The 119,786-nt window shown below is 50.3% G+C and overlaps 1 protein-coding gene across 7 annotated transcripts; it reads right to left on the bottom strand.

Moving 5' to 3' along the window:
- Positions 1–36,264: 36,264 nt before the first annotated feature.
- Positions 36,265–110,288, bottom strand: Nfasc (neurofascin). Of its 7 annotated transcripts, XM_038348871.1 has the most exons (30): positions 110,198–110,288; positions 105,269–105,286; positions 104,430–104,535; positions 101,696–101,892; positions 101,237–101,359; positions 97,854–98,024; positions 87,675–87,786; positions 87,093–87,277; positions 85,865–85,996; positions 76,705–76,848; positions 75,929–76,040; positions 75,455–75,621; positions 74,946–75,093; positions 73,746–73,870; positions 72,554–72,598; positions 71,293–71,394; positions 70,823–71,020; positions 69,398–69,468; positions 67,915–68,137; positions 66,128–66,243; positions 63,787–63,991; positions 62,546–62,668; positions 61,192–61,365; positions 58,556–58,570; positions 53,419–53,679; positions 49,671–49,787; positions 48,265–48,417; positions 41,830–41,961; positions 39,506–39,575; positions 36,265–36,496 (listed from the first exon to the last, which is right to left on the bottom strand). In XM_038348871.1, exons 1-30 carry the CDS (start codon positions 110,286–110,288, stop codon positions 36,265–36,267), a joined length of 4,068 nt encoding a protein of 1,355 aa, XP_038204799.1. The 7 variants fall into 7 exon arrangements, with proteins under 7 accessions (XP_038204799.1, XP_038204800.1, XP_038204801.1 ...); XM_038348872.1 differs by lacking the exons at positions 63,787–63,991; positions 66,128–66,243; XM_038348873.1 differs by lacking the exons at positions 48,265–48,417; positions 49,671–49,787; positions 53,419–53,679; positions 105,269–105,286 and adding an exon at positions 94,118–94,168.
- Between the last annotated feature and the right edge of the window lie 9,498 nt (positions 110,289–119,786).

The raw sequence follows: 119,786 nt of genomic DNA, 5'->3' as shown, positions 1-119,786 counted from the left end.
AGTGGAAGCAGAACTAATTGGAAGGCAGGAACCCACCTGCCTGTTTGCTGGCAATCGTGATCCTTCTGTTTCAGAGGAGCCCTGAGAGAGTGGGGTGTGTGCCTGGGAAGGGAGCCAAGAGCATCTTCCTGTGGTACTTGGGGACCAGGGCAACTCTCTCTGCTCTTTTCCCACAGTTGCCTGTGTAGGGGCCACCAAGCCCCTCTGGAGCTGCACAGTCTCTGAACCAGGACTGATTTTCTAAAAGGGAAGTTTTATGACTTAGCTCTGCCCAGGCTGGGGTCTCCAGATGCAGCACCAAGGTTCTTTGACCTTGGTCCTATCAGCCCCACTCCCACCACACTGGTTAATGGCCCAGCTTCTATCTTACGCTGGGATAGCAGAGACTGGGCCCGTCACAGAGAGCAGAACAATGGCTGGGGAGGTGAGGTCCTCATATGATGAGGCAAGGACAGGGAAGGGGTCACCTCTCTATCTATTCCTCCTCAGAAAGAATTCCTGATTTCTGGGGGACAGGGACTCCCAGGAGCTACCTTCTAGATATTGGGATTAGCCTGGTCACCATAGCCCATTCCTCCTTCTCAGAGCTGCCATAGGGCCAGGGCACCTGGCTGCAGATTCTACCAGCCTGCCCTCCCTCCTGCCTGCAGAAGGCCCCAGGGCAAGGCTTTCCCCACTAACTGGCTGTGGAGCCCTGCTGTCTGCATCTGTGTCCCTGGTGAAATCACTATCTTTCAGGTCCTTCAACTCAGGCTCTCAAGCTTCCTGAGAGAGCAGTAAGGACCCCTTCGCCGTGGGCCGAGAAGGAAGATTATAGATGAATGAGGGCCTGGGATGTGCCTCACAGAAAAAAATCCCAACCCTCCTCCACCTGGCTTCTCACATTTCCTCCTTCCAGCTGCCAAAAGTCAGGAGGAAGAGTGCCCTGGGCTCACCAGGGAGTCGGCAGGGACGCCCAGAAAACTCAAGAAGCAGGGGTGGGGGTCAAGAGCAGAAGCATCTCCTTTTTCCCCCTGTAAAATTGGTTTTATTTTTAATTATGTGTACTTGTGTGGGTATGCGCATGTGAGTGTAGGTGCCCACAGATGCTGGAAGAGGGTGTCAGACCCCTGGAGCTGGATGCTGGGAACCTAGCTCAAGCCCCCAAGAGCAGTCCATACTCTTAACCACGTCTCGTCTCGTCTCGCTAGCCCCTGACGTCACCTCTTTACAGCTCTATGGGCTTACGCAAGTTATTCCCCTGATGTGGAGTCTCAATTTTCCCATCAGTAAAATGGGGATGATGTGAGCACTACAGAATGGTTACATGTAGTGTTCTTTGTACTGGTTATCAATGGCTGCCCGCGGTGTCCCCTGTACTGGTCATCAATGGCTGCCCGCGGTGTCTCCTGTACTGGTCATCAATGGCTGCCCGCGGTGTCCCCTGTACTGGTCATCAATGGCTGCCCGCGGTGTCCCCTGTACTGGCTATCAGTGACTGTGAAGCCCCGGAGTCATTTGCACCTCTGTCAGTCTACTGTGGGAAGAGAGGGAGAAGATGGCTCTAGATCCCCTTCTCCTGCCTCCATCTCCTCTGGTATCCACTTCCTGCTCTTGACTTTCCCAGGATGCTCCCTTGTTGAGGAATGTGAACATCCCTGTGACTGGAGAATCGCGAACTCACGCCTGGCACGGGAAAGCTGCCCATCATTTACTCCTGCCCTTTGCCAGTCATCTGGGCCAGAGCTCAGCTCAGGTACAAGGGGCTGGCCTGGGAGGGGGCCGGGCTGTAGGTGTTTATCTGCAATATACCAGAGCAAGGCAGAGATGAAGTCACAGGGGTCACCTCAGCCATGCGGTGGTCAAGGTTCTGTGTTGTCTTTCTGGTGAAGACTGTAGATTATGGATAATCCAACCCCACTGCCCCCCTTAAACTTTAGTTTAATCTGGGCTTTTTATCAGTCATCAGTCTGGTCTAAATGCCCTGGGTGCCCTCTAGGGACCAAGACCTGTAGCCTTAGAGATATGTCTAGATCAGGAGGATGTGGGGTTTCTCCTGGGATGCACTGTACACTAAGTCAGTGTTATCAGATATATAGTGAGCCCCACTGCTCTGAATAAACTAGTAAGAACTCACACACAAGTCTGGAGTAAAGGTTGGACTTACTGCCTCCCTGAAGATAAGGCAGCCAGCATCCACTCTGCCTTGCATTCATTCCCATTATCATGCATGCATGTGTGCATGCATGTGCACACACACACACACATGTACACGTGTGATGGTGATGGGAGGCAAGGTCTTTTCTATGCCTTGAACCCACAAGCCTCTTGTACCAGCTGGGGTTACAGGAATGTGCTACCACATCCGACCCCACTACAGTGTTCAGTGACCACGAGCCAGGCATTGTGCTGAGCACACGGGAGGCAGGAACTGAGACACTCCTTTTATGGCACTCCCTGGCCAGCTGAGAGTCGCCATGAGATGTGCTTCCGAGTTCAGAGATGAGTCATCTCCCTGCCCCATATGACATGTTCTAGAAGGCCCAGGATGGAAGGAACCTTTTTGGTCGGAGTGAGGCTGGAGTGGAGTTCTGCCAGACCCAGATTAGCCTTGCCAGCTCTGAGCCAGCCAAGCCTTGCCCAGGCCAGCTGCCCTGGTGTAGGGGTGCAGGCACAGGCTGTCACAGTCGGGCACAGGCTGTCATCATCGAGGGGCTGGTTCTGTGAGGGCCATGGCAGAACAGGCCACTGAGAGCTTCAGGGACACTGGAAGTTTCCAGTTCAGGAAACAGAGTGAGAGGGGGGACAGCTTGGGGCCAGCAGATTATAAGGTAGACTCCAGCACACGACAGGGTTTCTTGGCTAAAAATCTCTATGGAGTCAGACAAAAAACCAAACAAAACAACAAAAAGTGCTAACTCAACAGCATTTTGCTTCTTCCTGAGAGGTCCGGCTCTGGCCCCAGCTCTTTCCTTCCCCAGTCAAGGAGACCAGAGATTAAAGGGTGTGGTAGTCGTGAATACAGTGTGGTGGGAAGGGAGGGTTTGGAGCACAGCAGAAGACAGAGGGGTCTAGGGTCAACCTTTAAGGTAGTGCACGGGCTTCTCATATGCTCACCTCGGCCTCTGCTGTGTAGCATGTCTCCCAGGTTACAGAGCGGGTTACTGAACCAGTGAGATCTAGCATCCCTGGTGACTATAACCTGGGTTATACTGAGTTATACTGAGTTATACTGCCTTCAGTACCAAGCTCTTGCACCTCAGTTTCTCCTCTGTAAAATGGGATCAAGAAGGGTCACCTCAAGGGATGATGGTGAGGTCACAACCATACCTGGGCTGCTGCCAATGCTTGGGAAAGATTGGATCTTATAGCCAAGCTCCCCCTGGCCCCCAGGATATCGACACACACTGCACCTGTATGAGTCAGGCTTGCTAACAAAGTCTCAGGCTAATGGTAAGACACCTGCCGTCTCTTGAAAGAGCCCCTCCCTCCCACTCCACAGGGGTGATGTAAGGAGGCAAACCCCAGCAATCACCCCAGACTATGGCACAAAGATAGCCCAATGGCAGACTTGTACCCAAAACACATATTCAGGAAACATGGTGGCCTGGGTGTGCCCATGGCACTCTCAGTGATTTTTCTCTCATGTGCCCAACTCCTGACTAGGGCAGAGGGAGACTGGGCTCAATGCCTGTCATCTGCTTAGGATGGGGATCACTACCTGGCAGAGCCATCAAAGTCCAGGAGGGTCTCAGGCACCACAGCCTGCTGGGAGGATGGGGCTCCGAGCAGAGAGGCGAAAGCTGCTGGGGCACTCAGGGTGCCAGGCCAGGCACCAGTGGGCAGGGCAAGGGCCTGAAGTAGAGAGGCACTTAGGGAGGAGGGGATGGGATAGGGACCTTCAGCTCCAAGTGAGAGGGGGTGGATGTCCTCAGTTCTCTCTTTCCCCAGCCTGCACGACTCTTGTGTTTGCAGCCAACAATGTCCTGAGGCATCAATGCAGATGATAGGTCCCTTGGAGATACTGTAATTCCCAGCTCAGGGGCTGTCTGAATTTTCAACACCAAGTGGGGGGAATCTGGCCCTTGGTCTGCAGGCTGGAGTCTAGAGGCTCTTAACTTGGAGTCTATTCTTCAAAGTTAAGAAGCCCAGAGGAATGGGGGTGGGTGGGTGTGGGATGACTTAGGTCTTTCGGGAAGGAAGTGTAAATACTAGGGTCCAGTCAGTTGCCCCACCTTGCCAGCCCTTCTCTGTGTAGAGTGGGGCAGCAAGCAAAGGAAGAAGGATCTCACATGCCACACTTTTTTTTTTTAATACAGTGCAGCTTCCTTCTGCTGCTCTTTATCCCCCGTCCTCAGAAAGATCCTCACTGAAACTGGAGGAGCATGAATAATTGTTTCAACTTGTTTCTAAAGGATCAAATTTGGAGGAAGAGGACCTCATGCATTAGCAGGCAATTTTTGTATGCCACTCCCTTCTCTGAGAGGAGATTCCTTCTTATTCCCACCCCACCCTCCAGCGCCCAGACAGTTTTCTGCAAGCTGGTGGGAGCAGGAGCCTGTGCATGTGGGGACCTCAAAGTCCTGGGGATTGACAGATGTTGAGATGATATAGGGCTCCCTTTGGAGGAGACCCTATGGTTTCAAATCAGGATGGGTGCCCGTGAGCAGGGCAGGGGTTGACTTCTGCAGTTTAGAAGGGGGCCATATGGCTGAGAGGGATGTTGAGGTATATTCTAGTGTGTCGGAGGATGGATGATGCTCAGGCTTGGGATGCACACCTTTGTTTTAGGCTGCACCTCACTTAGTAGACAAAGAAACACGGACTCATTAAACTACAAAGGGAACTTTGTTCCAGGAGGGTGAAATCTGCCCCATGAATGCCCTACGTTAGCAACATCCCCGGGGATTTCAGACTAGATGAGAGTCGGCGGTCCTCCTGAAGAACCAGAAATGCCAGCATGCAGGCGGATAAGAAGGATGTCATCATTTGCCATCAGGTGGATAAAAAGGATGTCATAATTTGCCGTTTGGAAGAGGATGACCCGAGGCTGGGAGAAATGTACCTGTCACCCAGCCTAACTTCTGCCTCTAGGCATGACTGTCTCAAGTCTTGGACCTGACACTGACCCCAGCCCTGCAGCCATCTTAACAGTCATGTGACTGGAGATTGCCCTATGGCTCTATTTCCTTCTCAGAAGTATCTACTGTCTGATCCAAGTCCCTCATACTTCAGCAGCATGTTCTTTGCTCTGGTTCTTCCCTCTGTGCCAACAAACCATGTCTTTCCTGATGCTCTGGTACCACACTGAAGAATCTCCAAAAATACTAATACTGCCCAAACCCATCTTACAGATCGGCTTTGAAATATGTTTCCCCACCGTTATTTGGCTGGAAAAACTTTCTGGCAGAGGGACTTTGCTCTCTTCATGCTCTCCCAAACTCATGGCTGATAGCATCAGCATAGAAGCCGGTTCACATACATCCTGGCCATGTATGCATTCCTTAGGAGAGGGCTGAAATCGGGCCAAGGTAAGACATAAGACTGTCCAGTGGATCACAGGTACTCAGAGTTAATACGCTTGTGTCTTCACTCAAACTGGCAGAAAGTGGAGATGCCCAGCGGAGGGTCACTAGGGATGGAGTCTGGGGTTAGACTGGGGGCTGGTGGACCTCTGGGGTAGGAGATACCGGGAATGGCGTGGCCTGGTGGAGATTGAGGAAGGTCAGAGAGCGGTTCCTTCAGTGGCCCCGCCTCCGTAGGCAGCGCACCTCTCTTCCCAAACCCCTCACTTCATCGGGACAAGGGCAGTATGAACCTTGAGTGTCTTTGATGCCATCAGCTTAGGAGCCTCCTTGTCTGCCTCATCTCCTGCTGGCCTCTAAATTGGCTGAGATCTCCCACAGGAGAATAGGAAGGACTTTGACCTTGTGGTTGAAGCACTGAGTGATTCTGCCTTAGCCTGGCTCTCCAGAGTTAGCTGGTGGGACCCCTGGGAGGAGCGGAATGCTTCTGACTCGGAGGCAGCCCGGAAATACGACACCTGTTTTAACCTCCAGACCAGTTCTCTGCCTCACCCCTGGAGCCTCAGGCGCACTGGCCCCTCCCACAGGTGGTCCACTCTTTGCTGTCCTTGCTATTTAGTGATGCATCTGGTCCCTTTGAACGGGACCTAGGACAGGTGGTAGATCATCTCAGAGCTAAGCAGATGATGGGACATCTGAGAGAATGCCTGATTTAGCTGCCTGTATGAGCTCAGAACCAGGCTATGTGGACAGTAGCTTCTCCTGCCTCCTTCGCAGAAGGGAAAGGTCCAAGCCCACCCCTGCCCAGGGCTGAGGTCATTGCATGCACAGCCACTCAGTGCTGGTCACACTAATTACAGCTGTACTAACAACTTTGGCAGCTTTACCCTGCAGGCAGGAAGAAAGCTCAACTCCCCTATCTCCTGGGGTCGGGAATGGGGTACACAGAGTTTCGGGGTCCAGGCTGCCTGTGCAGTCCAAGACACTGCCCTACAGGTATTGCCTCATCTTAGCCCCTTGCCCCTGAGTGCTACAGCCAGTCTTAGAGGTGGTCTTAGAGACTTACAGATAGTCCCTGGCAGGTGCGGCTTCTCTCCTGCAGCCCATTACATAAGCCACGGGGCTAGCAGAGGGGTTGCCCCCTGTCTTTAGAATCCCCTGGAAAACCAAACTTTGAGCAAATCCTTCCCTCCCACCAGTGAGGCTGAGGGGGAGGGATCTGGGAGGAAGACAAGGTTGAGGAGGGAGGAGGGGAAAAGGAACTGCAGGCTAGATTCCAGCCTCCCCCTGGGGTATGTCTTGCCTCAGTTTCTCTCCCAGGTCCCAGCTCCTGGACAGCCAGCCTTTGTCCAGACTTGCCTTGTGCTCTTTCCTCTCTTCCAGAGCCTCTCTGGTCCAGCAGAACCAAGACTTTGGAAAGGGGTCATCTGTGAGAAGCAGCCCCCCATATGACCTCAAATTTGGAAGTCCCCATCTAGGGACTTCTAGGGACAGGCTAGGGCCTGGCCTTACAGAGCTGTCTGGCACTGGCTGAGGTCCAGGGCAGGCCTAGGAGCCCCTGCCCTCTTGGCAGGCAGTTGCCACTGCCTGCTCAGATTTCTGGACCCTCCTGGGGGCCAGTTTCCTGGGCTGGGTAAACCAGGCCTTGCAGAATGCCACCCACTTAGACAGGATGGGGAAGAGTTTGAGGGGTGGCCACTATGGGGCTGGGGTGAAAGGTCAACCCGGACTCAGTCTGCTGCGTTCCCTCCCAAGTTTCAAGCAAGGCATTTATAAGGGCTGAGCTCTGAGCCCCTCCTGGAACAGCACCGGGGAAGCCCCAGGTCTGGAACACACAAAAAACGATAGGCACCTACCTGGAGTGCGGGAAGGGTGTTGGCTGGGGCAGTGCTGCTGCCACCGGGTGAGCAGAGCCTGCCGCCAGCCTCGCGGCTGCTTGGCCCCGCCGGCCTTAGCCACTGGCTGTCCTGGCGCAGCGGCAGCGGGCGAGGGTGCGTAAGTGTGTGCGCGCCCCGAGCCACTGCAGCATCTCTGCATCAGGATGCGCTCCTCCCTCTCGCAGGCTCCGCTCACTGGCTGGCTCGGCTCCTCAGCCAACGCTCGGCCGGAGATGGCTTCCTCTGCCCCCTCCCACCCCGCCGTCCCCACCCTCCTGGCCCTACCTCATTTGCTGTCATTTAAGGACCAGGGAGCGAGCCTGGAGCACCGCCGTCTTCCATCAAGCTTGGCCAGCTCAGTGCCCAGCCCAGAATTGACGGAGTGCGGAGGGGTGCGCTAAGGAGGCACAAAGAAAAGTGTCTCTTGCTCCTGAAATCCTGGCGACACAGGAGCACCCGGCTTCTTGCTTTGCCCCTTCCCTAATCCCTTGTTAAGAGGATGGAATCCAAATCAAACCTCCAATTTTCTGTGTGGGGTAGCTGTGATGGAGTGGTCAGCCTCTGTCACCTCGTTCCCTCACCCATCACGTTCCTCTTCCTTGTCTTTGCTCAGAAGTAACATGGGATTTTTTTTTTGTCTCAAATTGGTCAAACCATTAAAGAAATTAAAAATAGATAGTGAAAGTCCCCAACCTCCATTCTTAATAAATTTGAGTGCCCACCTCTTACTTTATATTTTCACTTGCATTACATGGGTTATTAGGATCAGTTAATGAAAACAGGATCACAAAATACATCAAAATTTGCAGACTATATTTGACTATGTAATTGAGCTTGGTCCCCTTTGCCCACCACTACACCTAGATCCAGCCCATTTTCAACCAGCAAATGATGTGACTTCACGAAAAGCCAATGGGACTGGAGTCTGAGTACCTCTGAGTCCAGGGTCCACTCTGTGATTTGTTATCAATGGACGGTGTGTTTGGGTAAGTGCTTTGCTTCCTTGCAGCCTCACTGGTAACCTAAAAGAGTTAAGGATGACCAAGGCCTCTGCTGGCTCTGAGATCCCAGGGGCTCACCCTGGGTAGTAGCGTGCCTCTCCTGCCCTGTTCCTGTCGTGTGGGGACATGCCTGGGGAAGACTGAAGCCTGCAAGCAGAGGGACCCGCCATCTGCAGCACCAGTCAGCCCTGACAGGCTGTCACTGTTGTCTCACCCCGCTCTGGTCTGCCTGCTGTCCAGGGCAAAACTGGCTAGTGGCCCAGATGCTGCAACAGCTGGCAAGGCTAGCCAGCCTCTGAGTTTTAAATGCTATACCTGTCAAACATGAACATGGCTCCATATCTTGCTGACTGGCCGGTGACTGTGGGCCTGGGGAGGAGAAGGGATCCAAATGTTTGTCAGAGAGACTCATGCCCCTCTTCTTTCCGTGCCCCTCCTGAGGTCGGGCACACCTAGGAAGCACAACTTCTTTGTTCTGGTGCAGAGATACCTAACCTCTACCAAGCTGTTTCTCATGTAATCTTAAATTTGTGACAAGACAGTCACATCCTCTTCCTCCAGTGCGTCCCACCAGTGATACCGTGGTACTGCCTGTCTGTCTGGGGCAAGTGTGCTGTTGCCAAGGTCCTGAGGTACGTCACACTGCTAACCCCACCCCCACCCCAAGTCGGCCTTGCTCTACCCAGGGTCTTGCAAGGTGTCTCTAGCAGAAGACAGTAGAACAGGTCCTTGCCAAGCAGGGTGACGTGTCTGTGGCTGTGGACCTGCTGAACCATGGTATGGAGCTGCTTACAGGATCGCTTTAGACAGAGACAGCTGTCTTTGTGACTATTTTAGGACAATTGCTGCCCTTGTGGTGGGGACCAGGTCTCTGGGGGAGGGTCATTAGTGTCAGCAAATTTGTTCTCAAAGAATCCCTCAGATCCCCTTACAGCCAGCCTGCCCCACCGCAAGTGAGTCCTGACAGGCATAGTGGAAACAAGAACATTTACCTAGTTAGGACCTCAGTTCATAAAGACAGCTTCCAAGTTTGCCTTCTCCCTTGTATAGGGTGCTCAGCTGAGCCTGGTCCAGATGAGGTGGAGGGTAGGCACTAGGGACCTTCAGTGCCTGTCTCTGGCATGTGTTTATTCTGGGGAGAGCCTGAGGTAGGCATGCGAGGGTCCAGGCAGAGCTTCGACATGGGCTCCATTAGTTTGGTAAGAACTAATGTGTGGTCTGTCTCCAGGAGGCTAGGAGCTGTGCTAAGAGCTTTACCCGGCATCTAGGAGGTGCTCGCCTTACCCTCCCCTTGTCCCTCCTCCTTTCACCTAAGATGCTGGCCATGTGCAGCTACAGCAGCAGAGTGGCTGACCTAGAGCTAGCTCCTGGCTTAACTCGGCTGAGCATGCCAGTTGTCTGCTCTTGATGGTACGGAGGATGCCTGGAACCCCCACTGCGGCTGGCTGTCAGGGCAACTTTTTTTTTCCATGGAGAATCAAATTCTGATATGTCCAAAGCATCTGAAGCTGAGTCTCCACAGACTCTCAGATGGGGTGAAAAGGGCCAGCCAATGATAGCCAAGTAGCCACCGTTCTGACTGCAAACATTGGAGCCCCCTGGGAAGGCTCAGGAGGCATTCCGAGGACCATTCAATCCTTCTGAGACCATCTGCTCTTCCCTGCCTTCGCCCCACCAGATCAATAGCACTGGAGTCTGAGGACTCCCTGAGTTCACAAGGGCCTGCGTCCATGACAAGGAACACTTTGTGTTTCCCCCTCTCGGCTGCAATGAATAGGGTGGCACAGCTCCGCCATTGCGAGAACAGCCTGTCCTAGCTCAGCAACTCCCACCTTGATGACCTTAGGCAAGCCACGGAATAAGACTTGATTGCTCTAAGAATCTATTCTTAGCAAATAAACAAATTAAAAACAAAAGCTAGGGTCTCTAAGCAGTCCAGACTAGCCTTGAACTGGTTATGTGACTTAGGATGACCTTGCAATTGTGATTCTCCTGCCTCTACCTCCCCAGTGCTGGAATTACAGCTGTGAACAGCCACATCTGGTTTTATTTGGTCCTGGGGATGGAACCCAGTTGTGCAGGCTAGGCAAGCACTCCCTCAATGGGCGTACATTTCCAGCTTCCATCCCTATAACCCAGTCTGTAAAGTGGAAATGATTTTACTTCTGTTTAGGACAGTTGCGTGGCGATGTGGGCTGAACAGTAAATTTCTAAAGGATTTCAAGAACTGCCTGGGGCTATCTGAGTTCGCATTGCTATTCTATTGCTACATTGGCCATGCAGTATCTGGAAAGAGAGGTCGTCTTAGTACGGTGCCCAGTACGTGGCAGAAACCCAGTAAAACAAGCTGACTGGGTGAACAGTGGACAGAGCCCGGGTACCTGTCAAAGGGTGAGGATGGAGTGGGCAGAGGTAGATGAAGGCTTCTGTGGGATAGAGAGAAGTGCCTCCTTGATCAGACTGGACAGACGAGGGGAAAGTCAGGGATGCTTTTCTGGCACAGGGCATGAGGGTGAGAGGAGCAGGACCGTGCAGGGAGCAGGAGTTAGGTAGTGTCAGGAGGAGTTAGATTGACCTGAGAAGGGGTCCAGACGGAAAATCTCCATAGCCTGTCCTTGCATTTGCCTTCCTAATTTCACTTAAGGGCCTGGAGGGGTCTATGGCCCAGAGGGGCCTAATTATTCTCTTTGCCATTTCAACCCTGGGCTCCCGAAGCTTTTTTTTAAGGCTTATAATAGACAATGCTAATGTCATTATTAATATTTAATGGTAATGATGCTAATAATGCCTGCATTTATGTGGTCTCTCCACTACCTCAAAGAACCCTGAGTTCTTCTTTTTTTGAAACAATTTGGCAGAGCGCAGGGACAAGGGAGTGGAGAGGGATCAAGGCACCAGGAAGCTGGAGCCAGAAAAACGCAGTGACCAGGTGAGGGTTGCCGAGCAGTGGGACGAGGCTGGACCAGGGTTACTGCTAGTGTACCCTGCCTGAGTTCTGCTCTGCATTGAGAGCTGGGGGGCACAGGTCTGGTACAGGCACCTTCTGGTTCTGTCGAGAAGCATGCCCTCCCGGGCAGGGGTGGAGATGAGGTAACAAGTTTAGGGGTAGTGGTGATCCTGAAGTAGGCAGGTGGCCTTTGAATGTTCTGTTTAAAAAAAACAAAAACAAAAACAAAAACAAAACAAAACAAAAACCACACCTTTATTGTCTTAGTTATTTTTGTACATGTGCATGATGGGGTTTTCTCACCCCTTCCTGCTAATCTTCTACTTCTCAACTAGCTTCCCTTCGACTTTAATGTCTTATTTATTTATTTATTTATTTATTTATTGTGGCGATCCCGTGTGTTTCCTTAGGGTTGTTTATAGGCACATGGTGAGAGTTTCTTTACAGGGGGATCTTATAAGTTGCTACGCTAATGAAGACATGCTTCTCCTCCCACCTCATCAGCCATTCACTAATCTATAAATTCTTAAGGAGGAGCGGGGTCCCATGAGCTCATCCCTCCAAAAAAGGATGTTGTTGGGCCCAATCTTGAGCAGATCAGGTTATCACAGATGCTGTGAATTCAAGAATACCACAGCCATGTCATTCCCGGGAAGCCAATGTTCCACATCACTTCCCCCCATTTCTTCAGCTCTTATATTCTTTCCTTCCCTTCTTCTGGAATCTTCTCTGAGCCTCGGAGGGGTGACAGAGATGTCCCAGTGTGCTTGGGTATTCATCATTTAGCCTAGGACTTTGACTTTGGAGCCGGACTGTGGTGGCACACGCCTTTAATCCCAGCACTCGGGAAGCAGAGGCAGGCGGATCTCTGTGAGTTTGAGGTCTGGTCTGCAGGGGTGAGTTTCAGGACAGGCTCCAAAGCTACAGAGAAACCCTGTCTTGAAAAAAAAAAAAAAAAGAACTTTGACTTTGGCAATTTTATGAGTACATCATGTCCATTTAGCAAAACAACACTAGTAGCTTCCACCCTAGGACCAATAACTTGGGACTGGGCTTATAATAGCATATGTGAATTTCTTCTGTGGAGCCGGCATCAGATCCAATCAGACTGTGATTGTTAACTCACGTCACAGACTTGCCACTAAGGCACCGATGGGATCATTTTGCTTGCCAGTTGGCATTGTTGCACAGAGTCTGCAGCTAACTGAGACTATTGATGGCAACTGTCCCTCAGCAGACGCATAGCCCTTTCTGGCAGTGTGAGGGCTAGCCAACAGAGAGGAGGCTTCCAGGCCAGTTCCAGCTTGATTCTTTCTGTACTGCAAGCAGTGCTGGTGGCGTCTTCAGCCATCGGGTCTTACCACCTAGTTCTGATTGGCAACCAAAAGCTGGGGTGATTGCCTATGTTGTTTTAGGGGCCTCAGGGGATTCCTGGACCAACAACTTGTAGGCACTAGGATTTTCATTTAATAACCTGTGGTTTCTGATCAACTTTATCCACCCACAGAGTGCTTCTGTCACTAGGTGGACTAGTTGGAATTGCCCAGCTCCGTGTTCAACAACAGACCCTGATTCAACACAAAAGAGTGGAGATCTGAGACCAAGGAGAGAGATCAGTGGGTAAGGCCCCTGCTGCAAGCCACATGACCTGAGTTAGAACCCTGGCACCCACATGCTGGAAGGAGAGAATTGACCCCATTAAGTGCCCACACATAGATACACACAGGCACATAGACATACAAATAAATGAATTTAATTTAAAAATTCTTTTAAAATGGAGAACAATTGAGGAAGACCCCTCCAACACAAACTTTGGACCTCTACACATATATACATGTATGTACCTACATGCCCACATTCACATACATGTGTCAATAACTATATGAATATGAGTACATACATGCAGACCACACACTCATAAAATTATTTTTATTAGATCATCAAATATCAGATTTCCTTATGGCCTATTCATACATTCTTAACTTTGGCTGACCCTCATTCTCTCTATGGCCTGGTGTCCCTCACTGCAGAGACCTTTGTACACCTGCGTCCCCTTCCACTTCTGTATGACATGTGTTCTGTCACCCTCCTCCTTTAAAGCACCGTTTCTCTTCTCGTGGCCCCTTTCTTGATTTCTTGCTCTACACATACTTGTTCCCATACAACTGCTCATATAGACAGTCAGGAGCTGGGATCTACAGATGAGAGGATGCTCGCGTAGATGGTTAGGAGCTGGATCTACAGATGAGAGAATGCTCGCATAGACAGTCAGGAGCTGGGGTCTACAGATGAGAGGATGCTTGCACAGCCAGCCAGCTGCTAGGATCTACAGATGAGAGAAACATCTGCTCTTTGTTTTGGAGGACTTGGGTCATTTAATATTTTCCCGTTTCAAACAATTTCTTGAAAATTTCATTTTTCTTTATAGCTGAATAAAATGCACTGCCCATGTGTACCACGTTTTCATTTTTCCTTCATCAGCTGGTAGACATTTAAGCTGTTGGCAGCAATATACACGGCCATGCAAGGGTCTCTGGTAGGAGACGGAGTCCTTCCGGCATATGCCCTGGAGTAGTACAGCTGAGTTACATGGAAGTTCTGTTGTTACTTTTCTGAGAAACCTCCACGTTGATTTCCACAGTGGCTGCACTGGTCAACACTCCCACCAAAGGTGAATTCACCTTCCACTTTCTTCCACCTTCCCCAGCCTTTGCTTTCATTGCGTAAGGTGGAATCTCAAGGTAGATTTAATTTCCCTGATGGTGAAGGATATTGAACATCTAAAGGCTATTTATTGGCCATTGTATTTCTTCCTTTGAGAAGTCTTTGTTCAGTTCGTTATTCCATTGGTTCACCGGGTTCTGTGTTTCTTGTTTATTTAGTTATTCCTTTGTAAAGTCTGGATAAGAATCCTACGGCAGATGGCTAGCTGGTGAAGACTCCTTCCCACTCTGCAGGCTCTAGCTTCACCTGATTAGCTGTTTCCTTTGCTGTACAGAGCTTTTGAATCTTGTGACGTACATTTGTGGAGGGTTGGTCTTTTCCTTGAGTGACTGGGGTACTCTTCAGGAGCGCCTCACGGACGACCATGTCTTCCTTATTTCTTGCTCTTTCGGTTCTGGAGTTTCAGGTCTTTGATCCATTTGTAGTTGATTTTTCTTTTTTCTTTTTCTTTCTTAAGATTATTTATTTATTATGTATACAACATTCTTTCCATGTACGCTTGCATGCCAGAAGAGGGCACCAGATCTATAGATGGCTGTGAGCCACCATGTGGTTGCTGGGAATTGAACTCAGGACCTCTGGAAAAGCAGTCAGTGCTCTTAACCTCTGAGCCATCTCTCCAGTCCTTGTAGTTGATTTTTCATGCAGAGTAAGAGATGAGACTCTTGTTTCATTCCTCTACTTGTAGTGATCCAGTCTCCCCGGAAGTGTTTGTTAAAGACACTGCCTTCTCTCTAACGTGTGTTTCCAACATCTTTGTAAACAGCCAAGGGAAGGTGCAGTGTGACTTATATCTGGACCCTCTATTCTTTTCCGTTTGTTATGTATGTTCACCCTTGAGCTAGCGCCGTGTACTTTTCTTCCTGTATCTCTGTACCTCTGTACAATTACTTGATTCATTCTTTTTGGCATTCATCTTTTTTGCTCAGGATTACTTTGGCTATGGGGAATCTTTTGTACTTCCACATGGATTAATTTTTTTCTATTTTTGAAGGATGACACAGACATTTGAATGGGGATTACACTGAATCTGCAGATGCTTTTGGTAGGATGGTTATTTCACAATATTAATCCTCCCAAACTATGAGCCTGGCTCTTTGCATCCTCCATTATCTTCCTCACCCTCCTCCGGCAGTGTCTTAAACTTATCACTGTAGAGCTCTCTCACACCCTTGGTGAGACTGATTTGGGAGGCTACTGTGAATGGGACTGTTACCTTGATTTCCTCTTCAGCAAGTTGACATAGGAAGACACTGTGCTTGTTTGAATGAGAATGACCCACCAGGCTCATATATTTGAATGCTTAAATTGTCCAACCCCACCTTGCTTATGATAAATTGAGAAGGATTAGGAGGTGTGGCCTTGTTGGAGGAAGTGTGTCACTGGAAGTGGGTTTTGAGGTTTCAAAAAGCCAGGCCCAGATTTTCTTTCTTTGCCTGCGGATGAGGTTGTAAAGCTCTCAGCTACTGCCCCAGCACCAGCCTTTCTGCCCACACTACACTCTCTGCCCTGGGGATAACGAACTAAGCCCCACTTAAATGCTTTCCTTTTTAAGAGTTGTCTTGGTCATGGTGTCTCTTCACAGCAATAGAATGCTAAGACAGCCACTGCCATTTGTTTGTGCACTTTTTATCCCCTTTCTCTAGCTAAAGACTTAAGAGTCATGTATGACTAGGCGTGAGAGAGGGGACATTCTTGTTTTGTTCGTAACCTTAGTGGAGGTGCTTTGATGTTGGCTATGAGTTTTTCATACATATTGTGTCTTTTTTTTTTTTTTTTGGTTTTTCGAGACAGGGTTTCTCTGCAGCTTTTTAGAGCCTGTCCTGGACCTAGCTCTTGTAGACCAGGCTGGCCTCGAACTCACAGAGATCCGCCTGCCTCTGCCTCCCGAGTGCTGGGATTAAAGGCGTGTACCACCACTGCCCGGCTATTGTGTCTTTTTTTGTGTTGAAATATGTTCTCTCCGTTTCTAGTCTCTTCAGGGTTTTTAATAATCAAGGGATGTTTAGATTTTCCAGTTTAATAGAATGTATGTTTGAAGATCTGTCCTTAGGATGATCTGAATTTCACTGGTATCTGTTGTGATGTCTCATTATTGAAGCTCTAATTTATTTCTTAGGGTCTTCTCTTTCATTTGGTTAGTTTGGGTAAGGGTTTGTCAGTTTCGTTTATCTTTTCAAAGAACCAATTCATCCTTTGATTGATTCTTTTTGCTTGCTTTTATTTTATTGATTTATAATCCTGACCTTAATTATGTCTTTAATTATGTCTAAATATATCTATTGCTTTTGAGTTCGACTTGTTTTTTGTTTTTCTAAGGCCCTATGGTAAATAATTAAGTTATTATTTAAGACTTCTCTAATTTTGTAAATGTAGGTACTTTTAGCTATCAGCTTCCCTCTTGGGATTGTTTTCATCCTGTTCCATATGTTTTGGTATGCTGTATCTTCATTTTTTCATTCAATTCTGAGAATTCTTTTTCTTCTTGATTTCTTCAATGACTCGCTCATCATTTGATAGTTTGTTATTTAATCTCCATGAGTTTGTGTGAATTATCTGTACTTTCTATTGCTATTGGTTTCTAGGTTTACCACATTGATATCAGATAAAATGCAAATTGTTACTTTAATTTTTCTATATTTTTCAGACTTGCTTTATATCTTAATGCAGGAATCGTTTTTGAGAAAGTTCCATGGGCTGCAAAGAATGCATATCCACAATATTAGGATAGAATGTTCTATAGAAGTCTGGTAAGTCTATTGGATCTATGATGTCATTCAACTTTAATGTTTATTTTTTTAATCAGGATGATCTATCTATGAGGAAGAGTAGGATATTGAAGCCACTCATATAATAGATTAATCTGTGATTTTAGACTCATCTGTGTTTGATGTGTAGAACTGTAATGTCCTGTTGAGGGACTGTTCCCCTAATCAGCATGAAATGACCTTCTTCATCTCTTCTAACTCTCCTTGGTTTGAAATCTATTTTGTCAGCTATTAGAACATAGACACCTGCATGTTTTTTAACTTTAATTTGTCTGAAATATTCCTTTTTATTCTTTCAACAAATATATGTATCTTATGTTTTGGTTCAGACTGTTTTTCGTGCCTTTCATTAGGAAAATGAGATCACTAATATTCAGAGTTATTATTGACAGGAGTGCATTAATTCCTTGTCATTTGGTTGATTTTTAGTGTTAGGTGTTTCCCTAGTCCTCGTTTAATTACTGCTCAACTATCTCCCCTCCCCAAGCCTATTTGATGTGTTTATCATTCTCTCTAGTCTGAAGAGTTCCTTCCAGTATCCTCTATAGAGTTATTTTCTTGGCCATCAACTTCTCCAGCCTGCTTTTATCATTACATGCTTTTCTTTCTCCATAGATTATGACATAGTTTTTCTGGTTATTTTCTTAGTCTAGATTTGTAGCTGTGGTCTTTTGGAACTTAAAACACATGATGTACCTTTCTGGCTTTTAAAGTTTCTGTTGAGAAGTCAGTTTCTGTTGTGTTTCTTTCTTGCTGCTCTCAAGACACCTTCTCCCCCCCCCCCCTACATTTAGTGCTTTAATTGTAATATGATGTAGGGAGTTTCTTTTTGGTTCTGCTTATTTGGTGTTTTACATGTTTCTTTACCTAGGTGTGACTCTTTTTCCTTAGATTTAGGAAATTTTCTGTGATTATTGTATTGAAAATGTTTCCTATACCTTTAGCATGGTAATCTTCTCCTTCTTCATGCCCATAATTCATAGATTTGGTCTTATACTGGTATTCCAAAAGTCTGCATTTTTGTAGCCATAGGTTTAAAAGATACTGTTGCCTTGACTGAATTACCAATTCCTCTACCTTGTCCACGGGCCCTGATATTCTGACTTGCCCTTGATCTATTCTGTTGGGGATACTTTCCAGTGCACTTTAAGTAAATTTTTTCATTATTTATTTTGTGTTATAGGGTGCATACCATGGCCTATGTGTGGAGGCTGGAGGTCCGCGTTCAGGAGTCAGCTCTCTCCTTTCACCATGTGGGTCCTGGAGATTGAACTCAGGTCATTAAGTTTGGTGACAAGTGCCTTTACCCACTGAGCCATCTTGTCAGACCTTTCTCTGTGTTTATTGATGTTTTCATTCCCAGCATCTTTTCAGTTTTTTTCCTTAGTATTTCTATCTTGCTACTGATTACATTTTCATACCCTGCATTGACTTCCTTCCTTTTTCAGCTGTTTAAGCTTCTTCATGTCCTCTTTCATTTCTTTGAGCAGATTCAGCATCATTCTTTCGAATTCCTTCGGCTTTCATCTCAGTCACTCTCACTGGGGGCCATTAGGTTCTGGAGGAGACATGTTCTCTTGGTTTTTCATATTACGTGTGTTTTTGTGTTGAGACTTGCCCATCGGGAGTTAGATCATTCGTTGATTTTCTTTTTGAAAATTTAGGTCACTTCTCTTCTTTCAGTGGAAGTGTTTGTGATATTCACGAGGGAGTGGGTTATAGCAGGACTGAAGTATTGTTTTCCTCTGATGTTCTCCAGCCCATCTCCCCCAGTGAGCAGAATACACCTGCGTCAAAAGCTACTATCCAGGAGTAGACCCTTCATGAAAACAGAGTAGTAATCAACCATAAAAACTGATAATGGCCCTGTAAATGCTAACTATTTTACGGGGCAAAGAGACATGGCCAGTCCTATATGTGGTAATGCATTGTTGTTATGGGTATGAGCGGAAAGAAAGGAAAGCAAAGGACAGTAAGGTTACTGATTTTCATTGGGATGGCAGAGAGCAAGTAAAAGGGGGGATGTAAGTAGAAGAGGAATTTGAAGGAGCAACAAAGTGGAGGATGGCAATAAGGAAATTTTGGTTAAAGACCAAAGAGAAAGTGGTGGAGATCCTACCAGATGGCCCAGAACAGTCCCATCTCTCCGGAGACCGAGGTACAAAGACCTGCAAACCAGGCCATTGTTAGGGAAGATGATTTTAACGTGTGTTGCTTTTGTTTGTGCTGCATTTGTTGTTGTTTTTTTTTTTTTTTTTTTTTTTTTTTTGGTTTTTTCGAGACAGGGTTTCCCTGTAGTTTCTAGAGCCTGTCCTGGAACTAGCTCTTGTAGACCAGGCTGGCCTCGAACTCAGAGATCCACCTGCCTCTGCCTCCCGAGTGCTGGGATTAAAGGCGTGCGCCACCACCGCCCGGCTGTGCTGCATTTGTTTAACTCTGTAAAGTTGTGATTCTTTGCCTGTCTAAAACACCTGATGGTCTCCTAATAAAGACCTGAATGGCCAATAACAAGGCAGGAGTAAGGAGAGGCAGGGCTGGCAGGCAGAGAATAAACAGAAGGAGAAATGAGGAAGAGGGGGAACAATGAGATTGAACAAGAAGAGATGGGAGGACGCCAGGGGCCAGTCGCCCAGCCACACAGCCAGTCACGGAGTGAGGATGAAAGTCAGATGTGCAGAAATAAGAAAAGGAAAAAGCCCAGAGGCAAAGGGTCAGGATAATTTAAGAAAACCTGGCAAGAAAAAAAGCCAAGATAAAGCCAGGAATTCATAACTAAGAATAAGCCTCCGTGTGTGATTTATTTGGGAACTGGGTGGCAGGCCACTCAAAAATCCAAAAGAGTAAAATAAGCAACAGGCCACAGTGCTTTCTGTGGGAGAGAGAGGAGTAAAGAGAAAAGGCAAGAAGAAAATGGGGAAAATACAGGGCAGGAACAGAGCAAGGCCGATCTGGGCTACTAAAATCACACTGAGAATTAGCAAAGATGGAACCTACTCAGAGGGAGAGAGTCTGATGGAGGAGATACGGGTCATGGGCACAAGGAGAGGGTCTGATGGAGGAGATACGGGGCATGGGCACAAGGAGAGAGTCTGATGGAGATACCAGACTTGGAAACTTACTGGCCTGTGGACCGACTTTCATCTGGACTCCCAGGTTTCTTCTTCACTGTATCTGTGGGGTCACCCACAATTTTATTTCAGGGATCCTTTGTAGAGGATCCCTTTAACATCTGGAGTGAGCATCAGGACCTGGCAAGGCCTAATTAGGGCACTGTATTACCTTTGGTCCCTCTTCAAGCGGCAGCAGAGTCACACTGATCCCGAAGAACGGCTGGAGCAGGAGTCATTCCTCCTCTACCCGAACTCAAGGACAGGAGGCTCCCATTGACAGACTCCTTGGCCACACCCACCTCCTTGAAGCTTGTTGGCTGTGGGCTGGTGGAATAAACCCAGGGAACTTGAACCCTGAGCTATAATGGTCACTTTTCAGGGCCCATGTGCTTGGGTTTGCTTAATCGAAAACCCACAAATACTGGTGGTTCTGTGAGGCATTTGGTAGATGTGACCAATGTCTGCAATCAGTCAACTTCAGTAAGGACGTGACCTTTGACAAGGGGACAGGGCTTTATCCAACGAGTTAATAGGCTTTAAGACCAAGACTGCTCTATACCTGAGAAATAAGACACTTTGACAGAACACTGCAACATTCATTACTATTTTGTTTTGTTTTGTTTATTTTGTTTTTGGACATAGGGTCTCATGAAGCCGAGGCTGACCTTGAACTCTTGATCTCACGTCTCCACCTCCCCAGTTCTGGGATTGCATGTGTGTACCACCGAGGCTGACTTTCACAGCATCAATTCCTGCCTGAGGCTTTCCAGGCTGCGGGCTTCTCCATTCATAGAATGCAGACTAGCCAGCCTCCACAGTCATGCAGGCCAATTCCCAAAATACATCCAGCATATGGGTTCACACTTTGCATGTACACGCTCCCAGTTCTTGACCTGAGATTTTATTCTTACTTTATAATACTATAAAAATGAGGTTCCTGCCGGGCGGTGGTGGCGCACGCCTTTAATCCCAGCACTCGGGAGGCAGAGGCAGGCGGATCTCTGTGAGTTCGAGGCCAGCCTGGTCTACAAGAGCTAGTTCCAGGACAGGCTCTAAAAAAGCTGCAGAGAAACCCTGTCTCGGAAAAAAAACAAAAAACAAAAAACAAAAAACCAAAAAAAAAATGAGGTTCCTTCAATAGAAAGAATACTTCACATTTTGATTTTTAATTTCCCCCCGACCCAGCAGTTCTCCAGTCTCTGGCCACCCTCCCTCTTCCCCTGCTCCAGCGCTGGGCATGCCCAGCCGTAGGTACTGAGGATTCGAACCCAAGGCCTCCTGTTGCACAGTAAGTGCTCTTAGCCAGTGAGCCACATTTTAACTTACTTTTTTTTTTAACCTGAATGGGTATTGGGACACAACTCTACCATAAGGCCAGGAATTGCTGTGTTTGTTGTGCTTCTGTTTTTCTGGGGAACCCAACTAAAACAAGGCCCCTCCCCCAGCTCCCTGTCTTGGGCACCTTGGGTTGCTCTAAGAAAATACCCTAGGATGGGCATCTAAAATGCAGATGTTTATTTTTCACCATTTTGGATGCTGGAAGTCTAAGGTTCAGCCTGAATCAGGTGCGAGCACCTTCTGGTTTGACTCTTCCTTCAGCCTAGAGCCCCAGCTCCTTCCCTGACACCTGGGGACTGTAGCATTATGATTCTTGAGTCTACACTTTCCAGCTTACGCCAGTCATATCCACTCACTTACCCTTCCTGAAAAGATGTGCACTCTCCTCCTGCATGTCTTTGTACCGCTTCTGGCTTGGAATAGTGATCTCCTTTGTGTTCACTGGCTAAGTTTCCCTCGCTCTCATGCACTAGGCCCACATCAGCACTACCAGTTCTGCCCTTATCACACCATAGGCTACTACTGTATTGTGATGAATGTCTTCACTGCATTGTATATCATCATTGTCCTCTTGGCTTTGTGTCTGATGCTCAGTATATATTTGATGTCCATTTCTCTTTAGGGGACCAGGATGGAGGTAGATAGCATCTTATTTGAGCATAGGTATATTTCTTTTCCTATACTGGTACTGGTGCCCTGAACAAACTAAATATACAAAGCCCTCTGAGCAAGCGCAGCTGGTACATGGGTGCAGGACCAAGTCCAGAATGAGGTTGAGGACAGAGAGAAGATGAAGAAGACGGGAAAGCTTAAAGCATGCCATTTACGAAGGCAGAATGTTGTAGTCTTCACAGCTTGGCAAGAGGAGCAGGGCACATCTTACTAGCCCATTCAGCATCTCAGCCTGCTGCAGGATGTGACAGCGTAGCTAAAGGGCCATGGAGGACTGTCCTCCAGGGTCACAGCCAGCTGGATGCACCACCAGGTCCCTGTCTGCTGGAAGGCTCTCTGGGAGGAAGGCCAAGGTTGGAATGGATTTCATGGGTGCAGCTTGTGGAGTTGCTCAGAGGCTGTGCACTGTTGGAGTTGAGGGGAAGCCGAACCTGGCTTGAACCTCTTCTATTGCCATCTTGGCATTCAGAATAAGTTTTAGACAAAGACCTCACTTTGCAGTGGGCACTGGAAGCGTGTTGTTCCTGAGGAGATCAGTGGGGCCAGAAATTGTACCTGGGTCAAATTAGGAGCAAGCAATCCTGTTCCTACCCCTAGAGGACCAGGTCTCCTCAGCAACTTCAATCTCTGCCCTTGACTTTATGACAGTCCCCAAAAGGTCTGTCAGAGATCTCTGAGGTCTTTAAAACCAGGGATATCGTCCTTGGGCTAGGGATGCACTGTGATTTTTAAATGGTGGAAAAAATCGAAACGCTTCATGACAGTGAAAATAGCATTCATTTGACATCGGGTGCTCAGAAAGGAGGTGGACTGGCTCACAGCCACATGCCCACATGTTTGTTTCATGCCACACTAACTGATAAGTGCTTACAATGGAGGCTGTGTGGTTGCAAAATAGAAATATTATTCACCTGGTCCCTTACAGAAAATGCTTGCCAACACTTGCATCAAGACATTTCTCTGTCATTTGGAACTTTGATCCAAAACTATGGAGTGCCAGTCGATGACACTTAGGAACTGGGTCTCTTTTGATTTCGCTTAGTGGTTGTCAACCAGAGAACATTTGGCAATGTCTAGAGACATTTGGGGTTGTCATGATAGGGTGTGTGTGTGTCAGGGGGTGGGGAGTGTGTTGGCATCTCCGGAGTGGAGTCAGGATGTTGCTAGGCACCCTCCACTCCATGGATAGTCCTTTATATCCAGTTCCCTGACCCCAAATGTCCCCAGTGCTGGGCTGAGATGCTCTGTGCCACAGCAGGGAGCAGGGTCAGACAGACCCTTGCAGGTTATCTGGGCAGGGGCCCAGCCTTAACTTCTCCTATCCTGGAACGTAACAGATGGAAGATGATGAGCATGGTGGGGTAACAGGAAGGGCTGTGTGTGAGACACACACAGGGCTGTGGCGCCCTGTGGCTCCTATACCTGCTAGGACCCAGGGTGAATCTCAAATGGGAAAAGAGCATATTTTCTCAGTCCCTGAAGGACCCAGCACAGGTGTGCATGGGCTTGGTCAGGTGAACTTGATGAAGGAAGACTTCAGTCGTGGGCACAGATGTGGGGAGAGCTGCGGAGGTCCTTACTAAGACAAGGTGGGTAGGGGGCCTAGATTCAGATTCGCATGGAAAGAGTGTGAGGCTGGGGGAGCTGTGGGGAGGAGGCTGGCACGGATCCCACCAGCCTTCTGGGAAGTGCGAGGAACAGATGCTGTGGCTGTCAGACGAGAGGCTCCTGGCACTTTGGAAAATTGCAGAATGAACAAAAGGATGGTTGCTTTGAGGGAACACAAGCAGGGGGCACAGGGGGCACAGCTGGGATGGCCTCTGGGACTCCCCTTGTAGGCGAAGAACAGGGCTTCTCCTGCCTAGCCTCTGGGCTGCTTATGGATAGAGTTGGGGGAGGGAGGGCAGAGGTGGCTGAGTCATCGGGCTTGGGGCCAGAACAAGGTCAGGCTAGAGCCAGAGCCAGGGCCAAGGCTGCCAATAGCTTGGAGTCTTAAAAGTGACAGGGCTGTCTGGAGGTCATCTCATCTATCTTTCTGCTTTTGGACTCGGCCCCAGCAGATGGCTTCTTGCCGACCAGGACCCAGGCAGAGGGGCCCTCAGCAGGAATGAGAATTCACCAGCTGTTCTTTGCAAAGGCCCCAGAAGCAGCAGCCAGATCTCTGGAAGATTTGTGGATGAAAGGGCGCGTGTCTGAGGGCCTGCAGGGAACCTGCATTATTTTGGTGGAGGTGAGGGGAGTGGGCAGCCAGAACAGCTTCATTGAGGATGTTGGTCTGCCCTGCAAAAAACAGCAGCCTTGCACTGCTGCAGGATCTGGAAAGAGGTGGGGCAGATCTGGTTGGCTGGGTTCTCCTGAGAGTCAGGAAGGTTGGCATCTGTGAGCTTAAAATCCATTAAAGGTATAGGAAACGAGAAAGGTGATAAGCAGTTTCTTGTGTGGATAGCGCTAATGCAATTTAGAATTAACTTAGCTCCAAAGAAAGCTTTTCCTGATCTGAGGTGTGAGACAGACATGCACAAGAGCCATTGCGTTCTTCCCAGGTGTCAGGGACAGTCTGATCCCGTGGTAGAGGACTGGATAGAGGTCTCCCAGCCCAGTGGCCTGTCATCTCTTTGTCCACGCCATTTGGCCCTAGTGATTTCTTGCCCTAAGAACTACAGCAGCTGAAGTATAGGGCAGGAAACGAGGGCAAGAAAGCCCTGGATGTCTAACACTCTTAATGTTGCCGGGAAGTGGGTGAGCCCTTAGCCAAGCAGACTGCCTGTCCATCCGGGCAGTGAACCAGCTATTGCTTTTGTCGGTGACTGGGAGAGTGAACCAGGCCAGAGGGCAAGGAGCAGCAGACAGATGCAAGAGATCATGCCCCTCATTTGCTGAGTGCCATTCCTCTCTGTCAAGCCTCTCCAGGGGTAACTGACAGATGCGCCGCGGTGGAGGGCAGGGGAACCTCTTCCTTATTGGACGGCATCCTGGCCTCTTCCCCCTTTCCTGCCAGATTCCCCTAAGCCGCCTGCATTGTTAGCTGGAGGTCCTGGGGGACAGACTTCGAAGCAAGGAAGCCCGATGTGTGTGTTGGTTTTGTGGAGAGAGTCTCTGAACCAAGAACCTATTTGGCTAATGAAGTCATAATTACTCCCGGCTCACTAATAGGATGAAAGCTGGGGGCTCAGTTAAAAGCCACTGATGGACCCCCGAGAGTCATTTGCTGGCTCTAGAAAGGGGCTGGAGAATCGGAAGTGGAAAGGGGTGGGGGTGGGGAGAGGAGGAGTACAGGAGCTGCCCACGGTGCATTGCTCCGAGGCCCTGTACTAGTTTAGTCCAGTTAGCTTTGACTACCTGGTTGTGCAGAGAACTAGGGAAAGAGTCTGAGGCTATGGCTCAGAAGGACTTTGGTTTTGTTGTTCACCGATGTTATGCCGGAACCTGATAGTTTGGCAGTGGTTAGCCTCCCACTCTTCTGTCTGTTTAAAGCAGGCATTTGGTGTGTAGCTCAGGCTGACCTTGAACTCCTAGGTTGGAAAGGCTGATTGAATTGATGATGGTCTTTGCCAGTCTCCACAAGGACAGGTGTTAGATGGGAGGGACCCTCAGTCCCATGTCCATGGTCTGTAAGTAGCTACCAGCCCGAGAGTTAGGCTCCAAGACTCAGTGTACAATCCTCAGGGGAGTAGCTACTCTAATTCCATCAAAGCCTGTGTTGTTAAACCTTGTGGAAAGAGTGCTGGCTGAGTCCTGCCCTGTGGTCAGTTACCTGGGACAAGCCAGGCCTTCTGCTTGTTGCAGGTAACTGACCACAGGGACATCTAGTCATATTCCCTTTAACCACGCAGGCTCTATCTGGAGGGAACCAAAGTCAGCTCAAGACCCCCAAGGCAAAGTTTTCAGTATAACGGAGATTTATTTGTCCCGGGGGCAAAGAGCCGGGATAAGGGACAAAGACAGGAGATAGCGGATGAGGGAGACGGGGAAGGTAACAAGGGAGAGGGGAGAAAGAGGGCAAGGGAGAAGGGTAAGGGCTATTTGCCCCAGAGGAACAAAGGACTGCCTCTGGACAGAGAGGAGACAGATGTGGTCCATAGAGAAATGGCAGTTTATAAAGGTAAATGGAGAAACCTGTGTTAGGATGAAGTGTTTAATTTTAATAGGGTATGTTAACCAGGTGAGCCAAGGGGGGGCTTTTGATTGCTTCAATACTCTCTGATAGCTGAACCTTGGTAGTCTCAGGAGGAGGAATTGTATAAATATGGGTATAGATCTTGGGGGCTAGCTTTAAGAACATAATCTAGTGGTTTTTAGCAAGGCAGAGGGATGGGGGAGAAGGGCAAGGCCTGCCAGAGCCACATACTCTAATGGGCTAGAATCCCTTCATTACACAGCCAGACCGGTACTGGAAACAGTGGGGAGCGGAGGTGAAAAATGAACAGTACCTTTGGATAAATGAGTGTGAGTTCCTAGGCCTGGACAAGAGACAAGATGCTTGGGGGACTTCGGGAGAGTTAATTAATGGGGCTGCAGGGCAAGCCTTCAACTCCCGACAATCATCACTACCCCCACCCCACTGGAATTGCTGAATTTTAGTCAGAAAGGCACACTTCTTCCCCAGCCCACAATGACTAAACCACCCAGGCAGTATGGACGCTTATGCCGACAGCTTAAACAGCAACAGCACCTGGTAGCTTTGGGGACCACTGGTCTCAAAGATCAGTCAACGTGACCATATGGATCATCCAGTGTCCCTAGCAAGGAACAGGCTGGGAACCACACAGGGGTAGGAGGCACGGAGCACTGGCTGTGCTCTCCAGAGGCTTGCAGCCTGGCTAGGCATGGAAGAGATGCATTGCTGTAGACTGTGGTGGAGTTTGTGCTGAAAGCCAAGGGCGGTGGGGAGCAAGAGAGGAGAAAGCTCCCAGGACAGGCAGGACTGGGGTTGTTGTGAACAATCGGATTTGAGCATGCTATAAAGGGTAGGAAGGGCTTCTGAAGGCAGAGTTCAGGCCGGGAAGGACATTTTCTTTTTTTAGGTAGGAGTGACAAAAAGTATAATTACACATTGTAATCCACACTGACCTGACCCTTACAACTGCCTGTGCTGTAGTTACAAAGACTGTCCCTGTTTTGTTCATGAGAAAATTCAGCCACAGAGAGGGTAAGTAACTTGTCCGAGGCCACACAGCTAGAGCCGGGTTTAGCTGCAGGAGCTCAGCTCTTCCTGGAGCTCGTGGTAGGTTAGAGAAGAACAGGACCTACCGCTTCGCTGCCTTGTTGGCCACTGCCCAGGTCTTCTCTTGGACACCCTCAGCCCTGCAGGGTGAAGAAGGGTGGATTGCTGCTGAAGCATGCTGAAAGGTTTGCAGGGTTGCTCTGGCACAATGCCCTTGAACTGTCTGTTTCGGGGTGATCTTTCAGATAACCATTCATGCCCCCAGTGTAGTAGCGGAAGCAGGGCATGTGAGTGGGCTGGCGTGGCACCTACTTCTGGCATTTTCCTATACCCTGGGCACACTATCCTGCTGTTTGGGATCAGTTCTTGCACACGGACTAGGAGATAGCTGCCTGCCTCAAAGGGCTGTGGGGAAGTTAAAAGGGACCTGCTAGGGTTGAGGATATAGTTTAGTGTTAGAGTGCTTGCCTAGCATGAGGAACGCCTTGATTTTGATCCCCAGCCCTGCCAGAAAGTAAAAGAATAGAGGCCACGCACATAAAGTGCACATCACAGTGGTAGCTGTCAGCATTATTGGTTCCCCTTTTCTTAATGTGACCGTGCTGTCACCCAAAGCCCATCTGGTACCCTCTTGCCTTTTCGTCATCAGTATTACAAATAGCTCAATTCTCTGCAAGTTGCATAGCTTGAGAAAGTCAAAGGGCCTCCCACATTTTCTGGGCACTCTTGAGGGCTCCAGCCCAGACTCCTTCTTCACAATCTTCCTTTCTTTCTGGAGGCAGAATTCACCAAATTGGCTAAAACTCACTCAAAGCAAATTCATGAATGGAGTAGGATGGCTGTCGGTGTAGAGGGCAGGAGAGGTGCTGGCTTCTTGCGCTCCCATCTCCTTCAAGCCGCAGCCAGTATCCCCTGCACGAGGAAGGTTTTTATAGCATGTACCAGAGCTTCTGATACGCTAGACCTGGGCATTTTTAATGTCGCCCTGTTCAGCCTTGGGCTGAGAATCACACATGGGCAGCGTTGCTCTGAACTTTCCTCTGCCTGTCTCAACTGTTTCAATGCTGGTATTTAGACTGCCTAAAGTCTCCAATCTCCCTTCTATTAAACAGGACCACCACCAACACACACACACACACACACACACACACACACACACACACACAGAGAGAGAGCTGCTATTTGTCAGCTCCCAGTCAATCCTGGGAGCTTTTAAATCCATACCGGGAGTCCTTTGTCTTAGAGTGAAGTCAGCCCACACTCTGACTGCTGCTGGCTCCCTGCAGTCAGGATGGCTGCTTGGGTTCATTGTGGTGAATTCCTAATAAGCCAAAGCTAGGGATCAAGGCTCATGTGTACTGAGTCTGGGTCAACCGTGTCCTGTTTCTCTGTGCTGGGGTCTAGACAGATCAGTAGCAAATTATGGGGTAGGGATGGAGATGAGGGTTGGGGCTGGGCTCTTGGGCCGCAGCTGTGGCTCCAAATTGCTATGAGGCCCATTGCCTAGTCCTTATTCCAGTAGGAACTGACATCAAACAAATGGGCCCTGATGCGTTAAGTTGTGTGTATGGGGGAGGAGGGTTTGCAGTGGCTGTGCCTGCTTTTCTGCATGCAGTATACTGCTGAGCAGTGGGGACAGAATGAATTCCCTGATTGCAGAATTGGGGGCAGCTGGGAAATAGCTGGGACAGACTTTGCTCTTAATAAACATCTGAAGATGGCTTGTCTCCTCCCTACTGGGTCTGTTAAACCAACTCCAAGCTGGAGATTAGCATTTTTAATGGGCCGGGAGGCACAGCCTTCAGGAGACAGGAATGAAGGATGACATATTCAGGGGTCCCCTGGGGTCCCAAGAGAGGCAGGTGCTTTGTCTGGCCTCTATCAAATGGAGGTTGGCTTTCTTTAAAAATCCCTTTGTCTCTTCCTTTCTGTCTCCTTGGATGGCTCTGCACACTGGCCAATGGACTCCACATCCTGAGGTCCATCCTGAAATGCCATTGCTTGTTCATATTTATCTATCCAGTACCGGCAGAGAAGGAAACAGATGCTTATATTTACCCAGCTACTTTTGTCACAGGAATGGCGGTCTTACTCATCCACTAACTCACTCATTTAGTCCAGTGCCAGGCATTGGTCTCTGGAAGCAGAGATGTGGGAGAAAGATCTTTTGTACTTAGATTCACGGTAATAGTCAAAGAAATAGACAGTCTCACACATCAAACCCCATTATGCATAAAGTAAACACTAGGAGGCAGCAGTGAGGGGATGGGAACCCTGAATGCAGAGCTGCTGGGGAAGACATCTTGAGATGGTGTCACCTGAGCTGATGGCTGAAGATGTGTGAAGCTGGTGTCTCAGGAGGACTGCCTGAGCCCAAGAGTTGCAGACCAGTATAGTGAGAACTAGTCTCTCTCTCTCTCTCTCTCTCTCTGTGTGTGTGTGTGTGTGTGTGTGTGCGTGCAGTGTGGTGTGCGTGTGTATGAGAGAGAGAGAGAGACAGAGACAGATACAGAGACAGAGAAAAGCATTTAGAATGGCCTAGGAAGAGGCAGGGTCTGGAATCAAGACAAGGCCACAAGTGGTGGGGAGGGTGGGGAGGGAGGGTCACGTGCAGAGCTTTGGGCTATAGTTTGCGCTGTGAACTCTCCTCTCAAAACTCTATCGGCTTGAACGAAGGGTGAGACAGAAGCAAACCGACGTAAGGAATCAATTCCAGAGAGATTTTGTTCATTTGGGAGTAACAAGAAGGTTCAGAGGTGTGACAAGCCAGTGAGCTACCTCACCTGGAAATAAAGGTCACAGTCCAGTGAGACAGCAGCCCCTCAAGTCAGTGATCCACTGGGAGGCCCCTCAGAAGGAGAGGAAGCCAGGGGGTTGAGGCTTACTTGCTGATTCTTTGCTCAGGAGAGTTGGGTCTACATTTTGTGGGGGTCCTTTGGCCTTTGTTTCTCATTTCTACCTATAAACTACCAGTTCTCTTTCCTCCGAGCAGAACGTCCTGGCAGCTGCTTACACCAGGCTAAGGACAAAGCGGGGGATATGCTAGTGTCTCCCTGCGCACAGAGTGTAGGAAGAGCAGGGAGAGGGGACAGGGTGCCATTGCCGAGTCTTTCTCCAGCACGAGGCTCTTTATGTGGCATGTGCACACAGCTCCACCTAACCAGAAGGTCTCCTTGACCATACACATCCCCATCTCAATCACTCTGTTTAAAACACAAAACTGTGCAAATGAGTTTTCCAAATAAAGACTAACTTCTAGACGGGGCTCGAATGGCAAAATTCTATAACAGAGAATGCTGCCTGGTGCCTGTGGAAAATCCTTCAACCCCTCTTTGTTGTTGTTGTTGACAGCTCTTGCTACATAGCCCAGGCTGACCTTGAACTTATGAACTATATAGCTCAAATCCTTGAGCCTCTTGCTTCAGTCTCCTGAGTGTTGGGATTATATGCATGCGTCAAATTTAACATCAAATAATCCTTATGTCTAACTCTTAGATTCACTTCTGTCATGAATCTTTTGACATCTCTCTTATTTATCAAAGAAAAGAAACAAATCACATGACTAAAGTCCATTTTGAACAACTTTTATTATACGTTTAGTGTTCTCTATACAAAAGAAATCAGTTTTTTTTACAGTGATTCAAAAAAATCTGAATATTTTGGCCTTTTCATTGCTCATGCAGTCAGTTTATAAGTCCATGTATTAGACAGTCCTCCATGGCCCAGAAGTCCCTGCTGAAGGTCGCACGTGACACCCTCAGATGCACATCTGTCGCTGACAAAGTTGGTTAATGACAAGTAACTCACAAGAAGGGGAGGATGCGATGTGAGAGGGATTAACATGGGCTTGCCATGGAGAGTTAAATGTGTAACCAAAGGAGAAAAAATTAGACCAACTCGCGTGTGTAGGAACGTGGGGCGGGATGGAGACACGGGGAACACCATGGTGGAAGGCAGAGATGTGTATGCGGTTGGGGGCAGAGCAAGAGGTCCTCTAGGATCCAGCATGGTTGAGGCGGGGACCAGGACAGAAAGCGGCATTGACAGACAGGTGACTGATAATCAGCTCAGAAGAAGTTGGCAAAGAGCTGGGAAACTGGGCAGAGGGGAAACACTGACTTAGGATATCACATCTGAGACTCAGAAGAGCAAGCAGGTCAGGTCATCTGATCTGCAGCAACTTTGAAAGAAAAAAACAAAACAGGAGTGCACAAAATTCTGGGTATCTACTCCCAGACTTTTGTGTTTATTGCTTCATGGAAGTCTTTACATCTGCTGAACTCCAACTCTGCAGATCCCAGGGTGGTAAGCTTGCCTGGGCCCCGCTATCCCTCAGCACCTGCAGACTCTGCGGTCAAGGGTGGAATGGACAGAGACCCCCTCCACGCCCTCGCTTCTGGGGAATACCATATGCTGATGAAGCAAGAGACACCATTCTGGGTCCCAGTCCGGGTTTCACAGGAGCAAACACAGTGGGCTGGCTCATCATCCCACCTTCAGGCCGGGGCTGCTTGTAACTTCCTGGCTGAGTTAACCACGGGCTGGCTGAGCTCAGACTAAGGAGAAGCCTTTTTGTTGTCCACTGGGAGGATCTGGGAGCGGAAGCGTAATGGTAGAGAGGTGGCAGGGTGATATGCAGGACAGATCTCAAGCGACACCTACCGAGGCAGCTGTGGTGGGGATGAAAGAGCACTGGACACAGAGTCAGAAGGCCCTAAAGTACCCTTGCTCACCAGCTCTCCTCCCTGCACGACTGCACGATGAGTCATTTCAATTAGATCAGCTCTGAGGTTCCTTCACAAGGGGAATCCGATTCTGTCCTAAGCGAGATGCCTTGGATCTACTTCATCGCCGTCTCCGTCTCTTGGCAGCGGCTGCTCTTATCAGCATATTAGGATTAAAAGGCATTTGGCCACTGAGTTGAAGGGAAGCTCTGCCCAGTCCACCTGTGTCCCCCCAGGGCACTGAGGCTCCTGACACGACACATTCTCTGTCGCTGGCTCGAGACTTCTTGTTTTGAATTGGGGACTGCTGGCATGGGCTTCCTAGGCTACCCTGGGAAATTCTCATGAGGACTTTTGCTTCGGTAAAAAGGGAGCACTGTGGCCCAGCTGGGTGAACCCAACCCTGGCCACCGGCTTGCACTGGACAAAGGCTGCTGCTGAAGGACTTGGTTGGAGGACAGATAGCCCACCCCAAGGTTACAGAAATGAGGAATGGGCTCTGAGGTGATACCCAAACAACCTGCTATCCTCCCGCTGAGAAGTGAACCTTGGCCTCAGCCACAGACCATGGAGGGACCAAGATGTTTTACCTCTGCTGAGCAACAATGAAACAGCATAAATAGCAAGGAGACCTTGCTTTCCCCATCATGTCGGGGGAAGGGGCTCTAGGACAGCCAGGCTTAACCAGGAGCTCTCAGGAGGGGCCAGGAAATGTCTCTCTTTCTGATCTCTTCTCTACATTCTGCCCACAGGAGTCACAAAAATAAGGGCCAACCCAGAGAATCTCTCCCTTCCCAAAGTCCCCCCCCTCCCCCCCTCCCCCCGCTGCTGCCCAGGCCTTAGTAGTTCATGTCACGTGAGCCAGACACGGACTCACATCCTGCAAGATGACGCATGATCTGGACTGTTCCCTGCTAGAAACACTGCTCTGCAACAGGGTGTGGGTCTGCTGTATGCATGTGCATGTACACAGGTGTGTGGTGGGTGGGGAGGCTGTCCAGAAACTCTACAAACACCCATGGATGTTTCTATCCCCTTCTGAACACTGACTGTGTTCAGGGAAACCAGGGACACGCTCTCTCATTCCCTGATAGCTGAGTCACCGGCTGACTCTAGGCTCATTGATCATTCCAGACCTCATTGGGAAGAAGTGGTCCCTCCTACCCTGACCTCTGGGAGCAGAGGAAATAGGCAAGAACAGTAGCCAGCCTGGTTTTCCCTCTATCAACTCAGCTCTCTGCCCAAGCAGAGACCCATGTGTCCTGTTTACCATAACACAGGGGATAAGGGTGAGGGAGGGGGGACAGCTGATCCAGGCATGTACATCCATCCACCTCTGAACAGGAATGGGCTAAATGGGGGAGACAGACACCCTAAGGAAGCACAACACTGGCTGCTGAACCCTGCTTATCTTGACTGCCACGTCCTGCTCAGATTTGCCGGCCCAATGGATCAGGTTCTCCCTTGGAAGCCTCTCTTTTTCTGACTTGAAGCATTCAGTAGTCTAAGCAAACAAGAACACCATGCTTCCAATGTAATGGTCACCGTATCCCGGTAATTCATCTACTCATTTCCAGTAATATCAGCCCTGTGTGGGCAGGGGCCACATCTGACCTCACTCGTTAACATGGTACTCAGGGCTCAAGCCTTGGACCAGACTCAAAGAGCATTTGATAAACACACAGCATCACTGCAAGATGACCGCATTCTTCCCCTGCCCCCACCAGACAGGTGAAGCCCTAGCAGGACTAGGTATTGCTTTGGGATGGCTGCTTGGGATCCAGGTGCAGGGAGGGGGCAATACTGCTCTCCTGCTGAGTTGGGGTACACTCCGGGCAGGCTGTGTGGAAAGTGGCCTCTTTTTTCTCCCTGGAAGGAGCTGCCTCCTCCACCTTGCACTCCCACATTGCTGAGCCTGGTCTGTGGGCACCTGCCATCTCTACTTGGGAGAAACTGGTTCTCCAACCCAGATCTGTCCCTCCCAGGAGAGCTATGATCAGTGGCGGTTGGGGCTGCTATCAGCACCCACAAAGCAGTTCGAGAGAAAGGTTTGTAACCTTCTCTATATACAGAGGAGGAGGGTACTGAGCATGCCAACACTCTGGAACGGGGCATGAAGACAGTTTAAGGATTCACTTCTCCCCCCAGACCCCTAAGACCAAAGCAGTCCTCTCCAGGTTGTCTGTGGCAGGGATATCTAAGAGTCCCTTCCTCTAAAAGCCTGTTCTTGGTGCAATGGGTTCACTAGTCCGATGGTGCCACATGGATGAGGTCTGATAAACTGGCCACTCTGCCCAGATCCAAAGTGTTTTCTGGAAAGGGTGGTGCTTCACCTAGGCTGACAGCCACATTTCCCCAGCCTTCCCTCCAGGGACAGTGGCCTACGCCACAGCAATACCCTGCTGCATTCAAGAGGAGCTAGACTGGAGCCGGGGAAGGGGACCCTGAGCACACCCCCATCCCCAGCCTTCTGTCGTTTACCCTGTCCCCTTTCACCATGAGAGCTGTCCCTTGGGCCTCTGGGCAGCAGCACTGGCCACGGGTTGGGCCAAAGGACCATGCCACACTCTCAGGCTCAAACATCGGCTCATCTCTGGGATATGGTTCCTTACCAGCAGAGAGTGTGTACCTATGGGCTTGACCTTCAATCGGATGCTTATCAAGGGATGGAAGCATTGCTAATACCTCTGCGGCTTAAACATGTGGCAAATGATGCTTTTGAAAAGTCTCTGAAGGGCTCAGCCCTGGTCCTGCCTAGGCCCCTGACTAATAGCTAAAGTTGGAGGCCGCGCCAATGGCAGGTGATCCATTTGCAGCAGTCGACCTCGCCCTCCCACAACTGCCTCAGGCTGTAGACACAGCTCCAGGGCGACACTCCGGCTCAATATCTCCCAACTCTTTGTGTCGTTGAGGCAAGGTACCTTTGGTTTCAAAAGTGGATTAGGTGGGGGATGAAGGCAGCACCTTCAGGCTGAGAACTTCAGGCCTGCGAGTGTCTCCATGGGGGGGGGGGGGAGGGCAAGTGTGGCGTGGCTGCTTCTGGTCCCAAGGGGACGCTTGCATAGGCTGCCCTGGTCCCGAGATGTACATCACTGGAGGCATCAAGGCTTGCAGAGTAGGGCTAGGGATCTGGGAACTGCAGGGTTAGATCAGAGCTGCGTAAGGCATACGAAGAGCTTTGTGTCCTTCCAGGAAGGGGCGTCATGGCACTGTTAGCATGGTGCACCTCATGGTCCCCTGATATGCATGTGTACCCTAATGAAAGGACAGATAGGCTCAGTCTGGGAGCAGCAGATCCCCATTCATATACCATGTCAAACACAAGTCCATGTCAGACACAACTGAGCAAGGACAGGGTGGGAGGGGGAGCAGCACTGTTACCCCCAGATACACCAGCCATGCTCCTGTAATCACAGGGATTCAGCTCTTGTAGGGTAGCAGCGTAGACCCTGACTGGGTGGGCAGCTGTGGTCCTCTCTCTTCCACTCTGGGTTTCACTACCAAAGACAACAGAGGTCCAGACCCAGCCCTTTCTTTCCTCCAGAGGTTTGCTCCGTTACCCGGGACCACACTCTCTCTTGTTTCCGCACGGGGCTCAGTCCTTCTCATCGGTACCTATTCTTCATCTTCATCTTCTGTGCAGCTCACTCTCAGACTCTCTGGCAGCAGGGGCAGAGTAAGAACGAGTAGCAAGAGGTAAACCCCACTCCCAACCAAACCAGAGTGCGGCAAGGAGTCCTGCCCACCCTCTCCCTGCCAAAAAACACTGTCATTTTCCAGAAAGGAGCCAAGCCCAGCTCAGCACGGACAAGGCCGAGGCAGATGGGTGGGGAGTGGGGGTGGGGGAGGCATATGGCGAAAGGCATCCTTCGGAAACACACTGGCCTGGTGGCAGCTTGAATACTACAGCTTTTCTGCATGTTGTGTTATGGATCAATCCTTTTTGCCCATCTTTTCGGTTCCTGGGGGAGAGCCCACTTAGTCTTTTTTCCAGGGACTTTTTTTTTTTTTCAAAAAAGTAAAAGAAAATAGAGACAATGGTTTGGAAGGAGAAAATACACAAAGCAAAAAAAAAAAAAAAAAAATGAAGACAATGAAAAGATTGTAAGCAATAGGAATGGATGAGTGTGCCGAACTCGAGGCTGGCCATTGTGGCGGAATGCTCAGGGTGGCCATGAGACAGGGCAAGAAACTAGCGCTCCCTCCAACGAGTGTAGCTCTAGCGTTCCCATCTAGTGACACCCACGGGCGTTGGGGTATCACTGGGAGGGGGTTGTGAATAGCTGGGTCGCCATTGGTTCTCACAGCTTGGCAGACCCCATGTTGTACCCTTGTCCCTGAAGGTGGTTGTGGCTTTGTGGTAGGTCTGCGGTCGCTTTATCTCCCCTTCTCCCCTGCTACTTGCAAAGTCATGTGCTGTGCCTGGGGTGCTCCGTCAGGCCAGAGAATAGATGGCATTGACCGGCGATGTGGCCTCGGAGCTCTCATTGCCCTCTGTCTCCTCCTTGTCCTTTTTGACCGTGTACTGGCCGATGAAGGAGCCGTCTTCATTGAACTGGCCCTCGCCACCTTCGCCATAGTCCACCAGGCTGTCATCACTCTCCTGCTGCTTGATGGTGCCGTCCAGGGATGTCTGGCTGCCCTGCAGGGGCTTGTTGTCCTCGTCGCTGGCCAGAGAGAGACAGAGTCAGGCCCACACTGGCTGGCACAGCCTAAACTGTGCGTGCGTGCGTGCGTGCGTGCGTGTGTGAGGGTAACAGGCTTCCTACCAATGCAGGAGGATGAGAGGAGGTGTCACCCTCTCTTGGCCAGCAGACTCTACCAAAGGGAAACTGGGGCACAGAGAGAACCGGCATCTTCCCCAAGGCAGATGGCATGCTGGGAAAGATCAGGTATTAGAGAAATGCTAATGCTTTGTGCCTAGCAAGTAAAAGAGGTGGGAAGTGGGAGGGAGGGGCATCAGGGAAGTATGCGAGGCCTGATGATTTGAGAAGACACTAGCAAGGCTGTTAGCCCCTTCTAAGCCCTGTCCTTAAGGCCCTCCTGGGTGACAAGAGTTCCAGGCCTTGGAGATATAGTGGCATCAGCCTTCAAGGGCAGATGCCCAGCCCATATATCAGCTACACTCTCTAGGACAGAGGTTCTCAACTGAGGTCATGACCCATGGGTCACAACCATTAGAAAACACGTATTTCCAACCGTCTTAGGAACCCTCAATCATGAACTTGCTTTCGTTGCGACTTCGTAACTGTAATTTTGCTACCGAGCGGTGTCTCCATTCCTAAGACCATTGGTACCATGTGTTTGCCAATGGTCGTGACCCACAGGTTGAGAACTACTTCTCTAGGATGCCAAGCCGGCGTGGCACCCTTCCTCCTGGCTGGAAAACTGCCTGACAAAGAGACCAAGTGCTGCTGTGCTGCTGGTCATGTTTCACAGGTGACACAGGCTCCCAGGCAGGAAGCAGCTGTGGGCCAGCTGTGGAGGCCTGGAGGCCTGCAGAAGGGACCACGGTGGTGCCAGGTAGTCTGAGCAGGTACACCACACCCTCTGCACCCCTGGGCATTCGTCCTTCCCTGGCTAAGCTGCCATTTGAACAGTCAGTGTGTTCTAACAATAGCCTTGGGTAGATGGCGACCAGGAAGGGGCCTTAGAGGGAGCTGGAACGGAGCATGAACAGATGGGGCCAGCCTGCCAGGCAGCTGCCTAGGCCGGGCACTCTTTCATTCAAGTCTCCCAAAGAAAGTCCCATTATTCTAGACCACGGTCCCTTTCCTTCCAAGAGCCTCACATGCTGACTCTGGGGGGCTGTGTCTGCCCAGGGCTGCATTTAGTTAAGGTACCTGGACCCTGTACAGGAATCCCCAGACCACCTAATGCAGCGCTCTTGCCCTGAAGTGGACTTGCTAGTCCCAAAGCATTAGCATTGCTTCGCCCAGGTGAGCAATGCCAAGATGGAAGTGGAAAGGCAGGGGCAGTTTCCTTGACATGCTCCCTTCTTGTCAAGAGCAGAGACACATCCTGTAGTCAGAGGCCACGGGTGCTCCAGCTCCTCTTGACGGACAGGTTCTAGCCAGGTCACAGGTCCATACCTGCCATATGCTGGGTGGATGTGACCTGCTATGGTGGACTACCTGTGTGCTCTGATGGCCGTGCCACAGCAAGGATGGTGGGGACAGAGTGAGGCAAGAGGATCTGAATTCGGGGCTGGGCTGAGTTTGGGCAGGAGGTGGATTACAGTCCGGTTAATGTCAGGCTTCTTCCCCAGCATGCCACTGCAGGGCATGAGGACTCCATTAGGTTCTCTATGGATCCCTGTACAGGGTCCAGGAACTTAAACTCAGTGTAGCCCTGGGCAGAGACAGCCCCGCAGAATCATTATGTGGGGCTCTTGAGAGGAAAGGGACCTTGGTCTAGAGGAACAGGACTTTCCTCAGGAGGTTGGAATGGAAGGACTCCTAGTCTAACCAACTTCCTGCCTGTCTGCCTGTCTGCTTCCCCTGCCCCAAACCTGCAAGGTCCAAGAGGACAGACATGGGAAGAGGCAGGCTTCATGAGAAGGGAATCCAGCCACAAAGCCAAGAGCAGAGCAGGAGAGCCCACTCCTTGCTCCCAGGCACATTCCCTTAGAAACTTAGTTCCTCTGACGTCCTAATTTTAGCCTTTCCCCAGTAGGATTTTTGTACTCATTCAATGCAGGTTCTAGGAGCAGAGCCTGCAGAGCTGATGCTGGCCCGGAGGGAGGAGAGGTGAGGGTGGAAACAGCTTATCCTGTGTTCACCCCCACTCCGTTGGGCTGCACAGAGGGCATGGAGAAAAAAAAAGCCCACAGTCTTTTAACTGAGAGCTGGAGGTAGCTCTCAGCCCACAGGGAGGCTCGACCCTGCCAGGTGATCCCAGGCCAGCCAGAGAGGGGGGAGGAGATGCTCACAGCGATGTCAGGCTGGATGGGCAGCTGCGGCCATAAGCTGCCAGATGGTTTCTGGGCAGGCAGCAGCTCCTACCCATTGGCCTGGTGCTGTTTGCCAGGCTCCTGAAGAGCAGGTAACAGAGGTGAGAGAGGAGGAGAGGTCAGAGGACAACGGCATGACCTGTGCACAGTTAACAGGGTCAGATGGGGCAGGACGGCTGTTTTCTGATATTTTTCTCCTACCCCAAATGCTCTTGGATGAAATTCCATGACCTACCCTGACCCATTCCTGAGCTCAGAATACACTGGCCATCCAGATGGGCCAGTGACAACCTGGCAAAACCTTGCCTGAAATGTCTGTTCAGATCTGAGAGGGAGCGCCGGCACAGGACAGAAGCACCAGCTGGCAGCCCAGCCCCAGCTCCTTCAGCACTGCTACCAACTCACAGAGGGGTGAGATTTCCTGGGCCACTCATTCTCTTGGGGGTTAGGAATGGGATGTCGGCTGGGAGGAGGCCTGATGGCCAAGCTCACTTCATGATAAAGGGTCCCAAGGCTGGACGTCCTATCCAGTAGGGGGTACCAGACCAGGGCTTCTCATTCTCTCAGAGTGCATACACACAGCCAAATGGCTGCCACAGAGGTAAAAGCAGCAGTTCCGTGGGCTGGAGAGATGGGGATGTAGTGATCCTGTGGCTGCTATAAGGGAACAGCCTTGTGGCAGCAAGGCCAGTTCCCTGGGGAGGGAGGGAGGGAGATCAGTCACCTGTAGTCAAATGAGCCATCTTCTTCTTTGGGGTCTTCAGGGCCCAGAGGAACATCCTTCTTTTCTCGCACTGGTCGGTAAGAGAAGGGAAGACAGACAGACAGACAGACAGACAGACAGACAGACAGATGGACGAATGGAATGATTAAGAAGGATGTCTCTATTCTCCACGGTGCTTCTGAACACACAGCCTAAAGACATCACCCTGGTTGCTGAGGAGATGACTCGGTGGCTGAGAGCGCTTGCTGTTTAAGCAAGAGAACCTGAGTTTGAGACTATAGCACCCATGTGAAAAACCAGGTGTTGCTGTGTGTGTCTGTAACGCTGGAGCTATGGGGTGGACACACAGGATTGCTGGGACTAGCCTAGCTCCGGACTCAGTGAGAGACCGTCTCACAGGAATAAGACAGAGGATGACCGAGCAGGGCAGCCAATCCCCTCTTTTGGTATCTGTGTACAAGTGCACACACCCACCCACACCACACCCCAGACACCATCTTGGCCTCAGTGACAGTGACAAGCTTCCTTTTAATAAAGCACTATCAGTGCCCCAGGCTCAATCAGTTGCTAAGAAGATTCTGCCTCCTTCACACCCCAAGGAGTCTTTACACCCCAGCTGACAAACCTCTCAGCTCCCTGCCATTTCTCCATCAAGTTGTCCCCATATATCAGAGATGTCATCCCTTTCTCTGCCAAAGGCAAATACTCCCTTGTCTGGCCCTTTCTCAGTTTGTTCTGCGTTGTAATTATTTTATATATTCCCTTACTGATGACAGAAGCTAGCTTTCTTCTTTTTGGTGGGGGATTGTGTTTCTCCAAAGCTCCAAGAAGAGTTGGAGGGGGGCTGCCCCCTTTGTCTGTGGGATGGAGCTGCTCTCCCATGAGCCTCTCTCATTGACTCCCTCTCCCTAGATGGCCCTCTGGGACAATGGTGTAAGCAAGGCCTCTCGTGCTATGTTGTGGTCGCTCCCTCTGAGCTAGCTGTAATGTTGAAGGCAGTTATCTTTCCCTCTGTATTCTCAGTACCCAGCCCAGAGCCTGGCATATAGCAGGTGCTTACATGAACGATTTGTTGATGTTTGAACGGGATAATCAGCTCACGTGAGAGCTGAGAACAGGCCACAAAATGAGTAGCTGCATAAGAGCGAAGACTGGAGCCCATGCCCTGGCTCCTTAGCCACTTGTCTTCTTACTGTATGAGGTGCTTACCCCATAGTTGGAGGGAAGGGGGCTGCCTTGAGAGAACTTTCTGGAAGGGCAAAGGCAGACTCTACGTTTATCTGGTGGGTTCTTCAGGAGTCCAGGTACCCTTGACTCAGCAAGTCCCCCATGTCTAGACCCCTATCCAGCTCTGACTTTCTCTCTTGCAGAAGAAAAAGTCTAGACATGGTGGAACAAAGTCAAAGAGTTCACTGCTCACCAACAAGGAATGGCATCCCTATCTCCCTCACCTAGCGGGGGCAGAGCTTCAGGACCCAAAGATCTGTGGGTATTGGGCAGGGAATGAGGGAGACTCCATCTTCCTCCTACTTGCTTCATCTAAGTTTGCCTGTCCCCGCCCCGAGAGAAAGGAGCATTTGGGGGATGTGTCTGGTGCTGGGGCTCTGGGGCAGAAGCGGAGGCAGGTTCAGCCTCCGCTTAGACAGGATGGCTTACTCTCAGGCTATCTCTCTTTCTGGTTAGCGGCTTTCTGTCACCTGATCCACCTTGTTGCAGCCCGATGGCTCTCTTGCTCATTTGAAGAAAAAGTCATTATTTTCTGAAAATAAGGAGGGGGTCCTTATCTTTGGCACTGAAGACCCTTGGGGTACAGAAGAGACGTGTTTCTGTGGGACTTGAAGGGCCAGGGTGTCATTAGCACAGCCTGTCTCCAGCCTCCTCCTGCTTGTCCCCAGAGCTGCTAAGTCTGTGGTGACAGGCGCTGAGACAAGCCTCAGCAGGGTGTGGTCCACCGTGTGGATTCTCTCGGGATTATGCTGCTTCTGCCTAGCCCCCTACTCTCCTTTCTAACATGGCCACCCCACTTCCCTATCTCTGCCCTGACAGGGTGTCTTAATGACTCTCAAGCCAAAGAAAGCCACTTTGCCAAGCAGATAGGAGGTAAGCCATCTCAGTAGGAGCCGGGGTTCCTTCCATGCCTCTCTGGACCTGCCTAGACTGCACCATCCATTCACCTGGTGCATAATTAACTCAGTTTTTTTTTGCTGGTAGCTTCTAAGAAGTAGGTCAAATTTGCCACAGGCCTTAAGTTCTACCACTAAAAGAGCAGAGATCAGAGACCTGGATCTGGTTGGAAGGGCCTGCCCACCTGCCCCACATCTCACCTGGGTACTTGCCGCCACGGCTCCTCTTGATGAAGCAGACGATGAGCAGGATCAGCACCAGAAGGGCGATGGCACACATGAGCCCGATGAACCAGCCTTGGGTGGCGATGTCTGCCTGGTTATTGGTGTAAGCTGGCAGGGAGGGTGGGAGGCAAATCATGAGCCATTGCTTGGGGCAAAGGTGAGGACGAAGGTGGGGGAGGCACACGGCTATTGGGCAGATTTGTCCTAGAGCCTGTTGCTACCGCCTAGCAGCCCTCTGGCTCGAGCTACTACGCTCAAGGGATGAAAGAAAAATGGTTAAGGAACCAAGGGCTAAAAGATCGGAAAAGAGGCAAAGAAAAGGGTGCAGGGAGCAGAGAAGCAGAAGGCTGAGCAGGCCCTGGAGGTTGGAAACGTTCACTAAAGAGAAGGTGTGGCGTTGCTATAGACCGCACGCACTGGCCACGGCCTGGCGGGACTGCGTGGTGCAGCGTGGCAGCGGGTCCTGGTGAATGGGCCTGCGTGGTACCTGTCAGGAGGCTTGAGTGTGTCCACACTGCCTAACCCTGCTGGAGGACACCTCGCAGGCACAGCCTCTTTGTCCACCAGGCTTTGGCAGTGGCTCCTGGGCCAGATGGAGGTTCAGGTGGCCCTGTGCCTTCTCAAGTCTCCCCAGCTGGACTGTGCGCTTTCTGACAGCAGGCAGATAATTCAGGCCCAGGTGCCCAGGTCACGCAGGCAGTGACTCTGGGTCACCTCACAGGGGATGCTCCTGGAGGGCTGTGACAAGCCAACTTGCCTTCTCTTCTGTGGAGACCATCTCACAGATCCCTTTGCCATCTGAAGGGATCCATGTGTGTCTACGAGCAGGAGCTCAAGAGTTCTCTGATGGTGTTCATGCTGTTCAGGGGCTGGGGATTTGGTTTGTGGGAGAGTCTGATAAGTACTCACTCCCCCTTCTTTCTGTGGACTAGAGGACAAAGGGGATAGTTCCTGAAACACAGCCTTCATGGGACCTGAGCCTCAAGAAGGGAAGGCTCCAGGGACCACAGGAATACCCAGGGAAGCCCTGAGGAGGCTTAGGAGAGTTAGGCAGCCCATGGAGTAAGTCACAGCATCAAGCCTCCTCCTAGGAGACACACGGGATCTGTGACACCCTGTGTCCTAGCTCCTGGGTACGTGTTACCCTTTACCTATATAGGATGCAGAATCAGTTTAACAGTCTTCTCAGGGCCAAGCCAAACACACCATGACAGGAAGGCCCTCTCCATCAGCACTGAGGAGTGACGAGCAGGCCCTCAGTGGTACCCTAGTCCCAGCTGCCCTGCTGCAAAGATGCCTTGTCCATAGGACCCGTGACTGTTAGCACCTTGATCTGCGTATGCTGTGGGGGAAAGGCCCCGCCCTGTTTCTATTCCTGCTCCTGTCCGGTGTTCCCCACACAGCAGCCCCAGGCCCCACAAAATGTTAAAATACTCCCTTGCGTCAACCCCTCCAACCCCCCTAATTGCTGTGAGAGGGTTTGCTGCATTCCTCATCAGGAGGCTCTGCAGACAGAGAGTGGCCCCGTCACCTGTAGCTCTGCATCCCTCTCCACAATCCAATCCCTCCGCCACTTGCATTCCGGCCCCAGACCTTTGCACCAACTGCTCTTTCTACCAGAAAAGATCAGCGAGTCTCTTGCAATGACTTCATTGCTTAGCTCTTGTCCCCGCACTAGAGGAAGACATAGACTATCTTGTCACAACGTCACATCATCATTTTGCTGGACTTTGCTGCTCAAGGTCAAGGATTCCCATCATCCCTCCCTCATTGCCCTCTAGACCGCCCACCCTTCCTTTGATCCTTCCTGGGACCTGGAGAGCCTGAACCTACACAGCCTCTGCAGCTGTCCCTTCCTTAGGTGTCAAAGGTCTTGCCTTCCCCCCCGCCAAGTTTAATTGGGATGCAACACCTTGGTCCTTCACTCCTGTAAGGTCCCCTGGACTCCCAGCATGTTCCATTTATTCATCTTTGCTCTTTTCTTTGTGTGTCTTAAAACACAAACCTGGAGGAACCTGTTGCACCTTCTGAGATGGTCCATGCCCTGTTCTGATCAGATGGTCCTAACATCTCTTATGGCCTCCAAATCCTGCCCTGTTCTGGCTCCTCACAGGAAGCTGACTTCAAGGTGCTATAACTGCCATGTCTCAGTTACTGTTTCAGGCGAGCTGACCTCTCCCACATCTACCTCTCCACCCTGACTCTGACCTCAGGCAAGTCTTGACTTCGAGTTGGCAATCCTTCTAATCATCTCTTGTCCCCACAGCCAGCTCCACAGCTGTGAGTTCAACACTCTTCCCTAACCTGCTGGCCTGAATTTCCATGCATGTTTCTACATCGAAGGGCTGTTGCCAAGCCCTCCAAAACAACTCTGATACTGATGTGCGGCACCCATGCATGTCAGTACCCAGGCTGCAGCGGGGCTAGTGGGACCACTCCCACATGCCATTCAGACAAAGCTTCTCTCATTTCCTGCCTGTCTGGCCTTCTTCGTGCCTTGTTCCCACACTACCTAAGACTCTAGACTGGCGCCTGGTACCTTTCACATTCTCTCCTCCTGATCCTCTATGATGGCCCCAGTCTACCCCTTCTCTGGACTATGCTCTCACTCTCCCTATTCCACACAAATGAACATTTAATTGGTTCGTTTCCAATTGTGCTGCTCCAGTCTTGAGAGCAGGGTGTCGGGACCCTCCCAGTACGCAGCACAATGAGATCACGTAATGAGTGAGCAGTGACTACTTACAGATTAACACATTCACTTAATCCTAAGGTAAGAAAGATAAACTGAGACCCCACTGGGTTTTCCCCACACCAGCCAGTGGCCACGTGGCTCCTGCTTTCTACGTACCATGCCTAGGCAGTAGGTGAGGGGATTACTTCACTTGTGTTTGGACAGTGGCACCCATATTTTGCAGAGAGGTTGGTTTGCATCTCTGCAACGACCCGTTTGCACCCCCATCTTCCTTGTGTTTGTTCTGATACTCTGGTAGACATCTCCACGACATGCCCTTTCTCTTCAGAAAGAAGGTCATGAGGCCTGGGGAAAGTGGTTACAGGGGCAGTTTAGAAAGCAAAGGCAGCGGTCCCCTCCTGACAGTACCAGGTAAAGTTGAAATGTAGCTTCAGAGTTGATAGGAAAATGTAAAAATAAATAAATAAATAAAAATTCTTGCGAACCTCAGATACAAAACCAAGTGGGTCCAACTGACGACACCTTATTAGTGGGTTCCTCAAGAATAGAAAGCAGTAGAACAATAGAACGATCTCAGCTTAGATTGAGAGCAAGTCATTTTAGTGGGGCTCCAGAGTTATTATACTTGACCACCAATGCCACACTCAATTGGTCTGCAAAACTGGCCTGGAGACGCCAACACTATCAACCTCCAGAGAGAGCATTTGCACTCCCCACCTCCGATCGGAAAGGACAGGAGCTGTTTTTTTTCCTAGTAAGTCCAAGTCCAAATGCCGCTTGTCCTGGACTACCAGCATTCGTATTCCAGCCTTCTAAGCCGTACCTAAAACAAGACTAGTCTTTCCTGTGGCAGCCAGAGGGACCGCCTTGGAGCAGCTTCTGTCTAACTATTCTATGTACCACACTTTGCAAAATTAGCCAGCCTCCCCAGGGTTGGGCAGAGTTTTCTGAGACCGGAACGGAGTATGCAGAAACATAACTTTCTCAGTCTGGTTTTGTCTGTGCCTTATGTTGTCTGAGCCTATAGTCACCTATACAGCCTCAATCCTGGGCGGTGCACAAAAACCACATTTGCGTCAATCCTGCTGAAGACTCAGAGTCATATCGAGTATTAGGCTTGGTACTAGGGGCAGCTGGCAACTTGGGAGAAATGCATCTGTCCACAGTTGTCAACCTCTCTTCAAATGGTTGCTAACAAACTCATTTTATTCAAACATAACATGAATGAGTCATTCCATGGGCCTTGGTGCCAATTCCAGTTTGGGGCAGGTGTTAATTTTACTTCTCCCTGGAAAACTTCATGAAACCTCCAACCTGTTTTTAAAAGATGGGAAGTTCACTAGCTAACCAGACAGTTCACTGGATTCCCATGTCTGGCTGGAGGAATCCAGCTTGGCCATATACAACAGGCTCATCATTAAAAATCATTCTATAAATGGATGAGCAACTACCATAACAGGGATGACTTTTCCTCACACACAGTGAAGTTGTCCTTCCTCAAGTCCCATGTCACCTTTTCCCGTACGCCCTGTCTATCCTGCAGTGTCTCTGGTCTCCATGAGGTCCGTGTTGTCTGCTGCCTGATTCCAATGCTTACGCCAGCTCCTACGTCCCAGTGGGGAAGCATGGATGGGCCTGTTAGCATCTAGGGTCATGTACTTGTATCTGGCTTCAGAAGCTTTAACAAGGGGCGATTGAGTTCCCAGTGTGATCTTTCTGCTGAGGGTTAGAAATCCTGCCAGCATTCCCAGAAGTCCTTTCTCCTTCCTTCCTGAACCACGGCAGCATGTCATCTCCAGACTAAAGTGACGGCCTGAGGTGGTGGGGGCCCAGAGACGTTCAGAAAGCTCTGCTTTGATGGAACGCAGAGATCTGGGGGTTTGTGTGGACTTGCCTCCGGAGTCCACCTACAGGAAACTGTTTTGACACAGGTTTGCAGGCACACACAGACTTACTTAAAATATTTTCTTTTCCTTGTGTGATCTGCACACAGTTTTAGCTGGCCTAGGAGGAAGCAAGAAGCTCGAACTCAGAGACAGGGGTCTGAGCCTGGATGCTCCAGCTTGCCTGAGAAGGGGTCTGGGAGGACTTGTGAATGCTACCTGCTTCTGTGGCTCTTAAGGCAGGGAAACAGACAGGGCCTCTCCAGATTCAGCATAGGGAAAGGTAAGTATTGATGACAATATTCAGAACCAAGTATTAGCAGCCATTATTTAACTCCTGCCCCTGTACTGCACGCTTAATACTTGAAAAAGATTAGGCCAAACCCAAAGGGAGGGTCTGGTCCTTTTCTCCCTGGCTCTCTCTAGTCCTTATCCACAGCACCAGAGAGGGAGAGCTCTCAAGACAGGCGGTGCTGGATTTCCCCAGCATTTCTAGGATGGAGTTCTACCCTCAGGCATCATCTTTGCTTCTTACCCATGAGCTAGACCCGAGTTTGTAAAGAAACAAATCCAGCACATCCAAGAGCTTGGGATCTCCAAACAGGTCAGAGTCCGGCTACCTGTTCTATTTGGTCAGCTGTTCAGATGCATGGCTTCCCGTGTAACAAAATGGCCTGGTTGGTAACTCAAACATCCTGCCAGAGTACGCCTGGCTCATCTTAAGCAAGGAGCTGCACACTCAGATTCTGTGGGCTGGACTGGTTGAGGCACAGCAGGGAAGACACACCAGGAGGGGCCAGGCCAGCAGAGGTAGAAGAGAGTCGGGATGCAGATGGACAGTGGCTCCCTACATACAGGTTCCCAGCATTGGGCTCATGTGGCTGGGTGAGGGAACGGTAATGAATATTCAAGCCAGCATTCAGAAATTCACATAAATCACTGTGGGGCTCCCCCATCCTGTCTAATAACCCGCAGCTGACTAGGCCATCCCTAGAGGCAAAGGCTGATCCTTTTCTCTCTTAATCCCTTTCCCCACCTCTGCTTAGCCCCAGGGCTTCAACTTGGCTGTGCCTCTGATAGGAAGGATACACACAATCCCACACCAACAGACAAACAAGAGCCTCTGTGCTCTGCAGATTCCCAGCTACCCCCATCAGAATAGAAATGTTTAAGCCCGGCCCCTCCTAGGTCCCTAGGGCTCTAGGTCACCTAGCCATTTGCTCTAAAGATGATGCTTCTCTCTCCAGGCTGAAGCTCCTACAGAGCCAGACTGTCATCCTGTCCTAGCATGATTAAAAAACAGAAACAACAGCCCAAACCCACTCACTTTTAGGCAGGACAAACTTGGAGTGACATTAAATAAAAACAAAACACGCTGATGTCGGCAAGGCAACAACACACACATTGGTCCCAGGTTTGAATGCTGGGGAAGACTTCTGAACCCAGACCCCGGGTTGCTCGCTTCCCCTCATTCTGCCTGGAGAGAGCAAGCTCCCAAACAGTGGGGCGGACCCTCCGGCATTCCCCGGGGCCCACATACACAGTGCATGCACTGAGCTCTTTGTTAGACATGGTGGAGAACCAGGCATCCCCAGTCCTCATTATTCCGTCCTTTGTTTCCCACTTAGCCCCCCTGGCCCAGAGCCTGCCTTGCTGTCCACCGAGGCATGCACACCGGACTCTTCTGACTTCCTGCAGGCCAGAGGCACGCCATGCAAGGCAAGGAATGGGGTGGAGATGAGACCTGTTCCCAAGAAGAGACAAGCAGGAAGCTGGGGATGAGGATGAGATGCCCATGCTTGCGGGGGATGGCAAGGCCAGATCCCCTCTCACCTGTACTGGTCATAAAGGTGATGACGGTACTGCTGATGCCCTCGTTGTCCCGGGAATACACCCGCAACGTGTACGTCATCCCGGGATAGAGGTCTGTCAGCTGTATAGGCTGGGCCTGGGCCTTAACAGGGACAGTTTTTTTCGTATGGTTGCCTGGGGAACAGAAACCTAGGTCAGCTTACAACCAGGCACCAGGAGCTGGAGAGTGTTTAGGTCCCTGTTCACCTGTCAAAAGCAGAGAGGTGGGGAAAGGGGGCTAAGGCTCCCAGAGTTTCCAGTCCACCACACAGAACAGGCAGCTCCCTGGCGCCCAGCATGCCACTCTAACTCTCATGTGATGTCTCCCCCTGAAGTCTTCCTTTCTCACCAGTTTAGCACTAAGTATATCAAGACTGGCTGCTTTGGCCTTGACATATGTCAGCTGCCTTGGAAGTGACTCGCTTTCTGTATGAGGGCTTCCTGGAGAGCCAGCACGCTGGTGAACACGTCACATGGTTAGTGTCTCACACGGAGGCGAGACGGGATCCTTGGCTTTCACCTCATTCTTTTGGTTTCACCTCTAACTTTTTGCCGCATTGCAAAGTCACACATCAGACCACGTGTCTGTGTCTCTGGGTTGTGGGAGGGAAGGATGGTGGCAGGAAGCGGAACCCATCCAGACCTAAGTAGGGACTGCAGATCCTGAGGATCTGAAGCCCTCCTCCGGTCACAGAAATTCCTGAGAGATCTTGGGGAGAGGGACTACTCCAGCTGTGTTCTCTGGCTGCCAGTTTATTTGCTTCGCTGCTTCTAGCGCAGGTTAGAGAGGTGTGGGTGTCACCCTGCAGAGCCAGGGGCCCTTGCCACCTTCTGCAGTCCGTTCAGTGTGTGTGTGTGTGTGTGTGTGTGTGTGTGTGTGTGTGTGTGTGTTTGTCTGAATCCCAAGCTCGAGAGAGTGCCCAGCTCATCTTCAACCAGTGGCTGTCTGGTCTGTGTCTGTGACTGCTGCTTCCCACTACTCTGTGAACAGAGAGCCGCTGCAGCTCAGGTCTGTGCCCGGGACCATGCAGCGAAGGCATCAGAACACCCAGAGTCTCGGGCAGGAGAGTAAGCCGGAAACGAGACCCGGCTCACTTTTGGATACTCAGAATCCTCATTCTGGACAAGAGTGGATGCAGGTCACAGTCCACAGACCCTCTACAACACATGCAATTCGCTAATGGCTTTGGAAGTCCCTTCCTGTTCAAGTCCGCTCCTTCCATCTCTGCTCTCTCTGGCAGAGATCGATTTCACGAGACCACAATGAAGCCAGGCTAAAAGGCTCTACGCCTGGGGGGACTTCAACAGGAGCTCCTTAATGGGCATCTACTACTTCCCGCCACTGCTGCACCACGGCCGCCACCCCCACCCCACATAGCAATGCTTACTGTCGATGTACTCAACCACAAAGTCAGTTCCAGGCCTGAAATTGTGCTTCCAGGTGATGTTGGCCCATTTACTGTTGGGGAGCACCGTGACGTTCCAAATGGACTGCTCATCGGGGGCTGGCAGACGGGTTAGAAGAGGAGTTAGTGGTGAGGAGAGAGGCAGGCAGCCCAGGCGACTCAGAGAGGCACGTTCTTTCATACTCGTGCATACTCTCACACCCAGAGTCTGCTGGGAAAGGGAGGAGTCAGGAACAGCTGTGCTACACTGGGCCCAACAGAGCTACAGGCTGTGGTCTTGACCGCCAGGGATGCCCAGGAGCAGCCAGGGGACCTGTCTGCAGGTGACAGGGATCAGGAAGTTGTCTCTCACTCCTCACAGGAAGGGGTTGGGAACAAGAGCGGGTATTCAGTCCTACCACCTGAAACTCTAATCTGGGTTTATTCCCTCGTTGGATCTCTTGTCAAAGTTTGAACCGTGCAAGGAAAGAGGCAAAGAAACAGCCCCGTGGTCAGGATGCTGGCGGGGGAGGCTTTCCTCCTTCAACTGGAAGGAAGGGAGCTGCAGGCATATGGCTCAGTATGGGGGGAGGGGCTTCCTGGGCATGCGGGTTCCATCCCCAGCATCGCCAGAAGAAAATCATGTAAGAATGGGTTAGTATGAGTGAGTAAATACAGGGAAACCCTTCTGGCTTCCTGAACCTAGAGAATACTAATCAGGTAACTTTGATCTGAGGCCCTCTGGTTAATGAGAGCCTTGATGACCTGTACTGTGGCCTAAACCCTCAGGGTCCCTGGTACAGTCAGAGCTGATGTCCCTGACACAGGCTAGATGTGACCAAAAGAGGATGAGCGTTCCTTGGCATCCAGCCCTTAGTGTTCTCTAAACGAGTAGAATCCTGCTTGTTGAGAGCCATCGAGGCTTGATCTCCTTGTAACAAAGAGGACATTAATTATCAAGCACCTGGGGGCTGCGAGTCACTTTATCAAAGCCAAGGTGCTGTCTGCAAAGGTAGCCCACATGCAGGAGCATGGCAGTAGCCTTTAGATGCCAGAGTCCCAGAAGCCTGATTACCACATTTCCCAGTGAAGATGGAGCAGCAAAGGACTTGCAAGGATGCTTGTAGTTCGAGGGCTTTACAAACGTGGCTCCTGCATATTCAATTAGAATGCAAGGGGGGCCCTGTCACCAACTCAGTTGTCAGGCCTAAATGAATAGAGTATATCAGCGATGCATTTATTCATTATCTAGCTGACATGTGATTGAGTCTGCAGGGCTGAGAAAGTGATAAAAGATTTCCTGATTTTTCACTTCGAAGAAGTGTTTTTTCTTTTCTTTTTTCCTACTGCAACCCTGTCAGGTGTTGTTTGCCCCAGGTGAACACAATGTGTGTCAAGTGAGGGGCTGAGAAAAAGGCTCTACTGGTGGCAGCGGAAGGCCTGCTGCCAGGGAGGGAGAGAGCCCGGCTTCTTTTCTGCTGCGTGTGTTCCATTTTGATCACACTGGCTGCTTTAGTAATTCACTCGTCCTGGAAGTTCAAGGATCTTGTAATAGTCACGAAGTTGATTGGTCCTGATTTGGGGGGGGGGGGTCTTTCTTGCTCCTTACCTCAGGACTCTGTACCTCGAGACTTTGCACCTAAACAGCTTGACCCCTAGTGTAATACTGAGCCAAACCTGATGCTCTCGGAGGGAATGAGGAGCGGGGTGATGCTAGGGAGAGATGGAGGTGAGAGAGTAAAATGCTTGGCGAGCCAGCCTGTCAGACTGAGTGCAGGTCTCCACACCCAAATAAAAGCTGAATGCAGGAGCACACGTGTCTGTTACCGCAGACCAAGAGATGGGAGGTGGGTTCTCGCAGGCTAGCGTGTGCAGCAAGCAGCAAAGGGCCAGAGACCCTGTCTCAAATCCAGATAGTTGGAAAGCCAGCGCCTACACTCAAGGTTGTTCTCTCGTCTTCGTGTATGGTCCTGCATTCACACATACTAACATACGTGCAGTAACGCGCAGGCATGCACACACTCATGCATGCATATGTGCATGCAAGCACACACATACACACACACACATCCTACACACAGAGAAAAGAGAAGCCCGAGCAATGGGAGACCAAGATGATTTTGGGGTGGGAAGGGTCCAGATGATTACTGCCAAAGAAGTGGGGTGCTCGGAGGAGGGAACCGTAAAGGTGAGCACTTAGCACTTTTGAAACCAAAAGGAGGCTATGATTAGCATGCAGTGTTCCACAGATTCCTAGCACACCAAAACTAGGGAGTAGCACCCAAATCTAAAAACAACACGAGGGACACCCTGAAAAAGGAGAAGTTATGAAACATTGCATTAAGATGTAAGACAAGATGAACATGAATTTCATCTAAAAGATTGCTGGGAAGCTGAGAAACCTCACAGCTGTCCCCAAGCTCTCCTCTACATGACTGAGTGATTGAGCGGGGCTGTGGCCAGGCCCTCTGCAACTTCAGACAGGGTCTAAACCTGAGCTGTGAGTCATGGGGCCAGTCCTGCCTGATTTAAGAGTGATGTTTCTAGGTCAGGAATTGCCAGGGAGCAAGACTCATTGTTTCTGAATTCTTGGCTCACTTCTGTGAATTCAAAGCACTTTAAGGATTCAAAGGCCTGATAAAGATGCTTCACTATGCCCTAGAGGGCAGCAACCCCCAAGGCGCTGACAGCATCTGATTGTGCAGAAGGCGTCTCCTGGGTTGACTTCCCCCCAAATTTCATGATTATGTTCTAGCATTGTGCCTGTAAAAAACATCAGCATTTCCAAGTGCTGAGGAACACATCAGCTGTGAATCACCTGCCTCTCTGCCCATGGTTCATTTAACACCACATCGTTGAGCTAGAGCAAATACTAACAGGGGCATCACGACTCCCTCTACATCCAGAGGCTGAGAAGTGGGTGTTGGAAGGCAGTGAGGCTGGGGGAATGGGAGCATCCCAGGCACTTCCTGGCAGTCTTTCCAGGGGCTTCATGCGCTTTTTCCAGCTGCCCTCTGGGCCCAGGAAGGTCGAGACCCTCTGCTCTACGATAATAGAAGGCTGATGCTTGATACTCAGAAATGACTGAATTCTCCAAGGCTCTTCTATGCTCAAAGTCCAGGGACCCTAAAGGCCATCCCAGAACTCCTGCAGTTCTTCCTCCAGGTATACATTTTAGCGGTGTATGGAAAAGAAATGGAGCATTGTCGGGCACTAAGACAAGACCTGGGAACACGGTTTCCTGCATGCTCTAACTTTCGAAGAGAAATATCTGCAAGAATTCCTCGAGGACAGAGGTGCAAGGAAGGGGCAGAGGCTCCAGGGGCAAAGCCGCATGGCGTGGCAGCCACTCCTCTTCCTCTTCTAGCCTCTGGCCTTGGAGTTAACACGGTGCAGCCAGAAGCTCTCTTGGCCAGGCGCACAACCACTAGAACCTTCCCTTCTCACCACATCTGTTCCTGAGTGCCCATCCCTGGGCTGACTATTCGGCATAGGATTGCGGTTCTCTCTGAGAAGACTGGTCTCTGTCGAAGAACGGCAGGATCTGACTAACGTAAGAAGGGCTGAGTGGCGGGCGACCACCCCTGTGTGCTCAGCGTGGGGACTCTGGGCCCCCTGTGCAAAGTAAAGCATGGGTGGGTCTAGTCAACATCACCCCAGAGCCCACTGCTCAGCTGCAGAAGTCTGGGGTTGTCTGGAGGAGCTAGGAGGTGGGCTCAGAGGGGCCAGGAGCATGGGCAATGCACCATACCGGTTTCGTGAATCTTAGTCCCAATGGTGGTAGTGGGAGGACTCTCCGTGGTGGTGGTGGTAGTGGTGGTGGTGGTGGTGGTGGTGGTGGTTGCGGCAGTGGTTGTAGTAGTTGTGGCGACAGTGGTGGCGATGGTGGTAGGTACGGCAGTTGGGATGATGGGGACGGTAGTGGCTTCGCTGGTGGCAGCAAGGGCAGTAGCATCAGTACTGCTCACTAGGCCTGTGGCACCCACAGTAGTCGGGGGCAACGTGGGAGGAGCTAAGAGGGAAATGGGAAATAACCGAGTCTGGTTGGTCTGGTAGCCCCCAGCTAGCACATCTGGCCCCCACGTGCAAGGCAGGCAGCCCAGTGGGAAGGTGGGTTCAGAAGTCAGAAGCCTCCCCAAGCATCCGCACTGGTCCAGGAGGACCCCAGCAACTGATATACAGCCATGGGAGGGGAAGAGAATGAAGCCGGTGTGGGCTTCATTTTCTTCTCATGGTCTGTGTAGTTTGAAGCACCCAGCATGCATCCAACCAGGGACCAGGATAGTGGCCGAAGAACACACGCATTGAATCACTTGAATCCCAAGGATGGCACAGAGTATGGGCCCCCACACCACCCACAAAGACCCAGAAATACCATGTGGGTCCAGTCCTGGAGCCTCAACTCAGAGATGTGGGCGGGTGACTGGCATCTGCCCTTCAAGGACCCCGAGTAGCCTGCCACTCCCAACCCTTCATTCCAAAGTCCCCTTTATCATCTTTGTGGTTTCTGTCCCCCCCCTCATCTCCCCCTTCTTTGTCTATTGGCAGCTGCCCCCACCCCTGCACCAAAACTTCTAGTGCTACCTTTCTGTCTAGGACGCTTAGGGTCCACGCACGCCAAGTCCTTCCTGTTCACATTAGAACCTAGAATGGATGACGGTATACCAGGGATAGACAACCTTAGTCTCCCAGCCACAGAAAGACACATAAATCGTAGCAACAAAGGAGTTGAGAGCCAGGCTCCCTCTCCGTGGAAGTCTTCATCTAGGTCACAGCCAGGCTTCTATGTGGCCTGACTTGCTCATACCCCACCTCCATTGAAAGCAGACTTTCATATTAGTTGGCCCTGGGGCCTAGTCCACAGATGCAGCCACTTTTCCATACCGTTCCTCTTCTACAGAACTGTCAGGGAAACTAGAGAGGGGATCTGACCACTGTTTACTCTGTGGCGTTGGCAGTAGGCAGGGACTTAGACATAAACAGTAACCCAAACTTCCGAGGAATTGTGATATCTCACTCTGCCTCAAATCTCCACAAATACTGAAAAATAATCCCCCCTGCATCTCCCATCCTCACAGAAGAGGGCTAGGCTGGCGATGGAAGGGGGAGAACTTTGCCCAGGAGAGTCAGGCTCCTGAGCCCAAGCCATTTCAACTAGAACCTGACTTATTGGTCTTCCCTGGGGTTCGGTGTTATAAGCCCCTACTGGGAAGAAGGACACATTTTCAAGGCCCCTGAAGCTTCCCTACCTGAAAAATCAGAGCTATTAATGGCCCTAAGTGTGAGGACCACAAAGTCACATGGGGAAGATGACTGTCCATTACATCTCAGCGAATTCAAGGGACGTTCAGTCAATAACACTGCATCCCCACCTCCAGTCAACTTTCAGGCATCAAGAAGGCACCCAGAGGAGAAGGTAGAGTGGGAGCAGGGAGCAGAGAGAGAAGACTTCCTCCCTTAACTTTTTTTCCAGGGGTGTATTCAGCCCTAGGCCAGAAAGTCACCTCAACTTGAAGGGACTGACTTATCCTACCCACCAACATGCTTGGGGAAGCAGGGATTCACGACCAGAAAGCGGACAGACTGGGAGGTTCATGAAGCTTAGCTGCCTCAGGGCTGGCCCATGTCCACCATGACCTTGGCCATAAGCAACAGACAGGAAGAGATTTTGTCCCTCTGAGAAAAGCAGGTCTCATGTAGCTCTTTATGAATGATGTGTTTTCTAGTACCTTCTGGCAGATGAAATGTTCACCAGGCCCTCTTCTCTCTGACTATCCATAATATGTCATGAGAAAATACTCCTAGTCACGGGAGCCACTGCCCTGCCCCGTCACACAGCCCGGGGACCTGTGTTTCCTTTCTCTCAGGTACAATAGCTGCTTGTTTTCCAGGGCCCATGAGTCCAAGTCCACTTTCCTCTGGGTCCTCCTATGATAGCATCTTTTAACATACAGGGACACACGCTCGCATCTCTCCTACTCCCTCTGAGCCACATTTCCCAGGGCAGGCCAGCAAATGCCCTGGGACAGAGATGCCAAGAGGTTAGAACAGGCTTCCGACTTTGTTCTGCAGCTTGGAGACGAGTGTGAGAGGGGACTATGTGGACGCTTCCAGTCCACAGTCCCCCCCTCCTCGGACGGTTGCTCCTACCAAGTATAAAGTATATTCTCTGTGGTGATAGTACCTGGGTACTTTCTCCTGGGCTCTGAGGCAAGCATCAGGGTGTGAGTGAGAAAGAGAGTTGGGGAGGGAGGGCAGGAGCTACTGGCCACCTGCAGGGGTGCCCCAGCGTGGTTCTATAAGGAGCAGATCCCCAGAGGCCACAGCTGGCAAATTAGCATGCCCCTGGTGCACTCACTGCTGGGTCCATTATCTCCAGGATGGAGGGCTATAGGATACAGGGAGGGCAGAGGCCAAGGGGAAAGGCACTGGAGCCAGAGAGAGAATGGTCCAAAGCTTGGGACAGGTAGGAAGGAAGGGATGAACTTTACACAAAGAAACTGGGATTGCCCAGGCCACTCAGAGCATTTGAATCCTAAACTGAGCTGGGGCTGGCGAGCCCTGAAGTGGAGCTGGCATAAATGGAAGGAACTACAGGATAGGCAGACATATTCCTATGCTAGAATGTCATTTTTAGTCACAGCTGGAACTGTGAGTTTGGAAACAGCCCTGACTGGCACTGATTGGTGGTCACAGCTGGTCAGCAACCTAGAGAGAGCAGTGAGTGTCAAGTCCCTAAGATGGTTTTAGGGCAGCCTAGATCTGGAAGCCAGGAGTTGGCCAAAATAGGATGGGCCAACCCTAGAAACCATCTAAGGTCCCAAGGAAGACACAGGGCTAAGGACCTGAGTATTGGGGGGAGTACCATGCAGAGATGGAGATGGCATATCTTGCTCATTTTCTCGTCCTCCTAAACCTGCCACGGAGCTGAGTTTCTATCAGCTACCCACCCACCATTTGCAGATCTGAGTCAAAGACAAGAACAGCTCCCAGACATTCCAAGATGGAATGTTCGCTCCAAGATTGTCCACATGGCATGAAGACTACCCCAGCCAAGTCACAGATTGTTAGACAGATGGGCCGCAACCCTAGCAGACTGAAGATACAGGTGGACGTGAGGGATTATCTTCACTGGGCAATATAAGAACTGATCAATCTTGGGGGAGGTGCCGAGGTTCGGTGAGGATGAGAAGGAAGAGGATGGTGTGCTGGCCGATGCTGCCCCTTTGGAAAATGTACCCAAACTCTCCTGCCCCCAGAAGGCGTTGTGTACACAAAACTGAGAACATCTGATATTACTGGCATGTCTCCGCTACAGAAAGGTACAATCTGCCCTTCCCAGAGTCTCATGTGGAAATGGAGCCTGGGAAACATTCTTGATTGACAGCAGAGACCCCGGGCCCACTCTGCATGGCGTGATGAGTTTAGATCTTTTAAAATTGGAAGGAAGAAGTGGGAGGGGGGTTGGAACGGCACCTCTCATTCGCCCTGCATCGGCAGCTCACAGGAGGATGGAAGAGACTGCCCTCCGCACATGGCAGACTTCTTGCTACTGGATCCGCTACATTGGGTCTGGAGTGCCAGAGTGGGGAGGGAGGCAGAAAGATGCTTTGAGTTGACTTGTCCCAAGTACCTGCTGTCACAATTGTAGAAGAGACTCACACAGGAAGACAGGGCAACCGTCCCTCTAGTGTGGCAAGAATTGTTTGTTCTATGGTCCTCGGGCCCTGGACAACACTGCACCTCACACCCTGGAAGAGGGCTTTAGATCTTGTGGGGAAGCACTGACCTGGGTGGCTGGCCTAGTTGCTGGTGGGAGAATAGGCTTGAGGGAAGGAAGCTTGGTGGTGTTTTTTAATTACTGGCAGGTCTAGCTGGCAAACCATGAAAACATAAGGAGGGTATGCAACAGAAGCAGAACCAACTTAGGAAGGAGCGGGGGTGGGGGAATAAATGGGCATAGGTAGGAAGGAAACCAAGAGGACTAGGTAATACATAGCAAACTCGGATTTTTGCCTGGCTCTTGATTCCCTCACCCAAAGCTTATGTCTTTCCAAAGCTCGTGTCTTCCTGGAGCTTGCTTATGTAGGTACCAGTGTGCCCTGGCTTCTAGCCTTTGTAATATCCTAGGCATTCTGTCCTCAGCTCCCAACTCATGGGAAAATTCAAGCTCAGAGGACCAGGAAAGGATCCTTGGCGTCCCTTGCCTAGTTCTCTGGCTTGAGGCCCGCCCTCTACAGTAGCACCCTTTGACCAATGACATGAGGACTGAAGGGAGACACTGTTAGCAGGTGCCCAGCTCCTGACCCCAAAGGAGAGGTCTCTCTTTACACCAAATACTGAGGAGCTGAGTTTCTGGGTCAAGGAAATCGTCAGTCCCTGACACCCAGTGAGACTCCAGGTCCTGGAGCCTGTCTTATTACAGACATGCTTGCTTATTCTCACTGAGCAGAACATATGCTAGCTGGTAGAATGGCGCTGGGTCCCCCCATGCAGCATGCAAGGCTAGCATGCAGCGTGTGCTCACCCTTTCAGGGGACTGTGGCACCATCAGGGCCAGGAGCCAGCTATTCCCTCTATAGTACATCTAGAGCTATCTATATGCTCAGAGATGTCGGTCCAGCAAGGCTGAGGTGGCCACAGTAGATAATCTACATATGAGACCCCTTCCAAGCCAGGCTCCTTAGTAGGGGCATGCATTATGTGAAAGGAGGGGCATGGTCACCTCCTCTAGCCAACTTCCTTCCAAGTCTGGCTTCTCCACTGAAAGGGTGAGCCTGGAGCATGCTTTCAGCCCGAGTCACTGTCTCTTGCTGGGCTCTGGCCAGCATGGGCTCCGTCTGCACTGCCCCATGCCATGCCCATTACCTCTGTTGCTGGTACAATACCTGCAGTTGGAGTAGCTTCAGACACAGCACCCAAGATGGCCAGAAAGAGAGGGAGAGAGAGGGAGGGAGGGGGAGAGGATGAGAGGGAAGAGAAAACAGCATAGGTGAAACCACAGAAGAAAGCAGAAAGGGTCTGGCTCAAACCTGACTCCAGAGCTATTACTATGGATAGTTGCAATCCTGAGGATGCTAAATGGTGCTCAGGGAGTCATGCTCAACCCCACTGGAGTTGGGTGGGTTACTTATTATTCATCTAGGGCTTAGAGACCTTTCTAATACATCACATCTCTGCCCATATTCAAGGCTTTGCCATGTCAGAGGTGGCTGCAGGCACAGGTCAGGTAAAATGTTGTATTTCCAGCTCCTTTTCCAAGGGTGTGGCCTATGCTGGCTGGGTTAAGTGACCCCCTAACATGCTAGGAATTGAGGATGTAGATGTAGGTGGTGCAAGAGCAACCAGCTAGGCACAAAGAAAGCCTCTGCACCTTCCCAGTAAGTGCTGGGCAGTAGCGGGGCAGGGGTCATCTGTAGTGATATTACATATGTATTGTAATAAAGAGAGCTTACCTGAAGATCAGAGAGTAAAACAGCCACCCTGGTCAGCCTTACAGACCAGGCAGTGGTGACATACACTTTTAATCCCAGTCACACTAGTTTGCCACAAAAACCAGGCGGTAGTGTTGCACGCCTTTAATCCCAGGACTAGAGAGGAATATAAAACAGGAGGAGACAGTTCTCAGACACAGTCTCATTCTGAGATTCCTGGAGGTAGGATTGCCATTTCGGACTGAGATAGAGGTAAGAGCCTGTGGCTGGATGTTTTGCTTTTCTGACCTTCAGGTTGAACCCCATTACCTGTCTCTGGGTTTTATTAATTGTGCTACAGCCAACCTTATCTCAGACTTTCAAAGTATATTGGAGCTCTGGAAGCATCTGGCCTGGTTTCCCATGACCTCAATCTCCCCCAGCAATTGTACTTCATGAAAATAGGAACCAAATATGACCAAGAGTTCTGGAACAAATCTCTAAAGAGTTCCACAAATTCCAAAACATCTCTATTTTCTTGCTCCCTGAAGTTGCAGGATTCTCCCCATCATGGTCACTGAAGTTGGGCAAAGGCTTTGTCTTCTGTCCTGTGCTGGGCAGAGAGGCTTTCTGCATCTCTAGAACTATAGAGAAGGTGCCATAGCCAGGCAGTCTCTGGCAACAGATCCAACCAGATACTTACCTGAAGTCCACCAGCTCTAACCAACTTCCTGTGTGTCAGGAGGTTGGAAGAGGACACCAGGATTGGGAAGAGACCAGAGAGGGACACCTGGGACCAGCAGTCCTCTAGCTTCTGCCTAGGTGCTGGCCTGCTGGCCAGAGGAACTCAGGGCTGCTGAGGCAGCATTGCCTGCTGGCCCCACAATGCTTGCCTTCGATCAGAAGACCCTATCTGGACCGGGATCAGACCATAGGACCCCAGCCTCCCGGAAGGCAAGTATGAGTCTGGATCATGCAGTAATTCCAGGCATATTACCTCTTTTTTGATCTTTCTCTTGCACATTAAATCCCCTAAACTTCCTGCCCAAGGCAGCTCTTTCATTAGGGCAGAAAGACAACCAGACATTCTTGTAGATGTCTCTAGACTTTATGAAATTTTATTACCTTTATGTCCCTTGCTTCTGGTGCAGTGTCTGGTGTGGTACATGTGGGTGGGTGCTCAAGAAATGGTTGTTGCATAGACCACTGTACCTCTGGAGGGGCAGCGAGCGGGTCCCCACCATTTTACAAGGAGCTGCCAAAGTTTTTTTTTTTTTTTTTTTTTTTTTTTTTTTTTTTTTTTTTTTTTTTTTTGGTTTTTCGAGACAGGGTTTCTCTGTGGCTTTGGAGCCTGTCCTGGAACTAGCTCTTGTAGACCAGGCTGGTCTCGAACTCACAGAGATCCGCCTGCCTCTGCCTCCCGAGTGCTGGGATTAAAGGCAGTTTTAAGGCTTCTGCAGGTTACGCTGAAGCCAGCATACATGCAAGTGAGCCAAGAGCGCCCTCTAGTGTACGATTAAGTCAGGTGCAGCTCTGGAGAGGGATCTTAGCGGTGGGGACTTGCCATGACTTAGGGTATCGGTTCACTTGCTCACTGTGAAGCTGGCTTGGCAAAGGGTTGTCCCAGCTTCTTCTTCTCTGTGGCCAGACACCTCACCTTATTCAGGCTGCAAAGGGAGAAGCATATTTCCCGATCTACTCTTAATCTAGTAAAGCGACTTGATCACTGCCCTTCGTCCTGTCTCCTTGGCCCTCAGGGAGGACTCTCACTTACATTCTTGCCTCTTCGAAGTTTGTCAGAACAGTTATTTCTCATGTTTCCACTGACCTCTTCCTATGTCTTTCCTTATTCCCCCATGAGGACAGACGGTCGACGCCAAGTAGCTGAGCAAGTCATGGACAAGTGGAGGGCCAGGTGTGCCTGCTTTCTAGTGTGATGACTTTTCCAGATACAATACTGGCGCCCATCTCTCAGCAACCAAGACAGGCCACCTCCTGCGGTGGGCGGGGCTGAGGATTTGTGGCCTCACTTCCTCTCCATCCTGGAAGGAACCCAGCTTCTGGTGTTTCTCTAGGGTCTTTCCCTCCAAGGGCTGTGACCATGGACCTACCTTCATTCGGAGGTGCCGGGGTCTCCTCTGTGGCTGCTTCTCCAGAGCCCACCTGCGTCCTGGCACTGAGGGAGAAGCGGTATCGGGACACAGGGTCTGCCCTCTGCACTGAGAACTTAGTCTGGTTGGGAGAGAAGTTTTCCACCAGCTGCTTTCCCAGTTTGGTTCCGTTAACTGGAGAGAGAGGCAAGTGGAAGGTTTAGTAGCTGCATGGGTTCTAGAAGCGGTGGCCTGAGAAGTTTCTAGAGTTTCTGTCAGGGGACTGGGCACAGGCTCCCCCCCCCCCCCTTGGAAGCACCTAGGCACTTCTATTGTCCCTGAGTGCCTGTCTCTAGCTTCCTGAAAGTCACGTGGTCAGTTCTGCAAGACCCAATTTACACTTCCCAAGCCCTCTGACAAAGTCAAATGTCTGGAATTCTTTTCTTCTGTTCAAACAGGACTGGGAAAAGTTCCCGTGGCTTTTGAATGCTATTGCCTCATTTGTAAAAGGCCACCTTCTTCAAAAGGGTCGGGTCCAGAGATCAATTCAGAACAGCAGGGAGGGCCCAGGGAGTGCCCCTGGTTGGACATTAAAGTGTCAACAGCACGTCACCTGGCCCTTTGAGCTTCCCAGTGAGAGGCAGCACTGCCTACACGCTAACACCCTTTTTTAAAAAAAAAAATTATTTATTTATTATGTATACAATATTCTGTCTATGTGTATGCCTGTAGGCCAGAAGAGGGCACCAGACCCCATTACAGATGGTTGTGAGCCACCATGTGGTTGCTGGGAATTGAACTCAGGACCTTTGGAAGAGCAGGCAATGCTCTTAACCTCTGAGCGATCTCTCCAGCCCATGCTAACAGTCTTGAAGTGTGGTGACATTTCTGTTCCACCTGGAGATCCTGAGCTCTCGTGGTAAGGACTTCCTGGCCCAGGCCCCCAGTTCAAATCATCCCACAGTAGTCTGACAGACTACCTTACCAAAGTATGCCTGCTTAGTGTCTCTGAGCATCCTTGGATGCCTGTGCACACACTGTCTGCCCATAAGATGAAAGTGCCAGTGGGGGAGGGACTTTCTTCCTTAGACTTGTCGATGTTGGAGACTACAAGCTCTCTGAGGGTTGGGATGGTCTCTCTCAATGGACCAGAGGACGCTTTGTCTCCCTCCTGTAGAAGGAGCTGTGTAAGAAGAGCAGGGATTGGGTCTTGCCTGCTCCCTTTAATGACCAGGAACTTTTCCTTGGTACTCTCATCCCTATGCCATGCCTTCTGCACCCACGGGCTTCCAATCTCCATCCCGCAAGAAAATGGTGAGAAAGGGTTTGCGATTACATCTGATTGAGAAAAAAAAAGCAAAAAGGCAGAACATACAGGCCACGTATTTGAGAGTGTATCCAATCAGGATTCCATTGGGGTGCTCCGGGTGATCCCATTCCAGGTTGATGGTCTCCAGGTTGGGCTGTCGGACTCTGAAACGCCTTGGGGCACTGGGTACTTGGGTAAGGAGGAGGGAGCCAGGAGATGAGGGCAGGGAGGATGAGGAGAACATAGAAAACAAAACACAGGCATGAAGGCATGACCTCAGGTATCCTGAGCTGGACCACCGCTGACCCAGGCCCTAGAACCTTGAAGGCAGAGCCTGCTGCCTGCCTGGCAGGTATTTTCACCTGGTATGAAGCCAAGGGGCTCAGATACTGCTGATGAGGTGGGGGAAGACGTCAAATGAGTTTTCCTTTAGCAACTACCCTGGACTTGGCACACACTAGGCTGCTTCAACCCTGCAAATATAACTCCAAATCATAGAGCCGCTCCCAGGCAGGGAACCAACCATAACTGTCTTGTGGCAAGGGTGCAGTTCTCAGTCCCCAGCCAACGGCTCTCACCACTGGGTGCAGCAGCAGGCTCCAGCTTCTGAGCTGGGAAATATGGGTTCTCTGGGGGAGGAGAGAGAGACTCAGGATGGAGCACCCGGGAAAGGGTGGGAGTGATGGGGAGAGGTTGATGACGGGAACCAAACTGAGGAAGGAGAGACAGGGATAAAGAAAACAAGAGGGAAGAACAAAGGAGAAGAGAAAGAGAAGAGAAGAAGAAAAATGGAAACAGTTAAGGAGGGAGGGAGGAGAAACAGAAGGCAAAGCTCACGCTAAGTGGATAAAAGAGCCTATGGGGAACCAAGATGTGACTAGAACTTTGTAAATGTCTGGGTCACAGGGTTAGCTCAAACCATAAACCCACAGGAGGGCGGGTGACACTTGGCAGTACTCCGTACACACAGGCCAACTTCCTGAGAGTGTTTCTTGATGCTGAGGGGAGGCTTCTGCAAGTCTTGGGTGCTGGTACGCAGGACATCGAGGTGGCCAGATGCATGTGTGACCTTCGCCTCAGAGAAGGTGCTGGGGTCAGTCTGAGCAGCCTGTGTCTAGAACGCATTGGCACACCACACGGATCTCTTCAGACACAAGTTTCGGTAAGGATGGGCCACCTTGGTGATGGTCATCAGCTCGCTGAGGTCACCCCGGCTGTCGTGCCAAACCATGCTGGCGCTGCTCCAGGCTCACCGGCGACACTACCCTCATCCTACCCCACCTTGAAGAGCTGCATGTCAGACCTACCTCCTTCCGGGGTGGTGAATTCCTTGGTCTCACTGCGAGGCCCATCACCTCTCCCGTTGACCACAACCATCTCCAGCTTGTAGTTACTGTAGGGGAAGAGGCGAGCCACCACGCCCCGGGGGCGGTCACCAGGGAAGCTGGCCTGCTGTCTCTTCTGAGACACCCACAGGTTCTTCAGCAAGCTGCTTTCCCTCCAGTAGTAAGCCTTTGAGACAAAGGCAGGCTGGTGAGGAGGCAGGCAGCAAGGCCAGGTTAGCGGTTAGTGGTGGTAGTGACAGGTCCTCCCTTTGCTTACTACAGTCTCCCAGTCTCAAAAGACCTCATCCGCCCCATACAGGCTGGGGGGAGAGCCTGACAGTCCTCCCTCATTAGCCACTCATGAACAGAATGATGCTGAACCTGAAACAGGAGTGTGGTTTCACTCATTTTTGGAGCCATGCCACCTCTTTGGAGACTATGTCCCAGCCGGGTAACGCGCTTCGCGGGGAGAGTCCATGCCAGAACCACAAATGTGAATCAGGGATCCTGGCGCAGACAACTCAAAGGCCACCTCAGTTTCAGTTGGATTAGTACGGTGTAGGTGTAGGGAGACTGCAGGTGGGCACAAGGAGCAGGCTGTTCCCAACAGTCGGGGTACGGGCAGCAGTTGGATTAATTCTCCGAAGCCAAATGATTTATGTACAGTTGAAAATCTTTAGAGACGGCAGACACATGTCCGAGTAAGTTGGGGCACAGGGCTGTGCAGCAGCAGAGCTTGGATGGGAAGGGTGGCCTTGGAGGGTGGCAGAGCGAAGGGTATAATGAAGGTCTTATTAGCAGTGGGTGAGAAACCACAGGGCAGTTTGCCCCAGCGGCGTCACCAGCGGAATGGCGAGGAAGTCCAGACTTGTGGAGCTTTGATAAGTACTTCAGTAAGAAAACTTTCCAGGTTGGTAGGTTAAGGTTAAAAGTTAACTGTTGGGGAGGAGCTAGGTCAGGGGCACTTGGCCTTCTTTTCTTTAGTTCACTGCCAAGTTCCTTTCCCAATAAGGGACTGACCCCTTCTGTCTGTCCCCAGCTGTCCATCAGCCAACTCTTGATGACCTCAGAAGTCACAGACCCAGTGGGAACCCATGGCTATATCATCCTCACTGCCAGCCAGCTGAAATGCAGCTACCCTCCCGAGGGAAAATCCTACCATTGCTCCCCCAACTTCAGCCCAGCCCTCTGAGGACACTCGACTTGACAGAAACTGCTCCCAGGCCCAAAGCACAAGAGGCCAGGGCCTTCGGAATCTGTGTCGGGTAGCAGAGTTGGCTGCGGCCAAAGGGAGACAGCTTATAGCCCTTCAGTGGCTTTGCCTGTTAGTGTGGCTTTCTGGAACCAGGTCGGGGAAGCAAACAGCTCAGCAGGGGTCTCTGAGGGAAAGGTTGAGGCTCAGAGGTACTTCAGTGAGGCACACAAAGATACACGTTTGTTCAAACGTGCACACCAAACACATGTGTTCTACAGTACCAGCTCAAACCCAGCACCCTCCTAAGGAGTGTTCTAGCTGGACTGGACCTTCAATACACACGTGTGTTCATGCAGTCATGAGCTGTGTGATGCTCTGCCAGCATGGGACCGTGAATAAGATTCTTTCACCTAGTGATGGTGCTGTAGCCATCGTGATGTTATATTACACTATATGTGTAGTGATGTTGCATAAACAGGTCTACTGGGCTGCCAATCACAAAATCAAAGCAATATGATTAGACTGCTCGGTAAGGAACATTACCAGGTTACTGCTTTACACATTCATAATAAATATTCTCTACGCTTCGTATTTACTCAATACTCTCATTCTGCCTGTGTAGTGCCGGGAATTGAACCCAGGTTCATGAATATTAGGCGAGTACTCTACCACTGAGCTATGCCCCTAGGCCCTACTTTAGACTTTATCTTATTTTAAAAATGCAGCCTACTGTAAAAACAGTTTTCAGTGTTACATTGGCAATGGCCTCACACAGCTTAAGCTTGCTGTGTGTGTTGACTGCAGAAAGCAGCCATGCTGAGGCACTGGCTTATATCACCTAGGTTTGTCTCAGTACACCCAATGACAAAATTGCCTAATGATGCATTTCTCAGAATATGCCCCTGTTGCTAGGTGAAACATGAACATATGAATAACATACATAATTATATGTATGCATGCATATGCGCCCCACTGGGTAATTTTGAACTCCAGAAAGCATCTTGAATCAATTTTAGACCCATGAGCGTTCCTAGGGTCCCTCCCAGATCCCCTACACACGCGGCTGCTGCCCCGTGCCCTGGTTAGCGAGCAGGTGGTTAGGCGGGGCTGAGGGGCTGGCCTCCTCACTCGGTACTCTCTGAGCTGGCCTTGGACCGTGTCAGAGTAGACCCGGTTCCACTGAAGGCTGATGGCTGTGCTGTTCAAGACTCGGATTTTAACTTCAGTGGGTGCAGCTCTGGGATCTGCAATATGTAGGGACAGAGAGCTGGTTATACAGGTGAGGTTGGTGCTTGGATTCTCGCATCCCCTTTGATGTGTTCTGATGGCCTATTCCTCTACTTTACTGTAGATGGGCCACTCCAGAAAACAGGGAAGTCTCAGGACAACAGGGTGACAATCCAGGCGACCAGAATGAGCATTTGTGGCACTCGGGTGCTGGGATCGTCTACCTTCCTTTTTATTCTTTAGCTGTTCCTGCTGCTCTGCGGCCTAAGAGGCTGCCCCCTTAGCAGCCAAGTACCCTTTCCCCAGGCCTCTTGAGGAGCTTGGCCAATAGGAGGTGTCCACATGAGGGGCCAAGGAAAGAGTAAAGTGGGCATGGACATTGTCTCCCCTGGCTTCCTCTGCAGGGCTGCAGCCTGACACTGCTGTGCCCCTCTGCCCACAGCCACAGCTCCTCGGGCGATGCCCACAGCGGTGGTGATTCACGTGTTCCCCTGCCCCTTTGAAGTTCAAAGGGAAATCACAGGTTCCGGGTGCCCTCAAGAGGCCCAGAGACCTCGGTGTTTTCCTCCAATCCTCTTCATATATTTTCAATAATCAATTCTGCATGCACCAACAGAAACACTATCTGCAGACAGGAGGTGCCCCAGTTTTGTTCAGAAAAGAGGCGTGGCTCTGGACCCCTGCTCCGCAACCAGAACAAAGCTGCCGCAATGATGCATAGGCCCCAGGGTGGACAGATACAGTGGAAACTATGAGGTCATCCAGGAAGCAGGGACTCACACTTACTGACTGGCACCCCCGCCATAGACGACTCCTGTAGGGAAGCATCTGCTCATTCCCAGCGGGCCCAATCCAGGACTGCTCTTGGGCCTTGGTCCTCACTGCATCCCACTTCACCATCCTGGGACCAGTGACCACACGTGGAGCCCAGTCTTGCCTCCTACATTCACACCTACTAAGATCTGCCCTGTCCCTTCCCTCTGCTCACCCCACCACTGCCTTCATCTCTTCTTGCATAAGACACAGACCCAGCTGTTGAGTCTGTATTTTGCTCAGGAGCTGTGGGGCTGACGATGCACTGGTCACAGAGGCCATGCATACGATTTCACGTAGAGGTCCAGAATGTTGGTTTGCTCATACTCAGCTCCCTAAGAAAATCCAATTGCATGTTCAATTCCAAGGACTGGGAGCATTTCTGGAATGCTGGGAGATGTGGTGGGTCAGGAAGACTCTGGTTGGTGCTCACTGCCTACCGCTCCCCTGCGATGGGAGTCTAGCCTATGCCCATCTTCCTTGGAGCATCATCTAAACAGCTCTTTTGAACAGTAGTTCTGATGCCTTCCTTGGTGCCAGCAAGACTTAGCAGTAAAGCAACCTGTCTGTGGATCTGGGAACCTGGGGACCTGGGTTCTATTTTCAAGTGTGACCATTTGTTTGAAATCCTGGACAGGGCTGCTCCAGACTCAGTTTTTACAGCTGTAAAGCTTCAGTTCTGGGCTAAGTGGGGATGTGTTCAAAGACAGTTCTCTCCCTGATGTTACCAGTGATACACAGCCTAGGCCACAGTAGCGTAGCCCTGTCTCCATGGCCCTCCCATGACATATCCTGAGTTTCTCAACCTATGAGAGTGGCCTCGTACAGTTGGCAGTGAGGGTCCTGTTGGGGGAGGGAAGTAGGCAGATACTCACAATCTTCTCCTGAGTACCCAATGACGGTGTCAGGCTCGGGACCCTTCCCAAAGTCATTTTCAGCCTGGACTCGGATCTCATAGGGCACGTAGACAGGGGTCTGCCCCACCACATAGCGAGAGCCCCACACCGTGACATTGTTCCAGGTTTCTCGGGTCTCTCTCCGTCGCCACTTGACAATGTAGCGCAGGTTGGGGCCAAAGGCAGAGGTAGCATTCATGGGCTGTGCAGGGTGAGACAGACAGGCAGGCAGGGTAGAAGGGGTATTGGCAAAGCCACCCACAGCTTGCCCTCTCCCTCACCATCTGTACCAAACTCTCTACTCTGCTTCCCTGCTACTGGCCAGCTCCTTTCCAGGATAGACGATGGTATCCTGCATCTGCTGAGCCCCCAAAGAGCCTAACATCCCAGGAACTGCGGAGCACCCAGATTTTCTATGACAATAGGTTCACAAGAGACTTAATCACTTTGACTGCAAGCACCACCCACACTGCAGGTGCACAGGGAACAAATGCTTCACTTAGGGCAAACTTCCTCCTACGACAGAAGGAGCAGGGAGCCAAAGGCTGACAGTCATGATCTCCAGAGTCAGAGAGAGGACCCCCCAGCTAATCAAGCTACTACCCTGCTAATGGGCTCAAAATTCCAGAACTGACTTCAGTTCTACCAAATCTGCAAATCAGTCTCGTCCTTCTACATATATGAGAGATCGTTAAAGACGACTGGAACCCATTCGCCCCAAGGACCTGGCTCAGGAACCACGCTCCCAGAGCTGGCCACACAGCACCATGGACCAGCTGTCCAGATTTCGAGTTCAGTCTAAAGCTGTTGGGCTAGGATGCTGGAGGGCCAGGCTTCAGAGAGACAGAGTGACCGCGACTCTGAGGAGCACCGTGTCTCTGACCGTTACCACTTCAGTGACCTCGTTTTCAGCTTTTAGAAGTGGTCTAGAAAAAGTCAGTCTCTAAGCATATATCCCAGTTATAGTTTGGAAAGTGTAGTCAGGAGCCAGAGCAAAGAGGGGAACTGCCAGTCCCAGCCCGAAGGAAGCCTCTCAGCTCATCTAGCCCAGGCTGCAGAAAGACCTGGACTTCGTAATGGTCCAGCGCCTCCAGGGCCACCTTGCAGAGCCAGTACACGCTACTCTCAGCATCGATATTCTGCACGTCTCTCTCTCCTGGAGCCGGAGTCCCTCCTTCAACATCAGAACATCTATTTTGGTGGCTTTCTCGATGAATTTTGCTAGACTGGCAGTCTGTGGAACTGGATGACCTCCGCTGACATCTCTGTTCTGAACTCCTGCTCCCAGGACCTTGTCCTGTTTGGTTTCTGAATGCCCAGCTCTGAGACTAGCCTGTTTCTCAGAGGTCAGTGGTCCCAATCAGTTTGATAGTCTGTAACATACCATGGCCCCAGAGGGTAAGGAAAGGGGGTTCCTGGGTGCCTGCTGCTAGGTGAATGTGGGGTAGGGAGGTCCTCTTACCGTCCACGTGATCTCCATATTATTCTTTCTTGTCCCTTCTCCCTTCACATCGCTGGGATTAGACTCAGGAGCTGGAACCCAAACAGATAAAACTGAAGTCAAACCCGAATATGACCAGGGCACCCCGTTTACTACCCTACGACCCACCTAACTGCCCCCCTGTGTACTCTGGCTCTTCGCAGCTCCCAACTCTCTTTCTCTCTCATGCATGATACATCTTCCTAGCTAAGATTTAACCCCCCAAAGTACACCTAGTTTCTTTAATCCTCTATCAGTTAGCCCCTATCATAAACCTTTCGACACTGCAGGTGGCCACTGTGCTAACTCTGTGTGCTGTTCCCTTCACAGACCAGCCGCCAGTATATTTTGTGACACGCTGGCTTATCCTGGTATTTAATATTTTGGGGCAAGCATTTCTGCCTCCATGAGCTGGTGTGATCTCATAAACTTAAACATTATTAGGAAGAGAAATCTGACATAACACCAGATTATCCATTTTTATGTGTGCCTCTGCCACTGCTCTGCCCCTTCAAACAGATAATAAAGAATCATTAACAGTAATAAAAATGTCAGTTAAGATTAATTATGTACTTATCACATGACAGGCACCACAGTAAGTGCATGGCATGCATTTTCTCTTTTCTTTCATGTGCATTGGTATGGGCACATGTGTGGAGGTCGGGGGTCAACAATGGATGCTATCTTTAATCACTCTCCACTTTAGCTTTTGAGGCAGGGTCTCTCACTGTACCTGGAGATCAGTGATTCAGCTCCAGTGGCTGACCAGCAAGCCTAAGGCATCCTCCTGTCCCCACTTCCCCAGTGCTGGCATTACAGACGAGTGCCACCGTGCCCAGCTTTTCCATAGGTTCTGGGATTGGATTTAGGTCTTCACACTTCACAGCAAGCAGTATACAAACTGAACTATCATCCTGGCCCCCAGGAAAACAAATTTTCTTCTTAAAATATTATCTATCTATCTATCTATCTATCTATCTATCTATCTATCTATCTATCTATCTATCCATCCATCCATCCATCCATCCATCCATGCATCCATCCACCCACCCACCCACCTACCAACCTACCTACCTACCTACCTATCTGGTGGTGTATGTGTGAGTTCACATATACCATAGTGCATGTGTGAAGGCCAGAGGAGAACTTTTGGGACTCAGTCATCTCCACCCACCCTTTGGTAGCAGGGATCAAACTCAGGTCACCAGACTTGGCAGCTGGTACCACACCCTAAACTATCTCGCTGGCTTTTTCAAGCAGGTGTCCTCACCATCGCCCTAGGAAGTCTGTGTTAGTATAACGCGAGGAGGCCAGGCCTCAGACAGGCAAGTGACCTGTCTAAGTTCCTGTGGCTGGGAGCTGGGAGGGGTTCAGTGCACACAGGGCACCTGGAGCTCAAGTACTCACGGGCCCCACTGGTTCTGTAGCGCTCAGACGGAAGGCTGGGGTGGCTGCTCCCAACCTCATTGACAGCGATGACTCGGAACTGGTAGTTGACATATGGGGACAGTTGGAGGACGGCAGAGTTGACACTGCCTGGGAACTTGGAGTGGTCATGCCAGACCCCCGGTTGGAACTGGTCCTCTTCAAACTGGATGACATAGTCTGAGTGGACAAGGAGGACAGGGCTGTTCTGGGAGTCACAGAGCCCTACTTTAGAAGCACATTCTTCTCGGCTTCCGTTTATCTCCACCATCTCCCCAGGATAGACAGTGGCCCATGAAGAAGTCTCCCCAAGATACGGGGGTGGGGGGGGAATCAGGGCCTCCATGCTCGTGTCCTGAGGCAGGGCTGGGCACAGACTCCGAGGGGCCCTAGTTCAAGGCTATTACGTTACCAGCTCTCTCTGGCTTTGGACCACAGGGCCCTGGGCTGACCTGTGATGGGGCTGTTGTTATCATCCCCTGGGATCCAGGTCAGCCTCACACTCCTCTCAGCCAGGTCAGTGAGCTCCAGGTCCCTGGGTCGGTCTGGCCGTCCTGGCAGCAGAGGGAAAAGACGTTACTCTGAGCTCGTGAGCGAGAGTCAGTCCCTCTCCCTGGGGTAGGTGGTGCTCATCCTGGACAGGTCCCTGAGGGAGCTGGGTCTCTTCTGCCAGCAGATCAAATCCCAACCTACTCTGGAGGGCTAATGCAGGGACCACCCCCTTCCCTCCAGGAGACAAGGAAGAACCAAGAATCCTACAGACTGTGGAACAAGGAGATAAAGGAGCATCAGGCGGGGCCGAGGGAATAGGGGCCGAGTCTTCCTGTTTCTTCAGCTCCTTTAGAACACGCACTTTGGGAAAGGCTGTTGCTCCCATTAGAGAGACTTCAGGGAGGTATGGAGCATCTCATTTCTCAGGATTACTACTTGTTTCTCTGGCTGCCGGGACTCTCAGGACCAGAGCCCAGGAGAGCACCGCAGTACTGACCAGGGCAGATAGATGAAGACGGGGGGGGGCGGGTACAGAGGAAGACCAGGCACAACAGGAGGAGACTTAGTTTGGATTCAGTGAGGGAGTAGGGGCCCAGAGGCATCCACACAGGATTAAGGGAAGTGCCTTTGGGGGGGAGGGTGGTTTCTACTCTCTTGGCTTTGGAAGGGAGGCATCCAGCCACAGAATACAGGTAGACAAAGTTCCTCCACATCTTACCTCCTGAACCAGCTATTATGTTTGGGTGGTTTGGGAGGACCTAGACAGCGAGTCTCTTAAGTTCATATTAGTGGTGTGCGTGTGTGTGTGTGTGTGTGTTGGGGGAGGGAGGACCTAGATGAAGAGCAGTAGGTGTGTGGTGGTCTATAAATTGATGAGCCTGTAAGGGATAATCTGAGAAAGCAGCCTTCCTGAATGGCCATTAGGCACTTCTGAGGTGTAGCGAGGGGCAGAGAGAAGGAACCTCAAGGGAGGGCTAAGTGGAGCCAGAGGAAAGGAGATAAACTGCAGCCCAGACTTCAGAGTCCAGCCTGCAGAAGGAGCCCAGGGCAGGGTTGTGAGATGGTCCGGGGAGGCAGGTGGCTGTGGATGCCTGGGGGCTGGGGTCACGTGGGGCAGGTGGAGTGTTGTCCACTGGTTTGTAATGTGCAGTTGTCTCCTGAGACACATTCCTCCTCAAGATTCCACCCCTGGGCACCAGAGCTCCCATTAGTACAAATTACCTTTGGGCAGGTCAGGAAAACGGTTAGTTGGAGTGGCCTGATCAGCTGCAACAGTAAGACGGGTTATCCAGGTTAGCAGGTTAGCGGGGTTAAAGGGTTCTATAAGGATGAGGTTTTCACAGCTGTCCCTGTGCTGGGGGCCCCAAGCTTGGCTACACTCTCCCTTCCACGGACGTCCCGCCTCCCAGGTGACTCCTTGGGTTTTTTCACGGCCTAAGAGTGGTGTCTCTGGAGTCTTCCTGTCCAGATATATTGGCACATCTGGGCCGTTCATGGCCAGCGAGTTGTGACCTCCACTGCAGGAGTTCAGAGAGAGAAAGCAGAGGACCTGCTTCACTGGAAAGGCGTAGCCGCCTCCCCTTCTGTTTAGGGTGCTTTGGTATTTGCAGTCCAGCCTGGACATCTGGGACAAGAAGGGATAGCGTCATTTTGTTCAGTGTGTGGCACAATGTGAAATGCCACCAAAACCGAGGAGCAGCATGGGAGGAGAAGAAAGCTGGAGGAAGTGCTGGAAACAGGCACATACACACACACACACCACATATACACCACACACATATACCACACCACATATACATACATATACATACGCACACCACACACATACATACACATACCACATACATGCTATACACACATACACACACATACACCACACACACACCAAACAATACACACATCACACACAACCCCAAACACATACACAGACCACAAACACCACGTATACAACACACACCACACACAATACTACATACACACCATACACACCACATACACACCACACCCCTGACACCAAATACATACATAGACCACAAACATCACATATAACACACACACACACACACACACACACTTGCTCCAGCATTGCTGGGGGTGGCTTTAGTCAATGTGGAGGTGTGGAAGGAGCTGTAAGAGAGCAGAAGAGGCGGAAGTTGCTCCGCTTTCTGCCATTCCACACCTTTCAGTGGGGGTTGGGAGGTCAAGAACTTCACTCAGGCAACAGAACCCCAAACTGTCCTCCTCAGCTGACTGGAGAGTGGCAGCTTCCTAATCCAGAGATCTGAGGAGGTCATGACCCCTGACTGCGGCTTACTGGGCATTGCTCTGGGGCCCACTCAGCACTCACAGCCGCTCTGGCTGCTGGGAAGCAGGGAGAAGGGTGGTTGGTGCTGACGTAGGTGGCAGCCATTACCTAGAACAGTGAGGTAGGCCTTGGCCAGGTCTTGGTCCAGCTCGGTGCTAGCCATGCACGTGTAACTGCCTTGGTCCCGCTCTGCCACACCAAAGATGGTCAGGGAGTCATCTTCCTTCTTCATCCTGCAAGGTGCCGAAATGCGGTTAGCAGGAGGGTGGCTCCCGTATGGTGCATATCTGCTACTCTCTTCCCGCAAGGGGACAGTGAGAAGATAAAGGAGGTGGCAGGGCCCGGGGAGGGGTGTGACTCCTTGGAGAGGTATGAGGCGCCATCTCAACACTCTGACTGGATGTAGGAGAAGAGAAAGCGGAGGGGTTGCTCCTTAGCATCCACACTGCACCGTGCATCTCTGAAACTTTCTCATGTTGCACACACTTCCCAAATTAGGGTACCATCACCCCGACACACCAAAGACAGGCTGGTGTTGTTTCTCTTCCCTTACACGTGTTTTATCCTGTGTACTAGTTTGGGTGTTCTGTCCCTGGGCTCCTCTGACCTGTGTTCACCAGAGGGAGGGGCATCCCAGAGAAATGCAAGCTTGTAGTAGAACTGTCAGCACCAATGGGTGCTGGATGCCTGTGCACTCAGGCAGGGGGCGGCCCTGCACGAAGCTGGGTGAGACTGGGAGTGGATGATGCCTTACTGCCTAGAAGAGCGATAGCAAAGAGAGTCCCAGGAAGGGGGATAGGGATCAGTGGCTCTCAATCCTAACTGCCTGTTACAAAACACCCAGGGCACCTTCCAATACCATCAGTGCCCTTACACAAGTAAAGCCCAAACTGGTGTGGGAGGGGTAGGTGGGGCACCAACAAAACACCCAGAAGATCTAGGAGCTGAGAACCACCAGGCCTTGCATGGGATGTGGTAGCTGGGGTCAGACCTGCCCTCTACTGGGAAAGATGGGTACTACAAGCAGAGCTGAGAGGATTAGAACGTGGACAGCACAAGAGAAACGTATGGAGGGGTTAGGGAGGAAAATGAGATATAAAAGAAGGGAGGAAGAAAAGTGAGAGAGGGGGTGAAGGAGAGAGCGACAGGTAGAAAAGAGAGAAGAAGAGCGGCTCCTGAGGCTGCTCCCGAGGTAAGGGCCACCAAGGCTATCACCACTAGTAGCTCCCTAGTGGCACACATGACCCTGAAAGGAAGAGCAACCGTCCTCTTCAATGTGCGCCAGGAATTGAGATGGAGAGCAGACACCTGTTCCCAATGTACAGTGGTTCATCGTCCTTCAGCCAGGAAACCGTGAGCTTCAAGGAGGGGTCATGCTTCACACGACACTCCAGCTGCACCGTTGTGCCCCTCTTGACCACCTGGTCCTCGGGCATCCTGTAGATCCTGGTGGGGTCTGTGAGGACAATTAGAAAGCTGGCACGGACCCCTCTTCTGCCCACCAGCCCCAATGTGGCCATGTAGTGTGACATGCCTGCCCTTGAGGTGTCAAACACAGTACAGCCAGCTGGTAGAATGGCAAAGAGGTTCTGTGGGTGGGGTAATCGAAATCCCCAAAGAATTCTCTGGCTCAGAAGTCCAGCATGTGTGTGGTGGTGAGGGGAAGCGGGTGAGCTTCTGGACCAGGTTGATAAGGGGCCTCAGTGTTCCCACCTTTAGGTTAGCTAGAGCCACTGAGAGGACGTGGTATCCACCAAGACCTCAGGCAGGGGTGTCTCTTACTGCACCTACGGATACCTGTGAGCTCCATTGCTTACCTTTGACCTCTAGGCGGACTTGGTTTTCAGCTTTGCCCAGGATGTTGGTGGCCACACAGGTGTAGATGCCTTGGTCCTCTTTGCGGATCATCTTGATTTCCAGACTGCCGTTTTCATAGACGTGGTAGTTACCACCATCCAGGTTGCTTCCTTGCCCATTCTTAAACCTCACAATAGAGCAGCGAACACAGCATACTGAGAAAGGACTGGCCCAAGGGAGCTAGGAAGCAGCAAAGTCCACGGTGCGGTGAGGGGGGGGGGGGTTGGGGAGTGTGAGGCAGACACATGGAGTCCTGAGTTTTGCAGGCTCTGCCTATAACCACTAGCTAGCTCTGGAGAGACACAGCTCCTCACTGAAAAATATGGGAGTTCACCCAGATGGCCAGCTTTGACTGTTTAAGGATCCCTTTAGGGAAGATGGGAGTAAAATAACAAATGACTTCTGCTGGGGAGACCTGGTCTTCTGGGACTTACCATCGGAGTGTTGGAATAGGAGACCCGAAGAATGGACAGTCCAGCCGTGTCCGATTGTACAGGATCACCTTGATGAGCTGGTTCCGGGGAGACAGCATCCGAGGAGGCACATCTGAAAGCCCAGAGGGTCAATTTGACATTATGGGTGTGGCACACAACCCTTCCCCTTCCTGGTGTCACCACAGTATGCTTCCAGCTTCCAGCGACTTTCCAGACACCTGGACACCCGCCCCTTTCTTTTGCAAGCCTCGTCTAGGGGAAACTGTCCAAACCACAGCCCCTGGGGTTCAGGTGTCCCAGGATCATTACAAATGCTTTGTAGACCACAGTATTGTTACAATGTCAAAGGATGGGACAACCTTGCTGGAAGGTTTAGGTGAGGAAGGGGTGTATTTATCCATCTGCCTCACATCCAAACTAGCTTTCTGCAAAGGGTTTCCCCAAATTATCCCACAGGTTCTGGAGCTGATCCCCTGTAGCTCTGAGACACCTTGTATCTACCGGTTCCCACGGCCCTCTCCTTGCTCAAGGAGGGTAGCAACTGCTTGGTCGCACTTCCTACCCACCTTCTCTGATGGAATGGGTCCTGTGGTCACCTGGCTTGGTGGAGTGCAAGTCCTCCATTCTCCCCACAAACCCCACCTCCATGCTCCACGCCTCCCCAAGTCTGCCCAGTATGCTTGGGCTCCAGAGAAGAAAATGTACCCAATGGCATCACTACACCCCAGGAAGACCCTACTGCCAGCGGGCAGAGTCGGCTATGAGGGTGTGCTCACCCAACACACTGACGAAGGCATTAGCTAGCAGGTAGCCATGTTCATTGGATGTATTGCATTGGTATACCGCCCTGCTGCTGATCTGAGTGTCCCGGAAGATGATAGTGTCCCCGGCCACCTCACGGTTGGGATTGGGCGGTGCAGCTACAGGTAAGAAAAAGAGGTTTTCCGTAAGAAATTGAACCAGGTAGAGTGAGGGGCAAGCAGGGCTCTGGACAGGGTACCAAACATGCTAAGGGTTCTATGGAAGAGGTAGCAGGGTGGCCCAGGCAGACCCAGCTTTCAGATTCAGTACCGCATGACCCTGTGACCTGGGCCCTCCGGGAGTTTGTTTCTCAATCCATCATCTGGCCAGAATCTGAATCTTTGCTTTATTCAAGCAATAGCTGGGGAACTATGGCTGAAGACATGAGCTATGGAAAGATTGACTTTGAAAACAGGAATCGAGCTGCATTTCCAGTCAGCATTATTCACTGTCTGCTTCAGATCCTGGTCGGTGGGACAAGCCATCACCATCTCATGACAATGTCCTGAGACTTTCCATATAGCTACAAGGTGGAGGGTGGAAGGCCTAGCAACATCGTTACTGTTTGCACTCGATTTATTTAGTTAGCTAATTTTCCAAGACAGGGTCTCGTTATGTAGCTCTTGCTGACCTTGAACTTACCATGTGGCCCAGACTGGCCTTAAACACGTGGCAATCCTCCTGCCTTAGCCTCCCAATCCTTGGGATTACAGACATGAGTAAGTCATTGTTCCAGACACTCATTCATTATGATTTTAACCCAATGTACACTGACAAAGATACAACAACATCCACATAGCCCAAACATGCCATTCTCCCATCCTCTGGGCAGAACCTCACTCACAAAAAGCCACCCACCAACCAGAGCCCCAAGCCAACTGAAGCAGCCTACAAGAGAGGCCATTCTTGCCTATATTTCTCCTGGTATTACTGGCCTTGGGGAGCTGCAGGCCCTGCTCAAATGTCACTCTGACACTTGGGACAAATCAATACATCTGGGAGAGCATCATTCCCATCTTCCCTCTGAGAAGGAAGAATGAGGAGAGAAAGTGAGAAGGGGCTATAAAACAAAAACTTCACAGAAAAGTAAAGAACAGCCACTTCTCTCGTTTTGCAGTCACTGGAAATATCTGGACTTGGGAGCCTTGGCTTTGGCTGAGGCTGTGTGTTCACTGGGATTGCTCAGACCTGCAAGGCAAACGGGAGTCTGACCCTATGGCGCCACTCAACAGATAGAGAATCTGGGGACTCAGCAGGAGGTAAATTAAGGCATGCCTAGTCAGTGTCCTATCCATCTACCCTGGGACCTACTCAGCAAAAAGGTACCTGGAGCGTGGCACCACCAACCTGAACACCTCCTTAGCCTGGCCAGTTTCCTGAACCCAATTTCCCTGCCAGTCACTTCTCTTAGGCTTCCTGCAGGGGCTGACAGATGACCTCAGCACCAAGGCTCAGCTGCCAGCCCTGGGCTGCTGCTACAACACAGTGCTACCGAGTGCACCACCACTGCCTGCTTCCCCCAAAGTCTACGAGGATGGAAGACTGTGGCCAGAGGGCTGCGGCACGTCTCTGCTCATGGTGGGATAATGAGTCGCTCGGGACAGCCACAGACTCAGTTCTAGCCCTCTGCAGTCCAGCGCAGGCCGCAGCTCCCCACCTCTGGTGGCCTCCTGCAATCCAGAGCCTACATTCCTCACCTTCCGGGGTTTAAAGAGCAGAGACACGGCGCCTAGCCAGCTGCCTCCCCTTCACCTGTCTCCAATTATGCGCCTGCTCCTTTCCTTGATTACTTTTAAAATGATTTTTCTACTTAGCATATGAAAATTACGGGATGATATTCTCACGTATACAAACCAATGAGCTTGGATCACCTTCCCCCAACTACACTCCCATCCCACCCTGCTCCCCTTGTTCACAACCCCACAACCTCCTTTCTGCTTTCATATCACATGGATGCATGTTTATATTCAACTATGTGAGATTTTTCTCTTTCTCCCCCTCCTATTGCCTTCTCTTATCTCCCCTCCCTTCCTTTTAAATCTTTCTCCCTTTTTACAGACTTCTACCTATGTGTTCTTCACATATGCATGTATGTATATTCATATTTAAGCCCAGATTCCACACATGAGAAAACACGGAACACCTATGTGAGTATGACTTATTTCACTTAGCATGATGCGAACAGTTGGAATAAAACAGCTGGTTTTATGTTTATGTCAGAATAAGACACCATTGTGTCTCTGTACTGTTATTCTCTGTCTGCTGGTCTGTGGATGTGCAAAGGGGCTGCTTCTGTCTCCTGGCTACTGTGAACAGTGTAGCGAAAGCATGGGTCTACAGGCATCTCCGTGGTGTGCTGACTCAGATTCCTTTGAGCACATATGTGATCAGGAATGGTGCCGCTTATTATATGGTAGTTTTATTTCTAGTTTTCTAAAGGTATTTTATCTTGTGCGTATCTGCTTGGGTGTACACGTGCCACAGTGCAGGTGTAGAGGTCGGAGGGCACCTTCTGGGAGTTGGTTCTCTCCTTCCACCATGTGAGCCTTAGGGTTCACACTCAAGCTCTCGGGCTGGGCAGCAGGTGTCTGAACCTTCTGAGCCACCTCACCAGCCAAGTACAAGACGTTAGAAAGGGATGAAGGCTGCTTTATCTGTGATGTGTGTGGGGACAGGCCTGCCACCACACGTGTGATCAGAGGACAACTTTGTGGAGTTGGTTTTCCCCTTCCACTTTCATCTGGGTTCTAGAGATGGAACCCAGGCTTGTGCAGCAAGTACCTTCACCTTCTGAGCCACCTCAACAACTCCGTTCTCAGTGTGTGGTGTGTGTGTGTGTGTGTGTGTGTGTGTGTAGACAAAGATCTCATTATGTAGCCTGAATTGACTTGGAACTCACTCAGTAGCCCAGGCTGCCCTCAGACTCACAGAGATCCTCCTGCCTCTGCCTCCTGAGTGCATGCACCACCCCCAGCACCTACTTTAGTTTTCTGAGGAACTTCCACAGCTGATTTCACAGCGGCAGGTGCATATGCAGGTTCCTCCGTCCTCACACTCTAATCTGCACTGTTTTTTGTCTCATTCTGATTGTTGTTTTAATTTGCATCTTCCTGATGGCTGGGGGTGTTAAATGTGTTTTCCATGTATTTGTTGGTCTTCATATTTTTTTTGAGAACTGCCTGTTCAGTTAGTTTGCCTGTTTGTTGATTGGATGGCTTGTTTTCCTGGTGCTAAATCTTGGAGTTCTTCACAGAGTTTAGATATTAATCCTGTTAGATGTACAGTTGGCGGTCACTTCCCACCATTTCTGTGGCTGTCTCTCCACTCTGCCAGTACCCCCCATTCTCGGCTGCTCCCCGCCCCCATTCTGTGGTTGTCTCTCCACTCGGCTGGTTGTCCCACCACTGTACAGAAGCTTTTATCCTACACACACCCGATCCATCAGTTCCTGGAACGATTTCCTGAGGTGCTGAAAACTTTTGCAGAAGGCTCTTGCCTATGGCCACATCTTCAAAAACATGAAACACTCTTTTCCTCTAACAGTTTTAGGCTTTACACGAAGCTCTTTGAGCTATTTCGCATTGAATTTGGGTAAAATCATTCTTTCACACGTGGACACCCAGTGTCTCCAGGACCATTTGCTAAAGACGCTGTCTTCTTGCCAGTGAACGTTTTCACCACCTTTGTCAAAAAATTAGGTGGCTGTGGTTGAGAGTTTATATCGGGGTTGTGTATGCTAATCCATTGGTCTATTTACATTTTGTTCCAGAGTCACGCTGTTTTATTACTATAACTCTGTAGTTTAGTTTGAGATCAGGTATAGTGATGTCTCCAGCCCCTCTCCCTCCTACTTGAGATCTTTTTTCCCCACATGATTTTAAAGAGCTCCCTCCAATTCTGTCATTAAAATTTAGGTGAGGATGGAGTAGACTAATTGATTTTGGTATTAATATTCATGATAATAATTTTGCCAAACCATGAACATGGGAGATTGAGATGGTTAGTGTTATCCCCTTGACAGGTTCTAGAATCCATAGGCAACAGTCTTAAGGCATGCCTGAGAGCGAGCATACAGACCAGATGGGTGGAGGTTGGGATACCAATCTTAACTGTGAATCCTTCCACAGTTCTGGCCTGAACAAAAAGTAGAAAGAGAGCTGACACCATCATTCATCTCTCTGTCAACTGCAAATGTAGATGCCTCAAGCTTGGGCGGCCACGAACTCCCAGCTAAGCTCATCCTCGAACTGTGAACCAAGCAAACCTCCCTTAGATTGCCTCTGTCTGGTCACTTCGGTGACAAGACAAGGAACTACCCCAAAGGTCCTCCCAATTGCTAGGGTCGTCTTTAATGACTTTCTTCAGCGTTCTGAGTTTAGTTGTGGCAGCTTTCACCTTCCTGGTTAGAATTATCACTGGAGTTTTGTTGTTTGTTTTTGTTTATTTTTGCTTCTTTTGTTGTTTTTTTTCTCTGTTTATTGTTTCGTTGTTGGTTTTCTTTTCCTTCTCAGCAAGTTTGCTATTAGAATGATTTTAGCTTGCAATTGTTTTACTGATAATTGATAACTTTTCCATCTGTGTTTATCAGGGAAAACGTGTATGTGTGTGTGTGTGTGTGTGTGTGTGTGTGTGTGTGTTCTTTTCAAGCCTGATATCAGAGTTAATGAGTCTGGTAGTATCCCTTTCTTTTTTACTTCATGAACAGTTTGAGATGCACTGGTGTTAGCACTCCTTAAAGGTCTGGTAAATTCTGCAGCAGTGAATCTTGCCTGGTCCAGGCTTTCAATCTTGTAGCTTCTTTGGGGTCTGTTCAATTTGCTTATACATTCTTTATTTAATTTAGGTAGGTCATATGCATTTAGACTTTATCCATTTCTTCTAGATTTTTCAAAATATATATGTTTTTCCTAAATATTTTCTAGATTTCATTGACACCTATGGTAATGTGCCCCTTTTAGCTCTAATTTTATTAATTTTGGTATCCTCTCTTTCCTTTGGTTCATTTGGATAAGAATTTGTCAATCTTATTTGTTTTTCCAGAGAACCAACTCTTTGTTTCACCGGGTTTCTTTCCTGGTTTGTTACTACTCCTTTGCATCCACCACTTTTGGGTTTGAATTGTTTTGTTTCCCCGAGACCTTGAGGTTCACCCTAGGGTGATTTAGGTGAAATCTTCCGGAAAAGGAGTCATAGCTATGAGTGTTCCTCTTAGAACGGTCTTTGTTATAGCTCAAAGGTTCTGATAAGTTGTGCTTTTTTTCTCATTTGATTCTCAGAATTTAATTTTTTCTCCAAGATTTCTTCAATGACCCACTGCTCACTCAGGAGCGCATTTGTGAGCTCCTGTCTTTTTTCTCTTTATTGATTTCTAGTCATATTTCACTGCACTCTGAGAAGATACAGAAGCTGTTTCAATTACTTTATATCGTTATAACTTTCTTATGGCATAAAATACGATCTAAATGTGATCAACTTTAGTGAAAGTTTCATGGACTGCAGAGATGAATGTGTTTTTGCACTGTTGAGAGGAATGTTCTGTAAATGCCTGCTGAGTCCACTTGATCTTTACTGACTTCAGGTCTGGATGGCCTACCTATTGATGAGATGGAATATTATGGTCACCCACCACTGTTGCTTTATACTCGTGGTGTTTGTTCTATGAAATTGGAAGTCCCAGCATTCAATGCATATATTTATAATCAAGCCCTCTTCTTGATGGACTGTTCCTTTTACTACTATGTAGTGGCATCCTTTATTGTTCCTGACCAATTTTGATAGGCAGTGTACTTTAACAGCTTTGAGAACAGCTTTACCAGCTTGTTTTCAACTTCAATTTGTTTGGCAAATTCCTATCTTTCACTTTCACACTAAGTGTGTCTTTGTGAGTGGGCTGTGTTTTGTTTTGGTTTGTTTTTGAGAAAACAAAGAGTTGAATCTTTTTTCTTTTTTTAATCCAGCCAATTAGTCTGTGACTTTTTCTTCTCCATTCATATTAGGGGTTTGCTAGTTGACTGTGTTGGACACAGTGGATCCTTTCTGAGTTTCCCTTATTCATCTATTCTATGTGATAAAGTTACATTTTTTTAATGGGATCTCTTAGTTGAGACTTTATTCTTCATGTTGAGGATTTCGTTAAGCATTTGTGCAGAGTGGGTTGGTGGTCAAGAGTTGCTTTAATTTGTGCTTGTCTTGAAATGTCCTTACGTCTCCATACACTTATTTTAGTAAATATTTTTTACATTTATTTAGCGCGTGTGGAGGGAGGGTATGCATGTGCCATGTATATACCTCAAGGTCAGATGAAGACTTGTAGGAATTGGTACTCTCCTTCTACCATGTGTTATCAAATTCAAATTGTCAGGCTGAGACATATTGCCAGTTCCTCTTCATGAATTTTAAAAGATAATTTGATGTATATAGTAATTTTGATTGACAGTTAGTTTACTTTCAATGGTGGAAACAGATTAACTTACATTTTCCTGGTCATTTTTAGGGTTTGTGTTGAAGTCTGATGTTACTCTCATATGTCTGTGAGTTGATATTTTTCTCTTACAGCTTTTAATTTCATTGAATAGATTCTCTATACCTTAGATTTTTTTCCCAGCTCTTTCTATTGCATCTGGATTCTTAGGTTTATCTCTTGGTTGGATCTCAGGATTTTAGGAAGTTGTTGTCAGGCTATTTTTTTTTTTAATTTTAGGATGATGATTTCCTTGATGTTCCCTTCTATTCCTGGTAGTCTTTCTTCTTCTTGGTGCAGTCTGTTGATGGTTTCCACTGTGCTACTTTACTTGATTTGTTGAGTTTTCATTTCAGCATTTCTGTTTTATTGAAACGCTCTCACATCCCTTGCTCTTCCATGGTGCTGGCTTTCCTGTGTCTCTGACTTTCTCATCTATCCTGCTGGCTCTGTCTCTTGATCTGACCTCATTTCCTCACTTCATACAGCTGCCTGTATCAATCCCACTTGAGGCCACGGATCGTTTCACACGTAAACATTTGAAGTTTTCACCAGTCATCTCCTAATTTCACGCCTTTGAGTTCAGTAGCTGAGGAATCAAAATCTTTTGCAGGAGTTGGGCTGACATGACTTTCGTTTTGCTTTGATTGTTTCTTCTGTTTCTCGTGTCTGAGCCGTGGTTTACACATCTTCGGCTTTGGTCTTTGACAGCTCCTCCAGGTCCATTTGGGCATCTTCTTATTGAGCTTGTTTGTTTGTTTTAGTTTTTCAAGACAGGGTTTCTCTGTGCAACCATGACTTTTTCTGGAACTCGCTCTGTAGATCGGGCTGGCCTTAAACTCAGAGGTTTGCCTGCCTCTGCCTCCCTAGTACTGGGATTAAAGGTGTGCGCCACCACTGCCCTGCTCGCATTGAGCTTTTTTAAAATTTATTTATTTGTTATGTATACAATATTCTGTCTGTGTGCATGCCTGCAGACCAGAAGAGGGCACCAGACCCCATTACAGATGGCTGTGAGCCACCATGTGGTTGCTGGGAATTGAACTCAGGACCTTTGGAAGAGCAGGTAATGCTCTTAAACACTGAGTCATCTCTCCAGCCCTCACATTGAGCTTTTAAGGAACAATTCCCAGTACCATTCAGAGAGGAGATAACAAGTTGGAGCAACAACACCAAGCCAGCACTGGTATAGAAATCTACTTAACATTGGTGAAAAGCCCATGAATACATCCTCAATGACTATTGAACAAGAAAATGGTAAAAAAAAAAAAAAAAGTAACGTGTGCTGTGAAGTTGAAAATTAGTTAGAGTAATACAGAAATAGCAAATACATGACATAAAGAAAGGGAAAACACAAGAAAGCAAGGTTATTCAGAAGAAATTAGAAAGACAAGGAGTACAGTAGGGTGTTGTGAAGGGGAAGGGGGAAGAAAAAGAATAAATAAAGATCACTGATGAAAACGTCTGAAAAAATGAGATTGATGTAAGGATAGGAATAAAACATAACATAAAAGACTTTGGGGCTGAGGAGATTGCTTGATTAGTAAATTGCTTGCTTTGATCTCAGAGTACACGTAAAAAAGCCAGACAGATGGGCTGGAGAGATGGCTCAGAGGTTAAGAGCACTGGCTGCTCTTCCAGAGGTCCTGAGTTCAATTCCCAGCAACCACATGGTGGCTCACAACCATCTGTAATGAGGTCTGGTGCCCTCTTCTGTCATGCAAAAAAAAAAAAAAAAAAAGCCAGACAGAATGGAGTAGAGCATGTTTAGCATCCCAGCACTGCGAAGGCAGAGACGGACACACCTCTGGGGCTCCCGGGCTGGCTAGCCTACTCTACTAGGCAATTCTGGCCAGTGAAAGACCTTGTCTCAAAATAACAAGATAATGGCTCCTGATGAAGAACACTCAAAGTTGTCCTCTGGCCTTTACCTGCAGGCACATATGTGAACCTGCGTGTGTACACACACACACACACACACACACACACACACAGAGTATTTGAAAACTAAGATAAAGCCTAGTAAAGGTACAAGAAAAAGGAAAAAGTGGAAACACAAGATGTTAATAAACATAAAATATTAACAATGAAAAATACATAAATGCAAGGAGTTAAGAACAGAATATTAAAACATAAAAGCTTAAAGAAATAAACTGAAATAAATAAACTGCTAATAGGGCAGTAAAAAGACAAACTCCCCCACACACTTAAAGGGAAGTTCCTCCTCTTGTTCAGCTACAGCCTTCACACTGTCACGTGACCCTGTCTTTTCACTGGCCCCTGCTAGAGAGTAAGACTTAGATTCATCACTGGTTAATGACAGACAGGGGTTTTTATCTTCTAAGCCCCCACCACCACTCGAAGCCAAACCTGAGATGAAGTGCGGTGCCCAGGCTCTAAACTGGGCTCTAGAATTATTGGGCAGAAAGCAAAGGTTAAGAAAACCACAAAGAAGTAGAAATCCCTAAACAGAGGAACATAACCATGGGCTCGAGGCTACTCATCCTCCTGTTCCCTCAGAAAAATAAGGAAGGCTTTCTTTACCCCTGAGATGCCTGCAGAGGAAGGCTGCTGGAAGTACCGCCAATGAGCCATCCATTCCTGCCACTTTGGGGACATCTGACCCACTGACACAGCCTCTGGAGGGTGGAGGGAACAAGTGGAGGAGGACTCACACTGCAAAGGCTCCCCATTCACCATCCACTGGACAGTTGGCTTCGGGTTCCCATTGGCTCGGCATACCAGCCTCCCGTCCTCACCAGGAGCCAGGATCAGGTTCTTGGGCTCATCCAGCCAGTATGGAGCAGCTGAAAGACAAGGCAGGCAGAGGTAGATGGCACAGGCTAGGCACAAGAAGCCAGGTGGGTTCCTGTTTGAGGGTGACCCTCGCATCCCAGCCCCAATCTTTTACCCTTGGGGTGATGGCTCAACCCAGTCTGCAGGTGGCAAGTTAGCCGAGCCCACGGAGCAGAGTTGACTTGTTAGAATTCCCCATCGGGCTTTTAAAATACAGGGATGCCGGGGATCATCCACACCTACCGCATCCGAGCTGCCAAGGGACCAAGTGGCTGAAGCTCTGATGGGTCATAGGCATTGCCGGAGCCCTTGGTTGCACCCCTTAGGATTCCCTTGTTATAAGAACAGAGGTCTAGGAAAGACCTGAACTGTTTCTTTTAGGCACTGAACTTTAGGTAAGAGCAGTTCTTGGCCACTCACCCCTTTCTATTATTTGGAGAGTTTTGCAAACACATGGATTTTTCTGAGAAAAGAAACTTCTGGATCAAAGTCTCAAAAATCTCGTTATTCACCAAAAAGGATCAGAACCCACTCATGTGTGTATGGTGCTAAAGGCAAGGGCATCCGATCAGTCAACTGTATGCTTAGAAAGTTCTTGTTCTCATCCTTCAGCCCTCGACCTCCCAGTATGCAAGAAGCCCTGGGAGTGCTTCACACAACCCATCCCATAGCCAGGACCCACAGTGACAGGAACTCTAGTGTCGCAACAGCTCAGGTGGGCCGTGTCTGCTTTGAGGGGACGGAAGTGGCTTAAAAACAACTTGGTCCATGATGATTTCCATCCTTGAGAAGAAGCAGCGCCATGCACACAACACAGACAGCACAGGCTAAGACGACACACCACAGATGGGAATGCAAAACGAAAGAGAAGGCTCTGGGAGGAATGTTACTTGCAGAGAGAGCCCGGAGCTGGGCAAACGTTAAGGTGAGTGTCCTTTCCTCAGCGTACACGCCCATGAGTGCATATAGTCACACGTTAAATGGTGACACCACCATGCCACACAGGATGTTCCCTACTCCCTCTGCCTCCTCGTCACACAGGGAAGGTGGTCTTATTTGTGTTCAGGGCCGGCAACATAATCATAATGAGAAATACACACAACGTACCCTTTACTCTCACCGAGATCGTGTGCCGGATGCTGCCCATCTTGTTGGAGGCCAGGCAGAAGTATTCCCCGGAGTCTTCTTCAGAGACATTGGTGATGCGCAGGGCCTTGTTAAAGTTCTCAAACTTGGTCTTGTCAGAGGGGAGGTCCCCACCTTTCTTGTACCATGCAATGTCTGGTGTTGGACTAGTCAAGAGGTCAAGAAGGAAACAGAGGGCGTGTTACTGAATGTAGTCCTTGTCTTCGAAAGAGCCCAATACCCAGATACTATAAAAGTGAACTTGGGCCCATGAGGGAGGTGCATACCCTCTAAAAGCTGGGCTTTCCTAAACAGAGGAAGCTGTTTGGCTACAGGCTCTCCACAGAAAGACAGAGCTAAGATTCTGTGTGATTAGTATGTCCAGCCCTTGCCTTTTCTCTTTCCCCAAAGCAGGGCTGGGGTGCGGATGACAAACATGCAGTGTTCTGCTCACGGGGCCACTTGCTTCCCTTTCCCTGTGTCCTACTGTGTCTGCAAATGTGCAGACTGATGCCCACCCCTCCTCCAGCAGCAGGGCTGGAAGATGGTGCAGACTGTACGTACACCCCAGAGGCAATGCAGTCCAGCAGCAGGTCCATGCCACGAAGCACCATCTTGCTGCTCGAGGTGCCCTGCGGATACATGAAGCTAGGCGTTCTTTCTGCCACCCCTCGGGCTGAAACAGGACAGAACAAACTTCTATGAGCCTCCTGCCCAGATGTGCCAGAACTGTTAGAGAGAAATGTCATCATGCCCCACTCCTGAGTCCTTTGAGCACAAGCCATCCCTAGAATCTGTGCATCTATAAGAGATGTATTTGAAAGATGGAGTCTCTGCCCCATCAGCACATGTATGCAACCAGCTCCAGGTTCTGTTGAGAAGAGCTCAGAAATCCTTCCCTTATTCTGGGACAGGGAGGGGTTATCAAGAAGTGAGAGGTTCATTCTCTGTCATCTGTGTTGGGATGGAGGGGCCACTGAGGTAGCCCCCAGGGCAGGTCATCTCAGCATCAATCTATCCCCCCCCCCCAAATAGGGACACAGAAGGAAGAAAAGGTATAGACTGGGGACACAGGACAAGCAACCTGCTCTTGGCGACTTGACAAGGAGCTGGGATGAAGCAATAAATTCCCAGATAAACAGTGGACATGCGGGAAGAATTATTAATGGCGTAGCAAAGACACGTAGAGAATGAATGAGAGATGACTGGCAAACTCTCAGGGGCCAGGGCCACTTTGCCTCCTAACTCTTGACTAACTGCATGAGAGATGGGGGTGGGTGTAAGTGGGAGGAGTGGCAGCCAAGGTGGAGGGAGAGGAATAACAGTCAACTAGGCTGGAACAGCCATGAGAGAGGCAGAAATCTCTCATAGAGGTTTTAGAGGCTAGGTGGTCCACACACTGATGCTGACATCAGGCTGTTCCCAGTGGAAGGTGCCATGCCAATCAGGGTGCACCCATGGAGAGTGGCCCTCACCTTGCCCAAGTTTTACTTCTTTCCTACACTCGTTGCAAAACTCTACAGAAGTGGGTAAAAGAAAAACCAAAGATGGTCTACCAGAAACCCCAGGTCAAAAGGAAACTGGAGGAGACACTACCATGGACAGGCACATGATGACGGAAAGATGGCTAGAAGCTGAGGCTGCCACGGGTCTTAGGCTCAGTCAGACAAGTGGGAAGTAGAGGGAAGGCAGAGCTGCCAGGAGCTAGGAGCCCTTGGAGATGCCTGGAGTGGGGAGGAGGGCATTCTTCTGGGTTTAACTGGTGCTGGTGGGGATCCAAACTGTGTAACTTGTGCTTCCCATGGGAGCTGGCTGCATCTGCAGCTGTCTGACTGGATCAGGCAGGCTCCTGTCCTGGGGATGCTCAGTTTCTCTTCATTAGCCACTGGGAAACATCTCACAGAGTTGACCTGTCTTTTATCTTTTCGTCAGGGGTAGAAGGGTTAAAACATATACTGGCTCCTGGCACATTACAATGCATGACATATGGCATGCGTTCAGTAAATATTTGTAGGGTAAACAAGTTAAAGAAGGAGAAGAAACAAAAAAGGAAGCAACGGTTTACCCCCAAACACTGTGGTTATCCTCACATCACACCAGCACACACACACAGAGCAGTGGCAACTGCAGGGTTAATCCATTAGGTGATTAGTTGGTTATGGTCTGTACCTAGCAGCACCCAGCTCTCAGTATCCAGGAAGCGGCAGCTTCCTCTCACACTCAACCCACACTGTCATCATGGGCACCAAAGGTTAGGGAGCTTCCAGGGCAGGAGGTTCGTATCAAGTGGGTGAGTCTGTCCAGCGTTGCAAACCCCACGAACGAGGTGGAAAAGATCCCTTCTCAGTCATCACACTCATTCCACACGAGAACACAAGTCTGCAGGGGCCAGCCTGTGACCCTCCGGACTCTTAGGTCATCCATAGCACGCAGCACAAAACCCAGGGCGAGGGAAGCAGTAAGGATGTGGAGCAGGAAGATGAGCACAGAGTCCTGCATCGGGACACACTGGAATGCGACCAGAGAGAAGCCACACAGCACCACATTTGTAGGATGTGGCCACCAACCCACAGAGGCTTCTGAGGGAGGAAGCAGCAGCTGGAAAGGAGGCGTATTCAAAGGAAAGGAAAGATTACCCTGCCAGTCAGAGGGCGCCATCACCTCTCAGTATGGAGCTAATGGGGCCAAGCGCTGTGATTGGTTGGCCTGCAGCACCAGCATGCTGAAGCCTCACAACACATTCTGGCAGGACCACTTCTGTGTTTTTAGCAGAGAAAACTGAGTTTCTATGACGTTAACAGGCTTGCCCAAGCTCACAAGTTCACCCTGTTTGGGATTCTGAGCTGTACTGTGAGGTTTCCTTCAATTGACTTTGTCTGAAGCTGAAAGATGCCATTTGTCCCCATTTGTGCCAGGCAATTTCAGAACAGATTTCCAATAACCCCAGCCAAAGAAACCCAAAATGCAAAGGCCAAGAGGTGAAGCAGAAAGGCATTTTGTCCTTGTGAACTGTCCTGGTCCTTTTTATGCTTCTCACCATCTAAGATCCCAGCTCTCCTTGGTGGCAACCGATAAAGCTGGGGAAGAAGCTGGGGAGGGAAAGAAGAGGCTCCAGGCCTCTCAGCTGGATTCTTAGGCTATGTGACTCTGGCAGGAGGAACATGGTAACTAGTGGCTTTACAGAGCCGCGAGAAGGCTGGCGCTGAAGGGAGGTTATGAAGAAATGCCAGGAGGGATTGCATGAACACTTAAGGAAGAGGGCCTGGCCGGTGACTTTGGGGGCCCCTGTTCCTGAGGAAGGGTGGGTGCCCTAGTTTCTTTCCCTGCAGGAGACACAGAAACAAGTAACTACAAGGATGAAGGTAACTATTGCAGGAAGCTCTGTGTGGTGAAAGATGTCCCTTTAGATAGGACAGCTCTTTTCACTTGGAGACAGGGTTGCTTCTGTCCATTTCCAGTCGTCAAGTTGGGGTCTATCCCGATACTGAGGAGCTCCGGGATCCAGAAGCCAGGCTCAAACCTCCATAGATTCAAGAAGAGCTGCCCAAGGGTGGCTCTTGCAAGCTGTGGCGCAGAGAGGAGTCACAGACCTCCAGAGCCAGATGGTCGGTCAGGGGACCTCAGGGCATGACCCCACTTTAACTAAATTGGCTTTGAGGGTCAAATGAGAAACAATTTCTGGCTGTCTTCTATTGAGAAAAGGTCAGAAGTGCTGACAAACTTAGCTGTTCCCTTCACTCAGTGCCGCCTGCCCGCAGAACAATGGCTCAATACATCAGATGAATCTGGGAACCTTTCCCAAAAGCAGCTCTCTATGGCAGCTGGACCCTACACCCCGTCCTCTCTGCTGTCTTCAATTCTCAGAATAGAGAACCAGAAACCTGAGAGGCAGGCTTCCTGGCACCTCATTTATCTTTCTGGCCCTAGGAATGACTGCGCAAAAGGTACTGGAGGGGTGGGTGGGGTCTCTTGCTCTAGAAACATTGTTGTGTCTTGCTGTTAGGAAAATTCTTCCATAAATTTAACTCAAATCCTTCCTGCAATAGATGAAGCTTTCTTTTTACCCAGTTCTTATCAGAGTTAGCAATCTGGGAAGCTTTCGCCCCTCCAGCAGTGTTCTCTCTCTCTCTCTCTCTCTCTCTCTCTCTCTCTCTCTCTCTCTCTCTCTGTCTCTGTCTCCCCCCCCCCCCCCGTGTGTGTGTGTAGTACTTCTCTTCCTATAACTGTGCCCGCCTTTCTCTCTCGGGCTTCTCTTCCCATTCTCTGCATCTCCCTTAATTTAGAAACAGATGGCCTATATACAATCTAGTCCACATAAACTTTCCCCTTTAAATCCAACAACGGGTTATCTATTAACACTGCTAATGCGTACAGGAGCTGAGCAGGCTATGGGCACACGATCCTCTTTAACCTCCACAACCATCTTTGAGGCGAGGCATCTGCCTGTTTGTGGAAGAAGAAATCAAGGCATTAAATGACTTGCCCCGTGTTACTCGGTGGTGTGTGCTAGAGACTGGGTTTGACTTGATGCAGTGCACCTCCAAGTACACACTATAAACCCCCTGAATTTCTGGCCTGGATGAAACCAAAGTGGCTTTCTCTGCCAATCAGAGGGGGAGGTGGCTTCTGGCCCATCCCCAATGGGTGCCAGCTCTGTGCAGAACAAAACAAAAAGGCTGGGTGACCCTGCTGCTAGAAGAGAGATGTCATATTTCAGAGCCAAACAGAGGTGTATACCGGACATTTGTGGCTCACACTGTTCCTTGGCTGGCAGCTCTGTGCACCCAGGAAGAACTTCCTTGCTTTCTTATTTTCTCCTTCTTTCTAAAACCATCAGCCTGGTTACTCTTTGTTCGATATGTGCCTTGTTTGAATGTTGTGTTCTTCCCAGCAGCTTCCGGCTCTGCCAGCCACGTCCTGCTGTGGATTGAGGGTTCAGGGCTCAGTCTCAATATGAGCTCTGTAGCTTTCACAGTCCTGAGTGATCCTCACAAATCTCACTTATTTTCTTCTTAAAAAAAATCCTGACGTCTGGAGATAAGCTGGGCTAGATATGGCTGAAGTCACCCAGTCGTCTTCCATAGATCAAGCAACTACATTTCCCTGCTTTACATAAAGCCAAGAAATTGACAAGAAATTGAGCCAGGCGACCTCTAAGGGCTCAGACATGTTCTGGATTTCAGAACACTTCCTACAATAGATATTTGGGGTTCAGTTTAGAAAAAGGCACATTCCACAGCAGTGCTGTGGGACTTTTGACACAACAGTGGCTAGCCCCATTATCCTGAAAACAAATAATCCCCAGAACTTAACAAAGGCCCCAGCTTCCTTGGGCAGTAAATCTCTTTGGCAGATTCTCAGCATGGTTTTCGCTGCTGGTGCCAAGTTGGAACCTTTGTTTTCCCTTGGCTCTCATTTCTTGTCCCGTCCTCCACTCAAGACACTGATGGTTGCTTATATTAGCAATCTCAGCAAAGACATTCCTACCTATTTGAGCTCCCAGTGATCCCCTTGGGGACCTGAACTCAGCTCAGAAGCATAGCTGATAATGGGACCAGCTGCCTTGCCAAAGCCAGCAAGCGAATGCTGAATCCTATGGCTGCTGAAGGAACCCCAGACATTCTGAAGCCACAGTGAGGGGAGCCTCAGGTGTGGGAATAGCCAGTTTCCCTATTAACCAGACCTCGCCGCCAGCTGTGGTTTGTTAGAATGCAACTCTCATTGTGATCATTCCATGACTTGCAGACGTGGCTGGTGGCCACTGGATTTGCATGAGCAGCCAGAAAGGCAGAAAGGCCCAGGCGTCAGGGACAGGGAAGGACAACTTCATTCCCAGCCTGGGAAGAGAATTCTGGCCTGGATTCTTAATACCATTTTCTGGGGAAACCGTACATCTTTTTTTAAAAAGATTTACTTATTTTTGTTTTATGTATATGCATATTTTGCCTGCATGTATGTAAGTGCACCATGTGCTGATCCCTGTGGAGACCGAAAGAGGGTGTCAGATGTCCTGAAACTGGGGTTACAATGGTTCTAAGTCACCATGTAGGTGCTGGGAATTAAACCTGGATCCTCTGCAAGAGCAGTCAGAGCTCTTAACTGCATGAGCCATCTCTCCAGTCTGCTAGGAAAACTTTAAAAAGAGATGGGCCCGGGCTGTGGCAATACTCTCAGGAAGTAAAGCGCAGTTACAGAGCAGGCAATTCATATCCAGACACTGAAGAGTTAATCAGTTAAAGCTGTCTGTGCTTTAACTGTGTTATACTACCAATAGGAACTGGTATTTCCTGTTTCCTCCTAACTGGGGACTCTCACCTATTATCAAATATCCTTTGTTATAGCTCAATCTGAAAGGGACCCCTGCCTGGGTTCATGCCTGTTCCTCAGCTCACGATTAAAGGCAGGTGTAATGTTCAGGAGGTGAGGTCCAGCTGATAAAAGCAGGTAGCTAGAGGTAGGAGGTGGGCCTTTGAAGGACATCTGGCCCTTGGTTATTGCCTTGCTCTCCTCTTCCTAGTCTGCTGTGATGTGAACAGCCTCTATGTACCCGCCTGCCAATCGTGAACGAAGCTTCCGCGCCTGCATCCCTGCCGTGAAGGACCAAAAAAACGCTCTGAAACCGTAAGCCAATATAAATCTCTGATCTCTCAAGTTGTTTTTCAGATAATTCAGACAGAGTGATGCCCAAGTCCATTTTCCATCCATCGGCCATTGATCTTTGAGTCTCTGCTGAGTCCTCTGTGGAGCTCTGCCCTGCTGAAAACTACCTTCTAAGAGTTTAGCAGATGGAGACTCGCACATTGGAGGAGCAAGGAGGAACCACTTCCAACATGAGCCACCCCAAAGTCCCGCACTGGCCACCTTGCTCCATGTGGTGTCCTGAGGTGTCTCTTTAGCACCTTGCCTGACCAGCTGTCCACTCTGCCACCCCGCAGGAGTTAATGTCACGGTATCAGTCAAGTTAGCCAAAGTGGATTAGGACAGGAGAAGTTACTCCCCGGACTCACCACTATACATGTCAGGGTGGTTTCTTAAGGACGAGTCATTATAAGGGTTGTCTGCAATAAACAAAAGAGGGTGAGCAAACAGGGAGGCCCGGAGCAGCTGTGGGCGCAAACGCAAGGAGGATGAGAACAGAAATGCAAAGCCACATCGCCAGTGGGGGTTTGCAAAAGGAACCAGTGCACGTGGGAAAGGAATGCGTTCGGGAGAGAACAGCCAACACAAAACAACTCAAAAGGGAACAAAACGGTTAACTCCTGCGAAAGAAGGCAACAATAAAACGAGATTATTTTGAAAGTAAAGAAATTAGGCTTGAGCTCTGCTTGGTCCATCTATATTTTGAACAAATGAGGTAAGGATGGATTAGTGTCTTGTAGCATCTTGTGGCTGGTTCTGAACCAGCTTCTCCCTGGGCCCCAGGACTCCACGTCAGACCAGCTAGAGAAAAAAGGAGTGTTAGTGAGTCCTGCGGAGGACAGCAAAGCCCTGCCTGGCAGTAGCGAGGCTGCAGGGGTAGGGGTGTGTGCGTGCGTGCGTGCGTGCGTGCGTGCGTGCGTGTGTGTGTGTGTGTGTGTGTGTACGCGTATACACAGGGGCCCCTTTGCAGGGCCCAGCAGCAAAAGCATTCTAATCTGACCAGGTAGGCATCACTGTAGACCCTGCCAGACATCTTCTGAAAGACCCTGGTGGAGGTTCCTGCAGGGGAGTTGGGGGTCAGGGCAGCAAGATGAGGGGATGAATCCTACACCTGAGACCTGGAGCTCTCTGGACAGTACGGGTATAGGGACTTTCTTTAAAAAGCCAGTTCACTGGCTGCCATTCCAGCGTAAGGTGACTGAAGCCCTTGGTCCTCTAGTCTTTAGTGAAGACATTTTAGAACAGGACACATAAAATACCACTCTCCTTAGGTAACTTTTTACTCTCTACCCATACCCTTGAGGGCTCAAATTCTGACAGTGTCCACAGGGGAGAGAAGCTAAGGAGACAACCTCCGAGAAGCCAGGACACAGTCCAACTTCCAGGAGAAACAGTGGCTGTGTTAGAACATTTGCATTCTTAAAGACAGATCAAATCCCATCACAAGTAACTATAAGAGGTTATGCAAATTCTTTTCTGGGCCTGGCATTGAACTGCACCCCCCTACTGTTTTACAGGCAGCAACGTAAAGATTTTGACTCTCAGAACTGCTTCTCACTGTGGGGCTGATTGAGACAGACCTAGCTGCTTTGGAAGTCAGTTTGGATGGACCTGGCTGGAAGGTGGGAACTGGTCTACAGTGGGATGAAGGGATAAGTGGTACCAGGGAGGGGGTGCTGAGGCAGTGCTTGGGAGAGGATGTCCATCCCTCAAGGGAGCGAAGTGCCATGCTCAGCCAAATGGGGCTCTTCTCTTTCACCCCTCCCCCATGGTACCAGGTGGAACAGGGGCTTTCTCTCTTCTAGGGAAAGGCCAATGTGCATATCCATCCTTACTGTAGCTTTGGCAACATGTGGAAGAGACCAGCGAGATCCTATCCTTGAAATGCCATCTGAATGCTAGCAGGAAGTGTAGAGTGCCCTCCATTGTCCGCCCTGGCAGACCTCCTCCTCTCTAACCAGGGCACCTCTTACAGTAGTAATGGAGACCTTGTGCCTGTCACACTATGGACAAAGATGTCACAGATGTGTATTGGCTTGATTCTCCTGCTTATCTTTTACTTCATCCTAAAACAAGTTAAAAATGATTTTTAGGTTGCTTGATATTTTGTTATATACATATACATGTAAATATATGTGTATATCTTTCTCCCCTTCCTTGGGGAGAACTAATAAAAGCAGTGTAAGGAGACTGATTTTGTCCCCAAAGGCAGAATACAGGCAGACTGCTTGGCTTCCCATCCAGACCTGGTTCTGAAGACGGCAGAGAAAGCCTGTGCCCTTTCTAGACAGGAAAGTCAACAGAGCCCAACTGTGCTATTTTAAGAAATTGTGCCCAATGCTAGGCTGGCTCAGATGCCCAGGACTTGCTTCTAGCCAAAGTTGCTCTTGGGAGGACTCCAGGAAGCTGGCAGGACTCTGTTCGGGTCACCAAGAGGAGTTCTTGTCATTGGGAGGAGAGAGCTTCCAATGGGACAGGCAACTCAGGGTGAGGCAGAAGCAAGCATCCCTTCTGTCCTCTAGAGAAAAGATTGCTTCTGAAAAGTTCCACTGCTAAGTGTCATTTAGCCTGAACATGCTCCCTGACTCTGCCCAGAACAGCATGAAGCCTGGCTCAGACCCTGGAGTGGCAGGCTGACTCCAGGATACCCTTTCCAGGTGGACGTGAAGGCTGTTCAGGGTCATCCTCTTGACAGCACTGTTCTTCCTCATTGCAAGCCCTGTCCTGGCTGAGGGTACTCAGAGGACCTGGGCAGACCACCCCATCCTCCTTCATTCAGCCAGCTGGCAGAGAGCCACATGAAGACACCTGGGGAGGCCCAGCAGGTGAATCAACTTCCTGTCCCAGGGGTCTCCTGGGGTTGGTTCAAGAGTCAGAAAGCCAGCGCCTCTGCAGCAGCAGCAGGCAGGTCTCCTTGCCGGGGTCTGAGCAATCCCATGGGCTGTCTGTCCTGTCATGGGTGACAAAACCCACAGGCAAAGGAATATCACAGACCAGGAGGCAGGTGACCAGAGGAGTGTTCAGAGGGAAAGACTAGCGAGAAAAAAAAGCTAGGAAGAGGGAGAAAGAACAGAGAAAGGAAATGAAAAGAAGAAAACGATAAAAAAGGAGGAAGAAACCATGAGAAGCAAACAAGAGGAAGCTTCTCCGTATGGGCGGGCGTTCCGTCCCTGAGGAAAGGGATAGACCATAGAGGTCTCTGCCGGTGTATAACAAGCCTACCCAGGCTTTGCCCAGGGGACTGTGCAGGGCAGCATCAGTCCATGGAGGTAGCCTTGGGATGCCAAGGCTCACCTCAGTGTGACCTCTGGTCCTCCTGGCAGGGCATCCTCCCTTTCCTCACCATCCACAGCACAGCACTGACAATGACATTCACAACATGAGTCAGACAGATTAGATTCTTTAGAAGGTCTTCTTCTAGCCATGTCACATGTCCACGGTGTAAACAAACCCAGGCGACATCTTGAACAAGCTGAGGAGTGTAGCTCAAACTTCTGCCTGATTTGTGCCTGCATGCCTCTGGAGAGAGCCATCACCACTGTAGTGGGTCAGAGAATGCTAATTTACTTCAGTATTAGCCCAAAACAATCAGGGGATAAAAACTAACCCCTACAAAGCAAAACATAAATCTGCAGTTTGTGATACAACACATCTATTACATTACAGAATGAAACACAATTTGTTCTGGTGTGTCCGCTGGTCCTGGCATCTTATGCACTGGCTTTCTGGAAACACACAACCAATGACTAGAAACAAACGGAATATGCTGACTGTACCATAGGGATCCTGATTTGATGGTCATATCAAACTCCAGGAACATTTGAATAAGAGCCGAGGGCCCCAGACAGCCCAAGTCTGCCGAGGTAAGACAGGGCTGGACCTTGGTATGTGACTCTGATCCCAACTGAAGTGCAAGCACTGGTTTAGCACAGGGCCAAGTCTGACTCAAGACTTCTGCATCCAGAGATGCTGCATAAGGCAGTGGCAGTGGCTCAGGCACAATGAGCCAGAGTGGAATTCTGGGTGAGCCGCGGGTATGCACGATGTGTGGGCTTAGGGCCTGCTTCCCGTGGCCCCCCAGCCCTGAGCAGGGCCCACACTTACTGGTAAGGACCTTGAGGGTGAACGGATTCTTCTGTTGGATGGTGTGGGTAAAGTGGAAGCGTGCATTGCAGCTGTAGTCGGTCTGCATGTCCTGCAGCATGACGTTGGAGAAGTAGAGGTCCCCATTGTGGCCCTGGGAGACACGCTTGTCCTGAGTGATGGGCTCCATGGCTGTGGGGAAGCAGAGGGATGACAGGAGGTTAGCAGACCGACTCAGCGACAATCAGCTCTTCTGATGAGGAGACCAGATGCAGACTGGAGCTTGCAACAATTTAGTCAGCTCCTCCCAATCCTGCAGCAGGATGTGTCCACTCCTTATAGCAAAGGGAAGGGCTGAATACATGCAAGGGGGTACATTTAAACCCAGATAGCCATGTTCCTTTTGCCCAAGCTCTGTGACCACACTTTTCTGATCTCAGTTCATGCCACAGCCTGACTGACCTCAGGGCCCAAGGGTGAGAACACAAACCTGTGCTTGCTCCTTGAGTCAGGAGCTGAGTGCACACACAGGGAACACTGTGCGGACAACAGCCAGTGCTCCTTCATCCTCATACTCAGTACCCCTCTGGGCCAGAGCACACAAGAGCTCCCAAAAGTGTGTTATGTATATCTGATCTTGGCCTTGTTGCATTTAATCAAAATTTATAATCATCAATCGTAATATGGACTTTTATTTTGTTGACAAAGATAGCGATTCTCAATTACAGTTGTCAGATGTATGCCAACTGATGGTATGCACTGATGATTTTAAGAGGTCTTCTGGTTTTAGAGATAGTGAAGTCCAAGACTGAGAATGAATGGTATCCCGGGTGGCCGAGGATGTGACATCACTATGTTTTTCGGGACCTAGTGTTGATATACAGGGTCGGCTCTCCAAGCTGTCAGGAGTGACCTACACTCCAGGCTAATCTACTTCCTGTTCCCACAACTTCCTCTTCACATCAGTGACACCAACTGTCCCACAGCAGGTGCTTGGTCCTTCGAATCACTCCTCAAAGGTCTGCTGAGGGCTACTGCATGCCAGGTCACATGTTCTGGGGGTTGGTGAAAGAAGAAAAACCCTCGGTATAGCAGGAGAGGAGGAAGAGGAAGTGTGGAGAGGATAGGGCACTGGGGAGGGAGGGTGGGGCAGGGCAGGGTGGGGCGGGGCGGCAGAAGGGACCCTGTCCCCCTGAGCAGAAGCCTGAGGTTCTGCATGTCCCTGTATGGCACAGAAGACAGAGATGCTGCAAGGTCCCTCAGGAGCTAGATGAATGTTTCTGAGGCTGAAATGTCATGGCCTAGCCCGGAGCTGAGGCGCGTAGGGATGAGGGGGAAGGACTGGAGAAGGACTGGGTCATGAAGGAGGCCTCCCCAAAATCAAGGAGTCCAGGCTTATCCTGAAGCAAGAGAGGAGCCGGAGAAAGCATGCAATCGAGGCTACCTGAGGCTGTGTTTAAGGCCCAAGGGGACCTGTTCTGAATGAGATTGTAAAGCAGGTGAAAGCGCACAGGGCTCTGGGCTGGGGAGATAACAGTGAGGAAAAAGAGGAGGGGGCATGGACCTAACTCAGTGATAAATATGGTGCTATAGGTGAGAGAACCCGCCAGCGACAGCCAGGCATCGTCCCCACATAGCTAAGAAAGAAGTGAGCGACAGGGTCTATGTACAAAGCCATCCTCTCCTGTGAAACGGCTCCCAGTACTGCCCCCCCCCCCAGCCTCACTGGGAACAGGCTGGACAGTCAAGGGTAGACTGATGGACGGTAGGCAGGTAGGCAGACGGATTTACAGGATAATGGAGGGGTGACTAGACGGATAGGTGGGTGGATGGACAGGGGAGGGAGGGGCAGAACGAGGGAGAGCAGAGGCATCCAGGTGGGCAGGAAGGGAGAGGGGCGGGGAATCCAGGGAGATGGGCAGGGGTGAGAGCCAGAGAGCGGGAGCAGGGCCAGGGTGGAGGGCAGGGAATGCTCATCTCTTCTTTATTAGTGTTCCCTATTATCTTAATTGAGAACAACAACAACAACAAAAAAAAAAAACCCGGCCGGGCGGTGGTGGCGCACGCCTTTAATCCCAGCACTCGGGAGACAGAGGCAGGCGGATCTCTTTGAGTTCGAGACCAGCCTGGTCTACAAGAGCTAGTTCCAGGACAGGCTCCAAAGCCACAGAGAAACCCTGTCTCGAAAAACCAAAAAAAAAAAAAAAAAAAAAAAAAAAAAAAAAAAAAACCCGAAGCCTTTCCAGAGCTAGGTGAGCACTGGTCCACGACTGATCCAGAACAATCTCTGGGTGTTGTTACCTGGTCTCCTACTCCAAACTCTGTCTCCCTTCAGCACTATGGAAAGCGTCACTCTGGAACTCACCTCCTGACTTAAGTGTGGGGCCTGGAGTAAAGCCAGACGGACCCAGGATGAAGCAAGACTGTTACCACCAGTTATCCTCTGGGAAACATTTACTTCCTCCTCCTTCTGTTATTCTTCACCTTTATCAGTGCAGTTACCAAGGACGTCCTGCGTGTGTGGTCTGGCTCCGAACCCTCCTTCCCTTCACATCCCCACCCCCTGCCCTGCACACAACCCCACTCCCACTTCACACAGTTTTACTGTTTTATTTGCAGAAGAGCGAAGAGAGGCTCAGAGCTTCTTTTTTAAAAGTTAAAAAAATTTTTTTTTTGATTTGCTTTCATTTTTGATAGCCCTGGCTATCCTGGAACTCACTCTGTAGACCAGACTGGCCTCAAACTCACAGAGATCAGCCTACCTCTGCCTCCCGAGTGCTGGGATCAAAGGCGTGCGCCACCTTCTTCACCCAGCTGAAGGCTCAGAGCTCTGAAGCAACTTGCTCGTAACCACACAGCAATAGCCGCCTCTGTGCACAGCTGTTTTGCACCACGTGGCCAATTCACATCTGCTTCTCACAAGTTGGTCTCCCCACCCACTGAGCCCTCCTGTTAGTTTCCATGCTTCTGCAGCATCTCTCAACCAAGGCAACTTAAAGCTGGGCTTTGTTGCTGTTGCTTTTATTGTGTTTTTGTTTTGGCTTAAAGATTCAGGGGTAGTCTGCCATGGTGGGGAGGACATGGTGGCAGAAGCATGAAGTGGTTGGTCACACAGCATCCACAGCTGGGAGCATAGGTTCAGGCTACTGTTTGGCTTGATATCTCCTTTCTATTTAATCTAGGATCCCAGCCCATGAAATGGTCACCACCCATATTTAGGGGGGCCTTGTTTGTTTGTTTTAATTAACCTACCTAGAAACCCCTTACAGACAGGGATTTGTCTCCATGAAGATTCTAGAGCCCGACAAGTTCACAGTTAATAGTGACCGTCACATCTTCCACTCAACCCACCCACCGCGCCCCCTGGCACTGGGCTCTCGGTGAGGCCAGGCTTCTGCACTCACAGCTGCTCATCCAGAAGATGACTGGGGACGGGAGGCCGGGTGGGGGGTTGCACTGCAGCGTCAAGGGGGCACCCTCTTGAACCACGACGGGGTCTAGGTTTTCCTTGGGCCACAGAGGAGATTCTAAAGAGAAACAGGAGGGAGAAGTGAAGCTGATGGCCAGAACTGGGCAGGCTCAAGAGAAGGGGAAGTGGGAGAATAGGGGAGGCAAGAGAGAGGACATGGAGGGCGGCTCCTGAAAGGAGGGAGACAGTTTTTGTGACTGAACCCTCATCTCCAGCCCGCCTCCCCTCTCCCCTTTTCCAGTGTGCAGAGTAGCTGGTAAGGTTGTACCCGCTAGTCTGAAAGGTTTCTTTCCAGGAATCCTTCTGGAGTGGGAGAGACCCATGGAGGACAGGGCCCCCTGCATGCCCCCCCACCCACCAGGGAGCCAGCAGCAGCCCTGTCCCTGGCACTCACTGGACACCTGGAGGCGGATCCGGTTGCTAAGCGCCGTGCCAAATTTGTTTCGGGCGAAGCACTGATACTCCCCTTCATACTCCTCAGGTCGGCCGCCACTGCGGAAGTCGATCACCAAGGTCCCAGACCGCCTCCTCATGGACACCCGGGGGTCCTTGGCAATGTTGAAGAATCTGCTGTTTCGAGTCCAGTGAAAGCTGCGGATGACAGGGGCCAGGCCACCCATATGTACGAGGCTGGAATGGGTCAGTTCCTAGGCCCCCCGTTCAGTGGCAGATGTCTACTCCACCACCCTTCCTCTGTGCCAATGGACCCAGCCCTGGCTGGGCAGAGCCACCTGACAAGCTTGGGAGAATGCAAAGACCCAGGTCATGTCTACTGCGACTGCACATCTGTGAGTGCTGCCACTAGCTAAGGCTGGTGACGGGTACCATGTGTCCAGCTTCCCCAGCAGGTTCTGCTCTGTGAGAACATAACTCAGGGTAAACAATGGTGTCTTCAAAAACCAAGACAAAACAAAAACAGAGTCAGCCCCTTTCCTGACCTTGTGACATTCCTAGTCTCTTCCTAGGAATGCAGGCTCCTTAGTTCACCAACCCACATGTGCCACGGGGCCACCTCTGCTCTGCCACGCTTTAGTAGTATAATCTGCTCTGAAGACATGCGTGGCAGAGGCTGCCTGCTCCTTGTATGACAAGTGCTTCGTGAAGACCATGAAGCATGGACCATGGAAGGGTAGCTTTGGAGGAACTGGCAGGCTAATGGAATAGGGCTGCAAAGAGCCTAAAAGGTACCCCGACTCAGGGCATGGGGGTGGGGGGCTCAGGAGCAGAGCACTTGTCTAGCATGGCAAAGGTGGCATCACCACTACCATGTCCCTCAGCTTGTCCTGGGAGGAGGTTGCAGCCAGCCACACACATTCTTGGCTCCCTGTGCTGATGTGGTACAAACGGCAATGGCTGTTTAGAGTTATTATCCCCACAGAGGTCCCATGTGGAAAAGACCAATCTTAGAGGCGTGCTCACTAGCGCCCCCACTGGCCTTATAGGGTGCCTCCCACTGGGATGAGAGAATTCCTGCTGGCTCTGGGCTCATCAATCTTAGTCTGACTGTCTCACACAAACCCAAAGGCAGAGCAAACCTCCGCCCTGCATGGTCCCCCGATGCTGAACACACTCTGCCACTTTGAAAGTGGAACATATTATTTAAATCTTCACTTTGCTAAAATATGTTGTTCAGCAGAAACAAATCTGGCCTTGGCGGTCAAGGAGTAGGTCTAAACCCTGGTTCAATTTAGCTGGAGACTGGTAGGAAAGGCATTTAAAATCACCACCTCTCCTCAGGAAGACACTGGCCCTGCCGCAGAGGAAGAGGGGCGGATGAATAAGACCATGTAACTGCACGTCACAGTCCGGATAGGACAGGTTTTCCTTCCTGTCTACTGACTTCACACTTGAGACAAACACAAGCTCAGAATGAAAGCCTTGAGTTACCTAGGAAGAGGGACTTCCCGTAACTCACTGAACGTGGCTGGATGATGGCCACACAGGACGGCAAAGCACGTTACAGCAAAAGTCTGAAAATAACATCGAGTTGAGTCTAGTGACACACACCCGTAACCCTAGTACTTAGGAGGGGAGACTGAGGCAGGAGAGTGATGAGTTTAAGGCCAGCCTGGGATGCACACTGAGACTGCAGGGTTTCACTGCAATAGAAACAACCTTTTAATATCTTCTTCCTGGTTTCCTAATGAGGTAAAGTCCCTGCTTTGCTGAATCTGTTAAAAGCCCCATAATACAAGGGCAGTTCTGTTATTCTCAGAGGTGGCAATGGAGGCTCAGAGCTATGAAGCAACTTTCCCATGAGCCTCCGTGCGCAGCTGTTTTGAGCCACGTGGCCACTTCACATTTGCTTCTCACAAGCCAGCCCTCCTGTGTGGCACCTGGTGAATGTCAGTGGAGAGCTTTTGTGTGGATGAACCAGACCTTTTAGAAAGGATTTGTTTTACTTTTAAGTATGTGTACAAGTATGTGCAGGGCATGTGTACATGTATGTGGGTTATGTGTGGGAGCATGTGTGTGGGTGTGAGTGGGGGTATGTGTGGGTGCATGTGTGGGTATGTATGGGGGTATGTGTGTGTGTATGTGTGTGTGTGTGTGTGTGGGTATGTGTGTGTGTGTGTGTGTGTGTGGGTATGTGTGTGTGTGTGTGGGTATGTGTGTGGGGGGTATGTGTAGGTATGTGTGTGGGTATTGTGGGGTGTGTGTATGTGTGGGTGTGTGGGTATGTGTAGGTATGTGTGTGGGTATATGTGTGGGTGTGTGTGTGGGTATGTGTGAGGGTATATGTAGGTATTTGTGTGGGTATTGTTGGGTGTGTGTAGGTATGTGTGGGTGTGGGCATGTATGGAGGTATGTATAGGTGCGTGGGGGTATGTGTGTGTGTGTGTCGAAGTGTGTGTGTGTGTGTGTGTGTGTGTGTGTGTGCGTGCACGTGATTGCCTGAAAGGTCAGGTGCAGCGCATGCTCCTGGAGCTGGAGTGACAGGTGATTGTGCGCATCCTGACAAGGATGTTTGGAACTGAGCTCAGGTCCTCTGCAAGGGCAGTACTCACTCGTAACCATCGAGCCATCTCTCAAGCCCTGTGCCAAACTTCTCAGTTTGCTTGCCTTATGTCTGAACAAGAAGTGGGTCATTTCAACAGTGACTTCCAGGCCCCTCCCCCTCCACTCACCTGGGGGCAGGGTTCCCTTTAGCTTCACATTCAATCAGGATGTTATCACGGGGGTCCACGATGTGGTCCTTCACCGACTGCTTAGTGATAGTCGGGGGCTGGGTCACTGCAACAGGACATATGCGGCAAGGGTCAGAACTTCAGGGACCTGCCCTGGACTTGGTTTAGGGTGTGGCTAAAGTCAAGAGCACCAGGAGCCACCTGGGCAAGCAGGCAAGCAAGCAGGTATGAGTAGTACCCTTTTCTAAAGATGCAGCGTCTTAAACAGAGCCGCAGGATAGGGGTGGATGTTGCAGGTGGAGCACAGGAACCCTTTAAGAAGATCCAGGCTCCCTCTGAGCAACTGAAAGCCAGGCTGTTTCACCCAGGATCACATCCCAGTGCCCAGTACATTGCACAGGGTACCACAGTCCCCGCTGAATGTGTGCTGAGTGGATACAGAAATGAAACCAGCTATGACTGCAGAACTTAGGACTGTGATGGTTCTGAGCCACGAGTCTCAACAGATGGCCAGACTGCTGAGGCAAGAGCCAAAAGAGGCTTCAGTCCCTTGGAGCTTCACAAGGGCTTCCCTGTGGACCAGAAGGCTGGTGTTCTGCCCAGGGGTGCAGTGCCAGTCACCATAGTAGCTGTGGCACATCTCAGCTGCCATCTGTAGACCATCTTCTGCCCACTTACCCATCCTCCCTGCTCTGGGGACATTATCTTCCATTGGCAGAGGACTCACTCTAGGGGATCAAGGCTTGAGCAGCACCCACAGGAAATGAAGAGGCCAGGCCCTCCTCCCTCCCTCCAACCTCCCAGAGGCTCCAGGGCATGGAGGCATACGAGGCACTTACGCTCATTCTGAATGCTTGCTGTTAGTTCCAGTGGGTTAGCATTGGGAGGGGGAGAGAAGGAGAACACTGTTATTGCACACAATTGACCAGCTAACTGTCGGCCATCCTCCTGTCCTAGCTCACAGGGTTGGGGTGAGGAGACGCGGGAACAGCACCGGGCATGGGGATTTCTCCCAGATGTGGAGTTTGACCGAAGAGCCAGGCCAGGTTGGAGAACAGACCTACAAATACCTCATGGAAAAGGTGGATCACTGGGAAGAAGGAGACTCCACAGTAGCAGGATCAGTAACCACCAGAGATGTTACCAGGGAAATCCAAATGTCCCCAAATGACAAGCTGCCTGAAAAGGACCCTTCAGATGCTGCCTGGCACCTGACACCATTGAGAGAGGTGGGAGTCTTGGTGCACAGGGTCAGCATGGAGGTGCTGGGGAGCGAGGAGAAGAGTGGATTTTAACCACTTCTACGGGACAAAGGCCTAACATATAGAAGCACCAAGGACCCAGCACTCTGGTCTCTCATACACTGTTTGTCTCGTACACAAAAGCATGTTCTATGGAAGTCCTGTTCCTGGGGTGACAGTATCCCAGCACATGGCCAAGCCCACCACTCCTTCTTGTGTCTTCCACAAAGGGGACAAAGAAGTAGGCGGCACACATCCTCACAGCCCCGTCTGCACACAGGGGCCATGCACAGGTGTGCTCCTGCTTCTCACACTCTAACCAGCAGGTTGCTCACTGCAGCTAGAGAAGATGCAGGCTATGGCTCCAAGCACCTGCTGAGAGCCTGGATTCTCCTCTGTTACTTCCTTCCAAAGCTGGGAGTAGAGCCAGGCTGGTGCTCTACTCAGGAACCCTACCCTTTCAAAGTCCCACATTTCCGAAAAAATGCCTCCGTGGCGCTGAGGCCTACAAACTGTGCCTTGGGTAGTAAGGTTTCGGGTGTGGAAAGCAAGACTTGGTTCAAACAGATGTGGAGAAAAGACAAAACATGTCTCTCTTCAATGTCTTCTCTTATGCTGCCAAGAGGAAACGACATGACATGACATTGTCACATCATGCTGGTGTGGAGGTCAGGCATGCATGGGCACTATGGGCTGCCTTTCCAGAGTGAGCGCTGTTGGGGAGAGCAGGAGGTAGGGGCTTTGGAGCAGTGTCAGGGAGACTTGATGTCTTCCCACCAGAGTGAAGAGACTTGGAGGAGGTGCAGGCTCAGAAAGGGCAGCCTTCAGGGAGCCAGGGCTCACCCGAGAAAGTCGGCGAGGCAGAGAAAAGGTCACGAAGAAGGGATGGTACGTGGCAGGAATGAGCAGGTCAGGCAGGCTGTTAGCAAAAGAGTCTCCACGGTATGGCTTTTAAAAAGGTTCCATGAGCAAGGTGGTGTGGCCTTCAGAGCGATCAAGAGACATTCTACTTTTTACTTGTCCAGGTTCTGCCTGCGTTGGAAACAAAGGAACGAAAAGCCCGAGAGCAAAGGCAGGAGGCTCTGAATGCGGGCTCTGCGGAGCTCCCCGCCACAGCCCTTTTTTCTGTATGTGATCTTCCTGCCAAGACCAGTAATTCTGAAAAGACTGAAAGCCAGTGGGGCTGGGACAGGAATCCAGGGAGGCGGGGGCCAGTCTCCAGACAGGTAGGGCTGGCCCTTGAGTACTTTTGACCACCAGCTGGGCTCCGGCTTCATTTCAGGACACACTGATGCCTCTTGGTCCTGATGCACCCTGCTTCCAGGCTCTGACCCCCTTCCACGGCATCTTGAATTCAAGGGTGGGTGACCTCACGGCTACAGTCGTGTGGAAGCTGGCTTCGGAGACAGAATATGACTAGTGTCCCCAGAGGTTATTGCAGAGCTTTCAAAATCCATCCTTAGTGAGCGAGCTGGAGGCAGGCCTTGTGACATCACTGTCCTTGACATTGTGGACAACTGGGATCCTTCAGTGAGTGGAGATTCCCAAGTCACCTTAGAGCGGGCTGGCTTCTGACCCTACAGGCTGCCCGCCTGGCTAAGGGCCTTTTGAGCATCTACTTGCCTAGGGGGACGATGACATCTCAGTCACCACTCTGCTCCCAGGGGATTTATTGCAGGGACAGAAGCAAGCCAGAAGACAAACCATGATGGAGAGAAGGTAACAGGGACAACCTGTCTGAGGACAAGGACAACGGTGCTCCTCTTTGTCACCCCACCACGTGCTCCTCTTTCCTTTCACAGAACTTGCTGTCTGATGATGTTGGATAGAGGATGAATTTATGCTTTTGGTTTCCAAGGAGGAGAAAATGGGCCCCTACTCCATCTCTGTGGGTTAAGCGGGTACCTATCCTCGCTCCAGGGCTCTACCTTCACGCCTCTCTTTTCTTCATGGGCTCTGGTAGTTGTTGATCTCTGGGCTTCATCCTGGGAGGATGGAGGATGTGGGGCAGACATGTTACTGAGGCCATCTCATATGGGGATGGGAAGGAGCATCTCTCCATTCTGCTGTCCTCTTCTGTGGGCTCCGAGGCGGGGATGCTGAATCCTCTTGAGTGGAAGGAGCACGGAAGAAAATGCAAGCAAGCTTCCAGGAGACTCACTTTTTGGCAAGGCCATTCTGACTGAGGAGGTGACCCATTACTTTTTTTTTTTAAGGTCATTCTGTTCTCCACTGGGCTAATGGGAGGGAGGTGGCGTGTGACTTCACTGGCAAGGCAATTGGAGCCAGAGGCTGGGCGCGTCAATAAGGGATTGTGCAGCCATCCAGGGTGCTGCTCCAGAAAGCTGCTGTGCCAAGCGCCAGAGTAGAAGCAGTGTCCCTGCCCTAGAGGCACAGAGAATGCCCTGAAGGGACAAGCGAGTAAGCGCCTGGCAGGACAGTCTCTCTTCCGATATCCCCAGTCCCACCCTCCCAGCAAAGGGGTAAGTTAGGAACAACTGACTGGCCCTAAGCCCAGATGGCAGGTAAGCTCCGAGAATGTGGGAAGGGCTGTGGTTAAGTCAGAGGAGGAATCTGCTGAGGAAGTCCGTGTCCTTGCTATGTCCTCGTTCTGAGGTCAGCTTCTGTAGATGAGTCATTGAAATGGGTCCACAGCAACCAGAAGCCACGGTGCTTTGTGGGGTATCCATCCTGACACAGCCAGAACCAACTACAGCCATGTGGTAGAGACTCCTCTCAGAGAGGTGCAGCTGTCAGGAGCCAACTCTGCCTCTTCCCTGCTCCCTAACCCGTCAGCTAAGGGTGGCATCGACATCCAGACTTCCTGTGAGAACCGCACACACTGAGATCATCACCGTTCTTAGGTCTCTGTCTGGCCTAGGGCAGCTGCAGTTCCAATGAGGTCCAAGGACTAAAAGAAAGCAGGACCAACGTTCCATAGCACGGGCAGGAGACCCAGATTCCATTCTGCCTTTATCACCACGACAGGTGTGACCCTAAACAAGGAACGGCTTGATCTGCATAGACAACATAAAAGGATGGGTCCCCAGTCCCCTCCAGGATGCTGGGATGGAGAATCAATGGCGAGGAAGTTAGGGCCCTCAGCCTTCTGCCTCAGGCAAGTACATGGGTTTCCTGTTGTATTCCCGTCTCCAGTAGAGCTCAGAAATCCGTATTTTCAGTATAGAAGCCCAAACCATCTATTTCTAGGTTCACGCTGCAGGAGCCCCTCCCCCACCAGACCCACGTATCTAACGGCAGCTGAGTGAGAAGTGGCAGAAGGGAAATGAGCCTTCACCATGTTCTCGATAACCTGATTTCCTCCGCGCCCTCCTCTCCAGGGACACACCCTTATCAAGCCTATTAAGACTGTCTGCCTGGCTGTTAATGAGAATCTCCTTGAGCCGGCCACAGACGGTCACCATGGGAACGCTGGTCTCACAGCTCTCCTCTCTTCCTCCTTCCCCGTATAGATGCTCGGGCAGGAGTGGTCTTGGCCAGTTTGTTTCTGGGATCAATTCGTAGTTATCACTGGTCTCTGCCATCCAGAAGTGCAGACCCCTCCGGGGTAGCCGTTACTGGAGGAGGTCTGGCTTTAGAGCTCGGTGGGGCCTTCTTAAAGGCCATCTTCACCTCCTGTCTCCTTCGTCCATCTGTTAACTGGAGAGAGCCCAAGTCTATCTTGGCATCACATGGACTCCATGAATTCCTTGAGCCAGAGAGTAGGGGGCAGGGGGCTATGCCTATACGTTAGTGCTAGGATGCAAAGATACCCGGCATACGTGTCAAAACAGTGTATGCTTACACACATGGCCAGGAAACAAGGAGCCAATCAACAGCCACCAGGGAACACAGTACCAGAGACGGTGGAGAGAGAAACAGACATCAGCGTGGCAGGTCAGGTTCAGACAGGCACTGCCACCATGAACAGAAATGAGCCCCATATTTTAATAGTTCCGAGGGAATCCTGGGATAGAAAGAACCTGTGCCTGGCTCTCCCATGGTAACACATTATGGCTCATGTCTTACTTGGCTGTTTCTTTTACAAAGATAACGCCCTGGCCAATCCTCTCCCAGGCTATCCACCGTCGTCCTTATTCCTCCAGCCAAGACTGGGCATTGGCTCTGGGTGGATCAAGTTAGAGAGACTAGCAAGGACACCCTACCACACTTGATCCTGGAAACTGCTTTTAGAAGGGGTAAGTCAAGGCTAAGGCCAGGTGGGTAGGTATGAGGAGCGAGGAGAACTCCAGGCGGCTCTCTGAATTCCCAACTGTGTCACCCTCCGTTCCACTTAGCGGGTTCCAGGCAACACAGAGCCCAGCTTATCCACAGCCCTAAGAAGAGGCCTGCATCTTAGTTTCCAGTTTCCAAGTGGGAGCCTACATCAAGTCTTTGGAGAAAAGCCCAGTTCCAAAGCCTGGAATCCACTGTTACCCCTCTTCCCCTCGTCTCCCTGACCTCCCTCCCCAACGCCGATTCCTCCAATATCAGGAGTAAGATGAAAAGAGCGGGCACAGAACTCACGATCCATTGGAATCTCAATGGCCCCTCCGGGGCTGAGGAGGAAGAGGATGAGGGCTGTGTGGATCCAGGGTAGTGCCTGCTGCCTGTCCATCCTCAGCACCGGGCCTTGCTCCCAGCTGCCCAGCCCTCGGGCTCTCGACGCCTATGCCGCTCCACAGGGGCTTTTCAGACAGCGCTCAGCTAGAAAAAGAAAACAGCAAGTGAGTTTCTCTTGAACTCGTGATTTGCTCTACTCACCCACCCGCCGGGTCTCAAAAGACTTGAATCTCTCGGCCACAGAGTTTGAGAATCTCCTGGACCACGGTTTCTAACATGGAATCAAACAATCCATGGCTGTCTTATGTACTATAGGGTTTGGAAGCGCCCCTGGTCTCTACCTACCCCACGTCAGTAGAGCCCAGCAAGTCCTGTTGCTAATCAAAAACATTTCTGGACATTGCTGCTTGTCCCAGATGTCTCAGATGCTGCAGGTGGCATCTCCAGAGGACAAATCCACCAGTGACTAAGACCCAGTATGGAATAAAGGTAACTGCATAGAGGAATTGTTAAAACACACACTGGCCTAGAGGTCCCGAACAGATAAATGTACCAACTCAAAGTTTCCCTGGACTTGGCTCTACTCTCCCCGCGAGTCTCAAAAAAACTCAAGGGGCCTGGAGCAAAATGTGTTTGGGTGAGGACATAGAAATAAGATCTCGCTGATGATCTTCAACCCTAAGGGGAGGCAGGAACACTGTCCAAGAAGAAGGGATGGGCTGGGACTCAAGTCCAGCACTCTGAGACTGCCTGGAGCTCCGAACTACTCCAGCCTGCCAGCATTATGGGGCCACGTCAAGGGGAAGGCCACAGATGGAGACGCCAGAATCCCTTCAGCTTGCCTCAGCAAATATCTATATCAGCTGAACACACAGCTCCACTCCTGCTTTATTTGGCTGGAGCCACAGTCAACTACACCCACCCACCCATCCATCCAAGTAGGTAGAGGACAGAGCCCAGGCAAGAGCTCCTCAGAGGTGAGGCCATTGTTCTGGAGTCCTGTAGTAGAAAGCATCACAGTCTCTACCTCCCTATGCCAGAATGAGGGATTCTGGCTCATATTTCAGCAGCTGAGCCCAAAACTAGCCTCCCCCCATGTGTGTGTGCATGCGTGCGTGCATGTGGTGTGTGTGTGTGTGTGTGTGTATGAGTGTGTGCATGCGTGCGTGTGGTGTGTGTGTGTGTGTGTGTCTGGTCTCCATCTACCTGCCTCCCTTCTCATGGCCACCTCTTTGGTTTGGACCACACCAGGGTTCCAGGCTAGAGTGACTGAAACAGCTCCCCAAGTATCCCTGCTGCTCCTACCTCTGCCTTCATTCATCCTCTGTCCATGGCCAGAACTGTTATTTCTAAAGCAGAAATACAAACATGCCATTCCTCGTCACCTCTCACTCTTGTCCCCAAGTTAACACTAACTTCCTTTACTGGCTTGACACCCCAAACCATGTGTCCCCCTGGACTCTCCCACTCTCCCCTGGCATGCTGGTCCTAAGGGCCTCTGTGTATGTTGCTCTGAACCCTGGGAAAGAGCAACCTGTGTGCAGGACAGTCTGTGCTCTTGGCTCTCTCGTTAGGATTTGCTAAGTGTTACTTAGGAGTTCCCTGAATTTCTACTTTGACTCCAACAATGGCATCTTTGGCTTTGTATTCATCCCCAAAAGTCACTTGGAGGCTCAATAAATGGAAAAGTTTCCTTATTACCCAGTCATAGGAATTTACCACAGGACCAAATAGCCCCTCAAGATGTGTGACAGACATAAGTATGGGTAAGAAAAATGATCAAGTAAATGTATAATTGAAATAAGTTGCTTAGATGGCATTATTTTAAAATATATTTTATTATTTGAGAATTCTATAAAATGTATTTTGAACATCTTTATCCTCTCCCCCACCTACTCCCATATCTCATCTCCATTCCTTATCTACACAAGACAGAGTTTTCTTCTTCTTTTATTAATCCCACCCCGTCCAGTTTGTGCTGCTCAGTTACTTCTGGGAGTGGAACTGCCCTGACCTTACTGAGGGATACATCATTAAAGAAAACTGGCTCTTTCTCCCAGCAGCTAACAAATGCCAATCACTCCTCAGCTAGTAGTGCTTTTGTGCTCACCTGCCCCACTCCACGCTGGGATTTTGTCTGGCTGGAGCTTGTGTGGGTCTAGAGCCTGTTATCACAGCCATGATGCATGCATGATTGCAACTGCCCGCTGTGTCCGGAAAACACTGCTTCATAGGGTTGTCAACCACTTCTGGCTCTTAGAATCCTTCATCCCTCTTCTGTGAAGATCCCTGAGTCCGTGTGTGTGTGTGTGTGTGTGTGTGTGTGTTCCTCTAGAAGACTACTAGGTGGCACAAGGAAGCACAAGGTGGAGAGTGACTAAGTTGGAAAGAACCTCCTCCCTACAGGTCAGATGCCAGGAGGTCAGTGAGCTGGTAGAAGACAGAGTAGGAAATCTTCCAAGGATGGGCCCTGTGGCTGGAAGGCATCACAAGGGTTAACTCTCCAGAATGGTCCTTACACTGTCCTTCAGAAAGGCCACTAACACTTCACCTTGCCTTACACATCTCCAAAGATCAGCCTGACTTTCTGGTTGAAGCCCCAGTGTGGAGGGAGCTTGCACTAGGGAAGGCATAGCCTTCCTAGAAGGGGGTAGTTTGGGCTCACTGACCACTGTGTTCTTGGCTCAGGACCTGCCAAGGGCAGAATTGATGGGAAAGGGACGGATGTTCATTCTGGGAATTTTGATAGAACTAGAAAGCCAGAAATTATTCATTAATCAGAAACACATTGGCAGGGAAAAGCCCAGCTGTTGGGGATGTTTGAAATTCACAGTTTAACAACAGAGTAGATAAAAGACATCAAGATAACCACATTCTGCTCCTGATAAATCCCTTCTTTGTTCTCAGGAACCCATCCCCCTACAACCAAATGTTGGAAGAAAAAAAGCTCAAAGGTTATTTTATTTTATACAAGCTATTTAATTTTAAACAACTCCCTCACTTTTTAGATGAAGAATTAGTAGCAAAGGAGGACAAGAGACTTGCTTAGGATCACCCGGCTGGTTAGTGCAAAGCTAGGAAAAGAATCCAGGCGTCCTGTGGTCTAGACCAGGACTTTTCTACCCAGTTTCCTTGTCTTTGTTACACAGCAAAGTCCCAAAATAAAGATGTTATTTTAAAAGTCAGTATAATTTGTCAGTTTTCCCGAAACTTAAACAGAAAACTATCCATGACCCTCAATTTTACTAGGTATATGTGCCAAGGATTTAAAACAGGTTCTTAAGCAAGTACATGTGGACAGCTAGCTGTTCACCAGAGCATCACCTACAATGGCCAAACAGTAGAAACAGCTCAAACATCCGTCCGAGGTGGATGGAGAAATAGATCGGTGGATTTTTGGATGATTATCCATCCACAGAAAAGAATGAAATGCTGACATAAGCTATTCTGTGAATGTGTTTAGTGAAAGAGCCCACCCTGTCACGCACAAATGACCCCAGCTATAGATTTCCTATAAATACCCAGAATCAGTAATTGCAGAGACAGAACACCACTGGTGCCAGCCCGACCCTGGGGGATGCCACAGGGAGTGACTGCCAGTGGCATGACTTTCCTCTGAGAAATAAAGGTGGTTTGGAACTAAACTAGAGGCATTCGTTGTGAGTGTACTGACTGTCAGTCACTTGTCTACTTAAAATGGCTTATTTTTAGATAAATTTCATACCAATAGAAGAAAGGTATAACATTGGTCTCTGTAACATTCTCACGGGGATGGAAAGGGGCAGAGGAAGGTGGGTGACTGGAAGTAGAGACACAGCAGCGCCCCCGCCCCCCCAGCACAGAAGACAGGCGCACATGCACGACCCTTCCCACACACTGTGAGGAGATTTCCATCTGAGTCAAGGGGATGGGGGCTTAGAGTTCTAGCTCTGGGAATAGAAGACCAGGGCACAGTGAGACAGAGCGGTCTGCCACAGTCCTCACACCAGCAAGGCCCACGGTTCCCCCAGCCTGATAACCAGGGGAAAGGAGGCAAGGGGACCGGGTTCCTGGCCTACAGCAATGACACCCACATCTCTACAGACTGCCTGATTTACTGTCAACCACAGTGGCACAGCCATCACTCCATGGCCAAGGCATGTCATCCCCAGGTCCCTTTACCAGGCCTTCCCAGTAACATAAGGGCTGTATTCACTTCGCATCCTGTTGCTGTAATAAGCACCCCGACAAAAGAGTTTATTTCATCTCACAGATCCAGATTATAGTTTCTCTCTAGAGGAACAGGAGCCTGAAGGAACTAGTCACATCCATGGTCAAGAGCAATTCAAGGCCCCCTGCCCAGAGGAGGTGTCACAGTGGTTGGGTCTTCACACCTACATTGATTAAAGTAATCCCTGATAGACATGACCACAGGCCAATCTAATCTAGAAGATCCACCATTTCGACTCTCTTCCCAGGCTATTCTAGACTGTATTCAGTTGACGATAGAAACTAACCATCACAAGGATTAATGCATTAGGGAGATGGTGGCTGTGTGGGCTCTGATCAGAGCCCCTTGGTGGGATGAGGAAGTCTCATTCCTACTTCTGAACTCTGAAACTTCTGGGGGAGGGGCCAAATCAAGTTTGGGATTTTTTTTTCCTTGTGAACATGGATGTCGAGCAACTTCTGTGACCTTGTTCAGAAACAGTCCACACCCTTGAGCGACCTGCCTGTGCATCTGTGAGCCTCCTGAGCGACTTAGATTTGAAACGTGAATTTGGTCCTGATGGGCCACCAGGGAGGATGCTGGCATGCTGGCTCTTGATCTAGTTCAAGGGCACTAGCCGCGCATTCGGACTGCCTGCTCAGTTAATGTCATATTCCCACTCAGAAGGCAGAGCCCTAGGCCTCAGAGCTTGTGCTTCTCTACTGATATGTGGAGATGAACCCAGCCCCTATCCCAGAAGCGCATCCTCAGGCATCATGCTGCCTTCACGGGACACACAGCAGAAGCACCACATATGCTTGCTGCTGCCATGGATCAGGACCTCTCCTCCCAGGGATGAAAGGTGTGCGCACACTGGCAGCCTGTGTGACTATCCACGAGGGCTGAGTAGCTCCGTGAATTATCTACTTATTGTCGCAGCTTGCTTTCCCATCCCTCCTTTTGTTTTTCTGGGTCCCGGTGGCTCCCCCACCCCGCCTGCCCCCAGACTGAAGGCCCCTGGTGTTGATCCTACAAGCTGTCTCTGACAGATGGAATAGGTGCCCGCAGCTCCCTCCTTCAAGCTGTTGCCTTCAGGAGCGACATCCCCACAGCCCTGTCTCAGGCAGGCTGTGACAGAGGTACAATATATCTGAAGTGACAGAGAAAGACAGGCAGCCTGGAGATGATATGGCTCAGCTGGTGGCTCTGGTCCCCTGAGCAGTGGCTGCCACAGGCTTTCGGGCAGCAGACATTCATCCACGCTGCAGCCCCACCTGGCGCACGCACTGAGCTAGGGAACTCACACGTGGGTGGAAACAAGGTTTGTCCACTCTCGCGTACCCCACATTTCCAAGGAGATCACAGAAAATGAACTGGAAATGGCCAAAATGAGGTGACCAGGAGGCTTAAGTTTAAGGATGAAAACACCATCCACGCACACACACTGCGGCAGCTCTATCGAGCAGGCACAGAAGCGTGAGGGTGCCTTCCCGTAGGCAAAGGAAATCCATTAACGGTGACATAGGAGGATGGAGGAGCATTGTTCAAAGCTGAACGGAAATGAGCTACCAAGACATGAAAAGATGGAGAAGATGCTTGGATGGATAGTACAAAGAGAATGACTCCAACTGTACATCATTCCGAAAGGGCAGGATATGTCAGTAAGGTCAGAGGGTGCCAGGAGGATCTGGATCACACCATACTTGTGGACTGTAGACTTGCACCATTACAAAAATTTCAGACCCAAGAAATACACAATAGCAAGTGTGGTTCCTGCTCTACTGGGGGCTCTGGTGATAATGGTACATGGCTCCAGGACTATCATGGGATCCAGCAAAGGACAGCACTGATGGAAAGCCTCTGCCGTGGGGTCAGCAAGTGTGTGTGAGTTCTCTGTACCAACTCAGTTCTGCCATGAACCTAAAACTGCTCTTTAAAAATTAAGTTTATTTAAGGAGGAGGAGGAGGAGAAGAGGAAGAGGAAGAGGAAGAGGAAGAAGAAGAAGAAGAAGAAGAAGAAGAAGAAGAAGAAGAAGAAGAAGAAGAAGAAGAAGAAGAAGAAGAAGAAGAAGAAGAAGTCACAACAGGAGAGCCTGGGTTGAGGAAGGCCTTTGGAAGAAGGTGACATCTGGGCAATTCCCGATGTGGCATCCTGAGTGTCAAGGAGCCAATCTTGTAAAGGTGGATCAGAAGAAGCATCCTATGGAGGGAGAACTACTTGTGCCAAGGCCCTGCAGCAGCCAGGGTATTGGGACATGCAAGGGATCGAAAGAAGACAGCATGGCCGATGAAAGCGTGCACAGGGACGGGGACACGAACGTCTACACAGAGGCCTCTGATGGCCAGCATCAGGAACTGAAACTATATTCCAGGCATCCCAGGTTTTCAGCAGGAATGATGCCCTGGTTAGATCTGTGTGCAAAGGCCACCCTGGTTGTAGTGTGGAGGGATCAGATGAAAGCACAGAGCCACTTTGGCTCCACAGTCTCTGAGCGAGGCCAGTCTTCAGTTTCTACCCTCATATCACCCAAACCTGGTGCAGCCCACTTTCCAGCCTTGAGGAACTTTGCACCAAGTGTTCAGGGGTGAGGATGGAGCTGACATTTTCTCAAGACCCTTAGCCCCAAGTCTCACATCAGGCGAGTGGAGCATTCTTTGGAAGAGCTTCAGGAGCCTGTTCCGAGGGAGGTACAGGAGGAAGCTGGGTGTCCTGTTTCCACAGCTACTCCTCAGGCAGAATGCCACTGGGATGGGCACTTAATGACTGGATTTTGTCCCCAAAGCCTAGTTCACTAAGATCAGCAGCTCTGCTCTGTCCCCTTCCCCTCAGTGGTCTACTTCTCAGTCTCAGAAACACTGGAACCAGGTGACCACGGACTTCATCTTCAGAAACTGGGAGCTGAAATAAATCTTTCTTCCTTCAAGTCAAGTTTCTCGGTATTTGTCACAACAATGGAAAAAATGATTAACTTCGTCAGTGACTTCAGTTTCCGTCTTCAGACCTCTGTTCCCATTTCAGGACCAAGCAGGGAAGCTGTGTATATTCCTCAGTCCCCCAAGATGCCCTGCTGCAGGGACATCCTCCAGCTTTTCCACCCACCCGGAGCCTTCCTTTTCCCACGCTGAAGCCTGCCCATTCCCAGTCTGGCCTGGGCCCTGCCACATGGAAGGGATGGAGGCTGGCTTCCGATCCAGCTCAGAATCCATAGGTTCTCCTGTTTGCCCTCCCTCTGGGTGGTCACTGTTGGCTCCTCACTCTTTTCGCACAAATCGCTGTCTTCCAAGTTTGCCTGGACCAGCCTTCCTTCTCACCCGACTCATCACTGATCACCCAGGCTTAGGCCCCAGGGCAACCTCTCTACCCAGAAGGCTTCCTTAGCCTTCCCTCGCCACTCCCTCCCACCAAGTCTGCAGGAGGCCCTCGCCTTTTATGCTCTCAAAGCATTCTGGGATATTCTCACTGTAATGAATGCGACTTCTTGGTGCCAGAGAGATGCCTGTCTCCCCAGCTGTACCCCAAGTTTCTTGTGGTTGGAGGCAGCATCTTATCTAACCAGCAAGATGCCTGCAAGCACGTACGAGGTGCTCACTTAACATCCAGGCTCTCCGCTCATCCACAGCACCGCTCCCTTCCTGGAAGAATTTCCCACCCTTCCGAAGAGGGGCTTACTCCATCCTAGTTTGGGAGGGAGGCAAGAATTGACACAATCAGCACTGCCCAGCGCACCACAACTATTTAGGAACAGACACCTGCTGGTACTTGGCGACTTTCACCGAGACAGCTGGGGAAGACACGTTCCCTTTCTCTTGGGAGAGACCTTTCAGGGGCTCATAAGGGTATATGTAGACTGCAGGTAGATAGCTGGGTGGGGCTTAGTGGCAGACTGCTTGTCCTAATGTATCCCCCTACTCTGTGGGTGCAGCCCGGGAGGGATGCTGCTCAGAGGTCTCCTCTCCTTGTGCCACCACTTCCTATCAGTTCCAGATCCACAGGGGACCTGGGAAGGGTGGGAGGGGGGAATGTCACATTCCAGGATATCTGTCCCATCTCCAAGGCCTTCCTGAGATTTGAGGGTTCCCAGGTCATGACGGGCAGGCTCTGATGACTGACTGGCGGGGGACAGAAGCTGGCATGGAGAATCCCAGGATGGAAAGTGGACTAGCTGCTGCTGTGAACCAGCATGGAGAACACAGAAGGAGGAGCAAGCAGGCTCAGGGTCGGGGGTGCAGAGAGACTGGGCTTGGCACAGGGGGTAAGTTCCTTTGGAAATGCCTCAGAGCCATGAATAACAGTCTTGTAGGCTCTCCCAGGCTGTGTGTGAATTGATGCCTAGGGATATACCAATAGAGAGAGCTGAGGCCACATGCCAGCAATTAACTCTTGGAATAAGCTAATCAAGGGACTAGAATAGTACTACAAGAACCAACTAAGGAACACATTCACACATCACTGCCATGGGAAATTGTGGGGGAGCAGAGAGATAATAAAAGCCCCCAGTGCCAACGCAAACCCCAGCTACTCCCATTAACAAGACAGGCAGCAAGGCTGATCACAACAGCTGCCTGGCAACAACCTGCTTAGGAATCAGAAAGGAGCCGGATTGGGGGATCAGAGACGCATCTGAGCATGGAGTAGGAGATTTGTCAGGGTTCAGATTCATCCCACGAGCCTGGAGAGTCCTGTGTGGATCAGCAAGCCCTCCCCTGCTGGAACAGAGGACACAGGCAAGCCACTCCTAATATGAACCCATGCCATTCTCAAATGGTTTAGACATAAAAACAAACCGCAGTGGCTCAGGCCGTCACTAGAATCACATTCTCACCCAACTCTTTCTTCCTCTCCCCTCCTTGAAGGACAGAGAACCAGGTGTGCTGGTCTGCGAGAAAAAAGCTGAAGGGCTAAGCCCATGTTCCTATCCTCAGTCAACCCACACTGAGAACACCATGTCCCCCGTCCAGCCCAGACTCACACCTACCCTTTCCAAGCCCCAAACCCATGCTGGTATTCGCTGTGTTGACTTACTCCAGTGTTCAGGGTCCTCACTGACTCCTCCGAGTCTCTGCCATTTCCCCTGCTCTCCAGGGTACCCTATGCTCATCCCTGTGGTGGTCACGGCCTCTTGCACTGTGGGAAGAGCTATCCTGTGTCAGCACCCTGAAGACTCCGAGTCTGGTTGGCCTGCATCTTGTCTCCCTCTGCGGAGAGACAGTGGTAACTTCTCACGAGCTGGTTGAGCAGCCATCGTTTCTGATGCTGCCTATTACCAGGAGGTATTTGGCTCATCAGTAAGTCTGCCTAATAAATCACCAATTAATAAAAGGCCTGGTGAATCTGCTATTAGTGGTTGTGTGGAGCAGCAAGAC

This window comes from Arvicola amphibius, chromosome 12 (genome assembly GCF_903992535.2).
Source record: "Arvicola amphibius chromosome 12, mArvAmp1.2, whole genome shotgun sequence".
NCBI lineage: Eukaryota > Metazoa > Chordata > Mammalia > Rodentia > Cricetidae > Arvicola > Arvicola amphibius.
Note: the sequence above shows the minus strand (reverse complement) of the source record. Positions and strands in the feature narration are given on the sequence as shown.

Bases quoted from the DNA above. Each gene is read 5' to 3' on its own strand.
- Nfasc (XM_038348871.1), bottom strand. From the start codon at position 110,288: ATGGACAGGCAGCAGGCACTACCCTGGATCCACACAGCCCTCATCCTC. The intron at 98,025-101,236 runs GTGAGTGCAGAA...GCTTCCCCACAG, and splicing joins CATCTTCTGGATGAGCAGCT to CCATGGAGCCCATCACTCAG. The intron at 76,041-76,704 runs GTGAGCACACCC...CTGGGCTTTCAG, and splicing joins TGCCTTCGTCAGTGTGTTGG to ATGTGCCTCCTCGGATGCTG.